General features: G+C 46.4%; 1 long non-coding RNA gene across 1 annotated transcript; it reads right to left on the bottom strand.

Moving 5' to 3' along the window:
• Positions 1 to 617: 617 nt before the first annotated feature.
• LOC146872020 (uncharacterized) lies at positions 618 to 99,693 on the bottom strand. The gene is made up of 3 exons (XR_014959637.1): positions 99,538 to 99,693; positions 18,216 to 18,319; positions 618 to 911 (listed from the first exon to the last, which is right to left on the bottom strand). It is a non-coding gene; the product is annotated as an uncharacterized LOC146872020 (long non-coding RNA).
• Between the last annotated feature and the right edge of the window lie 44,486 nt (positions 99,694 to 144,179).

Genomic DNA, 144,179 nt, shown 5'->3' on the forward strand with positions numbered 1-144,179 from the left:
GTTTGCTGGCATGAGGCTAAATGGGGTGTTGGTAGGGTTAAACTTCACATATAAATTTGACAATCATGTTTAGATGGTAGATAGACAGTTACTAGGATGCCATTTAACTTTGACATTGCAGGCTTTGAAATACAATTGATTATCATTTTACAAACGTGCACATCTTACCCCCATTGCTAATAAGGAGAACTCTCATGAGATCATGTGCTAAAGATGACTCCAGAGACTTTGGAGCTATAAGAAACTCTGCAGTTCCTTGCAAGCAATTGGGTTGGAATGTCTTCATCTGGGTGTACTGGTATTGATAGAACAGATAATAGGAGAGTGTTGGAAATGTGCCATTTGTGGGTGGAAACCAACTCAAATAATGAACACAATCCTTGTCAGGGTGAACCACAAAAGTCACTAAATTATCCTTTACGTAACCCTCTGGTTGCATGGTGCAAAATCAGTCTGGCTTAACTTAGAGGCAATGTGTATAGTATTTATGCAGCACTCAAACAGTAAAAAAGTTAAAACAAAGCACAAGAAAAATTCCAAACCAACAGAGAAATATAGATTGTATTTTAATAAAAAGCAAAATGACACCAAAATGACAAACATCCAATCTGTAGAACAAGAGTTATATTTGTTTTTAGCTTCTGGTGAAAATAGCACCAAAATTCACAAAGCACCAATCATGGATAGTTCAGGCCGACTGCATTGGAGCACCGGTCAGATACAGGGACCAAGTTTATCACGTTGAAGAGTTTTATCTTCTCGAGTCTAAGTCCAGGTGTGGAGCTGCAGGTGAAAGGTCACATTGGAGTAGCCAAAAGGAGTTAATTACTGGCGCGAGGGGCATCATGGGCGGGCGTTCTCTGGGGCGAAGAGTTGTCATCACTGGAGCTCACGTTGGTGGTGGCCATGGACTGTAAACCAGTGAAAATTGGATATAATAAGGGTAAGCAAATTGTTAGAATTGTTTGCCTTTTATCAAAATAGGTACGAATTTCTTAAAATACATTTCAGTAACTTCGACATGCATTCTCTTTAATTTAGATTATAATCGGAAGTAACTACTGGTACCTATATCTCCTGGAGTTTTCCTACCACAATGAGATTTATTACTTGTGACTAAGACAACACACTTCAAGTGAGTGTCTTGATTTATAATATAGTGGCCAAATGGGTTGAATGAGAAAATATGTATCACTTTGACAAGTGTATTTGAATTTATAGTAGTTCAATGACTCATTTTTGGAACACTACAAGGGGATCTTTTTAGATATTTGAGTGTTGGCTTAAGTTTTGGTTTTATAAAATAGTCCTGTTTTTTGCATCAATAGGTGGTCCTCCAACAGTATTTTCTGTTGTATTTTATACTTCTGCCATAGAGAGAACCAAATTGCTTGTATGGGATTTTGATAATATGTGAAATGTTTATTAAGAGTTATTGGTGCGCAGACATTCACAGATAAAAATCAGCGTATGAATATTGTGATTTTTAAGCAACAAGTGTAAATAGGAGGAATGACAAAGGAGGCCTTCGGTTTTTGTTTTACATCTTAGTATAAGATTGATCGATGAAAATGTTTTCTGAACTATTTATTTGGAATATTGACATTGAGTCTGTGGTTCTGTATATAAATATCAATTATTGTGATTCAGCGTTACATGAATATAAAACGAACACTTTTTAATAAAGGAGGATTTTATGCATTTTGAGTATGTATGCATGAATGTGATAATAGAAGAACAATAGGGGTGTTCCACAAGATTGATTGAATCAGCACAAGGGGGACGATAGTTTTTTTCAGTTATTTGAACCCAGTTTCCTTTGCTCATTTGAAGGGTTACTCTTTATTATTTTTAAAGTTTATGTACAGCTTGTCAGCTGAAAGTGTTTTGAGTAATATCAAATGGATACTTTGAAAACATTTTGCTTTTCTGAAGACCAATTCAATAAAATCTAAGGGGCATATTTATAATAACTGACGCATCCCTGCATATCAGCAGGGATGCGCCAGTTATTTTGCGCCCCAGCTCCGCCATCATGGATGCGCCGCATTTATAATGCGGCGCACCATGGGGCAAAAACGGCACAGATGCGTCACGCATCTGTGCCGTAAAAGTGGCGCATTGCTGGAGTTGCGTCGCAAGCGCGACACAGCTCCAGCAAGGCTCTGGGGTGCCCTATCTGCACAATGCTGCGTCAATCCTTACGCCTGCTTCAAGCAGGCGCAGGGTTTTGATGCAGCATGGGCTCAAAAGTGACTGAGTGAAATCTTGTAGATTTCACTCAGCCACTTTTAGGAGGCGTTCCTGCGCCGGAACGCCCCCACCTGCCCTGGAACGCCTACATGTGGCGCAGGGCTTTACAACGTGACGCATCTCCCAGATGCGTCACGTTGTAAATACCCCGCACCATGGCGCAGGATTTGCGCCGCTGCTGCGTCACAAAAGTGACGCAACGGCGGCGTAAATGAGGCGCAAGTCAAACATAAATCTGCCCCATAGGTGGTAACTCTAAAACCATTAGTACTCTCACGATATCGGATAAGAACTCTGAAAAATGGAACACAGTGTGGAATTTAAAGAAGAAAGTAATTCGTACAGAACTCCAGTCTGATTTTCTTGATAGAGTATTGTAAAAAGGGTATTATAGAGATAGGGCTACAAGTGAATAATGAACCCGGTCTATTTGTTACAAATGAGAAATTTAAAGAACACTGGACCTTGATACCAAGCAGCGGGACTGGATGCTTCTAATCATTGAAACAGCACAGGAAGTAATTATTATAGAGAAAAGGGAAATAGAAAAAAATAGAAGCACAGTTAAAAGAGAGTACAACCCTAGAAGAATCTAAACGCAAACAAGAGGAAATACAAGAAGATATAGTGGGCTATAAGGACTATTTGATTAACAAGCTACCTGTGCTCCCAGCTTGGCATGTTTATATGTCGGAGCCTTTGAACAGAGGCACATCTTCAATGAAGCAGCACCATTCTATGAGAATGTTCTACACTGGTCGCGCTTCATTGATGATGTGTTTTTTGTTTGACAAGGCAACCAAGAAACATTGGTCATCTTTATACAGTGGTTGAATTGTGGAGATCCGAATCTGAGTTTTACATCCACAATGAGCCAAACAATCTGTGATTTTTTTGGACATCAAAATTGTTGCGAGAGAGGGGTTTCTAGAAGTAGAACATTTCACAAAACCCAGTGATAGGAACACAATTCTCCATTATGGTAGCAATCATCCTAGATGTCAAAAAGACAATATACCATATGGGCAGTTTCTCCGTTGGGGAGGAACTGCACAAATAGAATGGATTTTGAGAGACATGCTGAGATACTGAAAGAAAAATTAAAATGTTGGGGCTGCCCTAACAAGATCACTAAACAGGCCTATAAGAGGGCAAAATATTTTATTAGAGAGATTTTCTTTCAAAACAATGGACAGGAAAAACGCACTGATATGGATAGGATAGTCTGCGTGACCAACTACTCAGGTCTGAGCAATAAAATAAAGAATCTAATAAATAGAAACTGGTCCCTTTTGACAGATAGGAACACAGTAACAATAGAAAAACCTCTATTTGCATACAGAAGGAACAGAACCATCAGGAATTGTGTTGTCCATACCTACAGAGAACTTAACATCTCAGGTTGGTATAGATAATAAGAAAATAATAGGTAACTACCAATGTAACTCTTGCATTGATTTGTAGTTTGGTTATACAAGAAAAAGAGAGAAAACTTTATAGAATCAAACATACTTTTAATGCTATGTTTAACTGCAAGACAAGAAATGTGATATACCTCCTTATCTGTCCCTGTCACAAAGGCTATGTCGGAGAAACCGGTCAAAAATGCGACTACACCTCAACAAACATAGGTCAGCCTTAAGGACAGGTAAAAGAAATGCACCACTAACAGAACACTGGCTAGAATATAACCATAGGTTAGAAGATATAAAATGGTGCATACTGGAGAGAATATCTGGTACCTAAAGAGGCAGAAACATTGATAAAAAGAGGAAATATAGGGAACAATACTACCTGAGTAAATTTAAAACATATCTTTACGGGCTGAACAATAAGGAGGAACGGGAGAGAATTTTAAAATAAAGTTTCTTCCCGTTTGCTCACCCCACTGCGCATGAGCGCCAATATTTTTAAATGAATAGGTTCAGATATTAACTGATTGTCACCACCTAGATAATATTGATTCTAATACAATTTATAAATTTAATTCAAGTGTCAGATTAATGAAGCTATGACTCCTAACATTAGTGAATGAGCAGTAGAGACTAGCCACATGTATTTGTGGTCATCAAACTAGACCTTCAAAGATGGCCGCCTTTGATATCAGCGATATACGGCGCGATGCCTTAGTGGTAGTTTGGGGGTTAAACCACTCTAAGCGACACACGAGTTGAGGTTTGGTTAAAATCTCAAGATCAAAAATACCTCATCATTTTTATTGTTGATATAAACAGGCTGAGTCTAATTTGGATGTGAAACCAACACTGTTAAATATCTGAGGCAATAGACCTGATCATAAGTAAACACAGTCTAAGATGCCCACCAGATTTTTGATGATGGAGTTCACGTCCTTTGGTATGAACCCGGAAGCAATTAACCTGATCATTTGGCAGGAAATGGAGCTTATATAACTAGGACGCTCAGACCACAACTGATCTTTGCCAGAACAACTCGCATTCGAGGACACTTACAGAATAGAAGCGGTAAGTGGCTATGACACGCCGTAACATACTGTGATAATTTATACCGTTTTGAGTTCGCGTGATACAGTTTAGTGAATTATTTGGTTCAGCAAAGTGGAGGGCTGATCCCCATAGGAACTTTTGTTATAAAAAAGTGATGTATCTATTTTTAGGATACATATTAAAAGTTGAGTTGTCTTCTTAACCAGGGACATATATGAGTGGGACATGTCTTTAAAACAGCATGTCTTTGAAGCAGAGTAAATTACATGATAACCTCTAATAATATACTTGCTAGAAATGTTACACTCCTAGAAAAAGGCAATATATCACGCATCTATACTTATCTGTAATTTAAATGTTACAGAGAGTGCTGCAGAAAATTATATGTCACTGAATACTCTGGGAAATTACTGAAATACGAGGACCAGAAACTTTAAAATGAATGCACGCTTCCTCATTGATGAAAGGAAAGTGTGTAAACCAGTGAAAATTGGAACTACTAAGGGTAAGCAAATTGTTTGAATTGTTTCCCTTTTATCAAAATAGGTACGAATTTCTTTAAATACATGTGTCACGATCCTGCCATGTAGCCTTGTGTTATATGAGTCTAAACGCGCTGAGTCTACATGCGCTGAATGTCTTGGCTGAAATAGCAGAATGTCTAGTGTTCACAAATAGTGCTTGTTGACCCTTTTCATTTTTATTAAAACTGTGTTTATTCCTTGTTTACAAACTGTCCTTGTTTACAAACTGTGCTAGTTGTCTTTTTCCGTTGTACCGAATTGAGAGAATTCATGCCGAAATATTATTGCCGAGCGTAATTGTCTTTTGTCCTCAAGATGTTCCCGTACGGCGTGACCGCAGCTATAAATAGCGGCCCCATCCTTCCTTCTACTGCAGATTATTGAAGTCGTCTGTTCGTGGCTGGATGCTCCTCTGCGCTCGGAGGTTCCTTTGCCTGGCTTTTTCTGCTGGGTGCTTCACTCAGTTTTCCGGTGGCTTTGCCGATCTCTTTGGTCCGCTTACAATTGAAGAAACTTGAGCGGTTCAGGTTTAGATTCATGGTTCCTTGGCAACTTTCAGGTAGGAAACGTACAGTCAATTTTGTTTCTGTGTGAGTTCAAAGGCTTACTACGCACGTGCGGTTAAACGTGCATAGAAGTGAAAGACAGGTTTACCAACAGTGAACTGCGCAGTAAATATTTAAGGTTAAATGGTAACGGAGGACAAAATTAGATTTTGAAGATAAGAAACTGCACTACGAAGCACGCTAAGAAACTGAAAGTTAAAGGCGCATTTAATTAACATTATTCACAAAGACATTTCGCATTTTGAGATTGAATTAAGCAAACGCATTGAACCATTTGTTTCTCCTGTGAAAGACTAATAGACATTGTTTTCTGCTGAAAGACTAATCATTCCCTTGTACTGCATGAAAAGGATTACTAGGACACGTTTAGAAATATTAATCATCGCTGCAATATTTACCTGATAAAACTGAGTTCTTTGTTCTACGAACTATTAAACTAGATATTGTAAATTCCTCACGAAGTATTCAACATAGTGAGCTTAAAAGAAACAACGCTAATTTCTTTTCTTTTCAGGTAACCACTGTTTCTTTATATTGGATATGTTAAAATAATCTGCAAGTAGAAAGATGACCAAGACTGATCTGTACCATCTTCATTCCAGATCTCCCTCCCCGCAGTACCCTCCCTAATTCCCTTCCCCTCGTCTGGCCATCTCGATCCTCTGTTACATTTGTGCGCGGAGTCGCGACTGCCGGAAGGTGGGCTGCTTGAGGGTACTGCTCCTGAGGAACTTGGAACCTGACAGAATAATCCGCCCACGGATTTTTGTTCCTCCTGAGCAGTACCGCCAAGATGGTTACTTTAGACGACATTTGTAAAATGGGTAACATGCAAAAAGATTTAACTGCAGCATGTTTAGAAACAGCAACGTTGGCTAGTAAAGTAGCCCACATGCAAACGCAACTTCAGTCTACTCCGGTTCCCTCCGTCTCCAGTGGAGGAGCTTCTTCAGAACCAGTTACACCTACAATTTCTGTCACAGTTCCATCCAACCATGCCGTTGGCCCCTCCAGAGCGTTTCTCAGGTGATTCAACTAAGTTCCAAACCTTTCTAACTCAGATCCAATTACATTTTATGGTGAAACCTACGTCGTTTCCAAATGCACAATCTCGCATCGCCTTTTTGATTTCATATCTGAGTGGTGATGCAGCTATGTGGGCATTACCTTTAGTGAATGCAGATGACCCGATTTTATACAATTGGCATAATTTCAAAGAAGAATTCGAAAAGGTTTTTGACAGACGTTTTATCACTGGTTCAGCTGATCGGGAACTCCTCGAATTAAAACAAGGTAATAAGGATCTTATACATTATTTAACACATTTTAATAGACTAATTTCAGAAACCAATTGGCCCGAAGAAAAAAGAACCGCATTTTTTTATCAAGGCCTTAAAGACAATTTAAAAGATTTGCTAGCCTCTATCGATCCACATCCTCGAGATTGTGCGGACTTAATAGCACTAACGCTTCGGTTAGACCACCGTTTAGCCGAAAGAAAAGGAGATAAAAAGAAACTTGAATTTAGATCTACAGTGCATGTCAGAGAAAGAACCAATCCTGTTCATTACGATTCCAGTGAGCTTTGGGGATTGGAGGAATCCGTAAACCCCTAACTCAAGAAGAAAAAGAAACACGTCGTAAATTGGGAATGTGTTTATATCGTGGAAAAAAAGGGCATTTTGTTCGGGAGTGTCCGATTCGACCTAAAGGATTCAAAGAACAGAAAGGAATGGAAACAAATCCTTCCAAACAGGAAAACTAAATTACTCGAGCAACAAACAGGGGACTTCCTCGAGTGACTTATCAGATACCTCTGATCAGAGCCTAGCTAACACCCTTCAGATTTCGGTTCCACATTTAACATTAAATGTGCTCTTTGTCAAATCAGGACTAATCAACCAAGAGGTAGTTGTTATGGTAGATTCAGGCGCTACCGGAAATGTCATCGACTCCAGCTATTATTCCAAACTACAAACCCCAACAATCAAGAAACAGAAAATTGAGTCAGTCTATGCAGTAGATGGATCAGTTCTTTCATCTGGTCCAATTATGCACACCACCATCACCATCACTATGATTTGTTACTCTGGAGAACTCAAACATTCCGAAGAAATACGTTTCGACATTATAGATGCACCACAGTTTGGAGTTATTCTGGGTATGCCATGGCTCACCGAGCATAACCCTACTATAGATTGGGCCAAAAGATGCATAACTTTTACTTCCGCTTGGTGTCACCAAGAATGTCTTTCTTAGCTTAAATCCCAGAACAAAGAGGAAGATGTTGAATCGCGGTCCACAACCGGAGCTCATCTAATAGCCACAGCAGCAGAACAAGACGTTGAACTACCCCAACAATATGCTGCCTTTCACGATGTGTTTAGTGAAACTAGCGCGGAAACTCTACCACCACATCGTCCTTACGATTGTGAGATTGAGTTACAACATGGTGCAAAAATTCAGTGTGGTAGAATATATGCTCTCACCGAGGCCGAAAGTAAACACCTTCGTTCTTACTTGGATAAGTATCTTTAAAATGGGTTTATCAGACCCTCTAAGTCACCTGCAGCCTCTCCTCATTTTTTGGTGCCGAAAAGTAATGCTGTTCTTCGCACGTGTATTGATTATAGAGCATTAAACTCTATCACAGTTAAAAATCGATACCCGTTACCCCTTATTCCAGTCATCCTTGATCAAGTTCGAACAAACAAAGATATACACTAAATTAGACCTACGAGGTGCTTACCACTTGGTTCTTGTTCGATCAGGTGATGAGTGGAAGACTGCTTTCAGAACTCGATACGGTCTCTTTGAGTATTGTGTAATGCCGTTTGGGCTTTGCAACACCCCGGCGGCTTTCCAATTTTTTCTTAATGGTGTCCTAAGAGAATTCCTAGACCAATTTGTTATTGTCTATATAGACGATATTCTAATATATTCCAACTCTCCAATTGAACATGAACAACATGTCAAGACAGTCCTAACCACCTTGAGAAAGCATGGGCTTTATTGTAAATTGCCAAAATGTGAATTTCATGTACATCGTGTAGAATTTTTGGGGTTTATCCTTTCACCACAAGGGATAACCATGGCAGACCAAAAGGTACAAGCAATACAAAATTGGCCACAACCACAATCTGTGAAAGACGTGCAAAGATTCTTAGGCTTTGCCAATTTTTACCAGCGCTTTATTCAAGAGTTCTCTGCCCGAGCAACACCTCTAACACGGCTGTTACAAAAAGGACAAAAGTTCCAATGGTCCTCTGACTCAGAGAACGCCTTTCAAGATTTAAAGAAAGCCTTTATGACAGCTCTGGTCCTAAAACATCCACACCTTTCCAAACCTTTCATAGTCAAAGCAGATGCCTCTAACACCTCAATTGGAGCAATCCTGTCACAACGAGATGATGTAACTAAACAACTTCATCCAGTAGCCTTTCTGTCAAAAAAATACTTGCCTGAAAAAAGAATTACACTATAGCAGAAAAGGAGCTTTTGGCCATACTTTTGGCCTTCAAAGAATGGCGTCACTACCTGCTTGGATCTTGTCATCCTATCACGGTTTACACCGACCATCGAAATTTACAGTTTCTACGCTGCACTAAAGCTCTAACTCCTCGACAATTGCGATGGACCCTTTTTTTTGCAGAATTCAATTTCCACATTACCTTCTGACCAGGTAGCGCGAATAAAAAGGCAGATTCACTCTCTCGTTATGAGGAAACTGATAATTCCTGTGACCAACAAGAAGCAAGACCCATGATCCCACAAGAACACATCATAGGGATAACAATGTCCGGAGAATTTTTGGCCGAAATCAGAAAGAGCATGCCGGTTCATAAAATAATATGCTGGAAAAATCTAGACATTAAAAGACAAATGATTGATGGACTTCCATGTCAAGGACGTCTTCTCTACGTCCCACAAAAAAAACTACAGCAAAAGGTGCTTTTATGGTGCCATACTCACCCTTTGGCAGGTCATCCTGGTTGTACTAAAACTCTCGACTTAGTAAGTCAAAATTTCTGGTGACCCAGCTGGAGAAGGGATGTTATCACTTATGTACAATCTTGTGACACCTGCATAAGAGCTAAAACAGATCACTCGCCTCATAAAGACATCTGCTTCCTTTACCTACACACAAATGGAAAGACATCTCTTTAGATTTTATCACAAATCTACCGAAGGACAAAGGCAAAACAGTAATATTAGTCATTGTGGATCGTCTATCAAAAATGGCACATTTTGTAGCGTGTGAAAGTTTGCCAACAACGGCCGCTCTGGTGGATATGCTTTTATTTCATGTGGTACGTTTACATGGTTTACCACGATCTATAACCACTGATAGAGAATCTCAATTCACTTCCAGACTATGGAAAACTTGATGTTCAGCCTTACAAATTAAAAGTAACTTATCCACAAGCTTTCATCCTGAATCAGATGGGCAAACTGAATGTGTCAATCAGGTACTTAAACAATATCTCCGATGTTATTTGAACCAAACACATTCATCCTGGGTAGTGGCAAATAAAAAATTTGCTGACAAAAAAAGAATACCAGGTCCAGCCAAGTGATAAAGTATGGTTGTCCACAAAGAACTTGCACTTTAAGAAACGGAGTCCTTTCCATCCACGTTTTATTGGACCCTTTACTGTAATTGAATGTATAAATCCAGTAGCCTTTAAACTTCAACTGCCAGCATCTATGAAAGTGCATCCAGTATTTCACACATCTCTACTTAAACCAGCTTGTGTGCCAATAAACGCCAAGCCTCCTCCTCTGTTGGTGGGGGATCAGTTAGAATATGAAATCCAGCAAATAAAAGACAGCAAATACAAGAATGGTCAGGTATGGCATTTAGTATCATGGAGAGGTTATGGTCCTGAAGAAGATTCCTGTGAACCTCGCGATGCCATACATGCCCCACGCCTGCTTCGACAATTTCACAAAACTCATCCCCGTGCTCCAGCCTAACAACCGGGGTGGCTCCATTTTTGATGGGGAGGACTGTCACGATCTTGTGTTATATGAGTCTAAACGCGCTGAGTCTACATGCGCTGAATGTCTTGGCTGAAATAGCAGAATGTCTAGTGTTCACAAATAGTGCTTGTTGACCCTTTTCATTTTTATTAAAACTGTGTTTATTCCTTGTTTACAAACTGTCCTTGTTTACAAACTGTGCTAGTTGTCTTTTTCCGTTGTACCGAATTGAGAGAATTCATGCCGAAATATTATTGCCGAGCGTAATTGTCTTTTGTCCTCAAGATGTTCCCGTACGGCGTGACCGCAGCTATAAATAGCGGCCCCATCCTTCCTTCTACTGCAGATTATTGAAGTCGTCTGTTCGTGGCTGGATGCTCCTCTGCGCTCGGAGGTTCCTTTGCCTGGCTTTTTCTGCTGGGTGCTTCACTCAGTTTTCCGGTGGCTTTGCCGATCTGTTTGGTCCGCTTACAATTGAAGAAACGTGAGCGGTTCAGCTTTGGATTCATGGTTCCTTGGCAACTTTCAGGTAGGAAACGCACGTCAATTTTGTTTCCGTGTGAGTTCAAAGGCTTACTACGCACGTGCGGTTAAACGTGCATAGAAGTGAAAGACAAGTTTGACAACAGTGAACTGCGCAGTAAATATTTAAGGTTAAATGGTAACTGAGGACAAAATTAGATATTGAAGATAAGAAACTGCACTACGAAGCACGTTAAGAAACTGAAAGTTAAAGGCGCATTTAATTAACATTATTCACAAAGACATTTTGTATTTTGAGGTTGAATTAAGCAAACGCATTAACCATTTGTTTCTCCTGTGAAAGACTAATAGACATTGTTTTCTGCTGAAAGACTAATCATTCCTTTGTACTGCAAGAAAAGGATTACTAGGACACGTTTAGAAATATTAATCATCGCTGCATTATTTACCTGATAAAACTGAGTTCTTGGAAAGTGTTCTACGAACTATTGAACTAGATATTGTAAATTCCTCACAAAGTATTCAACATAGTGAGCTTAAAAAGAAACAATGCTAATTTCTTTTCTTTTCAGGTAACCACTGTTTCTTTATTTTGGATATGTTAAAATAATCTGCTAGTAGAAAGATAACCAAGACTGACTGTACCATCTTCGTTCCAGATCTCCCTCCCCGCAGTACCCTCCCTAATTCCCTTCCCCTCGTCTGGCCATCTCGATCCTCTGTTACATTTGTGCGCAGAGTCGGGACTGCCGGAAGGTGGGCTACTTGAGGGTACTGCTCCTGAGGAACCTGGAACCTGATAACATGTCAGTAACTTCGACATGCATTCTCTTTAATTAAGATTAGAATCTGAAGTAACTACTGGTTCATCTATCTTCGGGAGTTTTCCTACCACAATGAGATTTATTACTTGTGGCTAAGACAACATACTTCAAGTGAGTGTCTTGATTGATAATATAATGGCCAAATGGGTTGATTGAGAAAATGTGATAATAAAAAATCCAGGATATTAATTTAATATGTATCACTTTGACAAGTGGATTTGAATTTATAGTTGTTCAATGACTCATTTGTGGAACACTACAAGGGGATCTTTCTAGATGTTTGAGTGTTGGCTTGACTGTTGGTTTAATAAATTAGTCAGTTTTTTTGCATCAAAAGGTGGTCCTCTAGCAGTATTTTCTGTTGTATTTCATACTTCTGCCCATAGAGAGAACCCAACTGTTTTTTTTAAATAAAAGTTTGTCCTGAAGAAGGTGGTGCAGAATAAGACAAGTCCACCGAAATGGCATGTCGACAATTTGCTTTTATTATATTTGTATAAATATTGGTTTGATTTACAGTTTTTTTTTAATTGCTTGTATGGGATTTTGATAATATGTGAAATGTTTATTAAGAGTTATTCATGTGCAGAGATTCACAGATAAAAATCAGTGTATGAATATTGTGATTTTTAAACAACAAGTGTAAATAGAAGGAATGACAAAGGAGTCCTTCTGTTTTTGTTTTACATCTTAGTATAAGATTGATCGATAAAAACAGTTAATGAAATATTTATTAGGAATATCAGCACAAGGGGGACAATAGTTTTTTTTCGGGCATGGACTTTCGCCATTGACGTTGGATCTCAGAGCTGACATGAAGAGCAGGTTGGTGCTGGAGATTTGCGTTTGTGGGTATAATGGTTGGTCATCATTCAGTGCGAAGAGTCCAGTTTGTGGTTACAAGTAACTTAAAACGTTTGGAGTTTCTCCTTGAGCTCAGGATGAGTGGACTCTGGTGCCAGTCAAGGGTCCAGGACCTGCGGGGTACCTCGTGTGGATCACAACTCACTCCAGCTGAAGCCAGCAGCAGTGCTCAGGCATGTCCAGGCAGGTGTAGTAAGGGCTGGTCAGCTGGGTAGCTGAAGGGAGGCCTCTGGAAGCTTGTTGTGTCCCTGTAGCTCAAACAGGAGATCAGCCAAATGACCTTGGAGTTACTTCTGGGGAGCCTGGGTTCAAGGTAAACAGGTCTAGTCTTCTTTCTTCATGCGACAGGGTAGTCCTTCTTCTGAATCTTCCACATATCCAATCGTGTTCTTATGAGGATTCTGAAGGTGCCATATTTATACCCAGTGCCGATCTGTGGGTGGAAGATGCCCCCTTTGTCTAACCTTCCCCCTTTTTGGGTTTGGCTCCAAACTGTCAATGGTAACAAAGGGCAGGTAGGCCTAGTTGTCAGCTGCATTTGTCAGTGGGAGTGTAGGCAGGACTTAGAAGTCAGGAAGTGGGTGGACAAGCCCCGAGGCTGCTCTATGAAGCTCATCCCGGGACATCCTGTTCAGGAGAGAACAGTCTGCCACAACTCAAGGCCCTTTTATCTCCATGTCTGGAAGGAATACACAAAACACCACAGAAGAGCCATTCACAGAAAGGCACATTTGGTGTAGGCATAACAATTCTAACCTTTTAAAAGTGGCATTTTCAGAATAGTAATTTAAAATCTGACTTTACTATAAAAGATGATTTTAAATTACAATTCATATGAGTGGAAGAAGCATTTATCTATCTATTGCCAAACTGAAGTTTTCACCTTTTCTTTTACAGTTTTGTATAGGGCTGCAGTATTAGAGAGCTTTATAAGAGCACCAGTTACATTACAAAAGGACATATTCATTTTTGTAGGTGAGGGGAAATTAAGTGATTTGCTCACAATCACAGAATGCTGAGCCAGCATTGCCAGTTCTGGCCATTACTCCACATCCTCTCCCCGTTACAAAGGGTATTAAAGTAACCAGTATTAGTGTGTGTGAGCAATAGCTTTACAACAGCAAAAAACAACTTTAGGAGTTTTTCACTGCTGACGACATGTAAAACTTAAGTACACTTATCCTACTTTTTAAATACCATGCGCCATGCCCTATGTGCTGGAAGAGCCTATCTTAGGGAAGGCTTTTAAGAATTAGAAAAGAAGGTCTAGGCTTGACATAGGGGTACTTTTTCCAGGCCAAAATGGCAGTTTAAAACTGCACAGCTAGGATGCAGTAGCATGCCTGGAGACATGTTTTGACAAAGCTACTTTAGTGGGTGGCACAATGAGTGCTGCAACCCCACTAGTAGCATTTAATTTACAGGCCCTGGGTACATGTAGTGCCACATACTAGGGCCTAACAAGTAAATTAAATGTATTCATCAGGTGTAGGAAGCTTTTACCACGTCTTCAAGGGAGAGCACATACCACTGGTTAGCAGGAGTAAAGTGCACAGAGTCCAATAGCCAACACAAACAGGTTCAGCAAAGGAAGGCAAAGGGAGGCTAAAATCTGGGGTGACCCTGCAGAGACGGCCCTACATTGTCACCCAGGATTGTTTGCCTTTTGATTGAACCCCATTTTTATTGGCTGTACAACTAACCAGGGGTAAAGTGCTTGTGTCCTTCCTGTCAAACCTGTTAAAATTACTGTGAACATGATTGGCACATTTAATTTCCTTAAAAGTCTCTTGTTTATGGAACAAACTTTTCCTAGAGCATGCAAATGAAATGCTACTATTGGGGTGCAGGACTCATTATGCCACCCAGTATAGAAGACCTGCAAAACATTTCTCCAGACCTGCCAATGCAGCCTGACAGTTTTAAACTGTCATTTCAACTTTGCAAAACAAAGCTTTTGACAGGTCTAAAACCTCCTTTTTAATCCCCAGTGTAGTCCCTACATACCCACAGGGCAGGATGCATAGAATTTAAAAATTATGACATGTATATTTAGTGTTTTACATGTCATAGCAGTGATAATCCTCCAATTTTGTTCACACTGATTTAGACTATTACCTTTAATAAATGCTTAATTCACTTTGGAAAGTAGCTAGAGACATTGTTGAAGGACTCATTTTAATAGTAATATAAAATGCAATTTAATGGTCAAGTTGGATTTTTATTTTACTATTTTGGAAATTATACTTTTAGAAAGTTGTTGTTTTTTTGCCTAAAACCAAAATACTTTCCTGCCAGTATCCACCTGTCATCGGACCCCTGATGGTCAGATGGGTATTTCTCCCAGATAGTGGACAAAGGGCTCTGGGTGTGAGTAGGGGAACTCCTCCCTTGATAGGATGTCTTGTTTGGAGGTGCCAGTGCCTTCCTGAGCTTCAAGGCATGCCTACCTTATCATTGGCAGATGAACCAAACACCTAGTCCTGCCTCTCCTTTGCTCCTTCAAGGGCCATATGGCTGACCTCCTGTTTGAGCTACAAGGACACAACTATCTTCCTGAGCCCCTTTCACTGCTGGTCAGTATCAACTGGGCTTGCCTTGGACCCCGCTGCTGGCCACTGTTGGAGTGTGTCATAACTACCAAGTGGTGACACTTGGCTGGTGTTACAATGTGCTACACCTGTTCCCAAACTACAAGAAGAGAAACTTTTGGCCAATTTTCTGCTTGGAGAACTGGTCACCGTCGAAGCTGCAACCTTCAACGTCAAATCGCTAGCCTCCCTCAACATAATGGTTTTCCCCACTGAAAGAGATCTGACTTTCAGACGTAGAACATAGAAGGCTTCATTAAGACCAACGTTGAGCAGCATTTGATCAATGTCTAGGCCTTCCTGGGCATGCATTTCAGACTTCGCCTGCTGGGAGCTTTGGTGAAGACTGCACTGGGACCCTGCTCTTCAGAAAGCCGCTGTCCTCAAACCCTACTTCCGTTGCAGCATGCCCCTCTGGCGACTCAGTGTTGACCATTTTTCCTTTATAAACGTTTCTAAGTCAGAAGGCAAAATTTGCACTATAATGAATCTGGCCCCGGTACCCGACCCGCCCTCCATCGCGATTGGCCTTGACTTTTGACTTTGATCCGGTCAAGTGCGACAAGATGATCACAGTTGGCACTTTGTGCTATTTGGCAATATTTTTAATTCAAACTTTAAACATTCATATCTCTGGTTCTATTCATTGAATTTTTGTTGTTTTGTTGTCATTTTATTTATTAATATATTTGAGTACTGCATAAGTAAATTACACATTGCCTCTAAGTTAAACCTGACTGCTTTTTGCCCAACTACCAGAGGGTTAAGCACAGGTTTATTGAGGGACTTCAGTGGTTCACCTCGAGAAGGATTCTGATTATTATTTGAGGTGGGGTCTCATCCCTTCAACTTAAACTCCAATTTATTACAGAGAGTAGTTGGACATTAATCTTACAAAACATCCTCAAGACAATGATATGACCCACACTTGGGAGATTTTGTGTGCATTGATTAATTCAGCCAGGCTTGATCCAAGGGTTTAATTAATTAACCTAAACCTAACAATACTTAGATTCTTTTAACTCTTTGTCACTGATGACCAAGATTATCATGATCTTTTCTCTATTAATTCGTATGGGATCTCTGTTACAATTTCTTAAATGTGATTGTTCTTAGGATGGTCTTGCAGACTTTATACATTTGAGACTGAAATGTCAACGCCAAGTCCCACTTTATCCAAGTACAACTTCTGGATTTGCATCATTGCGTTGATTTATCATGTGTGAAGGACTTACAATACTTCGAGTGGACTTTGTAGACATTAATCTTTCATATGTGTAACTATTTAATCATGTTTTGCAACATTAATGTTGATATGGAACTTTAAGATTTGTTCTCCCTAAAGCTCTATCAATTGCATACAATCAATATTATTCTAAACTCATTCCTAGTATGCACCTGTGTTCTTTTCTTTAAATGTTTTAGAAAATTACTTTGTTATGAATCACAGATTTAACTAATTCAGGTTTGATTCTATATTGTCACCTTTTGTGATAAACAACTGAAGTTGAATACATAGAAAATTCTCTGTACACAATTGAAACCCTTGTTAGCCAGTTGCCTTTCAACCAAGTCTATACCCTTGCTCTCAAGGGTATATTGTGCTTGAGTGCCTATGGCATTTTGGCAAATGTATGTGAAAATTGTGCAGTAAAATACAAAATTTCACCCCATTCTTTTAAAATATTTCCCAGGAGGAGAAACCCCCTAAAAAGGGTTATCTTACTCGCCTTTGCTCATTCACATCAATTCAGGGCAAGTATTATGCCCTCGAACCTTAAAAGATCAAGTCAGCACCACAATATAGGTGGTATATAAAACAGATATTTATCTGTGTTATGCTGTCATATAAATCATGCAGCTAATATGGAATTTCAGTGATGCCAATTTTTGTGATGTTAGGATCATGTCATAAGCCGCCCTGAAAAGAATTAGGGTCAAGGGTCATGTGATGTTTCTTCATGTGATGTCATTAGGGTCAACCATTTCACTTCCACTAACCCAGGCATTTTGGTGAATTGACACCCATTTCCACCTTTCTGTGTCTTGCTGTCCAGACACACAATTCACCTAATTTCAGTTGTCAGACTTGGGCAGCAACTGGCAGACCACAGGTAGAGTGGTAGGCAAGGGAAAGTCACAGAACCATTAGTTTTGCAGCAGGTAGACATTTTACATGCATTGTCACACGCCATTTTGTCATTGCACACAGAGCCAGGAAAGCACATTTCTAGGTGCAGTTAGGCTCAGGGCTGTGCTACTGCCCTCTGGATCTGTGTCACAACCTTCACAATAGCTTGGGTGCACAAAGCTAAACCCCATCATGTTCCTGCGGATTGAACTACAAGAGTGTGGGCCTGGAGAAACTGTCTATGTAAAAGAAAGTTATGTTCACCTAGAATCATAGCTGTGTTGTAGACTTTTGGTGCACTACGCCTGTTGGAGAAGAGCACTTTACGTGCGACATCTTTTTATAAGAGAAGCTTCATGCGCCACATAAAGAAAGCCAATTTGTGGGCCCAAAGACACAAGAAAATCCCAAACACTCTGGAAGCGGACATTTTTCAACGAATCCGATAAAGGCCACGTCCTGTGGACCATGTCTTTCTTGCCAAGGGTCTCCATTCCTGGAGAAGCTGTCCACAAGAACTCCTATGCTTACCTATGAGTATTCAGGAAATCCATGATCCGGTTCTTTGTGGTTTCGGTACTCCTCAGTTCAGATTGGCATCTCTTCCCAGCGCGTCGATCATGACTTTTGGTAACCTGGAAGACAAAAAAAAGAAAAAGCATAATCAGATGCGTACAGGTTTGCCCGATCTGTGCACAGTTTTTTGTTTATTTTTAGCAAGAACTTATGAACTATTCTTTTGAAACATTTAGTCCCAATTAAGCATGAGAAACATTCTGATTGAATATATGTTTTGAGGTCACAAAGGAAAAGAACATTGAAGTTCAAAAGAAAGACAAGCTGAGTGCTTATGAACTTAAAGAAAATATGAACTGTGCAAAGTTGACTGAGTTTACTGACTAGAGACCAATACAAGAAAGGTGAAGCATAACATTTTCATTGAGACGTTCGCAATAGAAGTTGGACTCTTTATAAATGTGTGAAGAAACACACCTGGATCCATAGTCCTCCTGTGGAACACCAGTAGGGCTGTTGTCTCCCTTTTTTCTCATCCTATTTCCTATTTCCCTTAGTACCTTTCTTTGAGCAAGTGTATCAATATTCACCTGCTCTGGGAAGTGCTGAGGGGGATTGGTGGCCTATCATCATCCATTGCTTATGCTGGGCCAGGAACGTTAGTGGAATCGTTTCCTGCATAATCTGACAGCCTAACTAGATTGCAGTTGGCAAACAGGAGTAGAAGTTCCTAAAGAGTACACTCACCACACCGTAAAAATAATCTTGATTTTGTGAGTGGTTTGGTTTTTAGATAATTGAGCATAATGTGCTGGCTCTCTGTGACTTTGTAGACGTTTCACAGGTGGGCTATCTGCATCTAAGATCAACTTCCACCTCCAGATTACATTTTCCAATAGTTTGCACATGTTTTACCCTTCATTTGCTACTCTGCATTTCACACCTACTTTTGATGATCCTAGGGTATCTGCAGTGGCGGCTCCTCCATTAGGGCGGAGGAGCGCCGCCCCACTGCTTTCTCGCAGTGCGAGAAGCAGAAAATAAAATGGTATTTTAAATACCATTTCATTTTCTGCTTCTCATAATGCGAGAAAGCTGAAGGGAGGGGAATGCCTGGTTGGGGGCAGGCGGGAGGATATGCCAGGTTGGGGGTGGGCGGGTCGGGGAGGAGTGGTTTGCACCACTCTGAGTACCCTGACTGTTTGGTCGACCCTGGGGCCGACCAAAGCAGTCATGCGCACTCTACATTTTCTCTATGTAGGCCGCATGCAGCCTACATAGAGAAAATGGCCTCCCTACCCGGTGCCCGGCTGGGCGCTGTCCGGGACTCTGTATCAATCACAATGCTGCCATTGCAGCGTTGTGATTGGCTTACAGGAGGGGAGGGAGCATACCTGTTCCTGTCCAGAAGAGGCGTGTGGACCACCACACCCACTCCCTCACGGTAACCCCATGCAATAACCCCCGGACGACCCCCCCGCCCTCCCAACCGCAAGAATTGCGAGCTGCAACTGTGTTTCTGGCGGGCAGTCAAGAAACAAGTATTCAGAACATCCATGGGAGTGGGTAAGCATGTGTGTGCCAGTGAAGCAGGCTGGAATGGATACTGGACGCCCAGAAGCAAAGTTGAGTGTGTTTCTGACTGCTGAACGACATGGAAGTACAATTGAAAAAGAGCCTTTGAACATGGACAGAGGCATGCCTCAATTAATAGCTCATCCACGATTAGAAGAAGAGTGACTTCAGCAGAGGCACCGAGGGCAGCAATTTTCTTCATCCCTTTAAACAAGGACACTAACATAGAGAGAGGACAAGTGGAAAACCAGCACAGGGTAAACTGTTTGGCCCTACTGGCTACCATAGCAACTGCAACCATGTAAATGGGCAAGACAAGCAAAGCAGCATACAGTGCTATTACAGAAGGAAGCCTCACCAAGCGTTCAGGAAAGTGAAACAGGTCAGCTCTTTTGACAAGAAGCTGTACTTTTTACTACATCATTTTTAAACCTTTCCCTATTATTATCTCCTGCCAACACAGAGCTCACAATCTTTTAGTAAATCAACTCTCTCTCACTGGCCGCACATCCTACTGTTTAACTTAATGATGACCCTCCCTAAGTTTTCTTCACTTTCCAAACTCTTTACCAAATCTTGACCCAACTCTTTTAAAATCGTTTATCCTCTCACCTCCCCAAATATGCAGTGAAAACCTTCAAACACAAGATCTTAAATGCACTGGAACTCTGCAGACCGACATCACTACGCCTGGATTGGAAAAGATATAAGTGACCTCCTTATTCTTTACCCAGAGCACATCCAAGTGGGTGTATTCTTTCTATGAGACATTAAATATTTCCACCACTGCCAACATTCCCTATAGGTGAAAACTAACAGTTTCAAAATTTTAACAGCAATCTTTCAATTATCAGCTTTAAAAATCACGAGATTATGATCCTTTACCTTGATCACCTCTATCTTTGTACCAGGTCGGGTGCTTCATCCTCCTATTCAAGCACCTTACCCTCTACTGTGTCTTCCTCTCAATTTAACACCTCACCAACATGGATTCCTTTTATCCCAGATAGTCCTTCTGTGGTTCCCATTCCTCATTACTATCACTTCTAACTCCTACCCATCTCCTCTTCCACAACCTGTCCTATAGTCACCTGGTCAGGATAGGCTCGGTTAGAAACGCCTCCATTTACATGCTCACATTTCTTAAGTTGCCTTCTCTTTTAAACCCAGTGCAACAGAGTCAAATTGGAGGAACAATTTGTTATACATGGAAAAAGGCTTAGATAACTTAATCATTCCATTGATTCCTTTAAATTAACAAAATGTAACGACAAATGTGTATGTCTTATGTGTTTTCCCTCTTGTTACAGTGTATTTGTGATATTTTGTGCCACATTGTTCAATTTATATTTTGATGTTAGATTGGTTTTTAAAATTTATGAATTCTATGTAATTGTACAATTTTTATATGGTGCGAAATATTAAATATCAATTGTTAAGAATTGTTTTGTTCGATCCCTGTCAAGATGGGTCTAAAGGGATGTATGGATTATAAGAAGCGCAGTATGCAAGAGGTGAATGAATAGACTTCTCCAAGAGATTTTATTGTTGATGCTAACGTCGTTTATGGAACCCTGCCTCTTGGAGTAGCGGGGCCTCTCTCTTTTATACTGAGGTATATCAGGGGGTCAGGATTATTAAGGGCAGTGCTGAAGGCCTGCATGCTTTGTCATGCAGGCCCAACATCTGCAATGACTGTAAGAGCGACTGGCATGCACAAACCTACAGACTTCTATTATATGTATGTGATCCAGCTTAGAAGCAGCTAAGATGTAAGTTAGAACCTTGATATGAGCTTTCCCTGATTATTGGTGTATGAAAGTGGACTTTGAGGCTGTAGAGAATGGTAGCCACAACTTTTATATGAGCTGCGACCTAGATCATACACTGACAAAACAGAAACAGCTACAAAAGTAAACTTGTTATTAAGTGGCAAAAAATAAATATATTAAATGTTTCATAACCAGCTGTACCGTGGTTTCAGTGAACAAGGCACAATCAACGCAACAGGTCAAAAGACTAACTTGTTGTATGAAACACTTGCCTCACACAGAGTGGCCCTAAAAATCACAGGCCGCTGGGTCTGCACAAAGGAACATACATGAGTAACAACCACAAGCAACCCAAATGTTGAGAAAGACATGAAGCCCATGTGCGATTGTGTCAGCGCTATAAGGTGCAAGAAACATTGACAAGGCGGCTGGCAGGCCAATAAATGTTATGTATTTACTATAAGACACTGACTTACTATAAGGAGTTAATTGCTCATAACTGAGTGCATCCCTCCAGGCTAGATCATGGTAACAGCCCGTGGTGCAATAGAATTCATAAGCCATCGCCCAGTAGGACAATCTCCCGCTGCATCATAGAAAAGGGATTCGGGCACCCGGCCACTGTGCAGGACTCCAGCTCCGTAAGTGCCTTGTAAAGGTGTCTACATTAGTGGACCTAGGGGAGGGGCGCTACTGTTTAAAAAATGACATATTTGTCTGTGCATATGGTGGTTCCTGCAAGGGGCCTGTGCTGTGGTGTGAGGGGTACCCAAAGACGTTTTAAAGCACGGGTAATTGTCCAGGGCTCCCACCTTCCAAGGGAACCTTGGGAGAATGAACTTTTTCTCCATCTCACTTCTGTGTATTTCTGTATGTAACCTTTAACGTATGCTTCAGTATTATTAGGCAGCATAGGGCTTGAATGAGTAAAACATGAGGAATAATATTCAAAGTTGTTCCAAATAGGGGCACCCAAAATTGTATTGCCCAGGAGCTCCCCAAAATCCTTAAGGTGACTCTGGGAGCACCTCAGTTAGAAAAAAGGATTAGATACAAGAGGGACGGCCTGATAGCTGTTTTATACGAGCTCAAAATTTATTGTTTTTATATATTTAATGCGATTTTATATAGCACGAACATTACCCGAAGGTGTCAGAGCGCTTTACAAAAGAACCAGTTGCGTTACATAAGGACTTTGGATTACATGAGTTACATAGGAGATACAAACAGCAAAAATTGCAAATGTACAAGTTGTAAAGTCACTCAAGGAAGAGATACAAACAGATAAACTCTAAGATCACATAGGAGTGGTAGTAAGTAGAAAGGTATACTACATATACTAGTGGTTAGAGTTATATATATACAAATTGCAAATTCACTCAGGATTACATTTTAACAGCGATTAGGCTTGGACAATTATTTATTAATAAATAAATAGAATAGGCTTGGCGGCCAACTCCTCAAAAGAATCTTTTAGGGTCATCAAGGAACTTCTAAAAGCCCCCGAACCTCCAGTCCTCCATGCTGACCCCACTGGGAAATGTTCCGAACTTGCCTCCTTCTTTAAATCTAAAATAGATAACATCCTTTCATCACTCCCTCGGTTAGACGAGGAGACTTCCTCTGATGGTAAGTTGGAGTTTCTGCCCAGGGCGCGGACAGCAGAGTTGGCCTCCTTTGGGTCGGTCACTGAGGAAGAAGTGCTCACAGTGTTGACGACCATGAAAAGTGGATCGCCTAAAGACCCTGCACCACTGAAATATCTTAAGCAGGTGGCCTCTATCATCGGTGGTCCAGTGACGGATTTGATAAATTTATCCTTCACCCAAGGAATAGTGCCTCCAAGCTGGAAGGGAGCGGTTGTCAAGGCTCTCTTAAAGAAGCCCAACTTGGACCCCGCTGACCTTGCCAGCTTTAGGCCTATCTCCCTGCTCCCCGGTGTTAGCAAGGTAGCGGAGAAGTTGGTCAATCGGCGCCTCTCGGGCTTCTTGGAGTCCAACTCCCTTTTGGGTGATTCCCAAACGGGCTTTCGTCCCGGTCAGGGGACCGATACTGCCCTGTTGGCAGTCGTGGAGCATGCCAGGAGCATTTTGGACATAGGGGGATCAGTGGCAGTGATCCTCCTTGACCTCAGTGCGGCATTTGACACTGTGGATCATCAAGTGCTTCTCCAACGACTGTCGAGGGTGGGGGTCTCCGGGCTGGCCCTGAAGTGGTTCTCTTCCTTTTTGGTTGGCCGTACGTTTGAGGTGTGGGAAGGCCATTCGAAATCTTCGTCGGTCTCTCTCCAGTGTGGTGTGCCACAGGGCTCATCGTTGAGCCCTACCCTATTTAACATTTATATGGCTCCCCTGGAGAATGAGATACTGCCCCTGGGTATCAAGATTATCAGCTATGCTGATGATACCCAGCTGGTGGTAGGCCTCCCCCAGTCGTCTCACCATCCCGACCAGCTGCACACCTGCTTGGACAAGATCTTCAAGTGGATGTGTTGCTCAGCACTCAAGCTTAACGGCTCCAAAACGGAACTGATGATATTGGGAAACTCCCCTCCCACCCTGTCTCCGAGTAGCTGGCCTAGTTGCCTGGGAGCGGCTCCCACCCCCAAACAGGAGATCAAGAGTCTGGGGGTGTGGTTGGAGCAGGACCTTACCTTTAAGACTCACGCTAAAAAGACCGCAGGCGTGTGTTTTGGTCTGCTCCGTTCAGCCCGTAAGATCTTACCTCTTCTCCCTGTGGTCTCTAGGAGATTACTTGTTCAGGGTCTTATCATCTCCCGGCTGGACTTCAGTAATGCGCTGTTTCTGGGGGCCCCAGAGTCTACCCTAAATAAATTACAGCAAGTGCAGAACGCGGCCGCCAGGCTCCTGATGGATCTCCCCAGGCGTCAGTCTGCCCGCCCTGCGCTGAAGGCGCTGCACTGGCTTCCCGTTAGGGAGAGGGTGAAATTTAAGGCACTCTGTATGGCCCATAAAATCTTGCAGGGGAAAGGCCCTCCTATCCTCCGGGATATGGTGCAACCTTATAAGACCTCTCGTTCCCTTCGTTCAGAGCATCAACATCTGCTGCAGGTCATGAGAGCTAGGAAGGCAAGAACTGGGGGCAGATGGTTTTCCATCAATGTGGCCATTCTATGGAATTCTCTTCCACTGCACTTACGCTTGGAATCAAATTTCCTCCGCTTCCGCAAGTTGTTAAAAACTCACCTGTTTCCTGCTTAATACCGGAGCCTCATGTCATGGCGTTTTCATTCTGGATAAGCGCGGGGATGCCCAAGGGTAACCAGGCGCGTTATAAAACTCACTAATAATAATAATAATAATAATTACATATTTACAGAGCAGGAAATTCTTGCCATCGTCCAGCCAGGTGTTCAAGTGGTGTTGCATTTAGGGACGGTGGTCTTGGGTCCGTAGGGGTCCCTGAGGAAAACGTTACCTAAAATTACTGCTACATTGGTTGCTGGTTCAGTTAAATGATGAGTAAAACAAGACCAATGGAGCAGGCCAAGGTGTAAAGTACTAGCAGGGAACACCATAAAGGTCAGAAGTTGACAAAACCAGTGGTGATTCCTGAGATCACCCAATGTGAGGCCGGTCACCCTCACCGCGTTGGACTGCAAAATAAAGACGTGAAGGGTGCCTCATTGGGATAATGCTGTGAAGGGGCAAGATTCAAATATGGGGGTAATCTGAGGGCAATGGTCAAAAGGCGGAAGGAAGGCGCTGACCAACAGTGAGGATTAGTTGGTGTGTCAGTTGCAGCCACAAGATGGAGGTTCCAGGTCATGAAGGTAAATACCTCACAACAAAATGGCATGTAATACATGAAAAGTCAGAGAGAACAACTACCACAGGAACAAGGCTGAATGAGAAGGCAAAGTCACCAAAATTTGAAGGAGGAACAGCAGGGTGTCATCGATCCCTCGCCGGGCATCGAAAGTATGGGGAGAAGTCAGCGCAGGCTCGGATCCGTAAGGGAATGGCAGTTGCGGGGTCAGGAGGGCGCGACACAGCCAAAGGGGAAAACAAGCTCGGAAAGACGGGCTTCTGCATCGCGGCACTCTCCAGGAAAATCCGTCCGGGGTCGCAAGATCCACACGATTCAACTGCAGCCCCAAAGCGGCGACGCCGGAAGATAGGAATTCTCAACAATTGTCTGGTAAGGCAAGCGTAGATCGACGGGACCGCCCGGACAGCAGAGTCAGGTATCAGCTGCAGCGAGGCAGACAGGCAGCCGGCAGACCCACGGGAGTTCACAGGAAGGCGGGGGAAGAAAGACGGACCAGCGGAGTGATGAGGGGCACTGTGCCCGATGTCCGGCTGGGTAGGTGATGGCAGCGGCAGTGTACAGCCCCACCGGACATCGGCCATGTTGCTCCGATGCCGCCGCCGGAAAACTTCGACGACAAATCCACAGGAGGTCTTGTGTCCTGAAGAGGGAAACCAGAGAGGTGAGGAACGCAGGCAAACCGTACCCCCGACAAGTAGAAAAGATCCAAGGGGGGGAGATTTTAGGGGAGTTAAGCCAAAAAAGGCAATCCCAGGCCGGTGTAGTATTTGGGCCGCAGGCCCACATGCTGGTGAAAGTAATGGACGCAGACACAATCTATATGGTTAGATGACTGGCCCAGAGCACGTGCGCTCGGCCCCTTTTATTGCCAGGGTCACGTGACTCGTGACACCTGTGGTAGGTGGGTGTTAAACATGCTGGAACACTAGACTGCTGATCGGAGGATCACTACATCCCTCCCAAACTTTAATAAAGGTCAAAACAGAAAGAAGTCCGAACCTGTGGGAGAGAACACAAATTACAAACAAAATATAAGTCAGTGATAATGACTTCCACGTAGTCTCTTCTCTGATGGTCAGCTGCCGGCGATGGTATCCTTGCAGCCGGGACCACTCTGTCTCCTTGGCACGATGTCCGGGTGCTCTGTGGATGTGCTTGTTTGGACATGCCCCGTGGAAGTGTACTTTACAGTCTCCTTCTTCCTGTACTGCCGTCGGTGAAAAGTGTAGATGGAACGATGGTGGACCATTGACGTTTTACTTTCCGCTGTATAGTCCTGGTAGCGGTGTTTCCTCCAACTGGTGGTTGTCTTCTAACAGGATTCACAGTTGCAGGATATCCCTCTCACGGATACCCCTCTCTCGTTCGTGGGTGTCCCCTCTCACTGGACGACCCGGAGGCCCTTTGCTGCCAGGCTTCCACTGGACCGGTGGACTGCCGCCTTGTCGCTCCAACCGCGTTGGAGGAGTCGCTACGGGTCCTCTCTCCGTGTCCAAAGCTCCACCTGAAAAGGGTGTTGTTGGCACTTGGTCCTTCGCGCGCTACTTCTGTTCTCCCAGGATCTCCAGAGCAAGCTTCAACAGCTCTCGTTTCGAGACCCGCTGCCACCGGTGTCCCTGAGGCCTCTGCCCCTTGGATATCCACGGTCCTATGTCCGTTCCATCCCAGAGGTGGTTGTTACCAACGGACCGGCCTGCTCGCCTCTGTCGTCCCCGGGTGACCTTCGGGTTTGCACATAGACGTGTACTCCCAGTGGTGCTGATGTTTTCCAGGTACTGTGTTCGGATGCCAATGCACCTTCTCACTTTCCTCTTCGGGTGTTCCCCTTCCGGTGTGTGTTGTGTTGATATGTCACGCACACCTCTTTGCTCTTCTCCTTTCCTCTTCGGGTGTTCCCCTTCTGGTGTGTGTTGTGTTGATCTGTCACGCACACCTCTTTGCTCTTCTACTCTCCTTCTCTTCTTCCTTCGTCGCAGCATCGTGCCACTCAGGATCGGTCTTTCTTTTCCTTTCTTTGTGACGCGGTCCGGTCTTCTCGCCTTCTTGCTCGTCCTTACCAGGCTTCTCCGTGTAGCGTGCACTCTACACGTTTCCCTCTGGTCTTGTCCCAGCACTAGGACACTGTCTTCTTTTCACTCTGTGACTGGACCGGTCGTCGCGACCTTCTTTCTCACGATTACTTCTGATTCCAAAGTGATGTTGTTGGACCTCTCGTCCGTCTCTTTCTGGCCCTCTTCACGGACCTCTCCTGTTGTCCTCTTCATTGACGTCCCTCTCTGACCTCTTGACAGGTCAGTGTGCTCTCTGACCTCTTGTAGGTCGGCATCCTTCTTGCGACCATCTGGTGGGTCGGCTTCTTCCTTACAACCATCTGGTGGGTCTGCTCCATCCTCCTTGCGACCGTCTGACAGGTCAGCTTCTCCCTTGCGACCATCTGGCTGGTCGGCTTCTTCTTTGCGACCATCTGGCTGGTCGGCTTCCTCCTTTTCCCGCGGGTCTTCGTGCTTCTGGTGGTCTGCGCAACTACTTCTTCTCCCCGCAGTCGCATTGCTTTGGCGCGCTTCAGACTACGCCCTCTGGTTGCTGCGTTGGACGCACTTACTGCGCATTCTCCCCAGTCCTTGCGCTCCTGGTGCTGTATCCACTATTCCTGCGCTTCTTCGCACTTGCCTGGTGCTGAGTTCTAGAACCACCGTTGGTTCGTGTGGTGGTGCTCTTGTCTCTTCCTTACTGCTGCAGCGACAGCCTGTGGCCGCCAGGCATCGCTGCACTCTCTCCCAGGTTGGCTTCAGTTCTTCTGGAGGGCTGCGTCACCGCTTCGTCAACCTTCTCCTGGTCACTCCCTTTTGCGCGCTGGTGGCTGCGCTCTTCTTCGGGTCCAAATTCGCTGTCCTCGTCCGCCTTGGCTAATGTACCCATAACTGCCTCTGAATGGGACTCCTGGTGCATTCCTGCGCCACTCTGGCATGGCAAGTCTCTTGTGCACTCTTTTGTGTACTTGGCAGTCCTCACCGTCCAGGGTTGCCTTTCCTCTGTGTTAGACCTGTCAGCCCTAGGGTGGTCTCCCCCTCTATTTTTGATCGTGCCTCATTTTTTCCACCCTCATCTTTTTGTTGGACTTAGGTCTCCGGGCGCCTTTTCATTGCCAATCAATGTTAAGGTGCAGGTGCTCCCTTCTCCCAAGATGGCTGCCACAGGCCCCTGCTACTGCAGAGTGGCCTTTCTAGTAGCACCCTAGCTGCCAGGAGCCAGCTGGAACCCCACAACAATGTTGCAACACCAGCCCGCCTTTTTTGTCCCATAGGTAGAATGGGGAAGCTCCTGGAATGTGCTGGAACCTTCTAGAAGGGAGGTGTGGTTTACTTTTTGCTGCCTTGGATAGTGGTCACCTGACCTAGGGCTACTTAACAGAGGGAGGGAACTTTTTCTAGTCAGTTGGAGTAACGCAGACCTGGGGAACCCACGCAGGAGTTTTAGGCGGTAGGACCTATTCAGGGACTTATACCTCTGAAAGTGACAGGGATAAGGTGCTGCCTTTTAAGTGAGTGAGGGATCCTGTACTAGCCCACTGATCTAGCCCAGCGGGAGGGGAACCCTGGGGGCCATCTGCCAAGCTTGACTAGGAGCGAACTAGTCACCAACTCAAACCCCCCCTCAAGCAATGGAACCCCCAAGGGCGCCAGAGTCAACTGCGCCACAAAGAATGCTGAAACTTAATGCTGAAACTGAATGCTGAAACTTAATGCTGAAACTGAATGTTGAAACTTAATGCTGAAACTGAATGCTGAAACTTGAAGCTGGAACTTACTGACGGACTGCCGGGGGATTAACCAGGTACTAGCGCTGTGACCCCTGCGCTCCCCGACCTTACCTGGGACCCCCCTTGCCAGTCCGGCCACGGGCGCTGTGTGCCGAAGTCACCCCTTAATTTCTGCCCCCCTCCCCTGGTGAGGGGATCGGAGGTATTCTCACCGCTGCGGCCCAGGGCCGGAAGTCTGCTCCCTGTCGTCACCGGGGCCCGCAGAGAAGCCCGGGGCCCCGCCGCTGCCATTGCAGCCGAAGAGTCGCGACCCCCAGCGCCGGGAAGGCCTCGTTGGGCCCCGAAGCCTTGATGCGGCCGCGTAGGCCTGTAGCCAGATCCCCAGTCACCTGACGGGGCGGACTGCCGAGCGCCGCCCCTGCCGTAGCCCCAGTGGTGGGTTGGGCCGCACCCCCGCAGACCGCACTGCCATTGGCAACTGCGGGCGCGGGCCCTTGAGGCACCGAAGGAAACCCCGGAAGCCCCGGCGAGGGCAACGGAGCTCCCCGGTCACGTCCGATCCGACCAGGAGCCCCGCGCTTTGTTCCCCCACTGCCGGAAGCCACGAGTGAGGCCCTCGACCCGGAGATCGCCGGGAGGTCTCCGCCGGGGAGGAGGAAGACACGCGACGCAGGGAGGCCCCAAAGGCCCGGAGCACGCCCCTCCCCCGGGGCGATCCCCCGCTGTCCCATACGGACTCCTGACTGTCTTCTAGGGGCAGCGCGAGGACTGCCTCATGTAAGGCCCCGAGGAACAATCCAGCCAAACTCACTGCAGGCTCGACCCACCCATGCTTCCCTGATTTGAAGTGTTAATCAAACGTTATGATCAGAAGCCTGATTTGAAGTGTTATTCAAACGTTATGATCAGAAGCCTGAGTTAGAGTGTTATTTAAACGTTATGATCAGAAGCCTGATTTGAAGTGTTATTCAAACGTTATGATCAGAAGCCTGATTTGAAGTGTCATTCAAACGTTATGATCAGAAGCCTGATTTGAAGTGTTATTCAATCGTTATGATCAGAGGCCTGATTTAGAGTGTTATCCAATCGCTATGATCCTAGGCCTACTGTAAAGCGGGATGCCAACGCTGCGTAACGCACTAGGGAACTAGGCCTGATCTTAAGCGTAATTCCAGGGCCATGTACAGTGCTATGCCCCTCTGCCTACTTCTAAGTTGCTACGCGCAGCGTTGTATTTAACAAATGTGTTTGACGCTCCTCCAGGATCACCAGGTGTCGCGTCTGGGTCCCATACCCGTTCAAGGTATTCAGGTATTACCCATGGGAGTGTAATGACACGCTTTTGAACCTGACATTCACGGTACTCAGGTATTGCCAATTTAAAGTGTAATGAAATGCTTTTGAATGTATACTGGTACTGCCAGTGGGAACCTAATGAATTGCCTTTGAACCTAATCTGAACTAGATAAACTGATTGACTTCCATTGAACCTACTGTGTGGTGTCCGTTATTGCGTGCGTTTCCTGCTTCAGGGGATGTGTGTGTTGTATGGTCGCTTTACACTTAAGCCTTCGGGTGCCCACCCACGCGAGTCACGTTACCCCCTTAGGGCCTGGTGACCCCTGGTCCTACATTGTTGGCGAGCGGTGGGATAAGGACCTGTGACCATACAGCACCCTCCAGTGAAGCGGAGGGCGCCGCAATTAGACACCTATTGTGGTTAAGCTCTGCAACTGTTTATTACTGCATTGATTGAATTCCACTGTCCAGACTGAGGGTGTAGAATCCTAGTTAGCCTGACACTGTCACCCGTATCCTAGTATTTTTTCTCCTTGATATCGAGGTCCCCACCTGTCACGATGGAGTTGCGGGTAGCCGGCCTTGAGGGGTATTCTGTAAGGCAACTGAGAGAATTCGGGCAGGGGATGGGGGTGCCTGTGGTGCGGCGGGCCAAAGGACCGGAACTCCGTACCACCTTAAGAGCATGGGTAGAGGCCCACCCAGAGGGGAGAGAGGATGAGGGACAGGGGGCGCAGGATGCACCTCAGGAGGAGAGCACGCAGGAGGAGCTGGACCTGCTCAACGTGGATATGTCTGAAAATGTGCCACCAGGGAGACGTTCTGGGGCCAGCAGTAGGACAGGGTCTAGGAGGAGTGCGTCTCCAGAGGAGTATGAGGACAGGAGGGAGGAGAGACAGTTGAAATGGGAGCTAGCCAAATTAGAGCAAGAAAGAGAAAACAAGAGATGGGCAATGGAAGAAAAGAAGCTGGCGCACGAGCTTCAGCTGAAAGAGTTGGAGCTGCGCGCTCTCCAGTTGAATGCGTCCAATAAGGACAATGGTGGCAGCGTACCAAAAGATCCCCTAGAGTCAAAATTTTATTTGCCCAAAGAAGTCATTGCCAGTTACACGGTGGGGGATGATATTGCCAAGTGGCTGGAGGCATACGAGGTGGCCTTGACTGCCCATGGGGTACCCGAGAGCAACTGGGGAGGTGGCCTGTATCGCTATACACCTCCCAATGTCAGGGACACCCTTTTGTATTTAGCCAAGGCGGATCAGGTTAGGTATGCCCCCATGAAAGAGGTCCTACTAAAGAAATTTGGTCTCAACCCCGAGAGGTATAGGCAGAAGTTCCGTGGCAGCCATAAGCTGTCCACACAGAATTGGGTGGATTTTTTTGACTATGCCCGTAAGGCACTAGATGGTTAGGTGCGTGGCAGCGAGGAGCAGGACTACCAAGGGTTGTACAATCTTTTTTTAAGGGAGCACCTCTTGGATAAGTGCTTTCCGGAGCTGCGCCAACATCTGGTGGACCGCAAGTTAACGGATCCCCGTGAGCTTGCGGAGGAGGCGGATATTTGGGTGAGCACCCGGGTGTCTCACAAGGGCCCCGGGGGAGATGGCTCGAAGGGCGGACAGGGTTTCCCCCAGAAGAAAGAGGGGGGAGATAAAAAGGTGGAGTTCTCGAGAGGCCCCCAAAATAAGCAGTTTGGGAAAGGAGTAGGAACCCCACCTCCGTCCAATTCCCCAAAGCCCACTTACCCTGACAGGAGTCAGCAGCCAAGGATTGTGAGGTGCTACGAATGTGGGGAAATTGGACACTACAAAGGAGATCCCAAGTGTCGCAAGAGACCCCCAGTCCCAACGGGCGGGAAGAGCCCAGGGGTAAGTAGTGTAGTGCTTGGGGTGGAGCTGCCCTTAGATAGGGAAGGGAAGTGGACAGGCCTGACCCTGGTTTCACTCGGGGATAGAGAGATGGTCCCCGTAGTGTCCCTGCCCCCGAACACTGCTAAATACCAGCAGAGGGTGAGAGTTAACGGGGAGGAGGTGGAGGCTCTGAGGGACACAGGTGCCGGCATGACCACCGTAGTGAGGCGGCTGGTGTCCCCAGACCAAGTAGTCCCCGAGGAGTTCCATCCGGCCGTATTGGCTGACGGCAGTGTGAGTCACTATCCAGTGGCTCGAGTTCCATTTGAGTGGGGAGGAGTCAAAGGCCTACTAAGAGTTGCGGTGAGCCCTGCCTTGCCTGTGGGGTGCTTGTTAGGGAACGACCTGGAGCACACCAAGTGGAAAGATGTAGAGTTTCGAGCTCATACCGAGATGCTGGGATTACCAGGGTGGACTTGCGTAGTCACGCGGTCCATGGCTGCCCAGCATGGAACTCAACCCGGGCTGGAGCCTGGGATAATGGCCCAACCCAATGCTGAGTGTGGAGAGGAGAAGGTGGTAGAGGACACACCCCGTGAGATGGATGGGGAGGCCGCAGAGGTGCCCCCGGAGTCCGTGGAGGTGGATGTGGAAGGAGGGCCTACCCGGGAGGAATTTTGTCAGGCGCAAAGGGCGTGCCCCACGCTTGAAGGCATGCGGCGACAGGCCAAAGCCCAAGTGGCCAGTCAGGAGACGGGCGGATATCATGTGTATTGGGAGGATGGCCTCCTGTACAGTGAGCCTAAGGTGCCGGTGCATGGATCTTCGAGGGCCTTAGTGGTCCCCCAATGCTACCGGGCCTTCCTGCTGGAGTTAGCGCACGAGATACCCTTAGCCGGACACCTGGGTCAGGACAAAACCTTTGCGCGGTTGGTCCCACATTTTTATTGGCCCAGGATGAGAGTTGCCTCAGACACCTTTTGTAAGACCTGTAAGTCTTGCCAGGCAAGTGGCAAGACTGGGACTAAATTGAAGGTCCCTTTGGAACCGCTCCCGGTGGTCAGGACCCCTTTTGAGCGGGTCGGAATAGACATTGTTGGGCCGTTGGACCCTCCGACCTCTGCGGGACACCGGTTCATTCTGGTCTTAGTGGACCACGCCACTCGGTACCCAGAGGCTATTCCTCTGAGGACCATCACTGCACCGGTGGTGGCGCGGGCCCTGTTGGGGATTTTTACCCGAGTGGGATTCCCCAAGGTCGTGGTGTCGGACAGAGGCACTAATTTTATGTCGGCCTATATGCAGGCCATGTGGAAGGAGTGTGGAGTGACCTACCGGTTCTCCACTCCTTACCACCCCCAGACTAACGGGCTCGTAGAGCGCTTCAAAAGAACCTTGAAGGGAATGATCCGGAGCCTGCCAGAGGGCTTGAGGCGTAAATGGGACGTCCTCCTCCCCTGCTAGTTGTTCTCCTACCGGGAGGTACCGCAGAAGGGAGTCGGGTTCAGCCCATTTGAGTTGCTCTATGGCCATCCCGTTAGGGAGCCCCTCAGCTTAGTGAAGGAGGGGTGGGAGAAGACTTCGCAGAAGCTTCCCTGTGACATTGTCAGCTACATGCTGGCATTCCGCAGCCAGATGGCCAAGCTGTGGAAGGCGGCCTCAGAGAATCTAGAGGCCAGCCAGGCCATCATGAAGGAGTGGTATGACCACAACGCTCGGACGGTAGAGTTGGACGCTGGACAGAAGGTGTGGGTCATGGAGCCTGGGGAGCTTTGTGCCCTCCAGGACCGGTGGACTGGTCCGTACGAAATTGTGGAGCGACGAGGCCAGACCACATACGTAGTTGACTTAAAGACCCCCCGACAGCCCCATAGGGTGCTCCACGTCAACCGCCTGAAGCTTGCTCTCCTTATGGTGACGGATGGGAGCGAAGAGGAAGAGAGTGAAGCTCTTCCTGACCTTCTAGCGGCCCAGGAAAAGGATGGTTCAATGGAGGGCGTAATCCTTTCCCCATCCTTGACCCCAGAGCAACAGAGGGACTGCCGCCAGGTGCTGGGGCAGTACGCCTCGTTGTTCTCCCTCACGCCTGGAATCACTCATTTGTGTACCCATGATGTGGACACAGGGGACAGCCCCCCGGTAAAGAACAAGTCTTACCGGCTCTCTGACCGAGCTAAAGACAGCATCCAGAGTGAGGTAGCGAAAATGCTGGAGCTGGGGGTGATAGAACCTTCCAGCAGCCCGTGGGCTAGTCCGGTGGTGTTGGTGCCGAAAGCGGCCCCACCGGGCACCATACCAGAACTTCGGTTCTGTGTGGACTACCGGGGGTTGAACTCTGTCACGAAGACAGATGCTCACCCCATCCCATGAGCAGACGAGCTGGTGGACCGGCTGGGAGCAGCCCGGTACCTCAGCACCATTGATCTAATTGCCATGGCCGATGGAGCCAGGGAGAAGACAGCGTTCTCCACCCCCGAGGGTGTCATTTGCGGAACTGGTGGAGTTCTGTCTGGGGCACCGCTCTCACTCCCTCTGCACTCGTTTCCGTGTGGTGCCTACATCAGTCCTTTTAACACTTTATCCCCGAATGCAGGCTCCACCAGTCAGACCTTCCTTTGCTGTGGACCAGTACCTTTCTCCATGGTATTCTCCTTTCCTGGAATGCACTATTTTACAGAGGCCACTAGATGGCACTGCTGCTTCCTTTTCCGTCAGCCTCAGAAGCGTTCCACCTGCTGCAGGCTTCGTGCTCCAATTAGCTCTCTCATGAAGGCCGATACCCGTCTTGTCTGCACTCTGATGTGCAGCGCTGGTGTGTGTATGGGGGAGCACTGCTCTATTCCGATCTACTCCTGGAATCCCAGTCACTTTCCTGCCTGCTGCCCCAATTCATGGTGAGTGACTCGTTCATTCCTTTGCTAAATTGTGCCACTGCAGGAGGTCACTATATATGGAGGAGGGCACCGCTTCCCCCTCTGGACTCTTCAGTTCCCGCTTTAGTGCCGCTGAACAGTCCATTAATGTTCTCCGCCCCTCAGAGCCTCGCACACCTCCTTCGCTGCAGAGGGGAGGACCGAAGCTGCCGCTGGGGACTCGCGCTATGCCCTCCTGACGCTCGGGCCACTTCTTTTGTACTCTGCAGCCCCACGACACCTTCCCGATTTAAGGGCTCCCCTCCGTCCGGCGGGTCATCTCCTAGACGCGGGTGGGCTCCACTTGGCTTTTTCCGATGCGGGGTGGGCACCCGCTCGGCTTCTGACAACCCCAGGGCTCTTCTCACGCCCTCCGGTGGCTAGGCGCGTCTGGCGCTTGGTCGCCAGGGGGGTTAAGGGGGTGCAGTCAATTGCAGGCACTTAAGGATCGGGGTGGGCTCCCGACCTCCTCACCTTCACCCCAGGGGTTCTTCATGCTCCCCGCGGGTCTTCATTTCGGTGCGTGGTGGGCTCCAGCACTTCTCACACCCGGGGTTCTTCACACGCCCGGCGGGCGATCAGGCGCTTTCCCGCCTTCTACAGGGGGTGCCCTCGCCACGGGCAACACTCTCCCCCTCACCACCTTTGAAAAAAAACGGCTGCACACGCGGTATTAGCCCGCTCGTCGCCAATGTAGTATTTGGGCCTCAGGCCCACATGCTGGTGAAAGTAATGGACGCAGACACAATCTATATGGTTAGATGACTGGCCCAGAGCACGTGCGCTCGGCCCCTTTAATTGCCAGGGTCACCTGACTGGTGACACCTGTGGTGGGTGGGTGTTCAGTGTGTGTTACACATGCTGCAACACTAGACTGCTGATCGGAGGATCACTACAGCCGGGAGCTCCCGCCCGGAGCTCCTTTTAAAGGTAATTTTACAATGCTCCGATCCATGTCAGTGAAATCTAATGATATTTTACTCCAGTGTGTGGTCACTGTTCAGTTTTTTCAATTCAGTTCATTTTTTTGTATTAATAATTTTGGCTTACACTTTGTGCACAGTGCAACAACAGGGCCGGCTTTAGCACTGGGAGCCCGGTGCAACAATCAATTTTGGCGCCCCCACAACACCCATTACCGCATCCCCGGATTCGCTCACTACCACCGGGAAAAAGCGCCCCTTATCTCTTTAATCATAAGTTATTCTAAACACAGCGCCCCCCCCTGAGGTCAGCGCCCAGTGTGGCCGCACCAGTCGCACTGCCCTAAAGCCGGCCCTGTGCAACAACATGAACGGTCTTAAGCAAATGATAATGGCATAATTAACCTCTGATCCAGAATATGCTGAATTGTGAGGTATTACTTCACAAATCACGCGCTCCGTTTCCCTCAGCACATATGGGCGTCCAATAGCCCATAGATTAAGAATGATGTACACAATGATTAACCCTAGGGATGACATCACACCTCGCCTAAAATACAGACAACTAATGCTATGATGTTAATATATACAAGCAAACATTTCCCTCAAAGAACTAATGGCGTGTTTTTTGGTAACGAATAACTAGGCATCTATGCGTTTAACGGTATTCCAACAACATTATTAAACCACTATAATGCTATTTCAAATGCATTACAAACATTGAATCAAAAATCAGGTTATATTGGGAATCATAATATAGTTGGAGAAGAATCCTAATAAATTACATGACAAATGTAAGGTAGGCTTGAGAAACTATTGCCTAGCACAATACTCACACAATATCATACCTTACCTCTTATTAATAATTTGAACTTCTGTAATGAGGGCCTTGATTTCCATGTGACTCAGGAGGGCGGTGACGTGTGTAGTAATGTCGTCACGATGTTAGAGAGTAAGAACAGCATCATCGTATCTGCGCTCACAATACCTAACTCTTTCATGGGCTTGCACTATACAGGGAGCACATGAGGATTAAATGTTCCATGGTTTCCCTCATTTTGAAGTGGCAGAACATGTGCCCAGTGTACTATGCCCCACATTTCACTATTGCCAGCTGGTGGTAATAGGTTGTAATAGGTTTTATTCTTGCACAGACGAACAAGCGATGTTTCTCCTCTGATTTCCTCAGATGCATATAAGGGCTGGGGTCGCCACTGTATCGATATATTTCTTTCCATGGTATTTTAAGAGTTGTTTGTGCATCTGGCGAACATTCTGTGCGTCGTTTGTTCATATGAGCCTTACCCGTGTCTTTATTGTTGTTCTCGAGAGGAGGAAGTCTCTGAGGGTTTAAAAAATATCCACATCCCAAGTGTTTTTTCTTCCCCAAGAAGTGTTCAATCTTATATCTAAATGTAATTCCAAAGTTACCACTGTAACATACAAATTGGTTATGTAATCTTAATTTCCTGCTCTGCAGTGCTGTCATTTGTGGCGCATTTTGACCAACAGTCTGATATAGCTGAATGAGTACAAAAGAAAGTGGGCCATTCTAGGGAAGGAAAACAAGGAATTATGTGGCTGCTTGGTATGAGGGCCCCTTCTGTTCCAGTGCTCATTATAATTCTGCTCCACTTTACCTGTACATGATGAATGGCATAAGCATGAATCTTTTAGCTGGATTTATTTGGCATTTTTAATAATATAAAATATGTAACATGCTTTATATTCTCTACTGTTGCCACACTTATTCACATCATGACTGTATCAAAGCACTTTTGGCAATAAAACAAGTCTTTAAATGGACATGCTTCAAGAGTAGGAGCGCCTTTTCACAGTCGTCTCCATTACATGACTCACACTAATAATGAGTTGGTATTCTTAGCTGGAGGTTGAAGTTGATAAGCAAGTTGAGAGCATCACTTTGAGAGAATATATTAAAGCCAAAGCCTTGAGGTGGTCATGTTCTGGCACCATGGCAATCCTAGATGGGTTTATGAAGTTCTGGTTGCTAAAACAGAACATAAACTCGTCCTATGGGTGGACAATCACAATGTCACCTTTTGAGACTGAACATACCCATCCCAAAGGCTGTGACAAATATTGGAGGCTTTCACTATGCATTCACAGCTCCACCATGTTGTATCTTTACAATCATGCCTGCTTATTTAGAGCACTCTTCTTCTGATGTCTCTGCCACAAATATTTTTTTATTTTTTTATTTTTTTTATTGAAGTCCAAAAGCAAATTACCTTTACACATCTGATACATGAAAAAATAAAAATATCAACAAGAAATTCAAAACACATTGCATATACAAGAAGTAAAATACATCCAGATTTAAGAAAGGATCGCTAAAACCAGGGCTCAAACGCCGATAAAATCCCCCAAGGATATATGTCCATGTACATAAAACTAGACCCAATCCTACCTCCAAACTCACTGGTTCTTGAGACACCGATTTATATAAGGATGATAATAATGATGGATCCCAAAACTTTTTAGTCAAAATAGGAAGTCCATATTTTCGTGAATTTTTTGAGACCCCCTATTCTCATAAAGTATATGCGTTCGCTTCGCTTAACCGCCCGCATCTTATTGACCCCTTCCATTAGTAAGGGGACTAAATCTGTTTGCCATTTTTGTAATAAAAGGGATCTAGCTACTGCCATTGCGATATATACCAGTTTGACCATCTGGTCTGGGAGTAGAAGATCTGGGTCATAACCAATAAGGATCAGTTTATCATATCTTAAACATTGTAAATCACATTCAATTTCAAGAAAACCAAAGATATCTTCCCAACATGTTTGAATTTTTGAGCACTGTAACATAGTATGAGTCCAGTTAGCTGCCGGGTGACTTATACATCTGAAACAATGTGCTGAATAATTAGGGTACAATTTCTGCAAAACAAAAGGTGTGCGATATACTAGCCATTTACTGAAAAAAAGCATCCTACGCCAATTTGCACCTCTAAGTGTGTTAAAATTTAATCTATTAATCGTCATCCAAGCATTCATAGAAATTTCAACATCCTCCTGATCAGACCATTTTTGGATTGCTTTCTGTACAAGATCCAAACTCTTAACTGAGGTTGAGCATTGTTTCCATTCACCAGATTTCCTGTTGGATGCTACTAATAGTAAATCATTGACTAACTGGCTCGACCTATTTAATTGGGAAATATCTAAATCTGAGAAGAATTTGTATAACATGTTATAAGATCCCAATAGAATAAAATAATTCGGAGCTCGTTGTAACATTTCATGCTTAGATAACCATTGACCATTTTGCAGAAAATCACCTACTTGGCGAAATCCTATCATAGTCCATTTTAACGTAAGTTCAGTAGAGGATGCGATCCCTACTAAGGGGAATATCCCAGCCAAAAGAATACCTAAGTTAATGGCCGGGATAGAATATCTCTTAAACAGTGCTTGTCGTTTTTTGAATACCCAATGGAGGCACTTGTACCTAACCAGTTTAGGGGATTTAAAAATTGCAAGCGGTGATTGAATCTGATTTTCTTTAAGCATAAGATCCATAAAACTATTGATAAAAAAATGTACTTGTGGAGGAGGCTTAAATCTCGATAAATATTGTGCAAAATATGCATAATAGTAATCCTTGAGATTTGGAAGCGCCAGTCCTCCTTCTTCCTACTTCTCGTATAAGGTGCTTAGTGCAATGAGTGAAGATTTCTTTGCCCATAGAAAAGTGGTAAACATTGACTCTATTTTAGTAAAAAACAAACTTGATAAAGTACATGGAATAGTCGAGAATAAAAAATTAAAAAGAGGTAAGACCGACATTTTAAGAAGTGCAACTCTCCCTAAAATAGAAATGGGAAGAAAGCTCCAGCGCGACAGCAGAGCTTGAGTTTTCCGAATTAATGGCACATAATTCAAGTGGTACAAGTCGGAGACTAAATTCGAAAAATACACCCGAGGTATCTTTTCGGGTTAGGATTAATACAAAATCGAATATCTATGTATAGATCACTGGTCACCCCACCACATTGAATAATTTCAGTTTTATTTTTGTTAATGCGATATCCCCCTAATGTCTCAAAAGCCTCAAACAATTGAAAAACTCTAGTTTGGATTTCCATTTCTGGCTTAATCAGAAGCATTCTGTCGTCAGCATAAAGCTTCAGTTTTGACATTGATGGAATTGGAGGACAAATTACTGGGCAGTTCCTTATTGCAGCCGCCAATGGCTCAATAAAAAATGCAAAAGAACTGGCGCCAAGGGGCATCCCTGTCGCGTGCCACGTTTCACTTTAACCTGACCAGCTATTAAGGTGTTAATAATTATATTGGCTTCCGCGTTGCCATATAGTCGCCGGATCAGGGACAAGATTTTGCTGGGGATGCCGAAATGGTCTAAGATCATAAATAAAGTCTCCCATACCACTAAATCAAAAGCCTTTTCGGCATCTAATAACATCACCAAGGCAGGTATTTTATGTATCTCGAAATAATCAAGAGCTTCCGCAAGATAGTGTGTATTGATGGCTAATTGTCTCCCTGCGATGAAACCATTTTGGTCGCTATGTATCAAATTCGCGGCATGTTTATTAAATTGAAGTGACAGAAGCTTGGTCAAAATCTTGTCGTCAGAGTTAAGTAATGTTATTGGCCTATAGGAATTTGGATACTCAATATTTTTCCCTTTCTTTGGAGAACTCACTATATTCCCCTGACGGAAGGATTCTGGCACCTCGCCACCTTCTAACATAGAATTTAATAATTGGAGAAAAAACTCTGCAAATGAACTTAAAAAAACCTTATAAAATTCGGGTGGAAGTCCATCCGGGCCACAGGCCTTTCCATTTGGCAGATTTTTAATTATGCCACAAATATTCTTACTTAATTGCTGCAGCTTCTCTGTGTCTTCAGTCAATGGCCGGCTCATTCGTAGGCCAGGCTCTGCCCTGCTGCCCTCTTGACTGAGTCAGAGGAATTGAACCCAGGACTATCGGAGTGATTCCAAGGGCTACTCTGCTGGCCTTCTCTTCAGAGCCACAGGGGCATAACAGGCTCCCAACCAATGGAAACAGCACCCAGATCCAGCAGAAGCCCCTGACCCCTAAGTGTGCCCCTCAGGTCCTGGACTCTTGGTGTGGCCTCAGTGAAGCTGAAGTGAAGTTTTTGGGTCCTGCGACTGCAAATGGGCCTGTTGGTGCCACAACCTTCTAGCTCACACTGACGGCCAACATGAAATTCCGTTAACCCAACCCTGAGCGCTACAGCATCGACTGCTCATGGGGAGTGCAATTGCGAAGCTACAGCCCGACCCTTTGCGATCACAACAGGATCTTCACACTACAGCAATGACCGTCCACGACACCTTGCCTGCACTTTGGGCTACATTAGTGACTGTCCGAGACACTTCCTTGCTCCTCACAGCCTCCTCTATCATGAACAGGACTTTTTGAGTTGGATTAAGACGGTACCTTTCCAGCTTGATGAAACTGGTTCCTGTATCTGGCCTGCACTCTATCGTGGTCGGACTGGACATATGACTTTCTCCTGGTCTTGCATGACCAGATAACCACAAATGTCGATTTGGGCTTTTTTGAGCTATTTTCACTTAAATGTTTCAAATTGCGTATCTCCAGTTTTGTTTTGGTCTTGGTTTATTTAATAAATGTTGCTCCATTTTTCTAAATTAGTGTGGGATTTTTCTTGTGTTCTGGTTTCTCTTTATTACTGTTTAAAGTACTCTATAAATACTGTACAATGTCTCCAAGTTAAGCCGCACTGCTCTATGCTAAGCTACGAGATGGTTAAGCACAGGTTAATTTGGGGGTTGCTTGTCCCTCACCCTGACAATGATTGTGGTAGCTGTTTGAGAAGGTTTCCACCTCCCTCAACCAGTAACTCAATTTCTCACACTATGCTTAAAAACTCTGGTAAAAAACTAAATAGATATTTGAAGTGAGCAGTTTTAGAGTGTTGGGTGTTGGTGGTGTTGTACAGTGTTCCATATAAAGGCAATGCTCTCCACCTAAAACTTGAGAATTACCCAGAGCTCCCTACTTCCGTTTTTGTAGATTTTATGTGGCACTCTAAGCCCGAAAGGGTATTACTTTGAGATATACAATATATATCTCGACACATATTATATATATATATATATATATATATATATATATATATATATATATATATATATATATATATATATATATATATATATATATATTATCTACTGGCGGTCGCCAGTAGATAGTTATAGTTAGGACCGTGTTTCCATAGGAAATCCGCAACATTCTATTTGGAATAACTTTGGCGCCGGTTGACGAATCCTCGCGAAATTTTCAAAATAGGTGGGGCGCTCCGCTCCGCTCCTACCCTGAAAGTCTCGGGGGGATTCGTCAAGCGGGGGCTGAGAAAAAAGGGGGGTCCCAAAACGCGTTTTCCCCATGCAATTTTCCATAGGGACCTTTAGTCCAAGGTACAGCCCGAACGGCTGAACAGAATTACTTGAAATTTGGCAGAGAGGTAGTCCTCAGGTCAGGGAAGTGCCTTTTGCAGGTCTGGTGTCAATCTGTTCAGTAGTTCCTGAGAAAATCAAAAGTAAAATCATATACATATGTGGGCGGAGCCTAACCACACATCTCATCCTGCGATCTGATTGGCTGTCAGCACTTCATCCAAGAAGTGTTGGCAGCCATCTTGGGACCAATATACATGATAGCACCTCATTAAAAAGCATTGCAGTTAATAGAAGGTTTTAAGACTTTAGTTATATTATAAATCATTTGTTGATGGTACCATACTCATTTTAGGAATTGTGGTATGTTCTAAGGTGATTTCACCATGTGAAAAAGCCTTCTGCTGGGATATCATGATTGAGAGAAAAATATTTTCTCATGCTTTTCCCACAGAGGTTTGGAAGGTGATCTATAAGCTAAACTGAGAGCTTATTTTCTGTAAATTCACATTATCTTTCTCAGTCATGTGAGAATGAAGTCTGACATTCTCAGTAAAACATGTACATCCAACAAGGGCAGAGACTGTCAGTTGATTCCTTTGTGTTCTACTGCAGCTTCCCAGAGTGTTCCAAAGAACAACTAGAGCGCTAACAGTCCTACTTATGATAAACATATGGCACACCTGAAGCCATCTTGCTTGGATTAAAGTGGTAACTCTTAAAACATTTAATTTAAAAAGGAGCAACATGAGGGGGTTCATTTTTCCATAAAAAGTATGATTAGTGCTGCAGAAAGAAAAATTAGCAGTACAAAAGGGGGTGGTGATGGACGGAGCATCAGAACCAATCAAACACTCACACCCAGTCAACAGATCTGGGTTTGATCCATCACCGTTCTTTAGCCCACTCTGCCACCCCAGTTCAGACATGGCCATATGCAAATCAGTCTGACCCTGTGCCTCATGGGAACAGTCCAGCCCGAACTGCCAAGCCATGCCTTCTCTGGACCGAAAACAAGCTTCCTAGGACCGGTTTCTGGCATTTCAGCCGTCTTCAGCCAGGCTTGCTTGAATCCAGCGGCAAAGTGAACAAGGGACTCACGTCTGAGCATACCCTGCCAACTTATGGCGAACAAAGCAGTACAAAAGGGGGTGGTGATGGACGGAGCATCAGAACCAATCAAACACTCACACCCAGTCAACAGATTTGGGTTTGATCCATCACCGTTCTTTAGCCCACTCTGCCACCCCAGTTCAGACATGGCCATATGCAAATCAGTCTGACCCTGTGCCTCATGGGAACAGTCCAGCCCGAACTGCCAAGCCATGCCTTCTCTGGACCGAAAACAAGCTTCCTAGGACCGGTTTCTGGCATTTCAGCCGTCTTCAGCCAGGCTTGCTTGAATCCAGTGGCAAAGTGAGCAAGGGACTCACGTCTGAGCATACCCTGCCAACTTATGGCGAACAAAGCAGTACAAAAGGGGGTGGTGATGGACGGAGCATCAGAACCAATCAAACACTCACACCCAGTCAACAGATCTGGGTTTGATCCATCACCGTTCTTTAGCCCACTCTGCCACCCCAGTTCAGACATGGCCATATGCAAATCAGTCTGACCCTGTGCCTCATGGGAACAGTCCAGCCCGAACTGCCAAGCCATGCCTTCTCTGGACCGAAAACAAGCTTCCTAGGACCGGTTTCTGGCATTTCAGCCGTCTTCAGCCAGGCTTGCTTGAATCCAGTGGCAAAGTGAGCAAGGGACTCACGTCTGAGCATACCCTGCCAACTTATGGTGAACAAAGCAGTACAATTGTTGTTTTTGCATTTGTCACCCCGAGTGGAAAGGGTATGCCCAGACGTGGGTCCCTTGCTCTCCATGCCACTGGAAATCAAACAAGCCTGGCTGAAGATGGCTGAAATGCCAGAAACCGGTCCTAGGATGCTTGTTTCCAGTCCAGGGAGGACCTGGCTTGGCAGTTCGGTCTGGACTGTTCCCATGAGGCACAGGGTCAAGACTGATTTGCATATGGCTGGGTTCAAACTGGAACGGCATGGTGAGCAAAAAAACGATGGATTTGGGCCCAAATCTCTGTACTGGGGTGAATGTATGACATTGTTCTGCATTCTGTCCATCAATTGTTGTTTTTGCATTTGTCACCCCGAGTGGAAAGGGTATGCCCAGACGTGGGTCCCTTGCTCTCCATGCCACTGGAAATCAAGCAAGCCTGGCTGAAGACGGCTGAAATGCCAGAAACCGGTCCTGGGATGCTTGTTTCCAGTCCAGGGAGGACCTGGCTTGGCAGTTCGGTCTGGACTGTTCCCATGAGGCACAGGGTCAAGACTGATTTGCATATGGCTGGGTTCAAACTGGAACGGCATGGTGAGCAAAAAAACGATGGATTTGGGCCCAGATCTCTGTACTGGGGTGAATGTATGACATTGTTCTGCATTCTGTCCATCAATTGTTGTTTTTACATTTGTCACCCCGAGTGGAAAGGGTATGCCCAGACGTGGGTCCCTTGCTCTCCATGCCACTGGAAATCAAGCAAGCCTGGCTGAAGACGGCTGAAATGCCAGAAACCGGTCCTAGGATGCTTGTTTCCAGTCCAGGGAGGACCTGGCTTGGCAGTTCGGTCTGGACTGTTCCCATGAGGCACAGGGTCAAGACTGATTTGCATATGGCTGGGTTCAAACTGGAACGGCATGGTGAGCAAAAAAACGATGGATTTGGGCCCAGATCTCTGTACTGGGGTGAATGTATGACATTGTTCTGCATTCTGTCCATCAATTGTTGTTTTTGCATTTGTCACCCCGAGTGGAAAGGGTATGCCCAGACGTGGGTCCCTTGCTCTCCATGCCACTGGAAATCAAGCAAGCCTGGCTGAAGACGGCTGAAATGCCAGAAACCGGTCCTAGGATGCTTGTTTCCAGTCCAGGGAGGACCTGGCTTGGCAGTTCGGTCTGGACTGTTCCCATGAGGCACAGGGTCAAGACTGATTTGCATATGGCTGGGTTCAAACTGGAACGGCATGGTGAGCAAAAAAACGATGGATTTGGGCCCAGATCTCTGTACTGGGGTGAATGTATGACATTGTTCTGCATTCTGTCCATCAATTGTTGTTTTTGCATTTGTCACCCCGAGTGGAAAGGGTATGTCCAGACGTGGGTCCCTTGCTCTCCATGCCACTGGAAATCAAGCAAGCCTGGCTGAAGACGGCTGAAATGCCAGAAACCGGTCCTAGGATGCTTGTTTCCAGTCCAGGGAGGACCTGGCTTGGCAGTTCGGTCTGGACTGTTCCCATGAGGCACAGGGTCAAGACTGATATGCATATGGCTGGGTTCAAACTGGAACGGCATGGTGAGCAAAAAAACGATGGATTTGTGCCCAGATCTCTGTACTGGGGTGAATGTATGACATTGTTCTGCATTCTGTCCATCAATTGTTGTTTTTGCATTTGTCACCCCGAGTGGAAAGGGTATGCCCAGACGTGGGTCCCTTGCTCTCCATGCCACTGGAAATCAAGCAAGCCTGGCTGAAGACGGCTGAAATGCCAGAAACCGGTCCTAGGATGCTTGTTTCCAGTCCAGGGAGGACCTGGCTTGGCAGTTCGGTCTGGACTGTTCCCATGAGGCACAGGGTCAAGACTGATATGCATATGGCTGGGTTCAAACTGGAACGGCATGGTGAGCAAAAAAACGATGGATTTGGGCCCAGATCTCTGTACTGGGGTGAATGTATGACATTGTTCTGCATTCTGTCCATCAATTGTTGTTTTTGCATTTGTCACCCCGAGTGGAAAGGGTATGCCCAGACGTGGGTCCCTTGCTCTCCATGCCACTGGAAATCAAGCAAGCCTGGCTGAAGACGGCTGAAATGCCAGAAACCGGTCCTAGGATGCTTGTTTCCAGTCCAGGGAGGACCTGGCTTGGCAGTTCGGTCTGGACTGTTCCCATGAGGCACAGGGTCAAGACTGATTTGCATATGGCTGGGTTCAAACTGGAACGGCATGGTGAGCAAAAAAACGATGGATTTGGGCCCAGATCTCTGTACTGGGGTGAATGTATGACATTGTTCTGCATTCTGTCCATCAATTGTTGTTTTTGCATTTGTCACCCCGAGTGGAAAGGGTATGCCCAGACGTGGGTCCCTTGCTCTCCATGCCACTGGAAAACAAGCAAGCCTGGCTGAAGACGGCTGAAATGCCAGAAACCGGTCCTAGGATGCTTGTTTCCAGTCCAGGGAGGACCTGGCTTGGCAGTTCGGTCTGGACTGTTCCCATGAGGCACAGGGTCAAGACTGATTTGCATATGGCTGGGTTCAAACTGGAACGGCATGGTGAGAAAAAAAACGATGCATTTGGGCCCAGATCTCTGTACTGGGGTGAATGTATGACATTGTTCTGCATTCTGTCCATCAATTGTTGTTTTTGCATTTGTCACCCCGAGTTGAAAGGGTATGCCCAGACGTGGGTCCCTTGCTCTCCATGCCACTGGAAATCAAGCAAGCCTGGCTGAAGACGGCTGAAATGCCAGAAACCGGTCCTAGGATGCTTGTTTCCAGTCCAGGGAGGACCTGGCTTGGCAGTTCGGTCTGGACTGTTCCCATAAGGCACAGGGTCAAGACTGATTTGCATATGGCTGGGTTCAAACTGGAACGGCATGGTGAGCAAAAAAACAATGCATTTGGGCCCAGATCTCTGTACTGGGGTGAATGTATGACATTGTTCTGCATTCTGTCCATCAATTGTTGTTTTTGCATTTGTCACCCCGAGTTGAAAGGGTATGCCCAGACGTGGGTCCCTTGCTCTCCATGCCACTGGAAATCAAGCAAGCCTGGCTGAAGACGGCTGAAATGCCAGAAACCGGTCCTAGGATGCTTGTTTCCAGTCCAGGGAGGACCTGGCTTGGCAGTTCGGTCTGGACTGTTCCCATGAGGCACAGGGTCAAGACTGATTTGCATATGGCTGGGTTCAAACTGGAACGGCATGGTGAGCAAAAAAACGATGGATTTGGGCCCAGATCTCTGTACTGGGGTGAATGTATGACATTGTTCTGCATTCTGTCCATCAATTGTTGTTTTTGCATTTGTCACCCCGAGTGGAAAGGGTATGCCCAGACGTGGGTCCCTTGCTCTCCATGCCACTGGAAATCAAGCAAGCCTGGCTGAAGACGGCTGAAATGCCAGAAACCGGTCCTAGGATGCTTGTTTCCAGTCCAGGGAGGACCTGGCTTGGCAGTTCGGTCTGGACTGTTCCCATGAGGCACAGGGTCAAGACTGATTTGCATATGGCTGGGTTCAAACTGGAACGGCATGGTGAGCAAAAAAACGATGGATTTGGGCCCAGATCTCTGTACTGGGGTGAATGTATGACATTGTTCTGCATTCTGTCCATCAATTGTTGTTTTTGCATTTGTCACCCCGAGTGGAAAGGGTATGCCCAGACGTGGGTCCCTTGCTCTCCATGCCACTGGAAATCAAGCAAGCCTGGCTGAAGACGGCTGAAATGCCAGAAACCGGTCCTAGGATGCTTGTTTCCAGTCCAGGGAGGACCTGGCTTGGCAGTTCGGTCTGGACTGTTCCCATGAGGCACAGGGTCAAGACTGATTTGCATATGGCTGGGTTCAAACTGGAACGGCATGGTGAGCAAAAAAACGATGGATTTGGGCCCAGATCTCTGTACTGGGGTGAATGTATGACATTGTTCTGCATTCTGTCCATCAATTGTTGTTTTTGCATTTGTCACCCCGAGTTGAAAGGGTATGCCCAGACGTGGGTCCCTTGCTCTCCATGCCACTGGAAATCAAGCAAGCCTGGCTGAAGACGGCTGAAATGCCAGAAACCGGTCCTAGGATGCTTGTTTCCAGTCCAGGGAGGACCTGGCTTGGCAGTTCGGTCTGGACTGTTCCCATGAGGCACAGGGTCAAGACTGATTTGCATATGGCTGGGTTCAAACTGGAACGGCATGGTGAGCAAAAAAACGATGCATTTGGGCCCAGATCTCTGTACTGGGGTGAATGTATGACATTGTTCTGCATTCTGTCCATCAATTGTTGTTTTTGCATTTGTCACCCCGAGTTGAAAGGGTATGCCCAGACGTGGGTCCCTTGCTCTCCATGCCACTGGAAATCAAGCAAGCCTGGCTGAAGACGGCTGAAATGCCAGAAACCGGTCCTAGGATGCTTGTTTCCAGTCCAGGGAGGACCTGGCTTGGCAGTTCGGTCTGGACTGTTCCCATGAGGCACAGGGTCAAGACTGATTTGCATATGGCTGGGTTCAAACTGGAACGGCATGGTGAGCAAAAAAACGATGGATTTGGGCCCAGATCTCTGTACTGGGGTGAATGTATGACATTGTTCTGCATTCTGTCCATCAATTGTTGTTTTTGCATTTGTCACCCCGAGTGGAAAGGGTATGCCCAGACGTGGGTCCCTTGCTCTCCATGCCACTGGAAATCAAGCAAGCCTGGCTGAAGACGGCTGAAATGCCAGAAACCGGTCCTAGGATGCTTGTTTCCAGTCCAGGGAGGACCTGGCTTGGCAGTTCGGTCTGGACTGTTCCCATGAGGCACAGGGTCAAGACTGATTTGCATATGGCTAGGTTCAAACTGGAACGGCATGGTGAGCAAAAAAACGATGGATTTGGGCCCAGATCTCTGTACTGGGGTGAATGTATGACATTGTTCTGCATTCTGTCCATCAATTGTTGTTTTTGCATTTGTCACCCCGAGTGGAAAGGGTATGCCCAGACGTGGGTCCCTTGCTCTCCATGCCACTGGAAATCAAGCAAGCCTGGCTGAAGACGGCTGAAATGCCAGAAACCGGTCCTAGGATGCTTGTTTCCAGTCCAGGGAGGACCTGGCTTGGCAGTTCGGTCTGGACTGTTCCCATGAGGCACAGGGTCAAGACTGATTTGCATATGGCTGGGTTCAAACTGGAACGGCATGGTGAGCAAAAAAACGATGGATTTGGGCCCAGATCTCTGTACTGGGGTGAATGTATGACATTGTTCTGCATTCTGTCCATCAATTGTTGTTTTTGCATTTGTCACCCCGAGTGGAAAGGGTATGTCCAGACGTGGGTCCCTTGCTCTCCATGCAACTGGAAATCAAGCAAGCCTGGCTGAAGACGGCTGAAATGCCAGAAACCGGTCCTAGGATGCTTGTTTCCAGTCCAGGGAGGACCTGGCTTGGCAGTTCGGTCTGGACTGTTCCCATGAGGCACAGGGTCAAGACTGATATGCATATGGCTGGGTTCAAACTGGAACGGCATGGTGAGCAAAAAAACGATGGATTTGGGCCCAGATCTCTGTACTGGGGTGAATGTATGACATTGTTCTGCATTCTGTCCATCAATTGTTGTTTTTGCATTTGTCACCCCGAGTGGAAAGGGTATGCCCAGACGTGGGTCCCTTGCTCTCCATGCCACTGGAAATCAAGCAAGCCTGGCTGAAGACGGCTGAAATGCCAGAAACCGGTCCTAGGATGCTTGTTTACAGTCCAGGGAGGACCTGGCTTGGCAGTTCGGTCTGGACTGTTCCCATGAGGCACAGGGTCAAGACTGATTTGCATATGGCTGGGTTCAAACTGAAACGGCATGGTGAGCAAAAAAACGATGGATTTGGGCCCAGATCTCTGTACTGGGGTGAATGTATGACATTGTTCTGCATTCTGTCCATCAATTGTTGTTTTTGCATTTGTCACCCCGAGTGGAAAGGGTATGCCCAGACGTGGGTCCCTTGCTCTCCATGCCACTGGAAATCAAGCAAGCCTGGCTGAAGACGGCTGAAATGCCAGAAACCGGTCCTAGGATGCTTGTTTCCAGTCCAGGGAGGACCTGGCTTGGCAGTTCGGTCTGGACTGTTCCCATGAGGCACAGGGTCAAGACTGATTTGCATATGGCTGGGTTCAAACTGGAACGGCATGGTGAGCAAAAAAACGATGGATTTGGGCCCAGATCTCTGTACTGGGGTGAATGTATGACATTGTTCTGCATTCTGTCCATCAATTGTTGTTTTTGCATTTGTCACCCCGAGTGGAAAGGGTATGCCCAGACGTGGGTCCCTTGCTCTCCATGCCACTGGAAATCAAGCAAGCCTGGCTGAAGACGGCTGAAATGCCAGAAACCGGTCCTAGGATGCTTGTTTCCAGTCCAGGGAGGACCTGGCTTGGCAGTTCGGTCTGGACTGTTCCCATGAGGCACAGGGTCAAGACTGATTTGCATATGGCTGGGTTCAAACTGGAACGGCATGGTGAGCAAAAAAACGATGGATTTGGGCCCAGATCTCTGTACTGGGGTGAATGTATGACATTGTTCTGCATTCTGTCCATCAATTGTTGTTTTTGCATTTGTCACCCCGAGTGGAAAGGGTATGCCCAGACGTGGGTCCCTTGCTCTCCATGCCACTGGAAATCAAGCAAGCCTGGCTGAAGACGGCTGAAATGCCAGAAACCGGTCCTAGGATGCTTGTTTCCAGTCCAGGGAGGACCTGGCTTGGCAGTTCGGTCTGGACTGTTCCCATGAGGCACAGGGTCAAGACTGATTTGCATATGGCTGGGTTCAAACTGGAACGGCATGGTGAGCAAAAAAACGATGGATTTGGGCCCAGATCTCTGTACTGGGGTGAATGTATGACATTGTTCTGCATTCTGTCCATCAATTGTTGTTTTTGCATTTGTCACCCCGAGTGGAAAGGGTATGCCCAGACGTGGGTCCCTTGCTCTCCATGCCACTGGAAATCAAGCAAGCCTGGCTGAAGACGGCTGAAATGCCAGAAACCGGTCCTAGGATGCTTGTTTCCAGTCCAGGGAGGACCTGGCTTGGCAGTTCGGTCTGGACTGTTCCCATGAGGCACAGGGTCAAGACTGATTTGCATATGGCTGGGTTCAAACTGGAACGGCATGGTGAGCAAAAAAACGATGGATTTGGGCCCAGATCTCTGTACTGGGGTGAATGTATGACATTGTTCTGCATTCTGTCCATCAATTGTTGTTTTTGCATTTGTCACCCCGAGTGGAAAGGGTATGCCCAGAAGTGGGTCCCTTGCTCTCCATGCCACTGGAAATCAAGCAAGCCTGGCTGAAGACGGCTGAAATGCCAGAAACCCGTCCTAGGATGCTTGTTTCCAGTCCAGGGAGGACCTGGCTTGGCAGTTCGGTCTGGACTGTTCCCATGAGGCACAGGGTCAAGACTGATTTGCATATGGCTGGGTTCAAACTGGAACGGCATGGTGAGCAAAAAAACGATGGATTTGGGCCCAGATCTCTGTACTGGGGTGAATGTATGACATTGTTCTGCATTCTGTCCATCAATTGTTGTTTTTGCATTTGTCACCCCGAGTGGAAAGGGTATGCCCAGACGTGGGTCCCTTGCTCTCCATGCCACTGGAAATCAAGCAAGCCTGGCTGAAGACGGCTGAAATGCCAGAAACCGGTCCTAGGATGCTTGTTTCCAGTCCAGGGAGGACCTGGCTTGGCAGTTCGGTCTGGACTGTTCCCATTAGGCACAGGGTCAAGACTGATTTGCATATGGCTGGGTTCAAACTGGAACGGCATGGTGAGCAAAAAAACGATGGATTTGGGCCCAGATCTCTGTACTGGGGTGAATGTATGACATTGTTCTGCATTCTGTCCATCAATTGTTGTTTTTGCATTTGTCACCCCGAGTGGAAAGGGTATGCCCAGATGTGGGTCCCTTGCTCTCCATGCCACTGGAAATCAAGCAAGCCTGGCTGAAGACGGCTGAAATGCCAGAAACCGGTCCTAGGATGCTTGTTTCCAGTCCAGGGAGGACCTGGCTTGGCAGTTCGGTCTGGACTGTTCCCATGAGGCACAGGGTCAAGACTGATTTGCATATGGCTGGGTTCAAACTGGAACGGCATGGTGAGCAAAAAAACGATGGATTTGGGCCCAGATCTCTGTACTGGGGTGAATGTATGACATTGTTCTGCATTCTGTCCATCAATTGTTGTTTTTGCATTTGTCACCCCGAGTGGAAAGGGTATGCCCAGACGTGGGTCCCTTGCTCTCCATGCCACTGGAAATCAAGCAAGCCTGGCTGAAGACGGCTGAAATGCCAGAAACCCGTCCTAGGATGCTTGTTTCCAGTCCAGGGAGGACCTGGCTTGGCAGTTCGGTCTGGACTGTTCCCATGAGGCACAGGGTCAAGACTGATTTGCATATGGCTGGGTTCAAACTGGAACGGCATGGTGAGCAAAAAAACGATGGATTTGGGCCCAGATCTCTGTACTGGGGTGAATGTATGACATTGTTCTGCATTCTGTCCATCAATTGTTGTTTTTGCATTTGTCACCCCGAGTGGAAAGGGTATGCCCAGACGTGGGTCCCTTGCTCTCCATGCCACTAGAAATCAAGCAAGCCTGGCTGAAGACGGCTGAAATGCCAGAAACCGGTCCTAGGATGCTTGTTTCCAGTCCAGGGAGGACCTGGCTTGGCAGTTCGGTCTGGACTGTTCCCATGAGGCACAGGGTCAAGACTGATTTGCATATGGCTGGGTTCAAACTGGAACGGCATGGTGAGCAAAAAAACGATGGTTTTGGGCCCAGATCTCTGTACTGGGGTGAATGTATGACATTGTTCTGCATTCTGTCCATCAATTGTTGTTTTTGCATTTGTCACCCCGAGTGGAAAGGGTATGCCCAGACGTGGGTCCCTTGCTCTCCATGCCACTGGAAATCAAGCAAGCCTGGCTGAAGACGGCTGAAATGCCAGAAACCGGTCCTAGGATGCTTGTTTCCAGTCCAGGGAGGACCTGGCTTGGCAGTTCGGTCTGGACTGTTCCCATGAGGCACAGGGTCAAGACTGATTTGCATATGGCTGGGTTCAAACTGGAACGGCATGGTGAGCAAAAAAACGATGGATTTGGGCCCAGATCTCTGTACTGGGGTGAATGTATAACATTGTTCTGCATTCTGTCCATCAATTGTTGTTTTTGCATTTGTCACCCCGAGTGGAAAGGGTATGCCCAGACGTGGGTCCCTTACTCTCCATGCCACTGGAAATCAAGCAAGCCTGGCTGAAGACGGCTGAAATGCCAGAAACCCGTCCTAGGATGCTTGTTTCCAGTCCAGGGAGGATCTGGCTTGGCAGTTCGGTCTGGACTGTTCCCATGAGGCACAGGGTCAAGACTGATTTGCATATGGCTGGGTTCAAACTGGAACGGCATGGTGAGCAAAAAAACGATGGATGTGGGCCCAGATCTCTGTACTGGGGTGAATGTATGACATTGTTCTGCATTCTGTCCATCAATTGTTGTTTTTGCATTTGTCACCCCGAGTGGAAAGGGTATGCCCAGACGTGGGTCCCTTGCTCTCCATGCCACTGGAAATCAAGCAAGCCTGGCTGAAGACGGCTGAAATGCCAGAAACCGGTCCTAGGATGCTTGTTTCCAGTCCAGGGAGGACCTGGCTTGGCAGTTCGGTCTGGACTGTTCCCATGAGGCACAGGGTCAAGACTGATTTGCATATGGCTGGGTTCAAACTGGAACGGCATGGTGAGCAAAAAAACTATGGATTTGGGCCCAGATCTCTGTACTGGGGTGAATGTATGACATTGTTCTGCATTCTGTCCATCAATTGTTGTTTTTGAAAGAAAAATTAGGGCACATTTTGAGTGACTTCTCAAATCCTCTTCAATTTCATTAAAAAATTCTGACATGCAGACTGAAACATGCACTTTCAATACCAGCAGCAGTTTTCCCTGGTGAGCAGTAGCTTTACTACAGTGATCTAATGAGCAAAAAGAGTGCTAACAGTCTGAATTTAGGGCAAATGTGTGACACATCTGAATGCCTTCTTGATGGAATCAAAGTAAAAAACTGAAAGTATTTCCTACGGAGGAGACTGCAGTAAATGAGGAAATTAGGAAACTTCATAACAAATAAATCTCCCAAGATGGCCACCAGAGACAAAAGAGCCCAAATGTAGCCCAAATATCACCCAGATGTAGCCCAAGTATAGCCCAATGACAGAATGTCCCAGAGTGTTCTTAAAAACAACTAGAGCGCTTACTGTCTTCATTATGACAAAAGTATGGCACACCTGAAGCCATCTTGATTGGAATAAACTGGTAACACTTAAAACATTTAATTTAAAAAGGAACACAATGAGGGGGTTCATTTTGCCATAGAAATTATGATTAATGCTGAAGAAAGAAAATGAGGGCACATTTTGAGTGACTTCTCAAATCCTCTTCTATTTCATTAAAAAATTCTGACATGCAGACTGAAACATGCACGTTTAATACCAGGAGCAGACTTCCATGGTGAACAGTAGTTTTACTACAGTGATCTAATGAGCAACTGGAGTGCTAACATTCAGAATTTATGGCAAATGTGTGACATATCTGAATACCTTCATGATGGAATCAAAGTAAAAAACTGAGAGCATTTCCTACTGAGGAGACTGCAGTACATGAGGAAATTAGGAAACTTCATAACAAATAAATCTCCCAAGATGGCCACTGGAGACAAAAGAGCCCAAATGTAGCCCCAAATCACCCAGATGTAGCCCAAATATAGCCCAATGACAGAAGTGTGCAAAACACTTATTATTTTGTGTTTTTGCAGTGTTATATAGTGTAGACTTGTCAGGTATTGGAGTGCTTTACATGAGCATTGGTTACATCACACAAGAACAAATTCATTTTGGTTGTAGACATGGGGAGACTAAGTAATTTGACCAGAATCACAGAATGTCGAGCTGAAGCAGAAACTCCAACCTGGTTCCCCAGTTGCAAAGTCTGCAGTTCTGGAAGTAACACCACATCCTCTCCCCACAACATTTAATCAAGTGGTCAACTGGATAAAAAAACATAAAGATAACAAATAATTTAAAAGTGCTTTGTCGCTATTTGAAAACTCAGAAAATATGTCCTTATTTTAGTCTTTTAGAGCACTAACCATAATTTTGATGCCAATAAGACCCTCTCATATATGTAATTTCTAAAGGAAATGCTCTAGGTATTACAGCTTTGATTACATCAAGATGACGTCAGGCGTTCCACACTTTTGTAATAAATATAGAATGTTAGCAATCTAGTTGTTCATTAGGATACTGTTGAGAGGCAGAGGCCAGGGGCACAGACTCTGAAAATTGAAGGCAGGTAGGAGGGTGCAAAGGCAACAATTTAACCACACTGAGCAGGCAGGAAGGGCCGTGGCAGCACAACAGACTATGGAGGACAGTGGAAAGGGGGGCAGGGGCAACAAACCAACAATACAGGACTTGCAAGAGAGGCTGTGGCAATGTAATAGACCATTGTGGGCAGAAGGAAGAGACAATGGTAGTGCAACCATATATGCCAACAGACCCGATTCAGCCAGGAAACGTCCAATGTTTTTAAGCTCAAATGGGCTTTATTTGATCTGTCTCCTGTCTACAATCTCCTCTTTTTCAATGTAACTCAAAGGGGAAAATCAAAACCCCAGTTTTTTTTCAAAATCTCCCTCTTACCATGTTCAAAATGTTCGCAAGTATGGTACATTGGATCATGGAAGGAAATGGGGTAGGGACATGGACTTGGATAACAGAGGACAGGAGGGACATGGAGAGGTGCACCAAATTACCCTGCAGGGCAGGCATCAGGGTTTGCAGCAGCACAATACACCACACAGGGCATGCGGGACGGGAGTGCAGCACAACAATCCATAGAAAGCAAGAGGGAGGGGACAGGACCATGCACATGGACAACAGAGAACAGAGGGGCAAGAGGCAATGGTAGCTAGCTGACCATAATTGACAGACAGGAGATAAAGCTGCAGCATAACAGACCATAAAGGGCAGGAGGGACGGATCAGGGGCATTACAATGGAACAGACAAGCCAGGAGGGAGGGAGTAGGGGTCTGCACATGTAAACAGAGGGCTGGGGGCAAGGGGGCAGGGCAGGAGCAGCAAGATAGCCATGGAGGTCAGGCAGGATGGGCACTAGAAGCAAGACACACCATGAAGAGCAACAGTGAGACTGTGATGGCATACACACAGACCATGGAGGGAAGGTGGGAGGGGGTCAGGGGCAGCTAACTGACCACACAGGGAAGGTGGGAGGGGCCATGGCAGCACAGAAGACCATGCATGGCAAGTGGGAGGGTTAGTGGCAGCACAATGGCTATGATGGGCAAGAAGGAGGGTGCAGGGGCATGCACAAAGGACAATGGAGGATAGAAGGGAGGGTCAGGACCTGTGCACAGACAAGAAATTTCAGGGGGAGGGGCCTCACAACAGACTGCACGGGGCAGGCAGGAGGAGCAGTTGCAGCACAACAGACCAGGGAGGGTAGAAGGGTGTGGCAGTACAATGGACCATGTAGGACTGGAGGAAGAGGATAGGGGCATGGCATGTTGACAGGCAGGGTGGAGGTGGCAGGGACAGGTTACAGTCATCTGACAATGCTAGCCAGGTGGGAGGAGAGTGGCAGCTCAACAGAACACTCAGAGTAGATAGGAGTGGCAGGTCCATGGAACATGGTGGGCAAAAAGGATGGAGCAGGGGCATGCACAAAGACATCGGAGGGCAGGGGGAAGGAGAATAGGGGCAGCAAGCTAAGCACAGAGTTTAAGCAGGAGGTCAATGATGGGGCATAGAATTGGGTAATGGAGGGCAGGAGGAGTGGACTGGTACATCATACTAAATTGAGGGCAGTGGCAGCACATCAGACCATGCATGGCAGGAGGGAGGAGGCTAGTCCATGGATTCACACAACCGAGGATAGCGAGGAGGGGGATGGGGCAGCAAGCTAACTGTTCAGAGAAGGCGGGTATTAGGAGCTTTATTGTTTTTAAAACGTGTGTCTGTGCGAACTACTTAAAATATGAACAAGTATGCAGCATAATCTCACTTTTATTCAGGAAGAAGAGGACGTTTGTGACTGTGACTCTGGGCTCACTTGGCAGAAACACCCCCTGACCCTCCACCCCCTATCGCAAAATGTAATGCCTGTGAAAAGGGTAGGTGAACACAGTCTTATATAGAACATAGTCCTGAGAGCACGATTGAAAATGAAAACTAGATATAGTGTATGGTATAAACTATGCACCAAAAAGTGTGATATAAGATGAACCGGGCGTGAAATATAATATGCAATACATTGTGCGCAATGACAGATTCATTGGAGAGCGCGAGATAGCACAGGCACTAGCGTGTGCTATGCGATATGCGCCTTGGAGTGTAATATGCACAGGGCAGTGTTGTGTAACCTAACTAGTCTCTAAAGTTGTAATATAAAATATGTGCTGGGGAGTGTAACGTTGCATATGCACTGTGACAAAGATATGGATCCCAGATTGTAATATGTATGGCATAGCACTGTGTGTTATAACATAGGCATCGAGGAACGCACGTTAGATGGGGCATTATAACCCGTGCGAAGACAAGTGTGGCATGACATATTCACGGGGTGGGGTTACAGTGCACATGGGCTAGAGAGTGTCATAGCATATGCACTAGCTAGTGGAATACAACACAGAGGTGTGTGGCACTCAGCAGGCAATGGTGGGTGTAACACAGCATTGGGCTCTGCCAGGAGCGCGCTGTGACTCTCAAGTGATGTTCGTCCCCTTTCCAGAGAGTAAAATAAAAAGTATTACACATCCGGCAGTGGATGTGTGTTTTATTAACCGTGAGGGGGGTTTCTTGCATAGTTTTGGTCGAATTTTTGTCGAATCCCCTTTGAATGGCTTGGTGTGCATGTGTATTAAATGTGCCCGTCAATAGCTACCCATGTTTGTATAAATAAACGACAAGGGTGTCTACCGGGATTAGGCACGGTAGGGCATCAGACATGTCAGAGCTTCACTAGTGATGTAAATACATTCCACGTGGATGCATTGTATGCATAGTCGCCTTTTAATGAATATCACGCAAATCGTCACGGTGATAGGTACGTACGGTTTGTCCAGCATGTCCTAGGTGTGTCTATAAATATATATTTTTTTAAAATAATAAAAAACAGTGGCCGGCCCTGGGGATTGGGGTCAAAAAAATATAATTAGGAGACAGGCCCTGGGGGATGGGGTCTTCAGGGCCAATAAATTAGAATAAGAAGGGGAACCACACAGCCCCCCTTCTTAAAAAATTAAAATAAAATAAAAGACTGGCATCGTGCCGGAGGCCACGCCCCCTCCTTGCAGCACTCTGCAAACGCGCCCCCAGGCGAGTTGTAAGTTGGGGAATTAATTCTTCTTCAATACTGAGGGTCCCTGAGGGCCAACTAGCCCAACAGGCAACTGCAGTATGCGCCAGGGAGCTGCGCTGCAGACAGGTGTTCTGAGGCCAAGCCCCTTTTTACACCTCTCTGCAACGCAGCTCTGTGGCGCTTACTGGAGGTACCTAGTGGTCTAGTTTGACCCTAGGGACCCTTAGGATTCAAGGGGACTTAATCTCTCAACTTAGAACAGCCACAGGGCGCGTTTACACAGTGGTGAAGGGACGGGACGGGGCCTGAGGTGACGTGTGCAAACACGCACTATGGCACGTTTTAAATTGGGGATATCATTTCCCTGCAATACTGAGGGCCCCTGGGGGCTAACTAGCCCACCAAGTGCTTCCAGTAAGCGCCACTGAGCTGCATTGCAGAGAGGTGGTCCAGGCCGTGCCACTTTTTATACCTCTCTGCAACGCAGCTCTGTGGCACTTACTGGAGGTACCTAGTGGGCTAGTTGGACCCTAGGGACCCTCAGGATTCAAATGAACTTAATCTCCCAACTAAAAACGGACACAGGGTGTGTTTACACAGTGGTGAAGGGAGGGGACGGGGCCTGAGTTAACGTGTGCAAAAACGCCCTGTGGCCTGTTTTAAGAGGTAGTTTTAATCCCCCTGCCCTATTATATACTAGGGGCTTACAGAGGAGGTCATGCTAATCACAGGGGGACCCCAACGCATAATGTTCCCTAGTGTATGTAGGTGTTTTCACTGTATTCTAAGTGTCTTTTAACATAGCACTGGCTCTAGGACTGGTTAGTCAGACTCAGTTACCACCAGTATCCGTCTGAAAAAGTTGAGGGTACAGGATGATTTTGCAACAAGGCTTCTTTCTGCTCTTCTTTTTGTTCTTTCTGCACGTTATCCTTCTTCCTGCACTTTTCTTCATCTTTGAGGACTTCTGTTGCTTCTTTTTGCACTTCTTTTTTTTCTTTCTGTGCATTTTTTCTTCTTTCTTCACATATCCTATCTCTGTAGGCATAGTTAGAAATTAGCATTTAAAAAACCTTTGAAATTCACAGAAAAAACCATAGGTTTCAGGCACGTTATAGTTAGGAACTAGCATTTAAAAAACCTCAGAAATTCACTGAAAAAAACATAGGTTTCAGGGGTGTTATAGTTAGCTGGACTTTTCACTTGTACAAAACCATTGAAATTCCCCCGTTATAGTTAGTTCAGCTAACTATAACTCGCGCGCCCGCAATGCACTGCTGATGACGTCACATATTACATCACTCATGACATGGTCAGTGACATCACTCATGACATCACTGATGATATCTCAAATGACATCACTGATGACATCACTGATGACATCATCCTTGTGATAGAGTGGCAGACCTCCTCTCACCCCAATATAACCTTTGATACACACATTCAAAAATAGAGACTAAAATTTTCAAAACAATGGACATACCAATACCAGTTACAACAACCTCTTCAGTAATTCTAAGATCCACATACACATCCACTCATTCACCAACAGTCCCATACAGTCACTCATACATGTACTCACTCATCATATGTACTCATACACCTATACATCCTGTTACACAATGCCACTCATCCATAGAGTTACTCACACACATAGTCACTCATGCTAATAAAAAATCAAACATACATTTACTTGCATATACAGTTATACACACACCACCACACTTACTTCTACGGAAACTTACACATACTTAGTCTTTTAAACATTCACTTATAGAAACACATACTTATTCATACAGGAACTGTTTCAATCTCTCACTCTCACATATACTCACTTATATACACCAATAGTCACATATACTAGTTTAAAACATATGTAGTTACTCATAAAGACACTATTGAGACAGTCATTCACTCACTAACACACCCATACACACACTCATCCACCCATACAGTCCTGCACACATGCTGTCTTCAACACATACAAACAGTGAGTCACTCATTCATGCACCTATGCACTACGTAATACCCCCCACCGAACCATGCAGACACTCAGACTGATACTCAAAAAAACAACTAATAACCTATATAGACACCCATGTAGCTACTCACCAACCCATGCAGCCACTTATACACAAAGTGAGAGACTGATACAGATATTTACATATTTAAACATTACTCACTAAGCCATGTATTCACTATGATACACTTAATCAGTCAGTTACACAATCAATTTTTCAAAAACAAATCATCCATTTAGACACTTATATACCCATTTATTCTTCCATCGACCTTGAGATATACATATATAAAACATATTTAATTTTTAGAAAAACACACATTCACTGGATGATGTCATCAGTGATGTCATTTGAGATGTCATCAGTGATGTGATGAGTGATGTCACTGACCATGTCATGAGTGATGTAATATGTGACGTCATCAGCAGTGCATTGCGGGCGCGCGAGTTATAGTTAGCTGAACTAACTATAACGGGGGAATTTCAATGGTTTTGTACAAGTGAAAAGTCCAGCTAACTATAACACCCCTGAAACCTATGGTTTTTTCAATGAATTTCTGACGTTTTTTAAATGCTAATTCCTAACTATAACGTGCCTGAAACCTATGGTTTTTTCTGTGAATATATATACACATAAATATATATATTACCTACTGGCGGTTGCCAGTAGGTAGTTATAGTTAGGACCTTGTTTCTACTCCAAAAGCGTTTTTTCATTTGCACATTTCTCTGGCGCCGTTTGATGGATTTCCATGAAATGTTCAAAACTAATGGTTCACTCAGGTCAGTTCCTGTCTTGAAAGTTTTGGAGTGATTTGTCAAGTGGGGGCCGAGAAAAAAGGGGGGGTCCTAAAACACGTTTTCGTATGTTAATTTCTATGGGAACTTTAGACAAAGCTACAGCCCGAATTGCTGAATGCAATTACACCAGATTTGGCACAAAGGTAGGTCTTGGGTCAGAAAGCATGCTTTTTTTAAGTGGTGTAAATCCGTTCAGTAGTTCCTGAGAAATTCAAAAAATAAAAATATCAATATCTGAGGGCCGAGGAGGGTTCGCGAACCCTCCCTAGCACGAGCTTCATTGTTATTGCCTGTCAGCACTCCAAACCAGGAAGTGTTGGCATCCATCTTGTGACTCGGTAAAACGGAGTCACCAGACAGTAAAAAAAAGCATCAAAAACAAGAAAAGGGGGCATGGTAGATACACCCTGACTTCGTAGGCCTGCTCAGGGGGTCCCACAAAGCTCACCAGGGCCAAAAAAAGCATATTTTTAAAATAATTTCCTCTGAATTCGTGCATGGTTTGCGAATCCGTCCCCACGCTTCGTTTCTGTGAACCCCCAGGTGGGCCAGGTCCTTGGGGCTATGTTTCATTATTGTGTGGGGGCCTTGTAGGCCCCTGTAGCCCTGGGGATCTCCACATCCCCAGGCTTAATGTAATATTTGCGGGGGCACGCAGCCCCCCTGCAACCCCGGGGACCACTACCTCCCTGGGGCTTTCTTATTCAAATGCGTGGGGGGGCTCCTCCCCCCACACTGCCCCGGGGACCGCCACCTCCCTGGGGCATTTGTAATTATGAGGCCAGACCTCACTGGCCCCCCAAGACCGGGGACATCCACCTCCCCGGGGATTCAATTTAAAGAAAAACAAGTGTGGGGGGGCTCCTGCCCCCCACACTGCCCCAGGGATCATCACCTCCCCGGGGCACACTGAATTTCAGGGCAGGGGGCCTTGCGGGCCCCCCAACCCCTGGGGACCGCCACCTCCCCGGGGCACTCTTGATTAAAATGCCGGGGTCTGTTGTGGAGCCCCAGCCCGGGCACCACCACCTCCCCAGGGCTTTAAACAGTTGGGAGGGGGCCGTGCAGCTCCCCTCCTGGAGCCCTAGATGGCCCTGGGGACTGCCACCCACAAGGACTGACTCCTGCAATGTTCCGGGGTGGCCACCCCCTGGACATTGCCATTTGCTATGGCAGGGTGGGAGCACGGCTCCTGCCCTGCCATAGCAAACACTGCTTTGCTCTCGCTTCCAAGAAGCAAAGCAGAATTGCTTTTGGACAAGTGGAGCTGCTTGTTAGCAGCTCCCCTTGCCCAAAAGCAATGCTGGCTCCCGCAGGAGGTGGGGAGCCGGCTGGGAATGCAGAGGCGTTGGGGCTCCCCCTGCGGTCCCCAATGTAAGGCCAGACCCCTGGGGATGAGGTCCCAGGGGACAATAGTGGCCCAGGGAAGGGGGGCCATGCAGTCTCCCTATCTTATACACATATATATATATATATATATATATATATATATATATATATATATATATATATATATATTTTAAACGAGGCCAGGCCCCTTGAGATGGGGTCCTCGGGGCCAAAAGTGCCCCCCTTCTGTTCATTTAAAAAAAACCATAAAAAGAAGCAAAGCCCCAGGGGATGGGGTCCCCGGGGCCGAAGAAGGCGTCAGGGGGGGCCACGCAGCCCCACTCCTTTTAAAAGAAAAAAATATATATATATGGCCATGCCCCAGGGGATGGGGTCCTCGGGACATAATTGGCCTTGGCAGGGGGGCCGTGCACCCCCCTTCCCGTTTTTTTAATTATTTTAATAAAAAATGGGTCAGGCCCTGGGGGATGGGGTCCCCAGGGACCAAAATCTATTAAGAGAAGAGGGGGCACACAACCCCCTTCTAAAAAAAAAAAAAGAAAGGAGAAGCATCTCACCAGAAGCCCCGCCCCCTCACTGCATCACTTTGCAAATGCACCTCCTGGCGTGTTCTGGGTTGGGGGATTAAGTCCCCTTGAATCCTGAGGGTGCCTGGGGGCAACTAGCCCACCCGGAACCTCCAGTAAGCCCACACAGTGGGATTGCTGAAAGGTGGTCTGAGGCCACACCCCTTTATACACCACTCTGCAAACATGCCTCTTGGGGCATTGCTGGTGGGGCAAAGAGGTCCTCCTGTGTCCTGAGGAACTCAGGACTAAAGTGGACTTCATCCCCCAAGTAGCAGTGCGCCAGGAGGTGCGTTTGTAGAGTGGTGTAAAAAGAGGGCATGGCCTTGGACCATTCTCAACAATCCAGCTGTGTGGGGCTTACTGGAGGTACCTCGTGGGCTAGTTGGCCCCCAGCGGCCCACAGGAGGCAAGGGGACTTCATCCCCCAACCAAGAGCGCACCAGGAGGCGCGTTTGCAGAGTGGCTGGATAAAGGGGGCATGGCCTATGTCCAACTGTCAGCAATCCCACTAGCTAGGGCTTACTGGAAGTATCAGGTAGGCTAGTTGGCTCCTAAGGACCCACAGCAGCGAAGGGGACTTTAAACCCCACCCAAGAGAGCGCCAGGAGGCATGTATGCAGAGTGGTGGGCAAAGGGGGCATGGCCTGCTTTGAGAACTTAACCCTCCTGTGTGTATGGGAGCTACTGGAGGTAATAGGAGGTGTAGTTGGCCTCCAAAGATGTCCTTGGGGACCAACTACTGCTCCTGTTACCTCCAGTAAGTCCCACATAGTGGGATTGCTAAGACGTCTTTGAAGGCCACGCCCCCTTTCTCCACCACTCTGCAAACGCACCTCTTGGCACACTACGGGTTGGGGGATGAAGTCCAATTTACTCCAGAGGGACTTTGGGGTCCAAGAAGCCCTCCTGGTACCTCCTGTAAGTCCTACGCAGTGGAATTCCTGAGTGCTGGTTGGAGGCCCAGCACCCTTTCTCCACCACTCTGCAAACATGACTACTAGTTAAAGAATCATTTACAATGTAATAGGTTTCGTATTTGCGAGAGTTAGAGCTGTTGGCGTTGTAAATGTAAGAGTTTTTACTAATGTTTTTTGGGGTGGAGTGGATGTATGTTGTGTGTAGTGGAATTATGTGTTATGATGTGCAGTGATATTATGTGTATAGAAAGTATATGGTATTTAGTGTATAGGAATTATGTAGAGTGGGATTATGTGTTATGGAGAGTAATTATGTGGTATGGTAGTCTATGTTGTGGAGTGGTAACCTCAGGTTTAGTCTTCCTCGTTTCCATAGAAGCTAAACTATAAACTCAATGAGACTAAAAAAGAAGGAACCACTGAGGAGCACTTCTGGACCTGGTCAGAGGTATGAGCTGGGCCACTGGAATTATGCGACTGTTTGGCTGCACCGACTGTCGCACAACTATACATTTTCCGCATTTGCCACATAATCCATCATCTTCTGCCTAATCTGCAGATTGGAACAAAAAAAACCTTGTTTCTAGTTTCAAACGGCTCGAACGTTACCAAAAATGCAGCAACAAGTGTTAAAGCGTGGTGGAAGGCGATTTGCAAACCTGGAATGATCACCTGTTACTTATTGCTAAATGTGGGTGTTAAATTGGTACTAATGGTGTGCAAAGCACTCTTGCTTCTTTCTGCACCTCTTTTGCCTCTTTCTCCATTTCTGTTGCTTCTTTCTGCACCTTTCTTTCTCTTTCTGCACTTCTCTTGCCTCTTTCTGCACCTCTGTTGACTCTTTCTGCTCCTCACTTGCTTCTTTCTGCACCCCTCTTGCTTCTTTCTGCACCCTTCTTTCCTTTTTCTGTACCTCTCTTGCCTCTTTCTGGACCCATCTTCCCTCTTTCACCACCTCTCCTGCCTGTTTCTGCATCTCTCTTGCCTCTTTCTGCACATCTCTTGCCTCTTTCTGCACCTCTGTTGCTTCTTACTGCACTTCTCTTGCTTCTTTCTGCACCTCTCATGCTTCTTTCTGCACCTCTCTTCCCTCTTTCTATACCCATCTTGCCTCTTTGTGCACGTCTGTTCCTTCTTTCTGAACTTCTTTTGTTTCTTTCTGCACCTCTCTTGCTTATTTCTTCAACCCTATTGCTTCTTTTTCCACCCCTCTTCCCCCTTTCTACATCTGTTGCTTCTTTCTGCACTTTATCTTGCCTCTTTCTTCACCCCTCTTGCCTCCTTCTACACCTCTGTTGCTTCTTTCTGCACTTCTCTCTCATCTTTCTACACCCCTTTTGCCTCTTTCTGCACCTCTGTTGCTTCTTTCTGCATTTCTCTTGACACTTTCTGCACCCCTCTTCCCTCTTTCTGCACCTCTCCTGCCTCTTTCTGCACCCCTGTTCTCTCTTTCTGTACCTTTCCTGCCTGTTTCTGCACCTCTCTTGCCTCTTTTTGTACCTCTGTGCTTCTTTCTGCACTTTTTTCTTGGCTCTTTCTGCACCCTTTGTGCCTCTTTCAGCACCACTGTTGCTTCTTTCTGCACTTCTCTTTCTTCTTTCTGCACTCCTCTTGCCTCTTTCTGTACCCCTCTTGCCTTTTTGTGCACCTCTCCTACCTCTTTCTGCACCTCTCCTGCCTCTTTTTGCACCTCTGTTGGTTCTTTCTGCACTGCTCTTGCTTCTTTCTGCACCTCTTTTGCAAATTTCTGCATCCCTCTTGCCTCTTTCTGCACCCGTCTTCCCTATTTCTCCACCTCTCTTGCTTCTTCCTACACTTCTCTTGCTTCTTCCTGCACCTTTATTGCCTGTTTCTGCACCTCTCTTACCTCTTTTGGCATCTCTGTTGCTTCTTTCTGCACCCCTCTTGTCTCTTTCAGCACCTCTGTTGCTTCTTTCTGCACCCCTCTTGTCTCTTTCAGCACCTCTGTTGCTTCTTTCTGCACTTCTCTTGGTTCTTCCTGCACCCCTTTTGCCTCTTCATGTACCCCTTTTGCCTCTTTCTGCACCTCTCCTGCCTCTTTCTGCACCTCTCTCGCCTTTTTCAGCAGTCTCTTGCCTTTCTGCACCTCTTTTGCATCTTTCTGCACTTCTCTAGCCTCTTTCTGTACCTTTCTTGTGTCTTTCTGCACTTCTGTTGGTTCTTTCTGCAGTGCTATTGCTTCTTTCTGTACCTCTGTTGCAAATTTCTGCATCCCTCTTGCCTCTTTCTGTACCCCTCTTTCTTCTTTCTGCACCTCTGTTGCCTCTGTCTGCACACCTGCTCCCTCTTTCTGCCCCCGTTTTGCCTGTTTATGCAACTCTTTTGCCTTTTTCTACAGTTCCCTGGCCTCCTTCTGCACCTCACTTGCCTCTTTCTGCACCTCTGTTGCCTCTCTCCGCATCCCTGTTCCCTCTTTCTGCACCTCTTTTGCATGTTTCTGCAACTTTCTTGCCTCTTTCTGCAGATCTCTGGCCTCCTTCTGTGCCTCTGTTGCTTCGTTATGCACTTCCTTTGCCTCTTTCTTCACCTCTCTTGCTTCTTTCTGCACCCCTGTTGTCTCTTTCTGTACTCGTCTTCCCTCATGACAAGATCTTTGGGAAACTGTCCCTCAAGATACCGGAGGCAGAGAAGAGGAAAATATGGCTCAGGATCCAGAATAAAGTGAATGCATTGTGGGCCACCCACCGCACAATAGACAACCTGAAAAAAAGGTGGTACGACCTGCGCAGCCATGCCAAGGAGAGGATTGCGGATAGGCTGAAGGAGGCTAAGAAGACTGGAGGGGGACCAGCAACACTGCCTGGAAATACATCCCTGGAGGACCTGGTTGAGTCCACACTCCAGCCTGAAGCTGTGGTGGGAGTGACCCAGTTGGATACATCCAGAGGGGCCATTACTTCACAAGGTAAGATGCATGCAAGTGTCCATTTCAAGAGACATATCATAATATGAATATCACCTCAGTTCAGCTCTAGTGTACAGATACTAACTCCAGTCCACATTTTCCTGCAACACCCAAATGCATTATGGGAGTTACAGGTAGTTTAGGCAAGTTGGTAGGCAAATACACTATAAGAAAGTTAAACACATGAACACTGTGTGACAGATAGTAATTTAATGAGACCCAAAGTATGCTTAATGTGACATGCCATTACCCTTACAACAAATTAACATTGCACTGTTTAACATCACAGATGCAGCAGAAGGAGAGTCTGAGGACAGTGAATGCGGAGACACACAGGAGACTCAGGTTGAGGCAGATGTGGAAACACCTGTGGCCCCACAAAGCACAGCCCCTGCCCCCACTATACGCAGGGCCCCAGTTCCACCACTGCAGGCCATGGAAGCTGAGGAGGAGCATGAACCAGCTCCAGAGACAAGGCAGCCTGGAGGTTCCCCCACAAGCAATTCCTAAATTGTGGAAACACGCCAAGGTGGTACCTTTACTAAAAAAGCCAGCGCTGGATGCATCCCTGCCGGAGAATTTCCGGCCAATCTCTCTGCTTCCTTACATGGCCAAGATCATGGAATCCCATGTCAATGGCATCCTGACCAGGTACTTGGAAGTTAATGAGATTTTGGACAGGTCACAAAATGGATTCCGGCCTAAGCATACTATGGTATCTGCCCTGCTGGCAGTTACAGAGCAGCTAAGGGCGTCACTGGGCATCACATCAGCACTGATCTTACTGGACTGGAGTGCGGCCTTTGACACGGTCTCCCATGAGCGTCTGCTCCAACGACTCGGGGAGATCGGGGTCAGCGGTAAGGCTTGGGCCTGGTTTGCATCCTTCCTATCCGATCGCTCCTTCCAGATACACGCCCCTCCCTATCTGTCCAATACTTATCCCCTTAGCTGCGGTGTCCCTCACATTATTTAATGTGTATGTCTGTCCCCTAGCCCTTCTGGCCAAAGCCCGGCAGATTAATATGATATCTTACGCGGATGATACGCAATTGATATTTACTTTCACCAGCAACCCAGCCCAAGACCAACTGAAATTCCGTGAAGATGTCCTGGCCATCTCCAACTGGATGGCAGATAATTATCTTCAACTTAACTCCTCAAAAACGAAGGTGCTCCTGGTAGGCCAGGACACCTATAAATGGGACTACCAGTGGTGGCCTGCTGCACTGGGCACCCCTCCCCAACCGAAAAGTGCCGTTAAGAATCTAGGGGTCCTGATGGACAACTCCCTCTCCTTTGAACTCCACGCAAAAAAAGTGGCTGGTACATGCTTTGGCCACCTACGGGGTTTGAAACCCATCTTGGGGTTTTTCGATGCTCCCACTCGTCAGGTGATCATTCTATCGGTGGTGCTGTCATGTCTCGATTATTGAAATGGACTGTTACTCGGTGTAAATAAAATGGTCACGAAAAGACTTCAAAGGGCACAGAATGAGGCTGCCCGCATTATATTTGCCCTCTCTAAGCACTGCCATACATCCCATCTTCTGCACCGTCTGCACTGGTTGCCTATCGAACAGAGAATCCAGTTCAAAACTATCTGCACCACCCACAAGATCTTTCACGGCTTGGCCCCCCAGATACTTCTGGAGCTCTGCTCACGATATGTTCCCACACGAGCATTGCGATCAGCAGACCTGCATCTGACTTGCACTCCTAGGGTATGTAGGAGTAGAGCTGGAGGGCGCTCTTTCAGGTCTTTGGCCCCAGCCCTTTGGAACTCTATTCCTCTTTTGGCACGCAGCACACACAATCATCTGGCATCAGAAAATACATCAAAAATTGGCTGTTCTCATCCATCTAGTGCACAATATGTATGTTTGCTGCGCCCGTGTTCCCTAGTCTTCAGTATCTGACCTCACCCGGCTGTCTTTCATCCAGCTAGTCTCACTTTTCCTGGTCTCCCATTCGCAAGCGCAGGGACGCCCCGATGCTGGGGTAGCTATGCGCTATATAAGTACAGCTAAAATAACAACGACACCCCAGTCACAGGTCCGGCACAGCACCATCCAAAGTCCAAATGTCTGGGGTGGGCTGGAGAGCCAGATGCTGAGGGTGCAGCGCCTGCAGGCAAAACATATGAGGTCAATGCAGGCACAACTCAGCAAAATGGCAACCAACATTGCAGTCATGAGTGATTGTATGAGAGAACTCACAACAGCTGTGGTGGAAGGCAACAGGCAGTCCAATACGGCCATGCAGGAGCTGAACAGGGTGATGTAGGCGGGCCAGGTGACACAGTGAAGAAGGCATCACCAGTTTATGATGCGCTTTGAAGCCTATACTAAATCTAACAATCGACTGAGCACCAACACTGCACTGCTGTCGCGTCCGTCCGTGGCCATGCAAATAGAAATGAGCCATTGTTGTGGGGATGTGGCCAGGGCACTGGTGCAGGTAACTATTGCCGTGAAACAAATCCAGGCTGCTACTGCTGGGGACAGCAATGTGACGGGGAAAGAGGGGAGTAAGGAGGCATCCAGCCTAAGTAGCCTGTCAGTGCCAGTCCCCACTTGCAGGAGGCGTACCACTCGGAGCACAACACCTTCCGGAGCTTCCATGAGGGATGGAGATGATGCCGGCGAAACGCGTTTGGGGGTGTGTGGTAGGAAGAGATAGACTGACTTGGGCAGAACAATTCAACCATGGTGAGGTAGCCATTGACGATACCATACTAGTGACTGAGATCCAAGTCCGAAAATTAGGTATTATTTTTTGGGGGGCGTGCAATCTCTGTGCTACTTTGCACCTGCTATGTGTGCTTTAACACAACTACACGGTTTAATGCAAGTAAATACAGTACAGTTCAAACATGCTGTGCAATGTCTCATCATTACTCACCTCAGAAATAATGTTGTGTAATTTCTGCACGTCTCCTTCGCCCTTCTGCTGAGCCTGCCCCATGTGCTGGTCGTAGTTGTGGCCCTTGCTGGTTGTCCTCCTCAGGCTCACTGTCGGTCAGTTCAATGGGTATGCCTCTCCTGTAGCAATCCTGCAGCAGGTCTCAGGCCGGTACTGCAATGCTCCGCCAGTCTTGTGGAGGCAGCAAAAGTGACTTTTCATCAGCCCAAAGGTGCGTTCAATTACATTTCATGTGGCAATGTGTGCTGCATTATAACTCTGCTCATTTGGGGTGGCTGGGTTGAGGTATGGTGTTAATATGTAGTTTCGCACGTCATATGCGCTGTCACCTACAGGGTAGTGAGCAAAGGGTTAGTGACAGTTATGCAATGCCATTTGGCCATTGTGTGAGAGGAATTGTTATATATGTTTACCAAGCAGATGTCCTTCGCCAAAATCACCCCTGAGAAGACGGGTGTGTATGCCACTGTGTCAAAATATATAGGAGTCATGTGTGCTTCCAGGGTATTGAGCCACAATGTCTGTTATGATATAGTTAGCATTGCAGACTACTTGTATATTGAGTGATTGATTTTATTGACGAATTTATTTGTTCACTGCTGGTGGACAAATGGCAACATGCGTATAATCTATGCAACCGATTACATGTGGAAACCAGTCTACCTGGTAGAAGTCCTGTTTGGTCTTAATCAATTCCTGTGGGCTTGTGGGGAAGGTAATGTGGTTGTGGATCCTTGTAATCATGGCGTTCAGGAAAGATTTAAAGAAACGTGAAAGGGAGCTTTGTGACACCCCCCTAGCTACAGCTACTACCCCCTGGAAACTGCCTGACGCAAGTAGCTGCAGGCAACATAGGACCTGCACGAGTGGGGATGGCATGGGTCCTATGAGGCTGGTGCTGCATTAGGGGTTCCAATTCTCCAATTAAATCAAGGATCATGGCACCATTTAGCCTGTACTTGTCGTATATTTTATCATCTGATTGTCCCAACAATGTGATGCGGACTCTGAAAATGCGCTTCTGTATTCTCCTTCGCTGGGCTGCTGCATGGAGCCTCATCATCCTCGCCATCACGTAGAGCGCTGCCCTGTGAAAGATTTGGAGGCCTCCTGGGTCAGTTTAAATAGGTTTCTAAGGATTAGCACCTGTAGGGCTTCTTTACTCATGGTTACCACCTGATTTTGATCCTCTTTAAATTGCGCTTGCAAAATTGCGAATTTCATTGAAATCGCTATTTGCGATTTTTCATGCATGTGTTTGCTAGTCCTTAATTGCGAATCACTATTTGGTATTTGCAATTAAGGAATTCGCAAATAAGGAATCGCTATATTGAGGTTCGCAAATTTAGCGATTCTTTATTTTTGCGATTTTCATGGTTTTTCGCAGATTTGGGTTCATGCATTGGGAGTAGCTAAATTGTGTTTGCAAACACGCTTTTTTTGCGATTCGCAAATTTTGCGAGCGCAGTTTAGCTTGATGCATGTGCCTGTAAGCCCTGATGAGATGTTGTGTATGAATCACATATTGTGCAGTTTGTGCCTAAGAAGGGCATGATGTGCTTATGGCCATAATGTGTGCACCCTTTACAAGTGTTTACTAGGGGGCACTGATGATTGTATGCATAATGCGCTATGCTGGGTACCTTTATGAGATTTATGCCTAATGTGTTGTGCTAAGTGCACTCTTAGCAGTAGTTACTGGTTGCCCTACCTAACTGTATGTGACGTTTATGACAATGACCCGATTGGCCTAGTAGTGTATATAATACCTGTAAAGTCATTACAAGTGCCTGGTGGCACAGTGTAAATATGTGATTTTGTTCTAACGTGTTTTTATGGCTAATACAAAGTCTATTATTATATATCCTTTGTGTGAAGTGTCTTTTGTGGGGTGCCTAGTGTGTCACTGCTGTGTAAGTGTGTTGCACAAACACTTTACACATTGCCTCTGGGATAAGCCTGACTGCTCTGCCAAGCTACCAAGGGGGTGAGCAGGGGTTATCTTCAGTGTATAACTCCCTTGCCCTGACTAGAGTGGTGGTTTCTGCCTGGCTTAGGCGCATGTCCTAGCCAACCAGAAACCCTAATTCTAACACACACTATATCAGCTTTCTGTTCTTTCTGAAATAGCAATTTATTTTTATCAGTGTGCAATCCAGCTGCATTCCAAGAGATTAATTTAAGACCCTTACTAGGAACAATTCCTAAACCTTAGCCCCGTAGAGCTATTGGCATGGATAGTCCCTGCTACCCAGCTCCATTTCCTATCTTCCTCATCTACAGTTTGTATTTGTTTATTCTCTCGCTCTGAAATCAGAGAAACTCTCCTACCACCTTTTCCAAAAGAGACCTGCAATATACTTTCTCCCTCCAGGTTAGGGGTTTCTGAGGAGGATAAGCCAGAGTGGCAATTGACGTGAGCATAAAGACCAAAAAATGTTTTTAAAGGTCTCTCCTTACGTGGAACAAGAACGTCAATGCCACGGCATCGCAATATAGCACTGTTCAAGATTATTAGGTTGGAAATCACCTTTGAACAGAAGGCCACTCTTGCCCCTCTGTGGCTGACATGATCTGAATCATGAACCAAAGCAGGATCACTACTCTGCACCATTTGAAGGTCACAGATGTCTTAAAAACAACCCAGTAAGAAGGACCTATTCAGATATAACTCATGATCACAAATGGAAGAAAGTCTAGGGATAGGGGCACAGACATCGGATGACTGGGCAAAATATCCCCACTGGGCCCTCTCCCATTAGGAATATAGATAACATTATACCCCTATGTGGATGCATATAAAGCAACATTAGGGTTCAAATTATGAGATATTGCCATTACTGAACTGGAAGCTGGTACATTACCTCCTTGTGAGTCCGAAGTTAGAACATAGAGGTTCTTTGGAGGCGGCAAAGATTCTCTTGTATTTACTTCAACTTTTCCTTCTCCCCCTTTTGTTGCAGTTGGGATGGGATTCAGTATCAAATTTGAATTGAAGTGCAGTCTCTTTGTTTTTTTCATTTTATTCTAAGGAGCTTTTTCCTCTTTGCCATCTTTTGCGTGTGGACACTTTTAATTTTACAGTTGATCTTTTTATCCTCCACTACAGATGGTTGGGTTGGACTGTTACATCCTTTCTGTTTGTAGCGAAAAATGCTGATATATTCTGTTGCAGGGATTCTGTGTACTCACAGAACTATGCTTGGGATTATGGGACCTTAGCAGGCAGAGACAGAGTTACCCTACCATCTTAGTATCCATGAGCCCGGGACCGACTAGCTACAGTGTCTCACTTGACTTCCTACTCAATCACAGATGAACAAGTGATTAGACACCCCAGAACACAACACTCCTGACTCTCTCAGGAATCGCAATTGCATGACATACCCTTTCGCTCACGCTCTTGTACTCGTCCAAAATAAGATCTGGCATAGACACAAACAAGTTTAAAATGTTAATTTTAACTAACGTGCTCTAGTATGCAGTATATGTGCCACAACCAGTAGAAAAATGCCTAACAGAAATACGGTCAGCATAACAAGTAGTCCGTAAATCATAAAAGGGGCTGTCATGATATACGACTGAGTAGCCTAAACTCCCGCCCCTTGTATAGAAGCAAGAGGATTCTATATTAGAAGATCTTTCTGTTTTATCAGTCTATAGATGGTAGGTCTACATCACAGGTGCTGTCACGCTCTACTCCCTGGAAAGGTCCCTCTCTAAGTGTGTGTGTTACCTATCCATGTACCCTCATATGATCAAAGTATATGTTCCCAAACAACAGCTACATCTGCATGTTTTGTCTAGGTGCTAGGGCATGACCAGAACAGAAAAACAAGGGGCATTGTTGTTCGACCTTGTTCACAATGTTCAGACTAAATCCCAAGAACGAGTAAAGTGCAAAAATATCAGCATGTTCTATGTGAAAGTTTCAGTGTGGCACAAGCAAATTCAATTTGTGTAATAACGTGCGCAAAGCAGCGGAAATCAGCAACTGCTCAAGTTAACATAGGGAAGACGACAATGCCCTTATGGGCCACAAGACAATTCCAAATAAATCCACATTTTCCTTGCCCTTTTTCTCCCTACTAAAGAGCACGCCTGCCTGGGTACTAAAGTCCATATATATGAGGTTTGGAGCAGCATTTACTCGACGGGATTAAATTGGGTTGGAACTACAGCCATAATGTTGAGACGAGTACATTCTTTTGGGAAAAGCAGACTCATTAGAGGAAATAGTAGAAGGTGAAAAGGCTTTTCCATTTAGAAGCCTTTGGTCCGAGATAACAGAATTTGTCAGGGAAAAAAGGGAATCCAGAATGTGATCGGAGATGGACACAGATTTCTCCAACAGAGCCAATATAGAGGACAGAACTTTTTCCAGGCAATGCAGAGATTCGGACAACAAAACCTTATTCCCTGCTGGTAAATGTGGAGTCAAAGATAAATCTGTAGTGACTGACGCCCCTAAGTTTGTTATAGAGATTTTACTGAGTGTACTACTAAAAATCTGCATCTTGATGGAAGGACCAATAGGTGAATCCCTTGTTTAGAGAGGGTGGGATATTGGTGAGTACTTTGGATGTCTGAGGGCCTTTCGTGGCAAAGTCCAAACTGATGTCTGGGAGGGTAACATCTTTGAATAGAGGGCCATCCTCCCTAGTTCCAATACCTGTTGCGATAAGTAACTAGATCGGAATGTTTCCAGGTGGATTAGAAAACTGATTTGGCCCATGAATAATTTCTATACCACCTGAACTTTTCCAGTGGACAATTCAGGCTTATTTTCCCTAGCAGCAACTGTATTTAGTCCTGCCTCCCTTTTAGAGAAGAAGGTGGAAATAGCATTAAAGCATTTTAAGTTATTTATCTGTATTGGCTTATTTCTTAGAGAATTAGCTGTGGTATTTTTGCAAGCCCTTGTAAAAACCAATTTCTCTGAGGGTAGCTTCTTGGCAGTCATGCTTCAATCCTCTTCTACCCTGTCATTGGCCTTGAACCCAGCCGGGCAACATTTCTTCAGATTTCCTCCTGAATGGAATCACCAACGGCTCATCTATGTGTGCTACCAGAAGCTGAGAGGAGTTGCTCAGTTATCTGTGTTATTTTCACTTGTTCACGATGTTCACGCTCGGACTCTTTTTAGGATGATCTATTTTTAATTAAGATCAACCCGAGACCTGGTGGGTAGAGGCATGAAGGGTAAAAGGGGATGCGGCACCACTGCTGGAGCAAGCTGCACCGACCTAAAGCCATCTACTTCTGTGCCAGGCAAGGGACGCACAGCTCTAATCCTTATCTACCCACCCAATATAAGTCTAGACTCAGAGGGTGCACTTTTCAGTTTTGGGAGCGGAAATTAGGCCATAGGTGAGCTAATCACATCAGCAGCAACGTCTTCACTGTTCCACTTCTCTATACCAATGCCCTGTTCTGCTATAAAGTCCGTATGGATATATCATTAGGGCAAATATCGTGCAGAGAACCAGCAGGGGTGAAGGGTGCTGTACTTATCTTTGCCCTTGGTACCACTTCTGTGCCCAAATGCAGCTGACTGCACAGCACGGCTACCAGGGTGGGCCCAGAGCGGAATCTCACTGGGCCGACTGAGAGCGGAATCTCACTGGGCCGACTGCAAGTCGTGCCACGTTTCCTCTCCTTTTGTCTCGTCTTGCTGAGTCATGGAGCCACTCTCATTCCCATTTAGATTAAAATCCCTATGTTAACGTAGCTGCAGTCTGCCAGTCGTGGTGGAAGCACAAACAGCACTCAGTAAATTGCATATGCAGGAAAAGTCTGTATACTGATTTCTTATTCAATGTGCGAGAAAATGACTTAGGAAACAGCACATGCGCAAGCGCAAGAATTCCATGCCCAGTCATAATGCATATGCAATGTGTTGAGGGGGGTAGTTAAGAGGTCAGGGGGGGTTGACCCAGAGCCGACCGCCAGCCATCCCCCAGACCTAGCTGGACCACTTCCGTGTAGGACCTGGGCTCAAATTTAACGAGTGGTAGCTACTACCACTGCGCTCTGGCCTTACCTTGCCTCCCATTTGGCACTGCTCGAGTCTCGGATCTCCCATCGGATCTCCGTGCCGGTTACCAAGCCTGTGCCGAAATCTTCGTCTCCGGTCCTGTATGTTCTGTGATCGGCACCTCAGGGCAGCCACAGCCCGTGGCCCGACACTGCCTGTGTACCTCCTGTAGTGTCCTGCGTGGACAAAAGGAACACGGACACTCGTGGGTCTTTGGAGGCTCTTTATTTGTCGACCTCGCTATCTCCTGGGTATCGGCTAACTGCCGATCCTGGCCCCCTCTCCTCCCTTTCCGCCCGCCCTCGTCCGCCCTCGGGCAGGTCCTAGTGCCCCTCAAGTGGGGGTGCATCATTACATCTCCCCCCCTTGCAAACAAAAAAAAAATAGAAACAACAAAAGAAAAGACAGTTTCGACCTTACAGTTCTTCAATCAGGCGAGATGGTTTCTTAATGGTCCGCTTGGGGCGTGATTGATGATCAGTACTGCCTCGCTCATGTTCGCCAGTGATTTCCATCAGTGCCTGACTGCAGCGGGGCGGTGTCTCTGGTTCTCTTTTCTCAACTTGCAGTTCAGTCATTAGTTCCTTGACATTCGGGCTGCACTTCTTGAAGTATGTCACATTCCTGGTAACTCGTCTTCCGTCAGTTTCCGCAGTGATCATAGTTCCTTTCTGTTGCACCACTTTCAGTGGAGTTTCGTGATATCTGCAGTCAGTCTTTCGGTGTTGCTCTTGTCGCGCGAACACCCAATCTCCTTCTCAGATCTGAGTGGGAGAGGCATGTCGCCTTTCATCCGCGTAGTCCTTCATTTTCTCTTTCTTCAGCCTGTCTGTGGCTGCAATCTCCTCATGGTCAGAGTCGGGTATTGTTCACTCGCGGGGACACCTATCATTGGTAGTCTAGTGCACGCGGTCCGTCCTAGCATGAGGGTGGCCGGACACTTGCCCGTGGTGGAGTGGGGTGTGTTTCGATAGGCTCTTAGTACCTCGTTCAGTGCTATCTGGATGCTCTTTCGAGTGAGGTCCGCCTGTTGTATTGCTTTCTTGATCGTGGACATGAAACGTTCAATCATTCCGTTCGCCTGGGGCCAAAGTGGTGTGATCTTTCGGTGTTTAAAGTTGAGGTGTTGGGCAAAGTCGGCAAAGTCGTGGCTGTTGAATGGGGCTCATTGTCGGATTTCACCACTTGAGGAATGTCCTACGCAGCAAAGACTTCCTCTAGTATTGATATGGCGCTGGATGCTTTTGTGGATGTGCATAGTTGTGCAATGGGGAATCTGGAATATTCGTCCATGATGACCAACACATATTGGCCTGACTTGAATGGCCCAAAGAAATCAATGGCAACATGTTGCCAGATGCCCTCCGGTAGTGGAGACATTTGTAGCGTTGCAGGGGGATCTGGACGGCTCACCAGTTGACATTGTGGGCAGTCCTTCAGTGTTGTTTCCACCATTTGGTCCAGTGTTGGAAACCAGACACTTTCGCGGAGTGCTCTTTTCGTTGCTACTATGCCCCGGTGTCCTTCATGTGCTAGGTTTATGACCCCTTGTCTTAGTTGTCGTGGGATCACAATTTGCGTGTCCCTTAGGATGAGACCATTGGTCGCTATGGACAGTTCTTCGTGGACGTGCTTGAACGCTGCCATCTCTTGGTCATTTTGTCCCTTTGTTTGCGCCTGTCGCCAGCTGTTCGTTTGTATCCTGCTCTTTACTTCTTGTAGGGTGACGTCAGATTGTGTTGCTTCGCAGATGGCTTCGAGCGGAACTGCAGGGGGTCTAGCCTAATCTACCACGAAGTGAATGTATTCATCCGCAATCGATTGCTCGCATCGGCTGGTCTTGGTCGGATGTCTGGACATATAGTCGGCAAGGTTTTCAGCTTTTCCGGGCTTGTGTATGATGGTGTACATGTATTCTTGTAGCCTGAGGCCCCATCTCTCTATCCGTGGCGGCATTTTTGCTTGAGGGTTTTCCAAAGATTGTGATCAGAGCCTGATGGTCAGTGACCAGGGTGAAGTGTTTTATGAAGATGAATATGTGGAAATGTTCACACGCCCATACGACAGCCAAACTTTCCTTTTCTGGCTGGGAGTATGCTCTCTCTGTGTCTGTTAGACTCCTGCTGGCATATGCTACAATGTGCCATCGGTCTTCCTCTCTGTCATATTGCACTAAGATGGCTCCTAGCCCCACTGGGCTGGCGTCCACTGTGATTTCTGTCTTCTTTTTTGGATTGAAGTAGGCTAAGTTGTTAGCCTACTCTTCCGCTTTCTTGATCTCTCTGAACGCCCCTTCACAATGAGTGGACCACAGGAATGGCTGCCCTTGTTTGGTGTGCGTTCTCAGGGGGTGACTTATTGTGGCGTAGTCTGGTATATATCTGGAGCAGTAGCTGGCCATGCCTAGGAACGAACGTACGTCGCCAACGTCCTCTGGGTTCGGTGTGTCATTTAGCGCTGCTACCTTTTCAGGATCTGGCTTCATGCCATTTCTGGAGAATATGTGTCCAAAAAACTTCAGCGTTGGCTTGTGGAATTCACATTTGTCCTTGTTTAGTGTGAGGTTTGCCTCTGTCAGTGCATGACAAACCCGATCTAGCGCTCTGTCATGTTCTTGAGTGGTTGCTCCGTATACCAGGATGTCATCGCTATAATTTAGTACGTGAGGCACATGATGAATTGTTCTTCTAATTGCTTCTTGAAATATTTCTGCTGCTGAGGACACCCCAAAACTGAGTCTTTTGTATCGGAATAACCCTAGGTGCGTTGAGAACGTCGTGATGTATCTGGACCGCTCATGCAGCTCTAATTGGTGATAATCTTTGTTGAGGTCTAGTTTTGAAAATATTTTTGCTCCGTTGAGTGACGTGATCATGTCGCTGATGTGAGGGCTCGGGTGTCTCTCTCTCTCTATCGCTGTGTTAGGTGCTCTCATGTCCACACACAGGCGGACTTGGCTTGTCTCTCCTTTCCTTGGGACTACTACGACCGGGGAGACCCATGGTGTGGGACCATCCATTCTCTCTATAATGTCAGCCTCTAGTATGTCTTGTAACTCCTTCTCTACTGCTTCTTGCAGGTAAAATGGGATTTTTCGGTGGTGTTGGGCCACCGGTGTGATTTGTTCATTGATGTGCAGTCTGACTTGGCAGTTTTTCATTTTTCCGAGACCTTGGAAAAGTTTGGGGAACTTTTGAATGACATCTTGTCTGTCATCCACTTTGTATAGTATGTTTATCAGTTTTAGTCTTTCTGCAGTGGGCAGGCTTAACAAACTGTCTGCCTCAGGCCCTTCAATCACGTGAATGTAGGCTTGTATCGTGCGATCGCGATACGATAGATCGGTTGCGAACTTCCCAAGACACGGCAGTGGTTTCTTTGACATCCACGTGTATACTTGCACATGGGCGTCGACCAGTTTGGGAGGCAGCCTCATTCTTTGATATTCCGCTACAGGTATGTAGTTTAGTGACGCCCCACTGTCCAGTACGAACTTGGTGTGATGAGAGCCAACTCTGATGTCTAGCCGTGGGTATTCTTTTACCCGGTCAGGATCAGCCACGAAGTGGATATATTCATTTTGGTCTTGTGGGATGGGTGAGAGGGAGCTGGATTCTCTCTATGACGACCGTCGAGATTGACAGGTCCGGCAGGAGTGACAGCTGGATTGTGACGACCCTGTGGATGAGTCTCGACTATCCTGAACTGCTCTGACGTGGTGACGACTGCCCGAGGGGTGGTGTTGCCGGGGCTGTCTTCGTTGGTCATCCTTGTGTGATGTACCGCACATGCTTTCGAAATGGTTGCTTCTGCCACATTTCCGACATAGTTGTCCTAGTGCCGGGCATGCGTCTGCATGAGGGAAGTCGTAGCCGCATCTGTAGCATTTCAATTGTCTTTCCGATCGTTTCTGAGTGTGACTCGCGCTTCGGCGTGAGTTGCTTGACGAGTGGTATTGTTTCTTGGATCTGGAGGAGCGCACTTGAGGTGAGGACCGTCCAAGCGCTTGTCGAGACTGCATTCTGAATGCCTGTTCACGTTTTTCACTTCTCCCGGCTTCCATCTTCTTTGCGTGTTCATCGGCTTGATCCTCAACTCTTGTCATTTCTTCAATCTCTTCTAGCGGGTAGCTTTTCTTTAGCAGTTTGCGCCTCAGGGGCTCTGATAGGCAGCTTCTATGATCCTTAGTCGGAGGGTATCTTCGGTGGAGAAATTATCAAACTCACAGTATCTTGCCAAGCGTCTCAGACGTGTGACAAATACACCCATTTGTTCACCTCTTTCCTGTGAAGCTAGGTTGAAAGTGTATCACTCATAGTCGACATTCTTTTTGTGCAGAAACTTGCGGTTTAGTGCTTCACAGACTTTATCATATGAGCCAGCGGACTCAATAGGCAGCTCTTTTATGATCTGTCCAACTTCTTTGCCGACCAGATTCTTGAGGGCAATCAGTTTCTGTTCCAGGTCTGTTACCTGAGACCCTTTCATGAAGTCCGTGAAATCTTCTAGCCATTCATGCCACCGCAGGCCCATGCCCCCGCCCGATTCAAGAGTGAGGGGCTCTGGAGGGCGTAGGAACGAGACTCCCAGCACACCCATGGGAGCCGGAGCGGACTCCGGCATCTCGTTGTTTGTTGCGCTTGTCTGTGCTTGTTTATAATGTTTGTTGCACTCGCCAGTGCTTGTTTGCTATGTTCGTTGCACTCGCCAGTGCTTGTTTGCCATGTTCGGTGCACTCGCCAGTGCTTGTTTACAATGTTCGTTGCGCTTGTCTGTCCTTGTTAATAATGTTCGTTGCACTCGCCAGTGCTTGTTTGCTATGTTCGTTGCACTCGCCAGTGCTTGTTTACAATGTTCATTGCGCTTGTCTGTGCTTGTTTACAATGTTTGTTGCACTCGCCAGTGCTTGTTTGCTATGTTCGTGTTTGTATGCTATTTCAGGTTCTCTGCCTGACTTCCAAATGGCCGCCGAATATCCCTGATTGGATAACACTGCCTGACTTCAAAATGGCTGCCGCGACAGTCTCGTGTGCAACGAGATTTGGCCTACTCTTCACCGGGGACTAGATTATTTATTCACGCTCTCTCTCACTCACCGCTTGTCAGTTTCAGTCGGCACTTTCTCCGGCCAGGCACCAGGTGAGGCAGCTCTTTCTTCGGTTACCCTTTTTTTTTTTTTTTAATGAAGTCACCGCCGGGGTGGGCTCCCGGCGAGTAGGCAGGCGGCAGGCTCTAGCCCTCAGTACATGCCACATACACACTTGGTGTGGCGGGGCGAGCTCCGGGCAGTTTGGCACACTCCTGGATGGCTGGGGTGGGCTCCCAGCGCGCGAGGACACTCGCGCCGTTACTCACTTGCCACACGGTTTCCGGCCCCAGGCAGGTAGGTGCTTCCCTTTCCCAGGGGCTACACCGAGTTAGCCTTCCCTCGCGTGTTGGGTCTGCCAACCTGCTGCCCGGCGGCATTACTTGATTATGGCGATCGTAGCGGTTCCTCCTCTCTCATGAAATATGGCTGGTTAAAGGAAAATTATAATTATGTGGTTCATTCTTCTAGTTTGACATTTTAGCACACATTGTTACAATGCCATAGAAAATTCATGGGTCCCTTAAAACAAATCTATGGACCTGTCCAACAGGTCCTAATCAGATTAATTGTCAACTTTAAATTCATGGTTGGCATAGGATCCCACCTCCTTGACATTTTTAGTAAAAAGTGATTTAGGAAATATTTTGTGACACAAAGCAAGTTTTTTAGTGAAGGAAGTTCACATTGTCATTCTGTAATACATGTAGATGTGGGATCCTTATTAAGGTTGTTTATGGATTGCTACAATTAGTGAACAACTCCACCATTTAAAACCACAAGCTTCGGTCATTAGAAGGGCAGAATCGACTTGGTGCTTTAGAAGAAAGAAGCCATCTCTAAAGAAGAAGTCATACCTGTCTGCTAGAGTCCTGTGAATTAGGTACTCTATGTTCAGCACTTGTCTCTAGTATAAGGAGAGTGAGTTTCCTGCTTGGGGTCCATGGGGAGTTTTGAAACCCATTCCTGAGGAGACTCTGCCTGCTGGAGGAACTTGCCCTCAGGAGCCTGATTGTCATGGCCTGATATCAGAGAGAGCTACTGTCACCAGAGTGTGAAAACGGGGTTAGGTTCAACTGATCTAGTCTTGAAGACATCTTCATAATGAATGGAATTATCAGCTTGTTTCTTGAATTTCAATATTGTTATTGCAAGGGTGCTCTGTATCAGGCCACCATTCCAAATACTTACTTTCTGTCAAACCAGTATAGTGGTTATAAAGGCCCTCAATTAGTTGTATTAAGATTTCACCACTGGACCATTAACAATATCGACCCACTTCAACCTGTAAACTCAACGACCTCAACTGACTAATTAGTTTTTCAAGCTGGAGCTCAAATATTTGCAGCTGGTTGTGTTTGAGCCACTGAGTTGGCAACACAGTCATTGACACAGGTTCACTCTGATGCATGGCTTAATCCGCTGTGCTGATCTGAATGCGGTTTTCCAGCCAATTTTCTGTCCATTTAATTGTTTGGTGACTTCTAACAGTTTACCTATTTTTTCCCTAGGGTGTGATTTTCTACATACCTTTCCTTTTTTTCATAATTGTATAGTTTTTTGGCTTACTTGCTGTGTACCGAATACATTTGTTTTCTCCAAAACAATTCCTTGCTGCAGGCAAGCTATCAAGACTGACCTGAGGGCCTCCTTGCAGACATAAGATTAACGCTATGGATCAGATTATGTGTGCACTCTAGGACCTCAGTTACAGCTCACATCAAGTCAGTGGCCCTGTTTGAGTATTCAATTCCCAGATCAATAATTATTAATTTTGTTTTGTGGGAATACACAGGAATGACATTTTATTAGCACTGGCCATTCTACATCTCAGAGTGAAATAGTTTGTGTGATATTGGTGATAGCCATTGTGTTGTATTGAGCAAAAAACACATCTAGATGTACAAATGCCTCGAAGTAGGAGGCCTGCCTCAATTATTCTGTCTAAAACCAGATAATTTTATTCAGTTACCTCTGGTTTTGAATTTACCATCTGTTCCTGCTACCAAGCCCGCGGAACCACCTCTTTTTAACAGTCCGAAAGAGCATTGTTGTACACTGCATAGTTATTGTGTGTCTCAGTAGGGGGCACTTTCAAACAAAGTTATAAGATTTAAGAAGAAATGCAAATGCTAGGGATTTGTCTAGTCTCTGAGTGCTCTATCAAAATGCCTGCTGCTATGAGAACATTGTTGTATGAATGAAAACTGAAACAAGACCAATGACAGGGTCTCTTTTCCTAGCCCTAGGTACCATCACTAGGGTAAATTTTCAAGAGACTGAGAAAAAAGAAAGTGCTTTGAGAATTGATCTTTATTGTTGCAAATAGGGAAGCGGTCATAATGTGTGTGGACAATGTAGACCAAATTTGCTTGGTTTTATTTTTTTCATTGACTTATAGCTTGAAGTAGGCTAATTACATTTTTACTCAAGCACCGATTAAACCTAACTTCTTGCCACTCAAAACTATGCAAATCAATATCCTGGATGATGTTTTTGCATGTTGGACAATGGCAATTTCCAGTTCCTCACCATACAGAACTTGCCAGAAGCTTACAACCTGGTTGACCATTATAGGCTATCTAATTCATTGCTGTAATGCAAAGGTGAGGTCCTGAGCCAGCCTTCACCCTACCTGACTAATCAAAAGTCAGTCATGCTAGGGAGCTAGTCAGGCTTGGGAGCTCCACTCTGTAACCCCTCTTGTTATATGTGGCATTCCCTTGAGCTCGATGCTTGCACTATCCTCTTTCACCTGCATAGGGAGCCTCTCAGAGTACTGATGAAGGAAGGAGGTGTGGCCATTCACTAGGATGTGAATGAAGTACAGTATGTTCCTGAATATCTTGTTTATCCCAGACATCAGAGAAAATGTCTTTTTAACCTTTAGACCTTGACCTCCTTGAAGCTCCGTACGTCCACCTGGAAAAAACAGAATCCTTTTAAAATATTCGTTCTCACAATTCGATATTTAACCCAGACTGGTTAGCAGTGTTGCATAACACTCGGTGTAGGGTGATAAGATGCTTCCATATCACCTCATTTTTGCTTTTACATATGCGTTCATCCGGAGAGCTGTAGTCTTGGTGCATTTTAATTCAGCCATTTGCACCAACACACCTGATTACAATGATATGTAAAAGCAAAGGTCAGGAATGGAAAAGTTGTGTCTTGGTGACATGGAGTTATCGGGTCAACCTACTTTGATGCCACTCACAATCTGTGTGGTAGAAGCTGAAATCTCAAAACTCTCCAAAACCTATCTTTGGAAGCAAAAATAATGAGTTCCCTGAAAGCCACGAATAAGTATTTGAGATGCAGTTCCTGCACTTTAGAATTCACTCCCTGCACATTTGTGCCCTAATTATGATGCAGGTCGGACGGCAACCAACATCTTGTCGGTTGCGGTCCGAACCGCATCCTCTGCTGTGGTCTGAGCAACGCATTAGGATCCGTGGGGTCAGAGGCAGCAGTCGGAGTGGCCGACCGGCACAATTTGACGGGCTCATGGAGCCCGTCGATCGGTCGAAAACACTCCATATACCCTCAAGGACAGCGTTTCCTCAGTTTGGGATTATGATCTCGGTGTCTGACAGCCTTTCCAAGTCAGGCTTTCCGACATGTAAAGGCTGTAGGAAAGTGACTTTGGGGGCCCCTAGCAGGGCCCCCCTTCTTCCCTGGCCCTCTGCATATGGCCCTTGCAGGGGCAGTTTTGAATAGCAGGAACTCAACCCGTAGGTATTGGAGTGATTTACATGAGAGCCAGTTACATTACACAAGGACACATTCATTTTTGGTAAGCACCGGGAGATTAAGTGATTTGCCCAGAATCACAGAATATTGAACCGACTGCTGAGACTCAAACGTAGTTCCCCAGTTCCAAAGTCAGCAGCTCTGGCCGTTACACCACATCCTCTCCACTTTCTCCTGTTACACCTCTCTCTTCTACTTTAAGATCGCTTGACTCTGTTATGCCTCGTGCTTCTGTTTCTCCTACCATTTCCACTTGGAATCATTTGTATCCAGCTCTTCTTGCTCTCCCCACATCACCTTCTATTTATGTCCATGGATATCCAGCCTACATGTCCTTTATCCACGTTCTTTCTGTCTGCAGCTATCTCGCTCCTTCTTCTCTTCCACTCACTTTCTACCTGCCCCTTTTTTGACAAGATACACGACATCACAGAACTCTAATTCTTACTTTGTGTTTAACCATAAAAATATGTTTATGCGCTCTCTAAGAGCATGCTTGTCATTCCTGGGTGTTCAAAAATACAGTGCATTGAGTTGAAGGTGGTCTATAAAAATGCATAAATAAATGCATGCACACATATCCATAGAGTTTAGGGTTTTCCTTTTGTTACAGCTGCTACGCATACACCTGGAAGGATCATATTTTATGAGCATTTTATCGTTGTATTGAGGTATTTTCAGTTGTTTGCCAAGGACTGCAGCAGGTCATTCATGTAACACTCAGATGTGAGGCATTAGGCAATCCACGTTTGGAGGCTTGATGGAGTTGTGTTGCATCCATTTGAAAATAGTTCATCAAATACTGTATTAAAATTACTAAAGCAAATATTGTATATATGATATTAGACTTACGGTTGCTCCCAAGATTGCATACATTTTAAGCATTGGCTAACATAATGCGAAGGATAATCAGAAAGCTGCCAAGAGTACTCAACAGATCGAGGATGGGCCATCATTATGCAACAGATAACTAGACTGTTGCCAAAAGTACCCTCTAAGCCAAGGATAGCCTACCTTTACATGAAGAAATGCTTTTAAGTGTAAAAGAGCAAGAAGCTGAACCCTTCTAAGTTCAAGGGGCGGAGTAAGCTGGTCATTAACAAGAAAACCATGTGGGACGGCATCAGCAGCTGGCCATTTTGTTGAGCACCAAAAGTTAGAACTTGTCAGGACTTCAATAATAGCATTATAGTGGTCACAAATAGCTTGGAGACAGCCTACATTGGCTTTATGAGCTGGAGACGGCCTTGATACCCATGAGGAAATGCAAGAACCTAGGTCCAGTGTTAAAAGCTTTGTAATGCTGAGCAAGGTCTTGTCACTGCTACAGAACAATTACTGAGAAAAGCACATCAGAACACTGTTACAGACTCTACTGCATTATCATCTGAGTTGGCTTAACAAATATAAAGATGTAGAAATTGTAGAAAATCGAAATCCAGGCATTTAGACTATGGGGGCGATTACGTGTTTGGCGGTCCGAATGCCTTGTCCACGTCGTCTACAACACCACTATGCCGGCGATCTACTGCCCGCCATATCATGAGTTGTGCTGTCTGAAACTGAGGCCAACTGGTCTACATGGCGGGACCACGGTGGTCTGCAATGTTGGCATTGTGTCCACTGATGCCGTCAGGTCCACGTTACACCCGCTAACCGTTTCACAACTGCACAGTAGTACTCGTGGCCTCCCCAGGGTAGTTACCCATTTGCAGTTAACCAACGGCGGTTGACCTCTGCAGTACGTGCGAATAAAAACACCCCAACAGTGACCCTGGGATGGATTTAAAAACTACACACCTGACAGGCTGGCAAGTGGACACGCCTGCAAATCACACTATAAAATACACCTCATCCCTGACCAGCATCCTTTGCTCCACAGCTGCAGCACAGCAAGACAGCCATTTTCTCTGCTACCCATTTTCATCTTCCCATTTAGCACTCTCCACCACCTGTAATGTGCACCATCTTACCTCTATCACTTGTTTGTTCTGCATTCATATACTCACATTTTATTTTGTCACCATGCCTGGAAATAAAATTCATGCTTCACTGAGCAGGAATTGAGAGTCATGGTGGATGAAATCATTAGAATAGATCCCCACATTTTTTGGATCCCAAGTCCAGCATACTCCTCTCAGTCTGAAAACTGATCTGTGAGACAGGATAGTCAACAGAGTGAATGCCATTGGTACCACCCTGCTCACATAGAGTGACATTAGGAAGAGGTGGAACGACCTCGAGGTGAAGATGCGTGGTAGGTACAACCACCACTTGGAGGCTCAGAGAACTGGCAGTGACCCTCCCAGCACACTATTACAAATCTTCCCCCTGGGAGGAGAAGGTCTTGGCCATCCTGCATTTTGAGAGCTTGATAGGAATAGAGGACAGAGTGGACTCTGGGGAGTTACACTTCAATAACTGCCACAATATAACAATGTCCTATTTGCTCTGAACTCTTATTTTGCTATTGTGTTCTCGACCTACTTTCCTAACATGCAATACTCAAAAAATATGAGACGTTGGTTTGTCTGTGGCAATGAGTATTTCTGCATATAAGAGCACAAGTATCCAACTTCATGACATGCCACATGCTGCAATGGTGTCTGTAAGTGCATTACCATCAAAATATAAATCCAGGTCTGTAATCTATGATCCATCCCAAATGCCAACAAGTATGGTACATTAACTGTTTGTCAAGTGTTGGTAAAGTGAGATTGAAGTGACTAAAACTACCATGAGGCCTTGTGACTGGAACTCTAACCACAATGCTAGACTCCTTTTGCCCCTTCTCACTTATCTGTCATGTCACTACTGATCTACTCTAGTCATGCAGCTTACTATTTTTCAAGAGTTGCGAAAATGACATTGAAAAGCTAACACTATTACCACGAGGCCCTGTCACTGCAACTCCAACTGAGATGCTATAGTGAATGTGACACACTCACATCGCACACATCCTAAACCCTGTTGAATGTGTCATTATACTGAAATACACCTTCTCTGTTTCAACTTTGTATTGGACTCTCACACATCACCCTCATAAAAAGGCAATGCCAATCAATGGGATTACATAGAATCAGTGCAAGAACAATTGTTAGGGCACAAGGCACAATGGAAATACTCTCTGCAGGATAGCTATGCTTATATCAGGGGGAATTGTGAAAGGCTGGAGCCCTGGGGCACAGACCATTTTGTACATGTCTGACAAAATCCATGTGCACTGGACCTGGGCCAACCAATAGCATAACCAAATACAATGCATGTGTAGATGATGGGTAAGTGCAACTTATGAAAGCAAACACAGCACTAACAGCATGTGGTGCACATCTAGTTGAAGTAACTATAAGGTACACACTGCAAAATGGACACATGTCGATGTAGAACTCCACAAAGGTATGACAAGTTGACCCCTCTGTGTGTGGATACATAAATATCTAACTTCAACACATCAAACACATATCCAACTTACATCATAGGGAGAAGGGAAACCTAAATGATGTTGACAGTGCCAGACAAAGCTGAAATACTTACCACATTGCATGTCACCCAATGCAATGTATGCCCCATTTGGATGTCAACCAACATAGACATCCATCCAGCATTTCCCCTTGTTCTGAATAACTCCAGCACTGCCTCCAAGGTCACATCATACTAACGGATGTATGACATTACAACGCGTGTCATTACAACGCGTGCAGTAAAAACAGCGTTGTAATGGCTGTTCCCCCATACTAACACCTTCAACTGGATCAGCAAGCAGGAATCAAACAAACACCCCTATACTCACACATCATTAACTATACAGTAACATCAAATAAATAGGAAAGTAATGGCAGGGCTAAGGTCTTCCAAACTGTGAAAGTTTTTAATGAATGAATTTAAATCAATCCAAAAATAAAACAAAGGCAAATGGGCAGTCCATTCATTGTCCATGTGCCATAGCACAATGCTATGCCACCAAACTTGCCCATATTGACAATGCCAGGGAACCTCCTCACAAAGGGGCATCCATTAGGCATAGCAGGCACCTCGAAGACGGTACTTGGGAAAGGGGGGGGGGGGCAGAGATTTAGGAAGGGGTGGGTTTGTCTTTGGGAGGGGGCTTTTTGGGTGTGGAGGCTTTCAGCTGGGTTTAGCTTTTTTCTTTTTGTATATTTTGGGCTGGTTCAATGGGGTGAGGAGGCTGTTTTTCAGGAGTGAAGTGGGGAGTAGAAGGGATGGGTTTGGGTATGAGAGGGGTTTTTGGGACTTGGTCGGGTTGGGTTTCACAGGGGTAAGGGCAAGGGCAAACATGACAGATTCACAGGGAAAAAAGGCAGGGTGTTTGGTTTGGGAGGAGGAGGGATTGGAAGTGTGAGATGAGTCTGCCCTCTGCCTTGTGTGTTGTGTTGGTGTCTGTTGTTGAGTGGCTGTGAGCGTTTGCATTTTTTGGGTGGAAGTGATGTGGATGTGCTGGGTGCTGTGGAAGGGTCTGTGGCTGTTGGTGCGGTGTCTGCGGATATGGGTTTTATGGAGGTGTCCATGGCTGTTGGTGTGGTGTCTGGTGATGTGGCTATTGCGGAGGGGTCTACGGCTGTTGATGCAGTGTCTGTGTGAATGCTGGGTGTTGTGGAAGGGTCCCCAGGTGTGAGTGTGGTGTCTGCAGTTATGGGTGTGTGTGTTGCTGTGGTGCCTGGGGGTATGCGGGTGATGGTGTGGATGGTGAGGGAGGCGAGTGTCTGCTGCGTGCATGTATATTTAATTTTTTTAGATGTTTTGTGTTTCTGTGTGGTGCTTGTGTCTGATGAAGTGTACGCATGCTTGTGTGCGTGTGCTTGGGCTAAGAATGGGAAGAGGGAATTTGGATGGGGAAGGGGCAGTAGGAGGGGTTGAAGGTTGGGATGGGTGGAGAGCTGCAATGGGGGAGGAGGCCAGAACCTGAAAAGATGTCTGAAGGGCAGACATGGCAGTGTGAATGCCTTCCAGGTAGGCAACCACCTGTGTCATATTGTTGCCTTGCTCCTGGATGGCATTCAGGACTGCGTCTGACCCACAGAGATGCTCTTCAGGAGGTCAATAGCCTCCTCACTGAGGGCGGAATTTCTCCTGCATGGCTGTGCTGCGTAAAGAGATTCAGCCACAAGATAAGTGAAATGGCGATTTTGTAGATTTCTATGATTCTTCCCAGCTTTCTGTAGCAGGAGAACCTCCAGGGGCCCAGAACCTGAATTTGGCGCCCACTGGCTGGTCAGAACTCCCAGCAGTGAAGTTGAAGAAGGGTGTAGGTGACATCTTTGTGTCCCTGAGGCTTCAGAACCAGAGACTAGCACATAAAAGACCCTTGGAGATTCTTCTCAAGCAGGTTTCACAGCAAAGTCCAGTCTTTGTCCTCTCCTTGGCAGAAGCTGCAACTGCAGGCCAACCCTATAATATACAAACAATTGGTATAGAGGGATAAATCTACCTTGGCAGAACACAATATCTTATAGCAAATTCAATGATTATTTTTCAGGTGCAAATATCCATCAGTGAGCATCAGAATGAATTATACACAAAACTAGACAAATTCATCACAAGTATTCAAAAATAATTTGCAAAACAATCCATATATACATAATCATATATACAACAAATACATCATATATATTCTCCCCTAACTACTTCTTAGAAATGTACACTTCTCCATCTCAGTGATACATTCAAAGGTAGTCCTCTTGGCATCAGAGGTGTAATCCCTCTATCTTAATTCATTATGCCAAATCACTAATGTTTTAATTGAAACAATAGGCAGACTCCTCCTTCGTGTGTGTGTCGACGCGGTCGCGTTTCAGCCTCCACTTTCTTATTGGCTTCCTCAGGACGGGGGTACACTCTTTCTGCAGTCCAAATTAATCAAACTTCAGAGCAAATAGGCATCTGCTTTGGCCCCATTCATCAATCTCGTAGTCCTCTGAACACTTGCTTCATCAATAGGAGACCTGGCATTCTTCATGTGATTCGTCGTAACCTCAGGTCAATTAAGTTTAAACCAAGTCGCTGCGCAATCGTTCGACGTTTTCTCCTCTCGCTTCAAACTGCAGGCCAACCCAGCAAAGCAACACACAGTAAAGTGGTAGTACTCCTCCTTGCAGCTCTTCTTCCTTGGCAGAGGTTCCTCCTGATTCCAGAAGTAATCTAAAGATCTGTGTTTTTTAGATCTAACACTTATACCCCTTTTTCCCTTTAAAGTCTTTTTTCACGAAGTCTCTCTTTCTCAGTAAAACCAGTTCTGTGCTCCCTGGTCCAGTTTCACTACAGGAGGTGGAGACAGCATTGTGCAGAGCAGCCACAGCCTATTCAGATATCAGTTAAAACTCCTCCCACCACTCTAGCCAAGGATGGCCCATCAACATATGCAGGGCACACCTCAGCTCCCTTGTGTGAGTGTCTGGAGTGAATGCACAAACAACCCCTGTCAGTTCAAAAACAGACTGTAAATCCATAGGCAGGCAGAGGCACCCATTATGGTTAAACAAGAACATGCCCACTTTCTAAAAGTGCTGCGGCAACAAATGGCTAGGTCTAAACTGGGTAGGCGTAGTGAGCAAAGAACGATGGATTTAACCCAGATCTCTTGACTGGGGGTGAATGTTTGATTGATTCAGCATTCCATCCATCATTTGTTGCCAAAGCACTTTCTAAAGGTGGCATTTACAAACACACAATTTAAAAAACACTTACTAAAAGGTGTGTTATTAAATTCGGAGTTCAGAGAGCCTAAACTCTAAATCTCTAGCTGTTTCTAATTGAAAGTTACACTTGTAAAAAGTTACATGGCAGCTCCAGTGATAGCCTATGGTACAGCTAGTCATTACAATAGTGAAAAACGAAATACACAGTATTTCACAATCAGGACATGTAAATCACACCAGTTTACCAATACATATCTTACCTTAAACGTACACTACACCCTGCCCATGGGGGCACCTTGGGCCTACTTTAGAGGTGACTTACATGTAAGAAAAGGGAAGGCTAGTGCCTAACAAGTGGGGGTACTTGTCAGGTTGACATGGCAGTTAAAGACTGCTCACGCAGACACTGCAGTGGTGAGTCTGAGACACATATGGAAGGCTACTGGTTTGGGTGGCAATCAGTGCTGCAGGCCTCTAGAAACATTTGATTTACAGGCCCTGGGCACACACAGTGCACTTTACTAGGGACGTACAAGAAATCAAATATGCCAATCATATTCACCATTTACACAGCGAGCTCTTGCACTTAGGCATTGATCAGCTGTGGCAAGTGCTCAGAGTACCTAAACCAGCAAAACCAAAATGCAGCACACAATCAAAAATATGGGAGGTACAGGCAAAATGTCAGGGGAAACCACGCCAGGGATGCCAGGTCCAACAGTAAGTTGCATGAATACTGTAGATCAGTTGTAACATGGCAGACAAGTAAGAAGTGGCAAAATGAGTCTAGCATCTTAGTTAGAGTTCCAGTCAAGGCATCATGGTAGTTGTAGCCAGTTCAATCTCACTTTACCAACATTTGAGAAATGGAAACCTGCATGACATGTGAAGATCAGTAGTAAAATGGCAGACAAGTGAGAAAGGGCAGAAGATGTGTGACAGATGTGTGATAGGTGTGATATTGTTGAGGAGGTGGTGTTGTGGGACACAAAATAATGCATACATCACTATATATAATTTGCAAACACATGTCCATTTGTGTACAGTGTGCTTGTGCAGTACCAGTGTTTTGGCCTCCTACAGATGTATTTTTCATGACTGTTTTGAAACAATCCCAGAAAGGGGCCCTGTATACGTGCAAATTGCTTAGGGACCCCAGCTCCCTTGCCTGGTCTATGGTGGGGCATTGTTTTGTAGAGGAGTCTATTACAACAGGTGATTGTATGATTTATCGCCGATTTTGTACGTGACAGAGTGGGTTTTGAACGTGGTCGAGCAGGTAGAGCAGCAGCAGGACATGTCCGATGGGCTCCATGATGGTAGAAGGCGAGGAGTAGAGGTGAGTTTTGGCCTTATATCCCTCCCTTTCTGTGGTTTCAGATGTGGTTGTTGCACAGCCACAGTCACGCTGGCTGTAAACAACTCGTAATTGGGACGGCGGTTTCACTGGTAGTCCGAGCCTCTCACAGCCTCATATGTCCATTCTGCGGCCGCCGTGGTCAGAGTTTGCTGGTGGAGTCAGCGTTTCAGCAGCGTTCTTCGCGAAGCCAATCCACATAACTCGTAATACGGCGGTCCAGTATATTGCAGGAGTGCTAGTGATTAAACTCCCTGGTAAACGTACTAGGACATTGGGGTTAATGATCCTATTACTTACCCTTAGTCCTAGGGATCCTCATCCCAGTCTTGACATAACAAGGTGGCCCAGCCCCCAGAGAGTGTTTTTACAAGCATTTAGAACATTAATTTAAAATCTTTATTTCCTTGTTTTACTACTATGCTATTAAACCTAACCCCCACCCCCTCATATAGAAGGTGCCCATCAAAAAGGGGAGGAGGGGAGGTTTATGACTGGAATGAGGATCACCAGGGTTCAGGGTAAAGAAGATCACCTGTAAGTAATAGGATCATTACCTGGCGCACCATTGAGCTGCTATCGACCCTCTGTAACTAACAAAGTTGTAATCACTATAAGTGATTTACCAATTGCCCTCTTTGCTATGGATGTGCTCATAGAATCGCATACTCTAAATTTTTTGGGTCGATGTGTCTACCATACAAAATTCAATAAAAATATATTTAAAAAAAAGTTTGTATCACAAACTAGTAAAACAATTTCTTGGGCTGCATGAAAATATATTGGAATTTTTAGATTAAACATTTGTCTTTTTTAGCACCACCTTATACAGCAAAAATCCAAGATAAGTATAGGTGATTATCAGGGCACCTTAATTGCTTAATTTCATGGCTGATGTACTTGCCAATAGGAAAAAAAGTATTTTGAGGTAAGCCACACCATATCTGCCGATGATGATATCGCCTGACATCGCCTGTACCTTCATTGTCAGGAACAGGCATTGGCCTGTGTGCACAAGCTTAGGTTAGCATGATACTAAGGTTCAAGAAATTGGGTTGTTGGTTGACTGAAGTGTAAGCCCTGGTCAAGCAGCAAACACCATCCTTGTCAGAGGAAGGCACAAGCAAACCCCAAATTAACCTGTGCTCACTCCCTTGTTAGCTTGGCAAAGCGCAATCAGGCTTAACTTAGAAGCAATATGTAAAGAATTTGTGCAACACTTCAAACGGTAACACAGTGAAACCTCACCACAAAAGGGGTCCACAGTTAGAAAAATAGAGCAGTTTTTAATAAATAAAACAAGATGAAAACTACAAAAATCTAATTAGTTGAACTGGAGATATTTAATTTTTTAAGTTTATAGTGAAAATGGCACCAAAAAGCACTAATTGTTATTGGGAATATATGGTTGTGCAGGACCAGGACAAAGTCACAAGTTCATGCCAAGCACAATGAAGTGTGAGTCGACTACAGGGACCCAGTTAGGCCCGCTGAACAGAGTTAGGGGAGTGTTGTATGGATCTGGGTCGAAGATGCACAGTACAGCCAAAGCTATGCGACGGTTCTGGATTGAGGCGTGGCTGCTGTGCAAGGTCCAGCTGTGTCTTCGTAGAGGATCCTGTTAAAGGGGCTTGCGATGCGAAGTCCAGTGTCGGGATGCGGTGTGCAACTGGCGATGCATCGGTTCCGAGGAGCTGCAATGCGGAGTTAAGCATGGTCATTGAGGCTGCTGTCGACGAGGGATGTGAGAACATGGGCTGTGGATTCGCTGCACCTCTGGGGCGATGCATCGGTTCCGAAAACTGTGGTGGGTGGTGCGGGTCTTTGTGACAGGCCCTATCCACACAGCAGTGGTGATGCATTGGTTCTGCTCCAGGATGTACCACTCAGAAGAGAAGATGCGTTGGTTCCACTGGCAAGAACCTTAGGCCCAGTTCCAAGGGTCCAGGACTGGGGTGGCACCGCTTGGTAGGGCAGACTCACAGATGGCAGAGTCCAGGCGCAAGATAGTTGGAAGCCTTTTATGTCTTTGAGGTTACAGATCTGGAAGCCAGCCAACTAGCCCTTGAAGTCACTCTGAGTTCTAGGTTCAAGTGATGCAGATCAGTCCTTCTCACCCAGACAAGAAGGCAGCAGACAGATGGCCAGCATGGCAGGAGTCCAGAGGAGTGCAGTCCAGCAGACTGGCAGCCCTTCAGCAGCACAGCAGTTCTTATTCCTAGCAGAGTATCCACAGGTCCAGAAGTGTACGGAAGTGGTGGTGCCTGAGGTCCTTCTTTTATACACAGTTGTGCCTTTGAAGTGGAGAGAAGCTTCTAGAGGCATGCCTTTGAAGTGCTGACTACTGCTGGCTTATGGCTGACTACATTGGGAATGCAGCCCTTTGTATGGGGGACAGGAAACATTCTATTCAGATTTAAGTGCGGCTGGACCTAGCTCCTCCCTCTCATCCTGCCAGTGATGACCCATTCTGTCACACCTAAGCTCCCATTGTGTGTGCCTGTCTGGAAGGAATACAAAAAGGCCAACTGCCGACAACATCCAGTCAGGTGACCAGAGACAGGCTGCCAGCACCAAATGGCTAAAGCAAGAAAAAGCCAAATTTCTCAAAGTGCCATTTTCAGAAGAGTAATTTAGAATTTGACTTCACCATAAGTTAGGAATTTAAATTAGGATTTCAGAGACACCAAATTTAAACCAACTCTATCTTCCCATTTGGAAATTACATGTTTAAAATGTAAAAAGTTAATCCCAATGCTATCCTATGGGAGATATAGGCCTTGCAGCAGTGAAAAACGAATGTGAGAGTGTTTCACTACCAGGACATGTAAAACTTAAAAGTATATATCCTGCTTTTAAAATACATTGCACCCTGCCCTCTGGGCTGTCCAGGGCCTTCCCTGAGGATGACTGATATGTATGAATAACAAGCATTGGCATAGCCAATCGGTCTCGCCTTTGGGACCTTATAAGTGTTTAGTTATCCAGCACAATATCCTTGGTGCAACAACATCAAGTGTTGCATGGCTCAAGACTTCTAAGGTCCCAAAGGTGAGACATATTGGCTATACCACTGCTTGGTTTTTTTTTCATTCTGTTCAGCGTTTCCTGAGTATCTGAAAATACACTAGATGATTTATAACTAGGCCTGGGTGACATTTTAATTATGCCAGAGTAATTGGAGTAGCTTTGGTAACTTTGCATCACTATTGAGAAAATACCAAAAATCATGCAATTACGCCTGTGTGCATAATTTGGAGAATTTTGGGGCAAAAGTGCCCACCCAAGAGCACAGTAACAGAGCGCGAGCGGCTGAAGGTTGCTGCTGTTCCTGTTTTGTTGCACAAAATGCATCCTCAGGTTCATTTTGGACCGAGGGTGCATTCAGCGCTAAGGAAATAGGGCTAAATGCAGGGTTATGCTCCCCGCGGAATTCTGCATCACCTTGAACAATTTTGGTGTAATTTTGTGTATTTACGCTTCAGCAAATTAAGTGAGTTACGCCCACTCCTATTTATAAAGACTGAAAACATTGAAATCAATGTACAGTTTTTAGATACCATAAGATATGTGTTTACTTTTACCCCAGTATTTTGAAATGTTTTTTCTTTTACAATACTTTACAAACATTGGCACTCTCACTAGAAAAGCCAGCCCTATTGGCTGTGCTGCTTGTCTACTTTAGTATGGAACACTCAGAGGGAGTGCATATGTTTCCATTCTCTTTTCCTCTGATTTTCATCATGCATTTATTTTGGAAAACAAGCATTAGGAAAGCCAGTAGCGTTGTATTTTATAGCCCCCCTCCTGGCTTTGCCAAGGCTTCTTTTGTTTAGTGGATGCTTGAAATGCATCACGTAACTCCTAGCACCGGCTTCCCAAGCCTTCATGGTCTCAAGCCAAGCACATAAGAACTACAAAACAAGTAACTCACAATCACAAACACAATGGTAGAACACGCTGAGTCACATTAGCGCGAGTTACGAGATCACTGAGAGGGTTTGTAAATGTGCCATTTCTGATTTTTGCTATTTCGTGTTTTTGTCACTCTCTATTACGATCCTGTGTTTTTCCCTCACCTTGGCATTGGACTAAATGTCTACTTTGTTTGTGGCACAGATTAACTCAAAGATATTTTAACAAAAAACATCAAAGGATGCCATGAAAAGTTAAAGTCGTTCTGTTTTATATTGTCATGCAACAGGATGGCCGCTGTTCCTCCAGCTGGCAAAAACGTACTTTGGGGCATATTATCAATAGACGGCGATAAATATTGCAAAGCGCGCTTAGCGCTTTTTTATTTATCGCCGTCTATCGCTGGAATTTATCGTCCGGTTAGCGTGTTATTAACAACGCGTATCACTGAGGCGATAAAAATTCCAGCGTTTTCCATGGAACAACGCGGGTTTTCCAGCGATGATCCGTAGAAAACGGCGATATGGTTGATGATAGGGCCCTGTTGTCCTAGCCCCACAATCCACCTCCCATGTTAGGTATGCCTTAGTTAGGAATTTAACAGACGTTAAATTCCTGCATTAAGGCCGAGTTAGCGTGAAAAAGATCAGCGCTATACCGGACGGGGCCTCGTAAATATCGCAAAGCCCCGTTAGCAAAATTTTACACTGAAGTTTTACGAGGCACGCCTACCTTCCATCTCATTAGCGATGCGATGAGAGGCGGAAAGAAACCAGGCGCTAAGGCTAGGAAACACGCGCTAGTGTGTCCTTGTTACTAAAGCGATACAATTATTGCTGCTTTTCGCCCGAAAACGGATGTTAAAGCGGCGATAATGTTATCGCCAGACCTTGATAATATGCCCCCAAGATTTTTAAAGTCAAAGTACAATGTACACTTTGAATAAACCTTACTTCTTTGTCCTGTCATTTCAATTCAACCATCCTGGCCAGCCTTGATTGTGCTCACATTAACCCTTGATATGCAGCCAGTGTCTTGGTTAAGCCAATGTTGGACCTTTATACGTGAACAAAAGGTTGCCAAACATCCAAAAATCCGCACTATGTCTAAGACTTCCCTAGGCTGTGCAGTACTTAAAATATGACTTTCTACTTTGGATCCCAAAATACTTTTTTAACTGGTTGAGGCCTGTGTAATGTCTCCCTTCATCCCCTCCCTTCATTTACTCGCCTTACCTGTGCTGAGTAATTAACCCACTTGAGTGACACCTCACCTAAGTTCTGATTGCCATGACTTTCTTTGGAAGTCTTTCATTTGCAAAACTTTAGGCACGGGCTGCTTCAATTTTCAAAAAAAGTGACTTTATTTCAAAATTACCAGCCATTAAATGTTAAGGTTTCTTCCCTAGAATGTTACTTACAGCTCTGTTAGTAGCTGAAGACAGATGTGTTCAGGTTAATATCGGTGGTAAAATTCAAAATGCACTAAAGTGCCACCCAATATACAAGCTTCCAGATTTTACATAATATCTTGGGTCCCACTTGTGGATTCAAAGTAGAAATATAGATGATGTCCGAGATGATGTTGCAGACTTCAAAAGGTGTTAAAAGTTGTCAACTGTGGAATCCATCATACATTTTTATGAGTGCCCAGTGTAAATACGAAGCACAGCACTCACTATACCATAAGTGCATATATTGGATTTAACTGTACAGTTACTCTCACAAAGGGAGTTCCTGTAGGTTAGAGCCTATTAGATCAGTGGAAAATGAATTATTGGTTAAAGTCGATGGTATATCGAGAGGAAAGACGCAGATTAACATATTCTATACATGCTTACCTAGAGCATAGATATAAACAATTACTATAAAATTACAAATAATACAGACAATACCTTCATTTTCAAAACCAAGTGAAACCAATGTGCCGTTTCTCAAAAGCAAGTACCAGCCGGCTCAATTTGTCACCCAGACTAGGTTGTCTACTCTGCAGTGAAAGACTCGCACAGTAGCCGAATGTGACTGTGAATTATTAGCTGCCAGTGTGTAACTTACTGTACATGGTTCAGTGTATGTGCACACTCAATATTGTAAATTCTCTACACTGCTGGGCCTTCTGAATAAAATCTATGCCCAAACTGGAGTTAGCCCATTCTGGGAACCAGGGAATAAAGCGCCGAAATGCTGAAAGCGCTATAAGGTCCTACCACTGGGAGCATGTGCGCTATACGAATGCCACCATAACATTATAAGACAAGGCAGAGGTAGTACGTGGAACCCCCCCGGAGCTACAAGGAGAGCTGACAGGAGCTTTGACGGACTGACTGAGGCACGTATATGTGACAGAGCCAGCTAGTATATTAAAAGACCCCTGCCCTAACAGTAACCGCCCGCATATTTAACGGTTTGATTTCAGAGAGCGCCTAAGATTTTTTTTCCTTTATAAATATGTCTGTTGTGAGTGTGAATGGCGAATAACATCGGAGGACTATGCAGCTTGCGCTATGCAAAAAAAGGTTTTAGAAAACAAAAGGGCATAATTCCTCAATGCACTTACTCTTTTCTGCAAGGCAGTCGATCGTGGCAGTTTGATTGTGGCTGCTTGTGTCCGCAATCATGAGTACACACGGATTCTCCTGCGGTCTGCAAAACAGTAGATCAGCTGTTGCAGGGGAGGAGAGGCGGTGGCCGGGCAGTCCATGACGAAGGTCTAGTCTCCTTAACCCGGAAGCGGGGTGAGAGGGGTGTAGCTTTTGGTGTCGAGAGGGAGGGCACCACACAGGGAGAAGTGTTAAAGTTCTGGGTGATTAAACCAGAGGCAGACTTTTGGCGCGCATGCGCACGATGTAAAGCATGGCTTACTATGCGATGCCGCATCTCGCAGACAAGCACACGAAGCGCCTCTCTGATGCTTCAGTTGTTTTAGCGTTATTTGGGCAACGCTTGGTACCGCTTAGATATCACCAATGTGATCATTGATATCTAAAAAGTATAGGTAAGTAAGTATGTTTGCAGCTTGTGATACATTTAGCAACGTGGTCTTTTTACTTTTCATATCAATCTAAAATTCTGAATATGGTAGCACAGTATTTAAAAAAAAAACGCACAATTGAAAGGAAATACTTGGTGCTAAAGTTGAGCAACGCCTATATCGGAGTGAGGCATGTAATTGTAATTGCATTTATACAGTGCTTACTACCCTTGACGAGGCGTCAAAGTGCTTTTTCGAAGAGTAGCACGCTACACTGGAACCCAAAAAGGATTCGTGGTGAATTAGTATAGGGAAATATGAAATTAATTTGAGCGGTGGACATGTTAGTTTGTTATTTAGATTGAAAAGGATAGTGGAGAGATAAAAGAGGAAAGGGTTGGCATTTATATATCTCTTGCTACCCCTGATGGGGTGTTGAAACACTTTTTGGTGGGTAGCACGCAACTCCGTAACCCAAGCAGGATCAGTGGGTAATTAATATTGGGGAATATGAAATTAATTTGAGTGGTGGACATGCTAGTTTGTTATTTGTATTAAAAAAAGGATAATGGAGGAATAGAAGAGAGAAGGGCTTGCATTTACATAGTGCTTGCCACTCCTGATGAGGTGCTGAAGTGCTTTTCGTCAGATAGCAATCTACTTCGGATCCCAAAAAGGATTAGCTGTGAATTAGTATAGGGAAATATGAAATTAATTTGAGCAGTGGGCATGTTAGTCTGTTATATGGGTTGAAAAAGGATAGCGGAGGGATAGAAAAGGAACGGTTTTGCATTTATTTTTATATAGCGCTTGCTATCCCTGATAAGGTGTTGAAGCGCTTTTCAGTGAGAAGCACGCTACTTTGCATCACATTTGGCAATGCAGCGTGCACAATGAAATTCGTTTTATTTATTTATTTGTTTCCTTACCTCTGTTCGGCCGTATTCCGTACTTTACTACCACCCACCCTGCTCCTCCCCTGCCCCGCCGCACCGACCCACAGCACTCCCTCCACGAGCCGCTACTGCTAGCGAGACTGTTTCAAGTGGCCCCTTACAGAGTATCCCATCATGCCAATAATGAAGCGACATGAGAAATGTAGTCAAACATAAAGTGACTAGTGCCTGTTAATTTTTCAAGTGACTGTAGTGCATAATAAAATGCTCAAAACTATTAAACGTCTAATTTGCTCAAAATTTATCACGCAAGATACTATGGTGTAAAATATTTTCTCAAAGTATGATTCTCCTATGGCCTGTTCATATGGTCCGTGATCGGGCTTTAATATGATGAGGCATTCTGGGATATGTAGTTTTCAGCCAAGGACGGACGCATATGGTTCCTTTGTGCTTAGTAAAGCGGAACCCGACAGTTGATAGTGTGCCTTAGCACCAGCTAATTCCATCACTTGAAAATTTAGATTATTTATTCCAATTGATATTCAGTCTCTAAGTGAAACAAGCATTTGCAATGCAATCGGTCTCGCCTTTGAGACCTTATATGTACTTAGCTATGCAGCACAATAGCCTGGGTGCTGAAACATCTACTGTTCTTTAACATGGAGGAAAAGTAAGCACCAAACTGTGTAACACCAGGTATGGGAATACATGGGGAGAAATATTTCCTTTCAGTGGGAAATGGTACAGTCCAAAACTCTGTTTTTAATATAAAATCGGGACGTTCGGTGTTCATATCACTGAAAATACATGATTTGAAAAATATATTATTGTCTATGGGTGATCGTGAAAGACATGATGCAGGGTTAAGTTATTTATGGCCCAGGTCCTTCTAAATAGTCTGTGATATTGTCTATCTAGTGATCTTGCATTTCTAGTATGCTATTTTTTTTTTTTAATTGCAGGTTATTGCACAATACAGGTTTGAGTACTTGGCCAGATCACCAATTACTGATGCATGCGTATATAAATATGAGCATAAACTAAGTATGAAAGGCAATGCAAGTTAGGGTGATCGACGTTCCTTTGATGGCACGGTTGAAGAACGTGAGCATGCACATAAAAACTCCAGATAATCAAATTAGCTTGAACTGCATTTTAATATGCACGGCCATGACTTGAACTTTCTAGAGCGTGTGGCTGTAAACAGATCCACGTAACTACCATCTTCCTGCTAAACTCGGGGTCTCTCCTTTGACCAAGGAATCTCACAACTGTGCAATCACGAAAAGCAAAATGAATTTGCATATTGGAGGTTGGTTAAAAAGACATAAGTGAACAAAGGAACGAAAGCTGTTGCATTCTGTTACATAGCTAACAATATTGATGCAACATTATCATTCTACAGAATGTGTAGTTTTGAAAGGCTGTCACTATTAAATCAGTTTTGAAACAAAACGGGGGCAATTTGATTTCAGTTAACTTATAGATAGGCCATTGAAAACAAATGCGATTCACTGGTCAGGGAATAGGGAATAATCATTAAAAACCAACAGTCAGATGGAAAAGTAGGAGCGTGTGGTCTAAGTATTCATTTTAATGCGTTTATGACATGGTGGACACAGGTTGTAATGCGGTATATGTATCAGGTAGTGCGCTTCTCAAGAAGACCGACAATGTAGATTTTCCTAATAAGTTATGACGGAAAGTCTTAATTTTATTAAAGACACGGAGGCGAGTATTATGCATTCTTTTCTTGCCTTTATTTCAATAGCAGCAAGATAAGTAGAACAACTACACTCCCCAGAAGGCTGTAGGAGAAAACTACTGGCCAATGGGGAGAATCATAACAGAGAATAAACCAATCAGGTCAGCCTAACTATATTAGGACCTATCTGACCGCAAGCAGTCCTCTTTTCTTGTGCGAGTTAGGAAGAAGGCGACAACAAAGGAACCAAAAATAACAGCAAGTAAACAGTCAAAATCCAGGTAAGCAGTTCTTGAATCAGGAACACCATGGACGAAACATCCTGAGGAAACCACAAAGGCAGACAGTTGGACGTCGACGCCGAGAATTCCGGTGAGTTAGGACGATTCTCACGAGGAAGGCGGTGGCAGTGCTGGAGTACCTAAGGGGGGGAAAAACAGAACAAATTAGAGCTGGTGGGGAGGGATAATACTCGCCTCCGTGTCTTTAATAAAATTAAGACTTTCCGTCATAACTTATTAGGAAAATCTACATTTTATGGCAAGACCAGAGGCTCCTATTATGCTAGTTCAAAGCAGATCAACAACCAGAGAAGAAGCAGTAATCACAGGTTTACAATAAAAGGTCTTAAACACATTATCATTAGACCAATCTGCTGACTTAAGGATATCCTCCAGACGCGAGCCAGACCAAAAGGCCTTAGAAGCCATGGCACCCCTGGAAGAATGAGCACCAAAAGCAGAAGTGTCAATGCCCGCAAGAGACATGACCCAACGAACCCAACGGGCCAGGGTAGCAGCAGAGACGGGGAGATGAGGTTTACGTAAAGAAATGAGCAACTGCGTATGAGAAGCAGTCCTGAAGTCAGCAGATTTTTGTTCATAGGCTTTTAAGCAACGACCTACACATAATTTCGGTTGAGCTGGAAAATAAGGATAAAACACTGACTGTAGATTAGTTTTAGTGCGTCTCTGCACTTGAAACAGCACACCAGTAGGAGAAAACTGCCTTGAAGAAAGGTCTAAAGCTCTAACATCAGAGACACGTTTGATGGAGATTAAACACAACAACATAGTAAGCTTTGCAGACAACATTTTCAGGGAGAGAGCAGTATTGTCAGGCCAATCCATAAATAATTTAAAAACCAAATTAACGTCCCATAAAGAAGAATACTTAGCCAACGGAGGTTTGGAGAAGCGAACTCCTCTTAACAGGCGACAAACCAGTGGATGAGATCCAACCGGTTTATTGTCGATGGGACAATGATTAAGTGAAATAGCTGATCTGTATAAGTTCACTGTGCGATAAGACTTGCCAGCGCTGGCTTCCGAGGCCAGGAAATTAACTACAAAAGTCACAGAGGCTGAAAAGGGATCGATAGACCGTTCCAGACACCAGCTTGACCAAAGAGACCAAGCGGATTTGTATGCTCTGGAAGTACCGGGAGCCCAGGCCCGGCTGATAAAGACTGAAGCTTCTTGAGAAAGGAATTGGTCAGAAGAGAGAGACCGGACAGCTTCCAGGCCGATAGAGTCAGGGACCGATCTAGAATGAGGTTGTGAGGGGAACCTCGAGGATCCAGGAGAAGATCCGAGGAATGAGGGAGAAGGACCGGAAAGTCCACTGTTAGTTCCAAAAGGGAAGGAAACCATATCTGGGATTGCCAAAAAGGTACCACCATGACCAGTGACGTCTGTTGGCGTCGAATCTGGGAAAGGGCCCTGTTGATCATAAGAAAGGGAGGAAAGGCATAATTGAGATGCAGTGACCAGTCCTGGAGGAAGGCATCGGTCGCTAATGCTAGCGGATCCGGGCGCCAACTGTAGAAACAAGATAATTGGGAATTGAGGCGAGACGCGAATAGGTCGATGAAGAAAGGGCCCCACTTGAGAGAGAGAGAATGAAACACGGAGGGAAGTAACCTCCAGTCGCTTGAATCCCAGAGATACCGAGAGTGCCAATCCACGATGGAATTGAGATCGCCGGGGAGATATTCTGATTGAAGAGAGAGATTGTGAAGGAGACAGTAATGCCACAGACTCTTGGCGAGCTCCGCAAGGGGTTTGGATCTTGTGCCACCGAGACGGTTGATGTAACGGACCGCAGAAACATTGTCCATCCTGAGAAGAATGGAACAACTTACCTTGTTCTTTGCGAGACTGCGGATTGCAAAGGAGCCTGCAAGCATCTCTAAACAGTTGATGTGCAATGACGACTTCTCTAGAGACCATGTACCTCCAGTCGAGATTGGACCACAACGGGCGCCCCAACCCGCCAGACTGGCATCTGATTCTAATACAAGATCTGGGGCCGTGGCGAAGATAGTCCTTCCGTTCCACGCATCTAAATGGTCTATCCACCATTGCAGTTCGGAACGCGAGTCTCGGTCTAGAAGGATAAGATCGGAGTAAGCCAGACCCTGCCGCAGATGTCTTATTTTTAATCGTTGAAGGGCCCGATAATGTAGCGGGCCCGGGAAGATAACTTGAATGGAGGCTGAGAGGAGGCCCACAATCCTTGCGAGGGAGCGAAGGGAAATATGGGAGAGAGAAAGAACTTGAGAAATTTCTGAACGAATAGCCGCGATCTTTGCGGTAGGAAGGAAGAGAGACGCGGAGGGAGAGTCTACGCGAAACCCCAGGAACTCTATACTTTGAGAGGGAGTCAACATGGACTTCTCCTGCTTGATGAGAAAACCAAGATCGAGGAGAAGGGATTGGGTCTGCTGAAGGTCCCGCAAAAGACCTGGTTTGCTCGCATTCATTAGAAGAATATCGTCTAGATAGATGATCAGACGAATTCCCAAGGCTCGAAGATAAGCCACCACAGGCTTCATGAGTTTGGTGAAGCACCAAGGAGCCGAAGACAGTCCGAAGGGGAGCGAACAAAACCGATAAGTTACGCCCAGCCACTGAAATTGGAGAAACTTGGAATGCGAGGGATGGATAGGAACTGTCAGATACGCATCTTGAAGGTCCAAGCGGACCATCCAATCGCTGGCTCGCAGAGTGTCTCGTAAATGGATAATGGTCTCCATTTTGAAATGTCTGTAAACGACAAACTGATTGAAAGTTTTGAGGTTGATGACAGGTCGCATCTTTTTGTTCTTTTTGCGAACCAGAAACAAAGTGCTCAGAAAGCCAGAGGGATCGAAAGGAAGTGTTTGGATAGCTTTCTTTGCCAACAGGTAAAGAATTTCCTGAGAGATCAAGAGCGAAACATCGGCGGAAAAAACCAGAGGAGGAGGCAAAGTATCCTGGAAAGGAGGAGCGTAAAACTCTATGAGATAGCCTTGGACAGAACTGAGAACCCAAGGGTCGGAGGTTAAAGTTTGCCATTTGCTTAGAAATAGAGCTAAACGCCCTCCTACGGGAGGGCCAGAAGACAGGCTTACCTTGTTGGGAATAGTTGGTGTTGGCGTTGTTGCCTCTGTGGCCCCTCTGTCCACGACCCCGGAAGCCACAGCCACGTTGGGGGTAAAACTGGGGCTTGTACTCTTGATAGCCGGTGTTGGAAGCGCCTCTGGAACCTTGGTAGGAGGAAAAACGGCCGGAAGAGCGGCTCCTGCCTCTGCCGGCCCTGCCAAAAACCCGAGGGGCAAAAACGTTTTTGATGGAAAGTTGAGCCTTGTCCAGGGAGGCGAAGGTTGAAACAAATTTTGAAAGGTCTTTGACTAAAGATTACCCGAAGAGAAGACCGTCCGCCTTTACCCCAGGGTCTTGAGATGCCAGATTGGCTAGTTTAGGGTCCAGCTTGATGAGAAGACCTTTGCGCCGTTCATGAGTAATGGCAGCGTTGGCATTGCCCAGTAAACAAAAGGTACGTTGGGCCCAAAGAGAAACCTCTTCTGGATTTAAAACTAAGTTCTCTGAATGCGCCGTCTCTGCCAGATCCAGAATACGGGCAAGAGGGCCAACCATATCTAAAAGTTTGTCCTGACAAGAGGACCATGCTCTGTCCACCCCCTTGCGAGGGTCTTTGCCAAACTTAGAGAAAAAGGTGAGGAGTGGTTGGTCAATAGCAGGAGTGACCGTCACGTGAGAGGCCAAAGAAGGTTTGGGGCATTCCGATTTCAATTTTGCGCTGACTGACTTATCCAAAGGATGTCGTAGTTTGGAAGAGATATACTCTCCTACGTGAGGAATGGGAAACCATTCCGTGGAGTTCGGGTGTCTAATCAACGCAGGATCAAACATAGGCATACCCTCTGAGTCCAGGATAGGCTCGGACTCAAAGGGCGATAATTTCTGTTTCTTGGGCGAAGAGTCGCCAGCATCAAAAAGATCAAAAAGATTGTCTTCATCCGTGTCACCTAAATCATCATCCATATCATGGATGGTATCAATGACCAGCTTCTTAGGAACCTCCACATTTTTTGTTTTGGCTTTACTTTTACCAAATGTCAAAGAAGACCCCTCCTTTGACTGAGGCCTGGGAGGAATAGTATCCTCAATCTTGCGTGAGGAAGCCTCACTAACCATATGTGACACGTGTTTTGATAGAACAGTGGCAGGAACCAGTTTACGTTTTCTGCTTTCCCCCGCAGACTGGGCCAAAGCTTTGGTCATTATACTAATTAAATAATTTTGCATGGTTTTCGAAACTCTCTGCATGGAATGCTCAACAGCCGATTCCACAGAGGAGTTAATAAAGTGACTCAAATCCGATTTAAAATTGGTGCTTTTGTCATTGTCAAGCTCAGGAGAGCTAGGAATCTCCCTTTTAGCAAACTGGACAACAAGGGGTTAATTCAACAGCAGAACAGAAAACGGGGCGTGTACAAAACGAGCTTGCCGTTGGAACAGAGAGCCTGAAAGAATGTGCGTCAAATTATACGAGCGTCGAACGCTGAGGAATGCTGAGGAGACTGTGGGAGAAGGCGCAGTGAAGACAGGCAGTGCTGACAGGCGAAATAAACGAGGCATCAGCTGAGGCAGCGAGCGGGAGAAAAAGCCGGTGATAGGTAAACAAAGCACGCACGTGAGCAGACGCGCTAAACCTGAAGCGGGGGGGGGCAGTGAAATGCGCAGAGCACAACGGAGCAAACACCACAGCTATGCAGGGGCAGAAACAATGCTTGACAAAGCGATAATGCCACCAATAAACAAAAGAATTATCTTTGCAAATACAACGTTATGAGAGGAGAATAATAAAAGTCGACTTATCTGACTGCGAGCAGCAAGAAAAGAGGACTGCTTGCGGTCAGATAGGTCCTAATATAGTTAGGCTGACCTGATTGGTTTATTCTCTGTTATGATTCTCCCCATTGGCCAGTAGTTTTCTCCTACAGCCTTCTGGGGAGTGTAGTTGTTCTACTTATCTTGCTGCTATTGAAATAAAGGCAAGAAAAGAATGCATAATAGGAGCCTCTGGTCTTGCCATAAAATTGATTTGCATTAGAGGAAGGCACCCTGTCTGTCACTCTGGCAAAAGGAGAAGACATAAAAGTTGAACAAATGAGCTCTCATGGCATCCAGCCAGGTGGGGAGCTGTGTGGCGGCATTTCCAAAAGCTGCTAAAATGCTGGTTAACCTTGCATACGAAGGGTGATGTTATGGTTTCAAGAGATACACAGTGCAGTGATCACAGCATATCAGAGCAGGTACCCGTGTGAGGTAACACAAGGGCCTTGTGACCATTTAGGGGGTGGAGAGGCAGGGTGGCTGTTATGGAACGAAGACGAAGTGGATGGTGAAAAAAGTATTTATTAATATAATTAAGAATATGGTATAAAGGCTCACAGGCTAACAGAGGGAAACCGGTCAAGTACAGGTGTGGGAGTCCAGTCGAATGACCAACATTCCATGACATCACATAAATACCTAGCCAGCGTTCTATGATGACATGTCATGACGATAGGTGATTTGGTAAGAGGAAAGAAAGGTAATGCAAATGAACAGGTAGAAGAACAGCAATAGAAATGGAAGAAACAATATATATAATATGTGTAAGGATACATGTACAACAGTTGCAGACGGCTCCGGCCTGGTAGCCTAAAGTATGCTCCTATCCAACCCAGGATTCGGGTTTATTTCCATGTGAGAAACGGGCGCGCTCTCACACCTCCTGCCTCGGTAACTACCTTGAGTTTACATCGGGCAATAAGTACGTCCTCAGGCCAAAGTGGGGTAAAAGGCCGTTTTATTGGACAGGTAGGCAAATCAATACATAATCATATACAATTCAGGCCTCACTAATACATATTCCAAACTATCACCCCCCGCCCCTAAGAATTTTCCCCAACAACAAACTTCCCCAACATTGTTCGGCCTAATCCTCCTCCCCAAACCCCTATCTACATCTCCTGCCTACCTCTTGCCTCCAACCTCGCTCCCTTGCTTCCCTCTGTCCGAAGCTATTCCTAATGCCCCCAACCCTTCCTGCCTGTCTTGATCTCCTCCAACTCTGCCACCTGTCCAAGCAACAACCACCAAAATTCAAGAAACATTTTATTTATTTATTTATTTTTTTTTTTTTTTTTTTTTTTTTTATTTTTTTTTTTTGTACAAACCAGCGGAAATTAATGTAACTCATTTGAAGAAACAAAAAAGGGGGTGTGCGGGCGGGCCAAAAATGAACGACCCTACCTTGCCGCCGTCACAAGCAAGTGCGCAACGGGGATTTCCCGCTCTTGGCGCTCGCGCTACTATGGTCCAGCGAATTGGAATTTGCCTCCTGTCCTGGGCCATACTAAGTGCCCGAAGCTGCCCGGGGGTGGACAATCTTCGAATGCCACCCCCAGGAGCCCTCATCGGGCAATAAGCACGTCGTCAGGCCAAAGTGGGGTAAAAGGCCGCTTTATTGGACAGGTAGGCAAATCAATACATAATCATATACAATTCAGGCCTCACTAATACATATTCCAAACTATCACCCCCCGCCCCTAAGAATTTTCCCCAACAACAAACTTCCCCAACATTGTTCGGCCTAATCCTCCTCCCCAAACCCCTATCTACATCTCCTGCCTACCTCTTGCCTCCAACCTCACTCCCTTGCTTCCCTCTGTCCGAAGCTATTCCTAATGCCCACAACCCTTCCTGCCTGTCTTGATCTCCTCCAACTCTGCCACCAGGAAAAACCCTAACCCAGGTGTTTTTCCTGTCCCCCCCCATTGGAAAGGAATTCCATTGTTATCTGAACACCTGTCATCAATTGAATAAAATTACCACTACTGTCGCCAAACAGGTGAAACCAGTTATTATTTCATGAAACAGTGCTATATCTATATGCACACAAAACACACACTGTCGCCAAACAGGTGAAACCAGTTATTATTTCATGAAACAGTGCTATGTCTATATGCACACAAAACACACACTGTCGCCAAACAGGTGATAACTTATTTTCCATATATACAAAGACCCTACCACAAACCTCTAAGGATTTTTTTTTATTTTTTTTTTCCCTTTGGGGGGTGAGGGAGGGGAGGATGTAAAAAGGGGGGGGGGGTGAGTGTAATCAATAAAAACATGAAAGACCTGTGTGTCTATTGAATCGAACAGTGATGCTGTCGCCCCAACAGCGAATTATCGATACCATGTTTGTATTTGCAGAATTTTAGGGATCATCTCTTTTACGTTTAATATATAAAGTTAATTACCAATAAATTATCAATGGACGCCATCATGGCTAAAGAATTGGTAGTCCTCTTTTGTGATTTCATCATGAAAGAACCAATAAATTCCATTACCAGAACAAAAATTTGATGTAGATATCGTTGTACTTTCTTTCTTGCTCTTTCAACTGTCGTAAATCTCTGCGCCCCTCTCCAAATTCTGCGTGGCAATAATGCTGTTAACACTGGCTGTGCTTTGAACCAGGCCTTTGATAAAAGTTCTAAATCTGTCTTCATCTCTAATAGTAATCCAAGACCTGAGAACTGCACTAATTCATTTTCCCCCAGGTGAAACAAAACAACTTTGTGTTTAATCTTACAAAAAAGCTCGCTCATCAAAGGCATTAGCTGACCCCACTTCATGCCACTCTCCCCGAACCATGACACAGACACTTCTTCAGAAATAAAACCCAAATTCTTCCCGAAATGCCTTTTCACTGATTGTTCTGCTGCCCATTTAATGAACGAATGTCCAATTATCCAAACTTGTCGTTGTGACAGTAATAAACTTGCCACCAAACCTGAAAAGAAAAAACAATTAATATCCTTGCTTATGAACTTCAGAATCTAATTCTCTAATATAACGTAAGCAACAATCTGAGGACCAGTGCCCTAGGTTATTGACATCACTGAGAAAAAAGCCCCAGCTAATAACTTCTGAAGCCGCACCAATGGCGAACGAGTGTGTACCAAAAGTTGAGAGGTGGTTTTTTTTTTTTTTTAATATTTATTTATTTATTTATTTATTTATTTAATCTTCTTTAACGACTTCTTCAAGATTGACAGCCATTGGGAAGCTTTTAGCCGCGATCCAACTAGATGCCTAAAAACCAAATTTTTGAAATTGCACCTCCTACTACTAGAAAATCTAACCAAGCTTGTTTGGGGCACAGTGGTCCATCTATGCTTGTAATATTACTCTTGAAACTTTAACCGCTTGATCTGTTTTAGCACGTTCCAGAAAAATACATAGAGATGATCGGACCAGATAAACGTTCTGTACTTTGAGATCATCATTGTGAGCATTGTCTAACTCTCTATCCTGAACGCCCCAAAAAAAGAGTCAAGTCATGCATAGCTTGAACAAACGATATTCAAATGTAGAAAAACAAATCTCTTATAAACTAAATGTGATATTATACCATAATTTTAAAGAAATTGGCTCTCTTTTCATATTGTCCTTTCTTTTTTGTCTTTGCCCAACCCTGCAGGATTCTCCTACCCATCTGCCCTGGTGACGGCTCGTAACCCCAACCATTTGGTACTTTTTGCTGATGAGTTTTCGATGAGCTGATGAGCAGTCAGTTCAACCAATCCCATATCTCGCTGGGTACCTGAGTGTTACGTAAATCTGATCTAGGCGCCAAAACACGAAATCTCTCCCACTGAAAATGAGATAGGGCATCTGCGATGTTAGTTGCCAGTCCCGCAATATGTTTATCCTTGAAAATCATGTTAAACTTTAAAACATCCTAGCATAAATGTTTGTAACAACTTTAACAACTGCCTATCCTTGGCTTTCTGCCCATTTACTAAATCCACTACAGTTTCATTATCAGCATTAAACATCACCGTTTTATTTACCAACTTCAACCTTAGACAGCCTAGGTAACTATCAATCGGAAAACAACTCCAGGAATGCTATGCTGTTCTTTTCTGCTACCCATCTGGCTAGCCACTGCTCTGGGCACCATTTTCCTCCCAAAATAGGCCAAAAACATTAGCACCAGAAGCATCGGAGAATAACTGCATCTGCCAAACAAAGTCCTCAATCAACAACCAGATTGTGACACTGTTAAATCTTTCAAGAACCATAACCACACCTCAAATTCGGCCCGCATGCTGGCAATTATACTGATTCTATGATGTGGAAGTTAAATGCCTGACATGGAAAAAACCCCAGACACCTACAAAAAGTTCCGCCTGCCCGTATGACTCTGCAGGCAAAGCTCAAATGGCCTAGTAAACATTGAACTTCAGACTGTCAATTTGTCCACTTGTCTTGCATATTCTAAGAAAATGGTCAGTTCAATTCTTTTATTCTCAGGGAGCCTGGCTCCCATTCTACGCGTGTCTATTTCGATGCCGAGATGTTAAACAGCAACTAGGGCCTTCTGTTTTATCTTCTGCTAGAGAAAATCCCCTATGTCTTGCGCAAAAACTGTAAAATCTCTCTGCCTTTCCATACTGCTGGGAACCCGCAGCTCACATGAATAAAATTATCAAAATAGTGCATCAAGTCACTGTGTCCTGTTCGAAAAGGAAAACTGCACTGATCATAATCTGAACTTGATGTCACATCTCGCTAATTCAGCAACCTCTCCTATGATTCTAATTGTTTCTAATGCCGTATCTACAAAATCGAATTTGACCATGGAGCCTGCCCTTGCCATAAAGTCGTTCACAGAGGCACCTTGAGACCATGATAGATGTTGGATCATCCTGAATTCCCCTTTTGTTTTCTTAGGTACCACGCCTAATAGAGAAACTATGAGATTGCCCAACTGCCATGAATTGAAAGGATCTGTCATCCTCCTTTCTTTCCCTCTGTCAACAACTTCCTTCTTCCGATGTATGGAAAGTCATCAACGGACCTTAAATTTCTTGCAAAACTGCGACATCTAGGCCACTGATATCCCAGTTTAAGCCTTCCCCTGAAAACCCCATTCCAGTAATGTTGCTTATGTGTAGCATGATAAACTTTTAATCATCTAAATAAATTGTCAACCTTAACTAGAGTAGAAGCCCGTGTTTCCAGATTGAAAGTCCAAAACCCCTTCCCTTGTTTGGAACCCCCCCCCCTCCACAGTTGGATTGCTCTCCGAAACAATTGCATAATAGCGTGCTTCCCACCCCATCTTGAGCACTCGTGTTTATATCTTCAACGTTTTTTTTGCGCCAGATCCCTTATTGCAAATCCAGCAGGCACCAGATCCGAAAGTTTGTCGTCTATTCCAACTATCCCCCCTCCCCCCCCCAGGGTGAGTCTGCTTCTGAAAAGGCCGATTAGTAACCACTAAGCCACTTGCCGTATACATGGATGGAGGAGGCCGTTGAGGGTACATCCATTGAAACCAGAGTTCATTATGTACTTCCCCCCCCATGGCTTATCTGGGATTAGAAAATAGTCTGGCGCAAAACTCCTCGTCATAACACACTTGTCTTTCAGACCTTCAATTATCCAGTCAGTATCCATACACTTCTAGCAAACACACTGTTACTCCCCTTGCACTACTGTAGTGACCCATTCAGCACCATGTACTAATCCATTCACTGCGCCAAAACCCAACCACTTATAAGTTCACCCAGGCACTCTCCATGCAGTACTCTAATCATTCAGTCAGTACCCAAGTACTCATCCAGTGACCCTGGCCTTAGCAAATGGACTGCTTCAAACCCCTACCCATTATGTATCCAGTCCTCTAACCACCTACACACTTGTCTTTCACACCTTCAATTCCCCAGTCAGTATCCATACACTTCCAGCAAACACCTTGTCACTCCCCTTGCACTCCTCTAGTGACCCATTCAGCACCATGTACTAATCCATTTAGTGCGCCAAAACCCAACCACTTATAAAGTCACCCAGGCACTCTCCTTGCAGTACTCTAATCATTCAGTCAGTACCCAAGTACTCATGCAGTGAGCCAGGCCTTAGCACATGGATTGCTTCAAACGCCTATCCACTATGCATGCAGTCTTCTAACCAACTACATACTTGTCCTTCACACCTTCAATTCCCCAGTCAGTATCCATACACTTCCAGCAAACACCCTGTCACTCCCCTTGCACTCCTCCAGTGACCCATTCAACACCATGTACTAATCCATTCACTGCGCCAAAAGCCAACCACTTATAAATTCACCCAGGCACTCTCCTTGCAGTACTCTAATCATTCAGTCAGTACCCATGTACTCATCCAGTGAACCAGGCCTTAGCACATGGACTGCTTCAAACCCCTATCCACTATGCATGCAGTCTTCTAACCACCTACACACTTGTCTTTCACACCTTCAATTCTCCAGTCAGTATCCATACACTTCTAGCAAACACCCTGTTACTCCCCTTGCACTACTGTAGTGACCCATTCAGGACCATGTACTAATTCATTCACTGTGCCAAAACCCAACCACTTATAAGTTCACCCAGACACTCTACTTGCAGTACTCTAATCATTCAGTCAGTACCCAAGTACTCATGCACTGAGCCAGGCCTTAGCACATGGACTGCTTCAAACGCCTATCCACTATGCATGCAGTCCTATAACCAACTACACACTTGTCTTTCACACCTTCAATTCCCCAGTCCGTATCCATAAACTTCCAGCAAACACCCTGTCACTCCCCTTTCACTCCTCTAGTGTCCCATTCAGCACAATGTACTAATCCATTCACTGTGCCAAAACCCAAACACTTAGAAATTCACCCAGGCACTCTCCTTGCAGTACTCTAATCATTCAGTCAGTACCCAAGTACTCATCCAGTGACCCAGGCCTTAGCAAATGGACAGCTTCAAACCCCTATCCACTATGTATGCAGTCCTCTAACCACCTACACACTTGTATTTTACACCTTCAATTCCCCAGTCAGTATCCATACACTTCCAGCAAACACCCTGTCACTCCCCTTGCACTCCTCTAGTGACCCATTCAGCACAATGTACTAATCCATTTAGTTCGCCAAAACCCAACCACTTGTAAATTCACCCAGGCACTCTCCTTGCAGTAGTCTAATCATTCAGTCAGTACCCAAGTACTCATGCAGTGAGCCAGGCCTTAGCACATGGACTGCTTCAAACGCCTATCCACTATGCATGTAGTCTTCTAACCACCTACATACTTGTCTTTCACACCTTCAATTCCCCAGTCAGTATCCATACACTTCCAGCAAACACCCTGTCACTCCCCTTGCACTCCTCTAGTGACCCATTCAGCACCATGTACTAATCCATTTAGTGCGCCAAAACCCAACCACTTATAAATTCACCCAGGCACTCTCCTTGCAGTACTCTAATCATTCAGTCAGTACCCAAGTACTCATGCAGTGAGCCAGGCCTTAGCACATGGAATGCTTCAAACGCCTATCCACTATGCATGCAGTCTTCTAACCACCTACATACTTGTCTTTCACACCTTCAATTCCCCAGTCAGTATCCATACACTTCCAGCAAACACCCTGTCACTCCCCTTGCACTCCTCCAGTGACCCATTCAACACCATGTACTAATCCATTCACTGCGCCAAAAGCCAACCACTTATAAATTCACCCAGGCATTCTCCTTGCACTACTCTAATCATTCAGTCAGTACCCATGTACTCATCCAGTGAACCAGGCCTTAGCACATGGACTGCTTCAAACCCCTATCCACTATGCATGCAGTTTTCAAACCACCTACACACTTGTCTTTCACACCTTCAATTCTCCAGTCAGTATCCATACACTTCTAGCAAACACACTGTTACTCCCCTTGCACTACTGTAGTGACCCATTCAGGACCATGTATTAATTCATTCACTGTGCCAAAACCCAACCACTTATAAGTTCACCCAGGCACTCTCCTTGCAGTACTCTAATCATTCAGTCAGTACCCAAGTACTCATGCACTGAGCCAGGCCTTAGCACATGGACTGCTTCAAACACCTATCCACTATGCATGCAGTCCTCTAACCAACTACATACTTGTCTTTCACACCTTCAATTCCCCAGTCAGTATCCATACACTTCCAGCAAAAGCCCTGTCACTCCCCTTGCACTCCTCCAGTGACCTATTCAGCACCATGTACTAATCCATTCACTGCGTCAAAAGCCAACCACTTATAAATTAACCCAGGCACTCTCCTTGCAGTACTCTAATCATTCAGTCAGTACCCCAGTACTCATGCAGTGAGCCAGGCCTTAGCACATGGACTGCTTCAAACACCTATCCACTATGCATGCAGTCCTCTAACCACCTACACACTTGTCTTTCACACCTTCTATTCCCCAGTCAGTATCCATACACTTCCAGCAAACACCCTGTCACTCCCCTTGCACTCCTCTAGTGACCCATTCAGCACCATGTACTAATCCATTTAGTCCGCCAAAACCCAACCACTTTTAAATTCACCCAGGCACTTTCCTTGCAGTACTCTAATCATTCAGTCAGTACCCAAGTACTCATGCAGTGAGCCAGGCCTTCGCACATGGACTGCTTCATACGCCTATCCACTATGCATGCAGTCCTCTAACCACCTACACAGTTGTCTTCATCACCTTCAATTCCCCAGTCAGTACTCATACATTTCTAGCAAACACCCTCTCACCCCCCTTGCACTCCCCTAGTGACCCATTCAGCATCCTGTACTAATCCATTCACTGCGCCAAAACCCAACCACTTATAAATTCACCCAGGCACTCTCCTTGCTGTACTCTAATGATTCAGTCAGTACCCATGTACTCATCCAGTGAACCAGGCCCTGGCACATGGATTGCTTCAAACGCCTATCCACTATGCATGCAGTCTTCTAACCACCTACACACTTGTCTTTCACACCTTCAATTCTCCAGTCAGTATCCATACACTTCTAGCAAACACCCTGTTACTCCCCTTGCACTACTGTAGTGACCCATTCAGCACCATGTACTAATCCATTCACTGCGCCAAAACCCAACCACTTATAAGTTCACCCAGGCACTCTCCTTGCAGTACTCTAATCATTCATTCAGTACCCAAGTACTCATGCAGTGAGCCAGGCCTTAGCACATGGACTGCTTCAAACTCCTATCCACTATGCATGCAGTCCTCTAACCACCTACATACTTGTCTATCACACCTTCCATTCCCCAGTCATTATCCATACACTTCCAGAAAACACCCTGTCACTCCCCTGGCACTCCTCTAGTGACCCATTCAGCACCATGTACCAATCCATTTAGTGCGCCAAAACCCAACCACTTATAAATGCACCCAGGCACTCTCCTTGCAGTGCTCTAATCATTCAGTCAGTACCCAAGTACTCATCCAGTGACCCAGGCCTTAGCAAATGGACTGCTTCAAACACCTATCCACTATGTATGCAGTCCTCTAACCACCTACACACTTGTCTTTCACACGTTCAATTCCCCAGTCAGTATCCATACACTTCCAGCAAACACCCTGTCACTCCCCTTGCACTCCTCTAGTGACCCATTCAGCACAATGTACTAATCCATTTAGTTTGCCAAACCTCAACCACTTGTAAATTCACCCAGGCACTCTCCTTCTAGTAGTCTAATCATTCAGTCAGTACCCAAGTACTCATGCAGTGAGCCAGGCCTTAGCACATGGACTGCTTCAAACCCCTATCCACTATGCATGCAGTCCTCTAACCACCTACACACTTGTCTTTCACACATTCAATTCCCCAGTCAGTATCTTTACACTTCCAGCAAACACCCTGTCACTCCCCTTGCACTCCTCTAGTGACCCATTCAGCACCATGTACTAATCCATTTAGTGCGCCAAAACCCAACCACTTATAAATTCCCCCAGGCACTTTCCTTGCAGTACTCTAATCATTCAGTCAGTACCCAAGTACTCATGCAGTGAGCCAGGCCTTAGCACATGGACTGCTTCAAACGCCTGTCCACTATGCATGCAGTCCTCTAACCACCTACACACTTGTCTTTCTCACCTTCAATTCCCCAGTCAGTATTCATAAATTTCCAGCAAACACCCTGTCACTCCCTTGCACTCCTCCAGTGACCCATTCAGCACCATGTACTAATCCATTCACTGCGCCAAAAGCCAACCACTTATAAATTCACCCAGGCACTCTCCTTGCAGTACTCTAATCATTTAGTCAGCACCCCAGTACTCATGCAGTGAGCCAGGCCTTAGCACATGGACTGCTTCAAACGCCTATCCACTATGCATGCAGTCCTCTAACCACCTACACACTTGTCTTTCTCACCTTCAATTCCCCAGTCAGTATTCATAAATTTCCAGCAAACACCCTGTCACTCCCTTGCACTCCTCCAGTGACCCATTCAGCACCATGTACTAATCCATTCACTTCGCCAAAACCCAACCACTTATAAATTCACCCAGGCACTCTCCTTGCAGTACTCTAATCATTCAGTCAGTACCCCAGTACTCATGCAGTGAGCCAGGCCTTAGCACATGGACTGCTTCAAACGCCTATCCACTATGCATGCAGTCTTCTAACCACCTACATACTTGTCTTTCACACCTTCAATTCCCCAGTCAGTATCCATAGACTTCCAGCAAACACCCTGTCACTCCCCTTGCACTCCTCCAGTGACCCATTCAGCACCATGTACTAATCCATTCACTGCGCCAAAAGCCAACCACTTATAAATTCACCCAGGCACTCTCCTTGCAGTACTCTAATAATTCAGTCAGTACCCCAGTACTCATGCAGTGAGCCAGGCCTTAGCACATGGACTGCTTCAAACGCCTATCCACTATGCATGCAGTCCTCTAACCACCTACATACTTGTCTTTCTCAACTTCAATTCCCCAGTCAGTATTCATACATTTCCAGCAAACACCCTGCCATCCCCCCTTGCACTCCCCTAGGGACCCATTCAGCATCCTGTACTAATCCATTCACTGCGCCAAAACCCAACCGCTTATAAATTCACCAGGCACTCTCCTTGCTGTACTCTAATGATTCAGTCAGTACCCATGTACTCATCCAGTGAACCAGGCCTTAGCACATGGACTGCTTCAAACCCCTATCCACTATGCATGCAGTCTTCTAATAATAATAAATAAAGGGGCTTGTAAAGCGCATGGTGACGCCATCCCGGCGTGTCCCCGCGCTGTGGAGAAAAGTCAGGGCCAAGAGAGGGAAGTTAAAGAGAAAAACAGATGGGTTTTTAAAAGTTTTCTGAACAAGGTCTCTGAATCCGCTAGCCTGATACTCATGGGGAGAGAGTTCCATTCTTTGGCAGCCATGACACGAAAAGAACAGCCACCCATTCTGGCTTTCTTGACGCGGGGAATTTTAAGCAATCCAGTTCCCCCAGAGTGGAGAGTTCTGCTAGGCTCGTAGGGGATAGCCAGATCTGTCATGTAAAGGGGAGCTTTGTGTGAGATGATCCTATAGCACATTAGAAGTGCTTTAAATAGGACTCTCTTTTTTATGGGGAGCCAGTGCAGAGTGGCTAGGGCTGGCATAGAGGCTGATCTAACCACCTACATACTTGTCTATCACACCTTCAATTCCCCAGTCATTATCCATACACTTCCAGCAAACACCCTGTCACTCCCCTTGCACTCCTCTTGTGACCCATTCAGCACCATGTACTAATCCATTTAGTGCGCCAAAACCCAACCACTTATAAATTCACCCAGGCACTCTCCTTGCAGTACTCTAATCATTCAGTCAGTACCCAAGTACTCATGCAGTGAGCCAGGCCTTAGCAAATGGACTGCTTCAAACCCCTACCCACTATGTATCCAGTCCTCTAACCACCTACACACTTGTCTTTCACACCTTCAATTCCCCAGTCAGTATCCATACACTTCCAGCAAACACCCTGTCACTCCCCTTGCACTCCTCTAGTGACCCATTCAGCACCATGTACTAATCCATTAAGTGCGCCAAAACCCAACCACTTATAAATTCACCCAGGCACTCTCCTTGCAGTACTCTAATCATTCAGTCAGTACCCAAGTACTCATGCAGTGAGCCAGGCCTTAGCACATGGACTGCTTCAAACGCCTATCCACTATGCATGTAGTCTTCTAACCACCTACATACTTGTCTTTCACACCTTCAATTCCCCAGTCAGTATCCATACACTTCCAGCAAACACCCTGTCACTCCCCTTGCACTCCTCTAGTGACCCATTCAGCACCATGTACTAATCCATTTAGTGCGCCAAAACCCAACCACTTATAAATTCACCCAGGCACTCTCCTTGCAGTACTCTAATCATTCAGTCAGTACCCAAGTACTCATGCAGTGAGCCAGGCCTTAGCACATGGAATGCTTCAAACGCCTATCCACTATGCATGCAGTCTTCTAACCACCTACATACTTGTCTTTCACACCTTCAATTCCCCAGTCAGTATCCATACACTTCCAGCAAACACCCTGTCACTCCCCTTGCACTCCTCCAGTGACCCATTCAACACCATGTACTAATCCATTCACTGCGCCAAAAGCCAACCACTTATAAATTCACCCAGGCACTCTCCTTGCACTACTCTAATCATTCAGTCAGTACCCATGTACTCATCCAGTGAACCAGGCCTTAGCACATGGACTGCTTCAAACCCCTATCCACTATGCATGCAGTTTTCAAACCACCTACACACTTGTCTTTCACACCTTCAATTCTCCAGTCAGTATCCATACACTTCTAGCAAACACACTGTTACTCCCCTTGCACTACTGTAGTGACCCATTCAGGACCATGTATTAATTCATTCACTGTGCCAAAACCCAACCACTTATAAGTTCACCCAGGCACTCTCCTTGCAGTACTCTAATCATTCAGTCAGTACCCAAGTACTCATGCACTGAGCCAGGCCTTAGCACATGGACTGCTTCAAACACCTATCCACTAAGCATGCAGTCCTCTAACCAACTACATACTTGTCTTTCACACCTTCAATTCCCCAGTCAGTATCCATACACTTCCAGCAAACACCCTGTCACTCCCCTTGCACTCCTCCAGTGACCTATTCAGCACCATGTACTAATCCATTCACTGCGTCAAAAGCCAACCACTTATAAATTAACCCAGGCACTCTCCTTGCAGTACTCTAATCATTCAGTCAGTACCCCAGTACTCATGCAGTGAGCCAGGCCTTAGCACATGGACTGCTTCAAACGCCTACCCACTATGTATGCAGTCTTCTAACCACCTACACACTTGTCTTTCAGACCTTCAATTATCCAGTCAGGATCCATACACTTCTAGCAAACACACTGTTACTCCCCTTGCACTACTGTAGTGACCCATTCAGGACCATGTACTAATTCATTCACTGTGCCAAAACCCAACCACTTATAAGTTCACCCAGGCACTCTCCTTGCAGTACTCTAATCATTCAGTCAGTACCCAAGTACTCATGCACTGAGCCAGGCCTTAGCACATGGACTGCTTCAAACACCTATCCACTATGCATGCAGTCCTCTAACCAACTACATACTTGTCTTTCACACCTTCAATTCCCCAGTCAGTATCCATACACTTCCAGCAAACACCCTGTCACTCCCCTTGCACTCCTCCAGTGACCTATTCAGCACCATGTACTAATCCATTCACTGCGTCAAAAGCCAACCACTTATAAATTAACCCAGGCACTCTCCTTGCAGTGCTCTAATCATTCAGTCAGTACCCCAGTACTCATGCAGTGAGCCAGGCCTTAGCAAATGGACTGCTTCAAACCCCTACCCACTATGTATCCAGTCCTCTAACCACCTACACACTTGTCTTTCACACCTTCAATTCCCCAGTCAGTATCCATACACTTCCAGCAAACACCCTGTCACTCCCCTTGCACTCCTCTAGTGACCCATTCAGCACCATGTACTAATCCATTAAGTGCGCCAAAACCCAACCACTTATAAATTCACCCAGGCACTCTCCTTGCAGTGCTCTAATCATTCAGTCAGTACCCCAGTACTCATGCAGTGAGCCAGGCCTTAGCAAATGGACTGCTTCAAACCCCTACCCACTATGTATCCAGTCCTCTAACCGCCTACACACTTGTCTTTCACACCTTCAATTCCCCAGTCAGTATCCATACACTTCCAGCAAACACCCTGTCACTCCCCTTGCACTCCTCTAGTGACCCATTCAGCACCATGTACTAATCCATTAAGTGCGCCAAAACCCAACCACTTATAAATTCACCCAGGCACTCTCCTTGCAGTACTCTAATCATTCAGTCAGTACCCAAGTACTCATGCAGTGAGCCAGGCCTTAGCACATGGATTGCTTCAAACGCCTATCCACTATGCATGCAGTCTTCTAACCACCTACATACTTGTCTTTCACACCTTGAATGCCCCAGTCAGTATCCATACACTCCAGCAAACAACCTGTCACTCCCCTTGCATCCTCTATTGACCCATTCAGCACCATGTACTGATCCATTCACTGTGCCAAAACCCAAACACTTATAAATTCACCCAGGCACTCTCCTTGCAGTACTCTAATCATTCAGTCAGTACCCAAGTACTCATCCAGTGACCCAGGCCTTAGCAAATGGACTGCTTCAAACCCCTATCCACTATGTATGCAGTCCTCTAACCACCTACACACTTGTCTTTTACACCTTCAATTCCCCAGTCAGTATCCATACACTTCCAGCAAACACCCTGTCACTCCCCTTGCACTCCTCTAGTGACCCATTCAGCACCATGTACTAATCCATTTAGTTCGCCAAAACCCAACCACTTGTAAATTCACCCAGGCACTCTCCTTCTAGTAGTCTAATCATTCAGTCAGTACCCGAGTACTCATGCAGTGAGCCAGGCCTTAGCACATGGACTGCTTCAAACGCCTATCCACTATGCATGCAGTCTTCTAACCACCTACATACTTGTCTTTCACACCTTCAATTCCCCAGTCAGTATCCATACACTTCCAGCAAACACCCTGTCACTCCCCTTGCACTCCTCCCGTGACCCATTCAGCACCATGTACTAATCCATTCACTGCGCCAAAAGCCAACCACTTAAAAATTCACCCAGGCACTCTCCTTGCAGTACTCTAATCATTCAGTCAGTACCCATGTACTCATCCAGTGAACCAGGCCTTAGCACATGGACTGCTTCAAACCCCTATCCACTATGCATACAGTCTTCTAACCACATACACACTGGTCTTTCACACCTTCAATTCTCCAGTCAGTATCCATACACTTCTTGCAAACACCCTGTTACTCCCCTTGCACTACTGTAGTGACCCATTCAGCACCATGTACTAATCCATTCACTGCGCCAAAACCCAACCACTTATAAGTTCACCCAGGCACTCTCCTTGCAGTACTCTAATCATTCAGTCAGTACCCAAGTACTCATGCACTGAGCCAGGCCTTAGCACATGGACTGCTTCAAACGCCTATCCACTATGCATGCAGTCTTCTAACCACCTACACACTTGTCTTTCACACCTTCAATTCCCCAGTCAGTATCCATACACTTCCAGCAAACACCCTGTCACTCCCCTTGCACTCCTCTAGTGACCCATTCAGCACCATATACTAATCCATTTAGTGTGCCAAAACCCAACCACTTATAAACTCACCCAGGGACTCTCCTTGCAGTACTCTAATCATTCAGTCAGTACCCAAGTACTCATGCAGTGAGCCAGGCCTTAGCACATGGATTGCTTCAAACGCCTATCCACTATGCATGCAGTCTTCTAACCACCTACATACTTGTCTTTCACACCTTCAATTCCCCAGTCAGTATCCATACACTTCCAGCAAACAACCTGTCCCTCCCCTTGCGCTCCTCTATTGACCCGTTCAGCATCCTGTACTAATCCATTCACTGCGCCAAAACCCAACCACTTATAAATTCACCCAGGCACTCTCCTTGCTGTACTCTAATGATTCAGTCAGTACCCATGTACTCATCCAGTGAACCAGGCCTTAGCACATGGACTGCTTCAAACCACTATCCACTATGCATGCAGTCTTCTAACCATCTACACACTTGCCTTTCACACCTTCAATTATCCAGTCAGTATCCATACACTTCTAGCAAACACCCTGTTACTCCCCTTGCACTACTGTAGTGACCCATTCAGCACCATGTACTAATCCATTCACTGCGCCAAAACCCAACCACTTATAAGTTCACCCAGGCACTCTCCATGCAGTACTCTAATCATTCAGTCAGTACCCAAGTACTCATCCAGTGACCCAGGCCTTAGCAAATGGACTGCTTCAAACCCCTACCCACTATGTATCCAGTCCTCTAACCACCTACACACTTGTCTTTCACACCTTCTATTCCCCAGTCAGTATCCATACACTTCCAGCAAACACCCTGTCACTCCCCTTGCACTCCTCTAGTGACCCATTCAGCACCATGTACTAATCCATTTAGTCCGCCAAAACCCAACCACTTTTAAATTCACCCAGGCACTTTCCTTGCAGTACTCTAATCATTCAGTCAGTACCCAAGTACTCATGCAGTGAGCCAGGCCTTCGCACATGGACTGCTTCATACGCCTATCCACTATGCATGCAGTCCTCTAACCACCTACACAGTTGTCTTCATCACCTTCAATTCCCCAGTCAGTACTCATACATTTCTAGCAAACACCCTCTCACCCCCCTTGCACTCCCCTAGTGACCCATTCAGCATCCTGTACTAATCCATTCACTGCGCCAAAACCCAACCACTTATAAATTCACCCAGGCACTCTCCTTGCTGTACTCTAATGATTCAGTCAGTACCCATGTACTCATCCAGTGAACCAGGCCCTGGCACATGGATTGCTTCAAACGCCTATCCACTATGCATGCAGTCTTCTAACCACCTACACACTTGTCTTTCACACCTTCAATTCTCCAGTCAGTATCCATACACTTCTAGCAAACACCCTGTTACTCCCCTTGCACTACTGTAGTGACCCATTCAGCACCATGTACTAATCCATTCACTGCGCCAAAACCCAACCACTTATAAGTTCACCCAGGCACTCTCCTTGCAGTACTCTAATCATTCAGTCAGTACCCAAGTACTCATGCAGTGAGCCAGGCCTTAGCACATGGACTGCTTCAAACTCCTATCCACTATGCATGCAGTCCTCTAACCACCTACATACTTGTCTATCACACCTTCCATTCCCCAGTCATTATCCATACACTTCCAGAAAACACCCTGTCACTCCCCTGGCACTCCTCTAGTGACCCATTCAGCACCATGTACCAATCCATTTAGTGCGCCAAAACCCAACCACTTATAAATGCACCCAGGCACTCTCCTTGCAGTACTCGAATCATTCAGTCAGTACCCAAGTACTCATGCAGTGAGCCAGGCCTTAGCACATGGATTGCTTCAAACGCCTATCCACTATGTATGCAGTCTTCTAACCACCTACACACTTGTCTTTCACACCTTCAGTTCCCCAGTCAGTATCCATACACTTCCAGCAAACAACCTGTCCCTCCCCTTGCGCTCCTCTATTGACCCATTCAGCACCATGTACTAATCCATTCACAGTGCCAAAACCCAAACACTTATAAATTCACCCAGGCACTCTGCTTGCAGTGCTCTAATCATTCAGTCAGTACCCAAGTACTCATCCAGTGACCCAGGCCTTAGCAAATGGACTGCTTCAAACACCTATCCACTATGTATGCAGTCCTCTAACCACCTACACACTTGTCTTTCACACGTTCAATTCCCCAGTCAGTATCCATACACTTCCAGCAAACACCCTGTCACTCCCCTTGCACTCCTCTAGTGACCCATTCAGCACAATGTACTAATCCATTTAGTTTGCCAAACCTCAACCACTTGTAAATTCACCCAGGCACTCTCCTTCTAGTAGTCTAATCATTCAGTCAGTACCCAAGTACTCATGCAGTGAGCCAGGCCTTAGCACATGGACTGCTTCAAACCCCTATCCACTATGCATGCAGTCCTCTAACCACCTACACACTTGTCTTTCACACATTCAATTCCCCAGTCAGTATCTTTACACTTCCAGCAAACACCCTGTCACTCCCCTTGCACTCCTCTAGTGACCCATTCAGCACCATGTACTAATCCATTTAGTGCGCCAAAACCCAACCACTTATAAATTCCCCCAGGCACTTTCCTTGCAGTACTCTAATCATTCAGTCAGTACCCAAGTACTCATGCAGTGAGCCAGGCCTTAGCACATGGACTGCTTCAAACGCCTGTCCACTATGCATGCAGTCCTCTAACCACCTACACACTTGTCTTTCTCACCTTCAATTCCCCAGTCAGTATTCATAAATTTCCAGCAAACACCCTGTCACTCCCTTGCACTCCTCCAGTGACCCATTCAGCACCATGTACTAATCCATTCACTGCGCCAAAAGCCAACCACTTATAAATTCACCCAGGCACTCTCCTTGCAGTACTCTAATCATTTAGTCAGCACCCTAGTACTCATGCAGTGAGCCAGGCCTTAGCACATGGACTGCTTCAAATGCCTATCCACTATGCATGCAGTCCTCTAACCACCTACACACTTGTCTTTCTCACCTTCAATTCCCCAGTCAGTATTCATAAATTTCCAGCAAACACCCTGTCACTCCCTTGCACTCCTCCAGTGACCCATTCAGCACCATGTACTAATCCATTCACTTCGCCAAAACCCAACCACTTATAAATTCACCCAGGCACTCTCCTTGCAGTACTCTAATCATTCAGTCAGTACCCCAGTACTCATGCAGTGAGCCAGGCCTTAGCACATGGACTGCTTCAAACGCCTATCCACTATGCATGCAGTCTTCTAACCACCTACATACTTGTCTTTCACACCTTCAATTCCCCAGTCAGTATCCATAGACTTCCAGCAAACACCCTGTCACTCCCCTTGCACTCCTCCAGTGACCCATTCAGCACCATGTACTAATCCATTCACTGCGCCAAAAGCCAACCACTTATAAATTCACCCAGGCACTCTCCTTGCAGTACTCTAATAATTCAGTCAGTACCCCAGTACTCATGCAGTGAGCCAGGCCTTAGCACATGGACTGCTTCAAACGCCTATCCACTATGCATGCAGTCCTCTAACCACCTACATACTTGTCTTTCTCAACTTCAATTCCCCAGTCAGTATTCATACATTTCCAGCAAACACCCTGCCATCCCCCCTTGCACTCCCCTAGGGACCCATTCAGCATCCTGTACTAATCCATTCACTGCGCCAAAACCCAACCGCTTATAAATTCACCCAGGCACTCTCCTTGCTGTACTCTAATGATTCAGTCAGTACCCATGTACTCATCCAGTGAACCAGGCCTTAGCACATGGACTGCTTCAAACCCCTATCCACTATGCATGCAGTCTTCTAATAATAATAAATAAAGGGGCTTGTAAAGCGCATGGTGACGCCATCCCGGCGTGTCCCCGCGCTGTGGAGAAAAGTCAGGGCCAAGAGAGGGAAGTTAAAGAGAAAAACAGATGGGTTTTTAAAAGTTTTCTGAACAAGGTCTCTGAATCCGCTAGCCTGATACTCATGGGGAGAGAGTTCCATTCTTTGGCAGCCATGACACGAAAAGAACAGCCACCCATTCTGGCTTTCTTGACGCGGGGAATTTTAAGCAATCCAGTTCCCTCAGAGCGGAGAGTTCTGCTAGGCTCGTAGGGGATAGCCAGATCTGTCATGTAAAGGGGAGCTTTGTGTGAGATGATCCTATAGCACATTAGAAGTGCTTTAAATAGGACTCTCTTTTTTATGGGGAGCCAGTGCAGAGTGGCTAGGGCTGGCATAGAGGCTGATCTAACCACCTACATACTTGTCTATCACACCTTCAATTCCCCAGTCATTATCCATACACTTCCAGCAAACACCCTGTCACTCCCCTTGCACTCCTCTTGTGACCCATTCAGCACCATGTACTAATCCATTTAGTGCGCCAAAACCCAACCACTTATAAATTCACCCAGGCACTCTCCTTGCAGTACTCTAATCATTCAGTCAGTACCCAAGTACTCATGCAGTGAGCCAGGCCTTAGCACATGGACTGCTTCAAACACCTATCCACTATGCATGCAGTCTTCTAAACACCTACATACTTGTCTTTCACACCTTCAATTCCCCAGTCAGTATCCATACACTTCCAGCAAACAACCTGTCCCTCCCCTTGCGCTCCTCTAGTGACCCATTCAGCACCATGTACTAATCCATTCACTGCGCCAAAAGCCAACCACTTATAAGTTCACCCAGGCACTCTCCTTGCAGTACTCTAATCATTCAGTCAGTACTCCAGTACTCATGCAGTGAGCCAGGCCTTAGCACATGGACTGCTTCAAACGCCTATCCACTATGCATGCAGTCCTCTAACCACCTACACACTTGTCTTTCTCACCATCAATTCCCCAGTCCGTATCCATACACTTCCAGCAAACACCCTGTCACTCCCCTTTCACTCCTCTAGTGTCCCATTCAGCACAATGTACTAATCCATTCACTGCGCCAAAACCCAACCACTTATAAGTTCACCCAGGCACTCTCCTTGCAGTACTCTAATCATTCAGTCAGTACCCAAGTACTCATGCACTGAGCCATGCCTTAGCACATGGACTGCTTCAAACGCCTATCCACTATGCATGCAGTCTTCTAACCACCTACACACTTGTCTTTCACACCTTCAATTCTCCAGTCAGTATCCATACACTTCTAGCAAACACCCTGTTACTCCCCTTGCACTACTGTAGTGACCCATTCAGCACAATGTACTAATCCATTCACTGCGCCAAAACCCAACCACTTATAAGTTCACCCAGGCACTCTCCTTGCAGTACTCTAATCATTCAGTCAGTACCCAAGTACTCATGCACTGAGCCATGCCTTAGCACATGGACTGCTTCAAACGCCTATCCACTATGCATGCAGTCTTCTAACCACCTACACACTTGTCTTTCACACCTTCAATTCTCCAGTCAGTATCCATACACTTCTAGCAAACACCCTGTTACTCCCCTTGCACTACTGTAGTGACCCATTCAGCACCATGTACTAATCCATTCACTGCGCCAAAACCCAACCACTTATAAGTTCACCCAGGCACTCTCCTTGCAGTACTCTAATCATTCAGTCAGTACCCAAGTACTCATGCACTGAGCCAGGCCTTAGCACATGGACTGCTTCAAATGCCTATCCACTATGCATGCAGTCTTCTAACCACCTACACACTTGTCTTTCACACCTTCAATTCCCCAGTCAGTATCCATACACTTCCAGCAAACACCCTGTCACTCCCCTTGCACTCCTCTAGTGACCCATTCAGCACCATGTACTAATCCATTTAGTGTGCCAAAACCCAACCACTTATAAACTCACCCAGGCACTCTCCTTGCAGTACTCTAATCATTCAGTCAGTACCCAAGTACTCATGCAGTGAGCCAAGCCTTAGCACATGGACTGCTTCAAACTCCTATCCACTATGCATGCAGTCTTCTAACCACCTACATACTTGTCTTTCACACCTTCAATTCCCCAGTCATTATCCATACACTTCCAGCAAACACCCTGTCACTCCCCTTTCACTCCTCTAGTGTCCCATTCAGCACAATGTACTAATCCATTCACTGTGCCAAGACCCAAACACTTAGAAATTCACCCAGGCACTCTCCTTGCAGTACTCTAATCATTCAGTCAGTATCCAAGTACTCATCCAGTGACCCAGGCCTTAGAACATGGACTGCTTCAAACCCCTATCCACTATGCATGCAGTTCTCTAAACACCTACACACTTCTCTTTCACACCTTCAATTCCCCAGTCAGTATCTATACACTCCAGCAAACAACCTGTCACTCCCCTTGCACTCATCTATTGACCCATTCAGCACCATGTACTAATCCATTCACTGCGCCAAAACCCAAACACTTAGAAATTCACCCAGGCACTCTCCTTGCAGTACTCTAATCATTCAGTCAGTACCCAAGTACTCATCCAGTGACCCAGGCCTTAGCAAATGAACTGCTTTAAAACCCTATCCACTATGTATGCAGTCCTCTAACCACCTGCACACTTGTCTTTTACACCTTCAATTCCCCAGTCAGTATCCATACACTTCCAGCAAACACCCTGTCACTCCCCTTGCACTCCTCCAGTGACCCATTCAGCACCATGTACTAATCCATTCACTGCGCCAAAAGCCAACCACTTATAAATTCACCCAGGCACTCCCCTTGCAGTACTCTAATCATTTAGTCAGTACCCCAGTACTCATGCAGTGAGCCAGGCCTTAGCACATGGACTGCTTCAAACGCCTATCCACTGTGCATGCAGTCCTCTAACCACCTACACACTTGTCTTTCTCACCTTCAATTCCCCAGTCAGTATTCATAAATTTCCAGCAAACACCCTGTCACTCCCTTGCACTCCTCCAGTGACCCATTCAGCACCATGTACTAATCCATTCACTGCGCCAAAAGCCAAACACTTATAAATTCACCCAGGCACTCTCCTTGCTGTACTCTAATGATTCAGTCAGTACCCATGTACTCATCCAGTGAACCAGGCCTTAGCACATAGACTGCTTCAAACCCCTATCCACTATGCATGCAGTCTTCTAACCACCTACACACTTGTCTTTCTTACCTTCAATTATCCAGTCAGTATCCATACACTTCTAGCAAACACCCTGTTACTCCCCTTGCACTACTGTAGCGACCCATTCAGCACCATGTACTAATCCATTCACTGTGCCAAAACCCAACCACTTATAAGTTCACCCAGGCACTCTCCTTGCAGTACTCTAATCATTCGGTCAGTACCCAAGTACTCATGCACTGAGCCAGGCCTTAGCACATGGACTGCTTCAAACGCCTATCCACTATGCATGCAGTCCTCTAACCACCTACACACTTGTCTTTCACACCTTCAATTCCCCAGCCTGTATCCATACACTTCCAGCAAACATCCTGTCACTCCCCTTGCACTCCTCTAGTGACCCATTCAGCACCATGTACTAATCCATTTAGTGCGCCAAAACCCAACCACTTATAAATTCACCCAGGCACTCTCCTTGCAGTACTCTAATCATTCAGTCAGTACCCCCAGTACTCATGCAGTGAGCCAGGCCTTAGCACATGGACTGCTTCAAACGCCTATCCACTATGCATGCAGTCTTCTAACCACCTACATACTTGTCTTTCACACCTTCAATTCCCCAGTCAGTATCCATAGACTTCCAGCAAACACCCTGTCACTCCCCTTGCACTCCTCCAGTGACCCATTCAGCACCATGTACTAATCCATTCACTGCGCCAAAAGCCAACCACTTATAAATTCACCCAGGCACTCTCCTTGCAGTACTCTAATCATTCAGTCAGTACCCCAGTACTCATGCAGTGAGCCAGGCCTTAGCACATGGACTGCTTCAAACGCCTATCCACTATGCATGCAGTTCTCTAACCACCTACATACTTGTCTTTCTCAACCTCAATTCCCCAGTCAGTATTCATACATTTCCAGCAAACACCCTGCCACCCCCCTTGCACTCCCCTAGGGACCCATTCAGCATCCTGTACTAACCCATTCACTGCGCCAAAACCCAACCGCTTATAAATTCACCCAGGCACTCTCCTTGCTGTACTCTAATGATTCAGTCAGTACCCATGTACTCATCCAGTGAACCAGGCCTTAGCACATGGACTGCTTCAAGCCCCTATACACTAGGCATGCAGTCTTCTAACCACCTACATACTTGTCTATCACACCTTCAATTCCCCAGTCATTATCCATACACTTCCAGCAAACACCCTGTCACTCCCCTTGCACTCCTCTAGTGACCCATTCAGCACCAAGTACTAATCCATTTAGTGCGCCAAAACCCAACCACTTATAAATTCACCCAGGCACTCTCCTTGCAGTACTCTAATCATTCAGTCAGTACCCAAGTACTCATGCAGTGAGCCAGGCCTTAGCACATGGACTGCTTCAAACACCTATCCACTATGCATGCAGTCTTCCAAACACCTACATACTTGTCTTTCACACCTTCAATTCCCCAGTCAGTATCCATACACTTCCAGCAAACAACCTGTCCCTCCCCTTGCGCTCCTCTAGTGACCCATTCAGCACCATGTACTAATCCATTCACTGCGCCAAAAGCCAACCACTTATAAGTTCACCCAGGCACTCTCCTTGCGGTACTCTAATCATTCAGTCAGTACCCCAGTACTCATGCAGTGAGCCAGGCCTTAGCACATGGACTGCTTCAAACGCCTATCCACTATGCATGCAGTCCTCTAACCACCTACACACTTGTCTTTCTCACCATCAATTCCCCAGTCCGTATCCATACACTTCCAGCAAACACCCTGTCACTCCCCTTTCACTCCTCTAGTGTCCCATTCAGCACAATGTACTAATCCATTCACTGCACCAAAACCCAACCACTTATAAGTTCACCCAGGCACTCTCCTTGCAGTACTCTAATCATTCAGTCAGTACCCAAGTACTCATGCACTGAGCCATGCCTTAGCACATGGACTGCTTCAAATGCCTATCCACTATGCATGCAGTCTTCTAACCACCTACACACTTGTCTTTCACACCTTCAATTCTCCAGTCAGTATCCATACACTTCTAGCAAACACCCTGTTACTCCCCTTGCACTACTGTAGTGACCCATTCAGCACCATGTACTAATCCATTCACTGCGCCAAAACCCAACCACTTATAAGTTCACCCAGGCACTCTCCTTGCAGTACTCTAATCATTCAGTCAGTACCCAAGTACTCATGCACTGAGCCATGCCTTAGCACATGGACTGCTTCAAACGCCTATCCACTATGCATGCAGTCTTCTAACCACCTACACACTTGTCTTTCACACCGTCAATTCTCCAGTCAGTATCCATACACTTCTAGCAAACACCCTGTTGCTCCCCTTGCACTACTGTAGTGACCTATTCAGCACCATGTACTAATCCATTCACTGCGCCAAAACCCAACCACTTATAAGTTCACCCAGGCACTCTCCTTGCAGTACTCTAATCATTCAGTCAGTACCCAAGTACTCATACACTGAGCCAGGCCTTAGCACATGGACTGCTTCAAACGCCTATCCACTATGCATGCAGTCTTCTAACCACCTACACACTTGTCTTTCACACCTTCAATTCCCCAGTCAGTATCCATACACTTCCAGCAAACACCCTGTCACTCCCCTTGCACTCCTCTAGTGACCCATTCAGCACCATGTACTAATCCATTTAGTGTGCCAAAACCCAACCACTTATAAACTCACCTAGGCACTCTCCTTGCAGTACTCTAATCATTCAGTCAGTACCCAAGTACTCATGCACTGAGCCAAGCCTTAGCACATGGACTGCTTCAAACTCCTATCCACTATGCATGCAGTCTTCTAACCACCTACATACTTGTCTTTCACACCTTCAATTCCCCAGTCATTATCCATACACTTCCAGCAAACACCCTGTCACTCCCCTTTCACTCCTCTAGTGTCCCATTCAGCACAATGTACTAATCCATTCACTGTGCCAAAACCCAAACACTTAGAAATTCACCCAGGCACTCTCCTTGCAGTACTCTAATCATTCAGTCAGTATCCAAGTACTCATCCAGTGACCCAGGCTTTAGAACATGGACTGCTTCAAACCCCTATCCACTATGCATGCAGTTCTCTAAACACCTACACACTTGTCTTTCACACCTTCAATTCCCCAGTCAGTATCTATACACTCCAGCAAACAACCTGTCACTCCCCTTGCACTCCTCTATTGACCCATTCAGCACCATGTACTAATCCATTCACTGCGCCAAAACCCAAACACTTAGAAATTCACCCAGGCACTCTCCTTGCAGTACTCTAATCATTCAGTCAGTACCCAAGTACTCATCCAGTGACCCAGGCCTTAGCAAATGGACTGCTTTAAAACCCTATCCACTATGTATGCAGTCCTCTAACCACCTACACACTTGTCTTTCTCACCTTCAATTCCCTAGTCAGTATTCATACATTTCCAGCAAACACCCTGTCAACCCCCTTGCACTCTCCTAGTGACCCATTCAGCATCCTGTACTAATCCATTCACTGCGCCAAAACCCAACCACTTATAAGTTCACCCAGGCACTCTCCTTGCTGTACTCTAATGATTCAGTCAGTACCCATGTACTAATCCAGTGAACCAGGCCTTAGCACATGGAGTGCTTCAAACCCCTATCCACTATGCATGCAGTCTTCTAACCACCTACACACTTGTCTTTCACACCTTCAATTCTCCAGTCAGTATCCATACACTTCTAGCAAACACCCTGTTACTCCCCTTGCACTACTGTAGTGACCCATTCAGCACCATGTACTAATCCATTCACTGCGCCAAAACCCAACCACTTATAAGTTCACCCAGGCACTCTCCTTGCAGTACTCTAATCATTCAGTCAGTACCCAAGTACTCATGCAGTGAGCCAGGCCTTAGCACATGGACTGCTTCAAACTCCTATCCACTATGCATGCAGTCTTCTAACCACCTACATACTTGTCTATCACACCTTCAATTCCCCAGTCATTATCCATACACTTCCAGCAAGCACCCTGTCACTCCCCTTGCACTCCTCTAGTGACCCATTCAGCACCATGTACTAATCCATTTAGTGCGCCAAAACCCAACCACTTATAAATTCACCCAGGCACTCTCCTTGCAGTACTCTAATCATTCAGTCAGTACCCAAGTACTCATGCAGTGAGCCAAGCCTTAGCACATGGACTGCTTCAAACGCCTACCCACTATGTATGCAGTCTTCTAACCACCTACACACTTGTCTTTCAGACCTTCAATTATCCAGTCAGTATCCATACACTTCTAGCAAGCACCCTGTTACTCCCCTTGCACTACTGTAGTGACCCATTCAGCACCATGTACTAATCCATTCACTGCGCCAAAACCCAACCACTTATAAGTTCACCCAGGCACTCTCCATGCAGTACTCTAATCATTCAGTCAGTACCCAAGTACTCATCCAGTGACCCTGGCCTTAGCAAATGGACTGCTTCAAACCCCTACCCACTATGTATCCAGTCCTCTAACTACCTACACACTTGTCTTTCACACCTTCAATTCCCCAGTCATTATCCATACACTTCCAGCAAACACCCTGTCACTCCCCTTGCACTCCTCTAGTGACCCATTCAGCACTGTTAGAATGGGGAACCTCTGGTTGGCACAGGTAGGTACTTGTGACAAGCAGTGGCCCCTTCTTCTATTCAGGGCGAGAGAATTACCCCTTCAGAACAACCCCTGCTCACCCTATAGGTAGTGTGGCGCGAGCAGTCAGGGCTAAACTTCAGGGCGCCAGTCAGTTAAGCATTTATGATCACACACAGTAAACCACAACGATCCCCCACAAATGGACACCAGGCGTAAGTTGTAGCAAAAATACGGATGCTTTATATAAAAGATTATTGGTTACGCGGCATGTACAAGACCATCAATAACGGTTGCGAAATGGAAGCCACAAGATGATAATTAGGCACTGTTCTTTTCTTTGGTAACTTATTCGATCACGAGCGCTTCACAGGGCTCGGTTGAGTCGGTCCAGTCACGATGATGCGCAGTGCACCCGGGGTACAGTGATACGGGGAAATCAGAACGTTGCGGACCCCGAGTCCGATAGAGAGTTCACTGTACCTGGGAACGTGCGATGTGCTTGGACGAGTCGTCAGGGGAGATGCAGGTTCTGCACCTCGCGGGTCTTCCGGATCAAGAATTCAGCGTGCGGCTCTCGGTAGACAGGTGTGGCCCAGGGCCTCCGACACGGACTGTGCGGGAGGTCACTGCGGAGGACGGCACGGTCAGACTCAGGCTGGGAGGTGAAGCGGGGCGGCCGGATACGTTACGACGTACGGGCGGCCGTCCGAGGCTTGATTTCACTTCCCAAGTAGAAATCCGGCGGGAGGGCGAGAGGGCACCAGGCACGCTCCAGTGGCAGGCAGGTGACAGGGAAGCGGGGCGGCCAGCCTCGATGGGTCCAGAGCGACTCAGGTAGAGCGGTGCTCTCGGCGAGGGGAGGCGGCCAGGCTTCTGGGTGTCACGGCCCTAGGAGGGGTGGCAAGGTGCGCAGAGCACTCCGGCGGGAGAAAGCACACGGCTCGAGTTCTCAGACGAGCGGAGACACGGTGAACCCACTGGTCCTGGGGTTCAGTTCAGGGGGCAAGCTCTTCTTCCAAGCCCTTGGAGATAGTTGAAGAACAAAGTGCAAAAGTCTCTTTCAGTCTTTTTCCTCTTCTTCCTCAGCAAGGCACCTACTGCAGGCCAATCCCTCAGGTCAGGGAAAGTTACTCCTCCTTCAGCTTCTTCCAGGTCCTTCTAGTCGGGCAGAGTTCCTTCGTGGTTCAATCTGGATCTGATTTCTTAGGAGCCAGGCTCCTACTTTATACAGGGATTCTTTTGTTCTTTAGCGCCAGGGGGCCTGGTCCTGGCTCAGTCCAGTTTTGGAGCACTCTGTTGTGGTGACTTGGCTTGTTCCTTTCAGCAGCAGGGCAGAGACATCAGCCGCTCCACAGGGGGCGGCGCCGGCTTTGTGGTGGCAGAGCACAGGTCTATTCAAGAGTCAGGGTGTACTCCTCCCACCCATCCTGGTGTAATCTTTCTACCCACCACCTGGCAGCCAACCTGTCTCCTGGAATCCCCCAGCCCTGCTCCTGTACTGTTGCTAGGCAGAACACACACCCACGGCAGAGGCGGACTGAGATGGTCAGGCACGCAAAGGCTAACTTTCTAAAAGCAGCATTTGCAAACCCAGGATATTAAAATAACCTTTACTAAAAGATGTATTTTATTATCCCGAGTTCAGGCATACTAAACATGACTTTCTACCATGCTCTCTGAGTCCACTGGGGTCACAGCGTGTCGCGATCCCAGCAGCCCATTCTGGCCTACGGAGAGCAGGTAGCCTTCAATAGTGAAAAACGAAAATGGCTGTAATTCACTATTAAGACATGCCACACACCTCAGGGCATGTCCTACCTTATGCCTACAATGCACCCTGCGCTTGGGCCTACCAGAGGGGTGATTAACATGTAGTTAAGGGAAGGTTTAGGGACGGGCAAGTGGGGACACTTGCTCAGTCAGCGCGACGGTACCAGACCGCGCGCAGGTTCTGCAGTGGCAGACCCTAGACACATTTTACCCCGCTGCTTCGGTGGGTGGCACAACCAGTGCTGCAAGCCCACTAGCAGCATTTGGATATACAAGCCCTTGGCACCCCCGGTGCACTCTACTAGGGACTGATAGTAAACCAAATAAACCAAACGTGGAAGTCAATTCACATAATGCATTTTACCATAGGGAGCACTTGCACTGTGGCACTGGATGGCAGTGGCACAGTGCCCTGAGCATTTAACACCAACACAAAACACATTGAGGCACAGACAAAAATGGAAGGGTGACCCACGCCAATGGTGCCAGGTCTAACACGTGTCCCCTCCAGCTGAAAAGTGGGGAGAACTACCCTACCCCAGGGAGTTCTGCATCACTAAGGCGGAAAAACCTGGACAGACCGTCAGCATTGGCGTGATCTGTGCCAGGGCGATGCTCCACCGTAAAGTCCATACCCTGTAGGGAGATGGACCACCTCAACAGTTTTGGGTTCTCACCCCTCATTTGCATCAACCATCTGAGGGGCCTGTGGTCGGTCTGAACCCGGAAGTGAGACCCAAACAAGTAGGGTCTTAGCTTCTTCAGCGCCCAGACCACAGCAAATGCTTCTCGTTCTATCGCACTCCACCTTTGTTCCCGGGGAAGTAGCCTCCTGCTAATAAAGGCTACGGGTTGGTCAAAGCCCTCCTCAGTGATCTGTGAGAGAACAGCCCCTACACCATGCTCTGATGCATCCGTCTGCACCAGGAACTCTTTGGAGAAGTCAGGTGCAAAGAGCACGGGCGCCGTGCACATGGCAGTTTTCAGGGTGTCGAAGGCTTTCTGACAGGTGTCAGTCCATATCACTTTCCTGGGCTGCTTCTTCGAAGTCAGCTCTGTCAAGGGGGCAACGATGCTGCCATACCCCTTGACAAACCTCCTGTAGTACCCTGTGAGTCCTAAAAAGGCCCTCACCTCCGTCTGGGTCTTTGGGGGCTCCCAAGCCAGGATGGTTTCAACTTTGGGTTGGAGGGGCGCCACCTGGCCGTTCCCCACTTGGTGTCCCAAATACACCACTGAACCCTGCCCGATCTGACACTTGCTTGCCTTGATCGTGAGGCCTGCCTTGCGCAGCGCCATCAACACTTCCCAGAGATGTTGCAGGTGTTCTTCCCATGTGCCGCTGAACACTGCGATGTCATCCAGGTAGGCGGCGCTGAACTCGGTCAGCCCAGCCAACACCTGGTTGACCAACCTCTGGAAGGTGGCAGGGGCATTCTTCATCCCAAAGGGCATCACCCGGAACTGGTAATGCCCATCTGGTGTAGAGAATGCGGACCTCTCTTTGGCCCCATCAGTTAAGGCGATCTGCCAGTACCCAGACGTTAAATCAAACGTGCTGAGGTACCGTGCAGCCCCTAACCGATCGATGAGCTCATCAGCTCTGGGGATGGGGTGCGCGTCAGTCTTCGTGACTGAGTTGAGTCCTCGGTAGTCCACACAGAACCGGAGTTCGGGCGTGGCACCCGGCGCTGCAGCCTTTGGGACCAAGACCACTGGGCTGGCCCAAGGACTGCTGGAGGACTCAACCACCCCTAGGGCAAGCATCTTTGAGACCTCCTCTTTGATGCAGGCCCTGACCCTGTCAGTTACCCGGTAGGCCTTGTGCTTCACAGGTAAGCTGTCTCCTGTATCTACATCATGGACGCATCAATTTGTGATACCAGGAACCAGGGAGAACAGGTCAGGGAACTTCCCCAGCAGCTGGCGACAGTCACCCTGTTGCTCAGGGGTCAGGGTGGGTGAGAGGTTAACTCCATCCACTGACCCGTCTCGCTCTGAGGCTACCAAGAGGTCAGGAAGAGGCTCGGACTCCTCTTCCGTCCCATCATCGGTGGCCAAGAGCATGCCCACTTCGGACCTCTCCAAGTGGGGCTTCAGTCGATTGACATGTAGGACCCTTAAGGGGTTCCTAGGAGACCGCAAGTTCACCAAGTAGGTGACAGAACTCTTGCGCTCCACAATCTCAAAGGGTCCGGTCCACTTGTCCTGGAGTGCACAAGGCTCCACAGGGGCCAGGACCCACACTTTTTGGCCAGGTTGAAGCTCAACCAGAGTGGCGTTCTGGTCGTACCACCGCTTCATTTCCTCCTGGCTGGCTTCCAGGTTTGCCTCAGCAAGTTGCCTGAAACGCCTAGTCTGGTTCCGGAAAGCCAGCATGTAACTGTATACATTCTGGGGAGGTTTCCTGGGAGATTGCTCCCAGCCTTCCTTGACCAGACTAAGAGGTCCTCGTACTGGGTGGCCGTACAAAAGCTCAAAGGGACTGAACCCTAGAGACTTTTGTGGCACCTCGCGGTACGCAAAGAGAAGGCATGGTAAGAGGACGTCCCACTTACGCCTCATGGGTTCCTCGAGACCCATAATCATGCCCTTCAGGGTTCGGTTGAAGCGCTCAACCAACCCGTTTCCTTGGGGATGGTAAGGGGTGGTGAACTTGTAGGTCACACCACACTCTTGCCAAAGGGACTTCATATATTTCGATATGAAGTTGGTCCCCCTGTCAGACACCACCTCTAGAGGGAATCCTACTCGTGAGAAAATTCCCATCAGTGCCCGTCCCACCACGGGGGCCGTCACTGTCCTCAGAGGGATGGCTTCAGGGTACCGGGTGGCATGGTCCACCAAGACCAGGATAAACCTGTTGCCCATGGCTGTCTTGGGGTCCAGTGGCCCCACAATGTCAATCCCCACCCGCTGGAATGGGGTACTGACCACAGGGAAAGGTTGGAGTGGAGCTCTCAGCTTCCTTCCACTCTTGCCACTTGCCTGGCAAGTCTGGCATGTCCTGCAGTGAGTGTCAGAACTCCTGCGCATTTGGGGCCAATAAAAGTGGGTGACAAGCCTTTCAAAGGTCTTGTCCTGACCCAAATGTCCTGCTAATGGTACGTCGTGAGCCAGCCCCAGTAGGAAGGCTCTGAACTTCTGGGGTACCACCAGCGCACGGGCTGACCCAGGTTCAGCAACCTTAGGCTCTGAGTATAGGAGGTCGTTCTCCCAGTAGATCAAGTGAGTTCCGGACTGATCACCATTGGCCTGGGCTGCAGCCTGCTGCCGCATACCCTCTAGAGAGGGGCACTCTTTCTGCTCCCGGCAGAATTCCTCCCTGGTGGGGCCTCCTTCTTGCTGCCAATGGGTCAACTCAGGCAGGTCCCCCAGTTCGGCTATCTGTTCCCCGGTAGGCTCCAGGGCATCCCCCTCAAGGTCTGCTTCCTCCTGGGCCGTGGGAACTTCAGGAGCCGGATTCCCGTGCCTCCCTTGCCCTCTCTCTAAGGCCGGTTCCTGGGCCTCTCCCTCAGGCTCCAGGGTTCCTTCAACACCCCTACCGGCTGCCATCGACCGGGTGGTCACGCACTCTCAATCAGGCAAGCCCACCATCCGCAGGTGAGTTGTCTTCTCCACCTTTTCCCAAGGGGAGCTCTCCAAATCGTATCTAGGAGACAATCAACAGGCATGGCCTCTCTCACAGCCACTTGCAGAGTACCAGAGACCCCCCCCACTCAAAGGGAACCTGAGCCATTGGACACTGACTCTCTGTGTTGTCGGCGTTGACAACACGGCAGAATGCGTGCGGGACAACCTGCTCTTGAGACACCAGGTGTTGCTTGACAGCAGTTACACTGGCTCCTGTATCTCTAAGAGCCCCCACCCTCTTGCCATTTATGGTCACCCACTGCCCATACTTTTGAGTATTGGGGGGCAGCTGGGCCTCAGCGAGCATCTCACTGTCTCCTAATGAGACTAGGGTCATCTGTACGGGATCCCCCGCCCCTTGGACATCTATCTCCCTCCCCAAGGCTACACTATTCACCTGCTTGGGGGGGTGGAGCACCAGATGGTGCTGGTTTACCATACAGGGGGCACTTGGGATCCACGGAAATGTGCCCCAGGTTGTTACACTTGTAACATCTGAGGGGCCCTCTTTGAACAGGGTTACCTGTCGGGGCCCCGGTCTGCTTCGGGGGTGGGGGTGGCTGAGAACCTTTCCCTTGGTTCCCTTGGGAATTACTTTGGGGCCCGCTGTAGAACTCCCTCTGTTTACCCTTGTCCCCCCCACTCTTCTGCTGGGGACCCTGAACACCTTTGGCGGGGCCTCCCACGGGACCCTTGTGGACCCTGGTGCTGATCCAGCGGTCCGCCTCCTCAGCAAGCTTCCTCGGGTTGGACAGCTTGCTATCGATCAGGTGCTGGCGTAGCTCAGGAAAACAATTATCCGACAAGTGCTCCCATGCAATTAAATCAAACAGCCCTTGGTAATCATTCACTTTGCTACCCTTCACCCAACCATCCAGCGCTCTGCAAAAAAAGGTCACATATTCTACATAAGTGGTACCAGGTTTCTTGGTGCAATCCCTAAACCTCTGTCTGTACAATTCAGGAGTTAACCCATACCTTGTCATAAGAGCCTCTTTCATGTGGGGATAGGATGTGTGGACATCAGAGGGGAGGTCTAGCAGTGTGTCCCGCCCCTCACTCAGGAACCTTCCCCACAACCCCGCTCCCCAATCCTTCTCAGGGACCCGGTGGGAGGACATGGCTACTTCATAGGCCCAGAACCACTGCCCAATATCATCCTGCTTATAATATTCTTTGACTACATCTGTAGGAATGTGCACCCTTGACTCTGTTGAATTGCTGCCACCAGAGGGTGAGTTGTCTAAACTCCTGGCCTTGAGATCCAACTCCCTCATTTTTACCTCATGCTCCATGGCCAGTTTCTGCCTTTCCATCTCCATTTGCAGTTTTGCCATCTCCACCTCATGTGCTCGTGCAGCACTCCTGTCGGCCATCTCCTCGGGCGACAGGCCTCTGCTAGGCTCAAAAACACCTTCTGGGGGTATCACCTCCCGTGCACTCTCGGGGAACTTTGATTCGTGCCAGGCTCTCAGCGCTTTTACGTACTGATCCTTGGTGCCAAGTCCACTTTGCTTAATTCTGTACTTGGAGAGATATCCTTTCAGGACATCATTTGTGCACTTCCTCAGTGCCTCGGGCTCCCAATCGATGTCATCCACTCCAGAGAATACAGAGGACGCTCCGCCTCCATTGACTGAGCTAGGCATGGTTTCGTAAGGTGGACATTCTTCTTTAGCAACAACTGTCAATCAATCTGTGGCTGCGTTATAGGTCTGCTCTACGTGGTGATCAATAATTCACTGTATGTAAATCATAAATGCAAATTCGAGATCCCACCGCTGCCACCAATGTTAGAATGGGGAACCTCTGGTTGGCACAGGTAGGTACTTGTGACAAGCAGTGGCCCCTTCTTCTATTCAGGGCGAGAGAATTACCCCTTCAGAACAACCCCTGCTCACCCTATAGGTAGTGTGGCGCGAGCAGTCAGGGCTAAACTTCAGGGCGCCAGTCAGTTAAGCATTTATGATCACACACAGTAAACCACAACGATCCCCCACAAATGGACACCAGGCTTAAGTTGTATCAAAAATACGGATGCTTTATATAAAAGATTCTTGGTTACGCGGCATGTACAAGACCATCAATAACGGTTGCGAAATGGAAGCCACAAGATGATAATTAGGCACTGTTCTTTTCTTTGGTAACTTATTCGATCACGAGCGCTTCACAGGGCTCGGTTGAGTCGGTCCAGTCACGATGATGCGCAGTGCACCCGGGGTACAGTGATACAGGGAAATCAGAACGTTGCGGACCCCGAGTCCGATAGAGAGTTCACTGTACCTGGGAACGTGCGATGTGCTTGGACGAGTCGTCAGGGGAGATGCAGGTTCTGCACCTCGCGGGTCTTCCGGATCAAGAATTCAGTGGGCGGCTCTCGGTAGACAGGTGCGGCCCAGGGCCTCCAATACGGACTGTGCGGGAGGTCACTGCGGAGGACGGCACGGTCAGACTCAGGCTGAGAGGTGAAGCGGGGCGGCCGGATACGTTACGACGTACGGGCGGCCGTCCGAGGCTTGATTTCACTTCCCAAGTAGAAATCCGGCGGGAGGGCGAGAGGGCACCAGGCACGCTCCAGTGGCAGGCAGGTGACAGGGAAGCGGGGCGGCCAGCCTCGATGGGTCCAGAGCGACTCAGGTAGAGCGGGGCTCTCGGCGAGGGGAGGCGGCCAGGCTTCTGGGTGTCACGGCCCTAGGAGGGGTGGCAAGGTGCGCAGAGCACTCCGGCGGGAGAAAGCACACGGCTCGAGTTCTCAGACGAGCGGAGACACGGTGAACCCACTGGTCCTGGGGTTCAGTTCAGGGGGCAAGCTCTTCTTCCAAGCCCTTGGAGATAGTTGAAGAACAAAGTGCAAAAGTCTCTTTCAGTCTTTTTCCTCTCCTTCCTCAGCAAGGCACCTACTGCAGGCCAATCCCTCAGGTCAGGGAAAGTTACTCCTCCTTCAGCTTCTTCCAGGTCCTTCTAGTCGGGCAGAGTTCCTTTGTGGTTCAATCTGGATCTGATTTCTTAGGAGCCAGGCTCCTACTTTATACAGGGATTCTTTTGTTCTTTAGCGCCATGGGGCCTGGGCCTGGCTCAGTCCAGGTTTGGAGCACTCTGTTGTGGTGACTCGGCTTGTTCCTTTCAGCAGCAGGGCAGAGACATCAGCCGCTCCACAGGGGGCGGCGCCGGCTTTGTGGTGGCAGAGCACAGGTCTATTCAAGAGTCAGGGTGTACTCCTCCCACCCATCCTGGTGTAATCTTTCTACCCACCACCTGGCAGCCAACCTGTCTCCTGGAATCCCCCAGCCCTGCTCCTGTACTGTTGCTAGGCAGAACACACACCCACGGCAGAGGCGGACTGAGATGGTCAGGCACGCAAAGGCTAACTTTCTAAAAGCAGCATTTGCAAACCCAGGATATTAAAATAACCTTTACTAAAAGATGTATTTTATTATCCCGAGTTCAGGCATACTAAACATGACTTTCTACCATGCTCTCTGAGTCCACTGGGGTCACAGCGTGTCGCGATCCCAGCAGCCCATTCTGGCCTACGGAGAGCAGGTAGCCTTCAATAGTGAAAAACGAAAATGGCCGTAATTCACTATTAAGACATGCCACACACCTCAGGGCATGTCCTACCTTATGCCTACAATGCACCCTGCGCTTGGGCCTACCAGAGGGGTGACTAACATGTAGTTAAGGGAAGGTTTAGGGACGGGCAAGTGGGGACACTTGCTCAGTCAGCGCGACAGTACTAGACCGCGCGCAGGTTCTGCAGTG

Source organism: Triturus cristatus, chromosome 1_1 (genome assembly GCF_964204655.1).
Source record: "Triturus cristatus chromosome 1_1, aTriCri1.1, whole genome shotgun sequence".
NCBI lineage: Eukaryota > Metazoa > Chordata > Amphibia > Caudata > Salamandridae > Triturus > Triturus cristatus.